Below are 144,179 nucleotides of genomic sequence, written 5' to 3' on the forward strand. Positions count from 1 at the left end.
TTGATATCAACATTAAACAGAGCAGAGCACCACACCGGTAGCGTCTGACAACACTGGTGACCCCGACCTCTGATCTGGTAAGTAAGCGAGCTGTCTGCTGTAGGAACCGCGATATAACATGGCAGAAAACCTCAAGCTAGGGAACCCCCTTATCCCCTCCCTTTATATCCCCACAGAGTTTGATAACTCATGGACCCGCTGAATTGCCAGTAAGGGGGGTCCATATAAATTTTAAAAACAAAGTGGGGAAACATGGACTGGCATATGTAGAGCGATGGTAGAAACCGAGGCTCTAAAAAATAAAAGTAAAAAAGCAATAATTCTGCAACTAATGTCTATGGCAGTAAAATGGTTGATACTGCACGCAACAAATTTGGCAGGGCAAGTAACAGTAACAAAGAAAGAGTTAAAAAAATCAAAAAAAGCTACGCAGCCCTGGAATCAGGGCCGGCTCCAGGCACCAGCCCACCAAGCTTGTGCTTGGGGCGGCACCTGGAGGGGGGCGGCGCGGTGCTCCGGCCGCCGGGGAGAGCGGGGCCACGGCCGGGCTCGCCGCCCTCCCCCCGGCGCTCTGGCTGCCCTCCGCCCCGGCGAGCCCCGGCTGGGGCTCGCCGCCCTCTCGCCGCCCTGCCCCCTGCGCTCTGGCCGCCGGGGGGAGAGCGGAGCCCCGGCCGGGGCTCGCAGCCCTCTCGCCGCACTGCCCCCTGCGCTCTGGCCGCCGGGGGGAGAGCGGAGCCCCGGCCGCCGGGGGGAGAGCGGAGCCCCGGCCGGGGCTCGCAGCCCTCTTGCCGCCCTGCCCCCTGCGCTCTGGCCGCCGGGGGGAGAGCGGAGCCCCAGCCGGGGCTCGCCGCCCTCCCCCCGGGGCTCCGGCTGCCCTCCCCCCCCCCCGCTGGGGGGGGGGGGGGGCGGCCGGAGGCTTTTTTGCCTGGGGCGGCAAAAAAGCCAGAGCCGGCCCTGCCTGGAATGCTCCCACCGCCCTTACAGGGTGGCAAGCAACCCAGAGACAAGCAGCACAGGAACAAAATAAAACATTGAAAACAGCTGCCAGGAACCTACAAAAAATACATGTGCCGTCCCCTGTTGTAAATATTGGGGGTAAACAGCAGGCTTCAGGTAGCTACCCTGTGCCTGAAGAATGGGGACAGAAATGAAAAAAGGTGGCCCTAAAAAAATTAAAAGATGAAACGGGGTCCACTGCATTGCAACCACCACCTTATAATAAAAGCCAGGTTCCAGTTAAACTTAAACTGAAACCTAAACTGGTGCCTGTCAAAACAGGACAAGTAAGTGCACAAATGAAAAAAGTAGCAAACAATACTTTCACTAAATTGGTAAATCAAATAAAGAAAAAAATAAAACAGTTTACAAAGCACATTAGGAAACAGAAGCTGCGACTCGATCACAGGGAAGTAAATAAAAAAAAATTTCAAAGTAAAAAACCAAAATTAAGTGGGTTAACACCTAAAATTAATGCATTAACACATGGAGTTGTCCAAAACCAGTTAACTGCAGCAAAAAAGGGCACTCCCACCATCCATTTGGCATGCACACAAAAGCAACATACACTGGGGGAACAAATTCAGGTTTTACATTGTCAGGGAGCACATAAGTACTGGCTAGCCGCACCTTAGCAGCACCTTGGACTTCGTTTGCCGGGGAGCTGGAGATTGTGTTTCTCTTCGACAATAAACCTGGCCGACGTGCCTTCGTACCTTACTAGAGTCTGTGGTCATTGGGGGTTCTCTCGGAATCTGCTGTGTCAGCTATCTGCGCAGAGCTGCGGCAGCACACAGAGGAAACACACGCACGCAGCCAATTGATATCAACATTAAACAGAGCAGAGCACCACACCGGTAGCGTCTGACAACAATTGCTACAAAGAGGCTGTCAGTACGAAGAGCCCCAGGCAACCATGTCCCTTTCAATCAGAGCCAACGGACAATATGGAGGACTGCTTTGAATACACCTACACTGACCTGCACCTTGCATCCAAAGCACCTTGTACTTTCTTTTTTAACAGCAGCCAAATGTGAATGCACTCTGCCAAAATAGCTGTGTTTGGCAGGAGTATTCTGGCAGAACTTTCGGCAGTAAAACTTTTGAATGTAAGCAGGGCCTGTTTGTAGGCATACTTCACTGCATTAGTGCCTGGTTCCCACCCAAACCCCCCTTTGATGTTGCTTATTCTAGCCCCAATTTCTTTCCCCCAGTAGAAGTGTGTTTGAATGTTATTGAACAATAAGGAACTGTTTATGGCTAATCGATGACTAGCTCTGAAGTTGCAGAAGATGTTTAAAGAATGAATCAGTGTTCTTGTTCTTTTCCAGCAGAGGCCCTCACCTCCTTCACCCACCAGCCTGACCAAGGGTGGATGTCAAGGGAAATCTCTCCCACCGCTCATTCTGTAAGTCGAGTCAGTTTCCCTCCTTTAGGGCCCCAATATAAATCAATTGCGTTAAGAGCTAAAGAATTTGCAGGCTACAGAAACTGGCCAGCAAACACTGTTCTGTGCTCAAGCCCACTTTCCTCACAAATGTAGCTAATGGGGGCGGAGAGTCTCTTAGATGAGAGAGTGCGTCAACCCTGCACTAATCACACCGTTCTGAGCAGCGTGGCTGGTGATGCACCTTGAGTTTAAGTCACACTGCCCCCCTGGAAAGTATGAACTGGCAATACTGCCATCGCTGCCAGTAACTCCTAAAATTGCTGCAGCTGAAAGAGAAATGTATAGGAAAAAATGTTTGTTTTTTACTATTTTTCCCTTTGTTTGCTTTGCGCGAGTGACAGCACTGTGACTATAGACCGTTTCCCTAACAGTTGTCTGGGTCTTTTACAGAGTAACAGTGAAGAATAAACTATTTTAAAAACAGGAGGCTGTAGGGGCAGGTGTGGCAATTGGATTTTTATTTTTTTAACAGCAAACAATGGATTAGATTTCAAGTTGATGGTGCCCCTTTAACACTGTTTTCCTTGTAAAACAATAAAAACAGCCCCTCTTTACTAGCCTCTCAGGAACAAACAGTAATGAGCTAAATTAACAAACATGGGCATCGCCACAGAAGAGCCAGACCTGGGTTCTATCTCCCTCTTTGCCTGCTGTCCCATAACATTTCCAGCCTCGCTTACCCACCAGGTTGCAATCCTGCCCATTGAAGTCAATGGGAGTTTTGCCGTTGACAACAAAATGCTATTTTCCCCATGCTTCATGATGCATCTCAATGGTCCTGCTGTTTGATAGCATGGTTGTTTTGCAGGTGGACGATGATGGTAGCAGTAAGCACAAACCCGGATGAGGAGAGACACAAACAATGGAGGCACCAACACCAGAGCCTGTGTATGTTGATGTGGACAAAGGACTAACATTAGCATGTTTCGTCTTCCTTTGCCTTTTCTTGATTGTGATGATTATTCGCTGTGCAAAAGTCATCATGGACCCTTACAGTGCCATCCCAACTTCCACATGGGAGGAGCAGCACCTGGATGACTGAAAGGGACACTGCGGGAAGCTTTCACAGCACAACCTGGAAGGCCTTTTCATTCAGAGAAGGTGAATGTATATTAAACCACGATACAGAGGGGTGCAAATACAGCATATTCGTTAAATTTTCTTGCATAGCAGGTTGTAGACATCATTGTGTCCCTATCTGATGGTACAGTCTATTTCTGTTATAACCTTCACATATTAACAAGAGAAATTATGATTGTAACTTGAATAGCACAAAAGCTTTCTAGGCAATAAGGCTCCCTTAAAGCTTCTAATATAAACCTCAACCTGGCATGCTTTTTCCTTAAGGAATATTGTCTATATTGTTTCCAATAAATAAGGGGATGGATAGCTATCAGTACTTGGAAAAGCAATAAGGGCATTTGATCTTTCCTTGACAACGGGTTGCTTACAATATGTTTGTCAGTTATTTTTGTGTGGTTCTTAAGGCTATGAAAATGCCACACCTTATAGGTGTGCAAAGTCTAAGGCTATGAAAAATGCCACACCTTATAGGTGTGCAAAGTCTCCTGGGAATTTCTGCCCCTGGGATGGCAGTGAATGTAAGTACTAAAAAGGCACATACGGTGGAGTAGAGAGGTGTGCACAAACTTATTCTTGGCTAACTGAGTTCTAGGCACACGCTTTCCCCTGCGGTATTTTGGAAATGTACTTCCAAGGGTCAGGATTATGAAATACACAAAACTTGTCATGATTTTCAAATGAGCAGATGTACAATTGCTCCCCTCTTTTATTTACAGTTAAGAGTCAGCCTTGCACCTACTCTCTGGGTTGCACAAGATTAAAGGAACAAAGGCAAGAGAAGAAGAGACGTAACTCAGAACTAGCTACTCTAGATAAGATGGGGTTATATTTTTCTACTGGTCAGTAAGAAAGAAGAGTATTTAGCAACAACTTATAACATGCATTCTGCTGTGGTGAAATTAAGTATCTTTAATAGAAGAACTTTTCACAACATTGTAATATAAATATCTTCCCAATTCCCCCCCCTTAACCGTTCACTAATTACTGCAGATAAGGAGGAGAAAGGGATTCAAAGAGCTTCCAGACTATATTGTGCAGCTTTGAGGTTTGGAGGGAAAGGAATTCCCTCTGAAAAATAAATCCCAGGTTCTTTATTCCCTGAAGACTTTCAATCCTGTCTCTGTTGCAAAAATTCACCCACAGCTGCCTTCCTGAAGTGACGACAGGTTTTGCTCAAGGAAGTCCAAGGAACTACTGGAGTAATAAGGAGTTTACCCTACAGGAGTCATGCTGCAGATGCTAGGTTTCAACTAGAGCTGTCATGGGTGCATCCGTGAGGAACCAGTTTCCACCAAACTTGGAGGTATCCAACTACCCACACACAGAGGGGGGTATTTAGCTATTTGCCCCCTGTATTTCCAACTCCATTACCATGCTGCTAGGTGCCTTTCTCTGATAAGGTTGCCTCCATGTGGTAGGGTGCATTGTATAGGAAGGGGGTATCCAATGGTTGGAGCAAGGAATTAGGAATCAAGGTTCCTTGGTTTCTAGTCTCAGCTCTGTCGCAGATGTGTTACATGACCAGACAAGGTGCTTCATTTCTCTATGCCTCACTTTACTCATCTGTAAACTGAGCCACAGTAATATTTGCCTGCCTCCCACTGTGCTCTGAAGCTTAATCAAGATCAGCAAAGCACTTGGAGAGCCATAAATAAGAAGCACTGCATAGAGATACAAAGTATTGTGAAGTTGGAATAAAGGCAGTGGTGGAGACTCATTATAGGGTAGGTTAAATTCCCCCCATTTCAGAGGAACCCCATAAGGTGCTCTGCACCATTTAGCCCCTGCCTTAAGGACCAGATTCTGTTGTTCTTACTCCTGGTTGTTAGCACCTTGCTCCATTAATCATCCCATTGGTTTCAGAGGGATTCTTTGTGGAGTAAGATGCTATTCCACATGATTAAGGGCATCCAAATCTGGCTCTAAGAGGTGTGGAGAGCATTGTGCAGAACTTCTGCACTGAGATGAATTTCACCCTCAGTTCATTTCTGGTGTTCGTTTGGGAGAAAGGAGTTTACTATAAATGCGAGGACCTACCTGGATAGTGAAGCTCTCTGCCCAGCTACCTGACCTGGTTGAATTACCCATTGCCAGTAATTTAGCTGACAAGTTTAGCTCTTGTTTCTGTTGGCCAGTTATCCTCAAACTGGTTGTGGATTTTTACAATGTGAACAAGTATCAGAGGGGTAGCCGTGTTAGTCTGAATCTGTAAAAAGCAACAGAGGGTCCTTGGCACCTTTGAGACTAACAGAAGTATTGGGAGCATACGCTTTCGTGGGTAAGAACCTCACTTCTTCAGATCATCTGAAGAAGTGAGGTTCTTACCCACGAAAGCGTATGCTCCCAATACTTCTGTTAGTCTCAAAGGTGCCACAGGACCCTCTGTTGCTTTTTACAATGTGAACGTTATTCAACATAATGTGTGCAAACAAATGGTCGTCTATTTTGTTCCTGGCTAGGGCACTATGAGTATCTCTTTACACTATATGAATTATTGCCTAGGTCACATGGTATTGTTTCTGCTCCCTGACTGGGTGGCTCAATTTTGTCAGCCGTAGTCACGTTGAATAGTATCTTACATTGAGTTTACTGGGACTACTTGCAGAGTCCAACAGGAGTAAGGGGAACAGAATCAGTCCCAGGATTGGCAAGAGTCACTTTTTTGTTCGGGAGTTATCTGCACGCATAACTGCTCAGCCAATCGACAGTGCAAATGAGGCTTGCGATAGCCATTTTCAGCGTGAACACACTGGTGAATGTTTATCTGCACCCATGACACTTCGGCTTACTGTAGGGTCACCAATAGGACCCCAATCCAGCAAAACACGTAACCACCTTAGAGTTGCTGTTTGGGAATTCAATACAAGGGAAGCTACCTATGGATATTTCTATTTTCTACTAATAATGCATTTCTGTTTCAGCTGTAACCTCCCTTGATTCATCCTTCTGTTGGTAAAAGGAGAATTCCTCATGCTCATTAGGATTTCCATAAGCATCTACCCAGTCATCTAAGACCTTTCCATTTGAAGTTCATATCTACACATGGCTATTTCATTTCTTCATTGACCATGCAAACAAGACCTGATTTCTGCATCCCAGTCTGCTGCCACCTCACTCGCATAACCCCCCCAGGTTTCTTTGGGGCTATCAGTAAAAGGCAATGCTAACTTCTGTGCCAAAAGCAAAAACACTCCTTATTAATGGCCTTCTGAGTGTCCACTTGGCAATTTCTCTCCTGTCCTTTAATCAGCACCCATTACTCTACTGCACACATAATCCTGATCCTGCAATCCCAACATCATGGAACTTCCCTTGAAGTCATGGAAGTTTTGTGTTAGAAACAGCTGCAGCGTTGAGCATAGATAACAATTTAAACTGCATGTAACAAGTGCCTCGGCTACTTCATTGTATTTTAAATAATTATTCTCTACTTACAATCAGAAAACCTACTCATCTTGTAGTGAATGTGTTTATCTAATACAATAAACGGCCTCAACACAGAACTTGTTTTTGTTGTCTTTTAAAAATAAGGCAGTTCTGGTTCTCGTCTGGTCTTCACAATCCATTCTGCTGGTCTCTACTGTCTGAATTGTTCATTGGGCTATAAAGGACTAGATTGTAACTTTATCCTCTACCCTGAGTAAGAGGTGGCAAGTAGACCAGAGACTGAGTCACAATTCCCTGCCTCTTTGGTCCAAGAGAAGAGTAGGTTACTTCACGCCTTTCATGGAGCAACTTCACTTCCCATAGCTACTATGTCTGGCAAATGGAAGCCCCTCCCACTGTCCCCGCAGTTGTCTACATCCTTCTCTTCCAGCTTGCTCACAGCCCAGTGTGTCAGACAAGTAGCCAGTGCTTCTCCTCACCATTCTGGAGTCACAATCTGAGCAGGGCCAAGCTAGGGGAGTCAGAGGGAACTAATTCCCCTGTAGCCCCTGTACTTGTGAGTAAGGGCTGTGACAATCTAGCCCAAAGAGAGGTGTCCCCATGGTAGAATTATGGGGGCAATTTCTAAGGGACATGGCATTTTGTGGGCCAGATTTTCAAAGCTGGGGTGAACTGGGGCACAGTTGTTCTCGCTGCCCCTGCAAAATCCACCTTTGTGCATGTAGCTCGCCCATGTAAGCACCTTGTCTGCACTAACAAGTGGCCAGTTGCATGCACGTGCTTGTCCTGGTGCAACTGCTGCACCCATCTTTGAAGATCTGGCCCTTTGTACCTTGCTCCTTTGCAATTTTAACCCTATTGCATAAGGGGGGAGGTATGTGGACAAGGATTCTAGGCAGGTGCAACTCAGTTAATGTATCATCTAAAATAATTTCATGGTACAAAGAGATTCTTTTTTGTTCCCCTAGTTTCATTTAGCAAAATCAATTTGGCACCAATGAAACCTGCAGCTATGACCACTTTGTTTTACACTAGCAGGATTATGGCGGCAGGACTTCTAGAATTCCCTGAGTAAATCTGTCACTGCTCTTTAATAACTGTAAAAGAAACAGGAGCTTCACAGCACATAACAGGCAGCTACAAATCCTTTCCTCTGAAATGGTCCCACCGAGAATGTGTGAAGTCCTGAAAGCTTTGGTAAAAAAAAATTAATGTTTGCACGATGGTCTGGCTTCACAGGCTTAACAAGGGGAGAAGATCAGGGAACCCATTCCAACGGTGGGCCTTTAACGTTTCAACGTGCAAGAGCAATTGAATAAAACAATATGTTTGTGAGCTGTGGAACCTCTGGCGTTTCTAAGCCTACCTGCCTTTCTCAAACAACAGCAGTGATGAGGTACGATCATCATTTTATACAACCACTTCCAGATGGCCTGTTCACCAGATATGTAGAGGAGATCTCACAGATAATGGGCTCTAAGTGTTCATAAGTATGGGCTGGAGTGTTCCTGCATAAAGGGACATGAAAGGCAGCAGCTGTAGGCAGAGCTGCTCCTCCTCCCTACACTGGGGTGGGAGTAATTAGTACCATCCCCCTTTCCCTAGACAGTACAGGGGTTCACACACAAGGAGCAGTGGGGGGGGGGATTGGAGTTAGAGCAGGGGAGTGGTCACTCGCTGTAGTGCTGTTCCCTGTAGACCCTCTCTGGAAATCATGAGGGAGCTAATTCTGTCCCAAGAGGTCCTATGACCTCTAAGTTTGGAGGCCAACCTTTGCCAGGCAGCCATTCTGATGTCCCTTCCCTGGTCAGCTGTGTAAGAGGGGTGCTGAGGTTAACCCTTGGCTCGCGGGGCACTATGTAATGTAGCCTGTTCTAATGATTATTCTGCAGCACTATGGTATAGATGCCTAAGCCCCTGTAATTGTTTACTTTGGACTGAATTTGTAGTGAGTAACATTTGAAAACAAGGAACATTTTGGGAGGAAAAATATTGATACACTTTTAAAATCCACTGAAACACATTGGCTTGAGCTGGTATGTGCTGCATGCGACCTGCCCAATAACAGTATTTCATGGTATTTTCACCCAGGAGAGGAAACCCTTGGAAAGTACTTTCTTGCAGCTTGGTGACAAACGGCTAAATTCTTTCCTGTTGTAAATGAACCCTATTCCGAAAGAGTCAATGGAATTATACTTGCTTATACCAGCAGTGAATCTGCAGGGAATTGGAGCGGGAAATATGTGGCTGAGTTTGCAACAAAGACTCTTAAAGAGAAAAAACAGTAAAATTTATAACCATATTCTAGCAACAAACAGGCTTGAATCCTCTGAGTTCTCCTAGCAGACTCAAGCTCTGATCTTTAGCTCAGCGCTATAGAGTGAACAACCTGAGTCACTCTAAATGCATTTATGAGAGAAGTAATTAACCCTGAATGTACAGAACCGAGACCACGTCCAATGCTAGCTGACAGATTGTCCTGAAAGAAACAGAGGGATGTGCATGATGCCAGCTAGAAAACTGCAACAGCAGCACAGCCAGAAATGTCATTCCTGCTGATTCACTGGGGGTCTGAGAGGGTAACTCGGTCCCCCACTGCTTGAGGCCAACGAGCAAGGCTAGCGCAGGAGTTGCAAGCCTTGGTGAGAAGCTATATGTGCTTACGCTCTGGCCACCCGGATGCCATAAGAGAATCTTGATTTGTGCACATTTGTGGCCTGCGTAGGTTGAAGTCTCTATCGTCCTGACAAAGGGAGATGAAGCAGGTGGCATCGAAGCATCTGGCTACCTGTATTACATATGACATAAATGCAAGGGGAGGAGAGGAGCTGTCCAGTTGCATCTCACATCGGTCTGACTTTTAACATGAACATGGTAAATGGACTTTGCAAGCGCTACAGAGCCAGGACAACGTATTTAATCTGTTTAGTGGCCTCTGATGCCCATTAAAAATGGTGGGGCTGCAAGAGGGGTAGAGGGCACCAGTGATCATGCAAGACAGCCCTAGCTTTAGTTTTAAGAGACAGATAAGTTTATGAGCAGGATTATCTGACGGGGTTGCCTGCAATAGCAGGGGACTGGAGTCAATGGCCCAGGAGGTCCCTTCCAGTCCTAGGTAACCCTCTACTTTGCCTTTGTGGAGCAGAACTGAAATAGCTCCACAGAAACCTGTATTCCTGGCTCTGAGCCGCCTCCCTCTGCCGCCTGCAGTCCATATGTCATCAATCAGTTGTAGCACAGCTTCCAGCAGCAGGAGCAGCTCCACCAGGCGCTCTCCAGTGGCAGCAGGCTGTACTGCACCCTGCAATACATCAGCCACGCTACATGGATGTGACGTGACTGGCGGGGCTTAGCCCCATCGTCCCGGAAGGATTGGCTGCCCCTACAGCTTTGCGCTTGAGCTGATCACACATAGATTAAACCTCACGCACCTTTTCACAGCTCTGTCCTGCTTCCTTGGAGGCGCTAGGCCCAATTCTGACATCACCTACCCCAGTTTTACACTGGCATAATTTCACGGACTTGAATTCAATTCACTCCTGATTTAACAATGCATTGAATCAAAATCAAGCCGGCTACCTATACAAAAAGCCCTATTTCAGCTGATTTCTGGAGAGTTCTCTCTGGTATGGAGATCCTGGTCACATACACTTTGGAATTTAAATCAATCATATTTTTCTGTCACTCAGTCTGGAGTAGTTCACAACTGTGAGTGCCGACCTCAGGGCAGACTGTCAAAACAGCAGGGCAGACACCCCAAACTGGTGGTACGTTCTATAATTAGATTTCACCAACCCTGTAACAAATGTGAACTCCTGGGTCACTGTAACAGTCTTACGATGGAGTCACACACAGTCCTCTTGGGCATTCCAGTCTATCTTGCCACCCAGGCAAGCTGGATTTAGTGATAGTTGGTTGCTGTATTACACCAAAGAACATAACAGGTTCAGGTTGCTTCCAGACCCAAGAGACCAGTCGCTTACCCCAGGTCAATTTGAACCTCACATTTCACCCCACAGACAATGCTGGTAGCCAATCCTATAGTAAACTAACTAAGGATTTATTAACTAGGATAAAGTAAAGAGAGTTACTTACAGGTTACAGCAGACAAACATATATCCACACGAGTTATAGTCTATGGTTCCGAAAGGTGACAGAGTTGTAGCAATCTGTCAGCACTCGATGTCTTTTGGGGCTAACCCAGGTTGACCCTGGGGATCTCTGCTTCTGTTACATAGCTCCAGCCCTGTGAGAGTCCAAACAGCCAGAAAGAGAGATCCAGTTTCTCCTTGTCTGGGATTATTATCCCTTCCACCCCCGAGTCCAAACTGATGGGATGAGTGTGACACTGCACCCCATATTCTTCATAGTGATATTATATATGATATGATTATAGCACACTTATGATGTATTTTATGCAAGACAGGTCATGTGAGGTGTCATTGGACAAGTTATGATTTTCTGAATATGATTATCCTATTTGTATTCAGGTATCATTTTTGTATCTAAAGTTAGGAATATTGACTATGTAGCTGTATTTCACTTGTGCTTACTCTGGGTGACACTCACAACTAGTACAACAATGAAGAAGCCAGACAGTGCTGACAGCCCATCAGCAAAGACAACGGATCCTGGAAGAACTTAATCTTCCTGTGAACATTCCAGACAGCCTGTAAATAATGGCTGCTACGACTCTACAAGGACATGTGACCAGGCCACCTGATTCTGGACTCCATCATGGGATGTCAGTATTTTTCCACAAACCGGTCTGGGAACCAAGTTTTGAAACAAAGGGTTCCTGCCATATACTAAAGCTATATAAGGCAGGGAGTGACATTATCTGTTGTTCACTCCTCACAGAAGAAGATGCCTGGAAACACCTGAGGAACAAAGACTGAACTGGGGGAAGTGCTGGACCCAGGCTAAAGGGATTTCTAGCCTGTGAATGAAAGACCTGGGGATTCCAAGCTGCAAAGCAAATGTAGCTTGTGCCTTAAGAATCTACAAGTCTGCCTGTACCATCAGTCTGGATATGAATAGCAGATTCTTACCCTATCTAGTATATTAAGCTTAGCTTGCATTTTTGTTTATTTGTTAGGTAATCTGCTTTGATCTGTTTGCTATCACTTAAAATCTGTCTTTTGTAGTTAATAAATTTATTTTATGTTTTAATCTAAACCAGTGAGTTTGGAGTGAAGTGCGTGGGAATCTTAGCTCTGAGAGGCTGTTGCATATTCCTCTCCATATTGAGGGGGAAGAGAACTGGATAATAAATTCATACTGGTTGGGGTTTGGACCAGAGCAGTATGGTACCGCTCTGGAGTCATAGGCTGGAAATCGGGGGGTTATTTTGGCTGTAGCCTCTCTATTGTTGGTTCACATGTAGTAGCTGGCAAAAGTACCTGCATGTACCTGCAGCTGGGTGTGTCCCTACCTGTGTGTATGCTGGTGGAAATGTAAGACCGGGAGCGTGTCTGCAGCTTTTCACAGCAGCACAAAGTGAGTGGGAGCCCAGGCTGGTGGGTCAGAGGGCTCAGTGGTACCCCAGTTCCAGGTGGCACTCCAGGGGGAACCCGTCACAATGAGTTCACACGTAGATCGCTCCTTCCTGGAGGGAGTTAGGAATGCAATCAGCAGGGCATCTGACCTTTGATGCTACACAGTTCCTCATCTGGCCATCTTGTATGCAGGATGAGCACTTTACCTTAATTAATGCTTCTTGCTCTGTTTGGTGAGTTACACAATTACAGAGGTTTACAGTGCAAACACTCAAACTATAACATTATATCATGGGCTATAGTGGTTAAAAGTGAGATCAACACAGGCAACATCTTACAAGCATTTCATAAAGTCTAAACCAGGGGTTGGCAACCTACGGCATGCGTGCCAAAGGCGGCACGCGAGCCGATTTTGCTTGGCCAGGGTCCCGGCCGCCGGCCCCGCTCAGCCCGCTGCCGGCTGAGTGAACGGAACCCCAGGCCAGCAGGAGGCTGAGCGGGGCCGGCAGCCAGGACCCCAGACCGGTGGCAGGCGCGCCCCCCGGCTCCCCCCTCACTGCGCTCAGGTTCTGCGGCTCCCGGAAGTCTGAGCCGCTGCCGCTGCTCCCCCTCCTGGAGCTCCCCCCTCCCGCTGCCCCAGCACTCTGTGGGGGAGGGGCTGTGCACGCAGCAGCGTGTTTTGCCTCCACGTGGAGCCAGTGTCTGACTGGCATGGGCATGGTAAGGGGAGTCCTGGGGGGCAGTCAGGGAGCAGGCGGAGGGTTGGATGGGTTGGGAATTCTGGGGATCCTGTCAGAGGGCGGGGAATGGTTGGATGTGGCGTGGGAGTCCTGGGGGTCTGTCTGGGGGTGGAGGTGTGAATAAGGGTTGGGGCAGTCAGGGGACAGGTAGGGGGTAGGGTCCTTGGGGGGCAGTTAGGGTGGGGGGTTCTCAGGAGGGGGTAGTCAGGGGACAAGGAGCAGGGGGGGTTGGGGGTTCTGAGGGGGGCAGTCAGGGGGTGGGAAGTGGGAGGGAGTGGATGGGGGTGGGGTTCTCCCCCCCCATCCTCTCTTTTGATTGTTGAAATATGATAACCCTAGGCGAGGGCGGAGCCGGGGGGCACATGGGGGCTGGCACCCGCATGCATCCGCTGCAGCCTGCAGGAACCCCTGGGGGGGGGATCGCCGGGCCGCAGCCTGGGCAGGAGGGGTGGGGGGGGGGCGTGGAGGCTCCCCGCTAGCGGCGTCGCCGCCTTTGCAGGGCTGCTGCCCCCCTGCACCGCGCTGGCTCCTCCATGGCTAGGGCTCACTGCCGCCGCAAGCGGAACGCTCTGGCTCTCCGGTGCCTCCGGAAGGTGGCTTCTCCCTGCCGAGCTGCTGCAGCGGCCCAAGCCCGGCAAAGCCAGTGAGTGGACTCGGGGCGGGGGCCACCGGGGTGGGGAGGGGAGGGCTCACGGGGGCGCTGTGCACCCTTCAGGGGAGTTCAGGGGGCAGGGAGGGGGCAACCTGGTCTGGGGAGCAGCCCCTGGGCACGGCTGGCCCTGGGCAGGCTGGCCCCTGGGGTCTATAAAGGCTCGTTGGGATTTGCCTCTCAATGAACCGATGTGCAAGGGCTGGGGAAGGAGGTGGAAGTTTCGCCTAGGGCCCAAAATATCCTTGCACCGGCCCTGCCCCAGGGGGTGCGTGCCCCCCAGGTTAAGAACCACTGTACTAAACTGATAAGATCTGCATTTTAATTTAATTTTAAATGAAGCTTCTTAAACATTTAAAAAAAAACTTGTTTACTTTACATACAACAATAGTTTATAGACTTATAGAGAGAGACCTAAAAACGTTAAAATGTATTACCGGCACGCGAAACCTTAAATTAGAGTGAATAAATGAAGACTCGGCACACCACTTCTGAAAGGTTGCCGACCCCTGGTCTAAACACTAAACACATTCTTATCAATTTAACATCTAATAGCTATTTTGATAATGCTAACATTCTAGGGTTGCCAATTTTGGTTGGATGTATTCCTGGAGGTTTCATCTCATGACATAATTAATTATTCCTGGAGATTCCAGGACAATCCTGGAGGGCAGGCAACCCTATAACACACAGCTAAGCAAGACTGGTTTCCAGCTACACATTTGTGAGTGTTTGGTGAGGGCCTTGGTATGAGCTGGCACCTGGTCTGCCAGCATCACATGAACGTCTCTGATCTCGCTAGCTCCATTTTGAAGCTAAGCTCCCAACTACTTCTCTCTGCTCCCTCTAGATTTTGCTCCTCTGCTCTGCTACAGCTCCTGACACCATCAGCTGAGCACCACCAGCAGCCGTGAATATGTTTCTCCTATAAACAGCATGGCCAGGTCCTCAAAGGGATTTAGGAGCCCAGCTCCCACTGAAATCAGGATCTGAGCTCACATAATATACTAGAGGACTAGCTCATATTGTTTGTTCTTGTCAAGGCATTTTACTTATACAGCAAATCAATTAATATGAAGTGCATAACAGAGGCAGAAATAGAAGGAAGAGGACTGCATTTCCATTCCCAAAATGTGCTGACAACTGAAAATCGAGAATCTGGTTGACTGGGGACAGTTGGAATGGAACAAGTTGGGACAGCGTACTTCATCATCTCCTTTCTAAGGAAGCCATGTGATCTTAGGCAACATCAGAATGGCAAAATGCAGCTCCATTTTAATCAATAAGCATCAGCTTGTGGCTGGGTATATCCAGAGAGCTTATTCATCAATTAATTGCATGGTGCTACTTGGATATGTACAGAGGCATTTGAGAAAGCATGTTCACACACATATTCCTAAACTAGCATCAGTTGTTATGTAAGATTTAAGCTAAAATAATGGGGGAGGAGAACCATCTCTTCTGTAGATTACCAGAGCAGTCCATTTCCCCAAGCTGTCAGTCTGGTTTTGGGCCTTCAAGGAAGGCTAGGGACCAGATAGGCAGGGAGTAGCACTAAGGTATTGTGGGTTATTGGGATTTGAAGAACTCCAGTTTTTGTTAAAGGGGGAAGTTAAATTTATTGGCTATGAGAGAGACAAAAAACGATCCAGGCAGCAAACTTAAAATGTGGAGAGGCTCATTCCTTTCACCTAAGTAACTCTTCCTAGAGTGGCACCTTCATAGTTCTTTGTTTCTGATGTAATTACATCTCAGCATTAAAAGTTGACAGGAAACCAAAACTGTGTTGAACTCAGACTAAAATGAGTGATGTCCCTCGAAAGGAGGAGCAGCTGAGTGGTATGCATGGATTATATCCAATCTGTCATTTAAAGTAATGGTAGGGCAGCCCAGAGCCCAGCATGAGCACTCTTAAGTTAACTTTAAACCATTATGTATTTCTTGGTGAAACTACAAAGTATATTCTCCCTGCCCACCAAGCAGCAATGCAGCTAACATCCTAAACAGAACAATTAGTTTAGCCTAACATATATACTTCTGGCTTGGAATTGAAAGCCAGGGTCAATGTAAATTTGATCTACCAATTTCTCCTGAAGTTCCATTTAATGAGGTCACTAATTCTGCTCTGAACAATTATTGAAAACCATTTTATGACCAGACATTGCGGGCTCGGCTAATTAAGGAGTTATGAGCTATGTGCATATGTTTTATGGAGGTGTTTGCAGGGTGAGCCCTGGAAAGAGAGACCATCGCCATATATAAGCAAACAAAGAAAGCAAATCTAACTTATTTCTCCAGAGTTCAGCAATGATTTACGTGCTTCTGTGCTCATGGATTCAGCAGAAATCCATATTTAACCTCTCAGACCTTTAATTGTATGAACTGACAATACGCACATCAGAGTTCTGTCATGATCTTGACAACCACGAGCATCCATGGCCTGGAAGCATAGACCTCATCAGGTTCTAAAAGCCTGACTGTGAAGCATAAAGCAGCTCAGGGTAGGAATTAAGACTGATGATTTACCTTCCTGATGCATGTTTCCTTTACATCTTTTCCTCACTGGTCCACAAAGCATTTTCTCTCTCTTGTCCCTCGCCTCTTACACCTAATAAATAAGAACACCCAGGTATTTTGCCAGAGAATAAGAACACATTTCTGGGCTTTTGGGGATCCAGGAAAAGATAAAGGATTCTCAGGGAGCATTTCCTCCCCTTGGAGTTATAATTCCTTTCTGTGCTCAATAGTTTGCAAGCCCACAAGAGTGGAGCTGCTGGAGAGAAGAGGATGTGGGAGCTCCATTTTGATTTTATTTTTATTATTGTGTCTGTTTTCTCCTGTAAGCTGGGGATCTGAGCAAAGCCTGGAGAAATAGACTTCTGTTGGGTTAGGCTAAGGAACCCATGAGAGTAGAAGACTGTGCTTTGGTGAGCCCCCTTTAATGTTTAAGGAACCTAATTCCAGGGAAAGCTTTTGCAGGTAAAGGGAAATCCTTTGGTAGGGAGGGTCAAACCATTGAGCCACTGGAGTGGGGAATAGAACTTTGGAAATAAAACCTTCTAATCATTGTTTGTATAAGTTTACACACTGGTGCATGAGCTGAAGCTCTCTTTTGCCCCGGGGATCTCCATTTTATTTGACAGATGCCCTGGGTACCGCTCTTTTGTAACTTTGTCTTGTGGCTTAAACAATCCCCTGCTGTTTTTACAGCCCAAACACTGTAGCTTTGGGCACCTTTTCTATTGTTGCTATATGCTTTATGACAGTGGCTCTCAACCTTTCCAGAGCACTGTGCCCCTTCCAGGAGGCTGATTTGTCTTGTGTACCCCCAAGTTTCACCTTACTTAAAATCTACTTGCTTACAAAACCAGACATAAAACTACAAAAGTGTCACAGACATACTATTACTGAAAAATGGCTTAATTTCTCATTTTTACCATATAATTATAAAATAAATAAATTAGAATATAAACACTGTACTTACATTTCAGTGTATAGTATATGGAGCAGTATAAACAAGTTATTGTCTGTATGCAATTTTAGTTTGTACTGATTTCGCTAGTGCTTTTTATGTAGCCTGTTGTAAAACTAGGCAACTATCTACACGACCTCTGCGTACCCCCAGTTCAGAACCACTGCTTTATGACAGTGTTTCCCAAACTTGGGACGCCGCTTGTGCAGGGAAAGCCCCTGGCGGGCCCGGCCGCTTTGTTTACCTGCCGCGTCCGCAGCTCCGGCCGATCGCGGCTCCCACTGGCCGCGGTTCGCTGCTCCAGGCCAATGGGAGCTGCTGGAAGCGGAGCAGGCTGAGGGACGTACTGGCCGCCGCTCCCAGCAGCTCCCATTGTCCTGGAGTAGCGAACCGCGGCCAGTGGGAGCCACAATCGGCCGGAGCTGCGGACGCGGCAGGTAAACAAAGCGGCCCGGCCCGCCAGGGGCTTTCCCTGCACAAGTGGCATCCCAAGTTTGGCAAACACTGCTTTATGAGAGGAGTAAAGCAAAACTGGACACAGGCAAGACCAGCATGTGCCATCGATGTATACCATGGCATTCTAACCCTTTTGTGTTATGCAGTATTCCTTTCATTTAAAAATGTCTCTAGTGATTTTTAAACTATTTGTATTTAGTTGTACTAGTAGCACCTGTAAACCCCAACCAAAATCAGGGCTCCACGGTGCTAGGACTTGCACGCATGCATAGTAAGAGATTTACCATCTATACTGACAAGACAGACAAAGGGTGGGAGGAGGAGCAGAGTGGTGAAGTAAATTGTCCAAGGTGACAGAGCAGGTCACTGGGCAGCCCAGGATTCCTTAGTCTCTTTCCCATTGGACCAGTCTCTCCTAGCAATAATACGAACCTGTGGGTGTGCAGTGAAACAGCTCTTAACAGAAACAAACTCTCTCTCTCTTAGTAATGCTCAACAGCATCTTGTTTTTTGCCCTCCGCTGTGTATTGAGAAGATGATGTCACTGAGCTGTCAGAGATGCCAAGTACTTTCTCCTGCCTGTGTTCGAAATCTGCACTCTATGGGCCAGATTCTGATCTTATTTACATGGATGTTACTCCATTTTTACACTTGTGTAGATGAGATCAGAATCTGGCCCCACGTGGCCAATGGAGCCTTGCTCAGATGGTACTGGATGCAAGCCTGAATAGTGGATGCATTTTTAAAAATGTTCTTCTATATAGTGGGTGAAATCCTATCCCCAGTGAAATCAGTGGGAGTTTTGTCTTTGACATCAATGGGACAAGGATTTCACCCTGTACATCTGAAGCCATCCTCCTCCCTCCAGTGGAGAAGTCATACATGACAGTACTGCTGGTTTTCCATAAGGGCTATGCTAGGAGCAGGACACTGGCATGTTGACCTGGATCCTACATATGTTCCATTCACAGAACCTCTCAAACTTCAGGGAGTGTTCAGGTCTTGAGGGCTTATACCAACAGAACGGAGCAGTTTAAAACATTAAAACACCAGACTCCATGCACTGACTGTCACTTAACCTTTCCCGCAGCTCTCTCTCTCTCTCTCTCTCTCACTATTTAAGCAGAAAGCGCACTTTCCATTTGTCATGCTGGGGACAACTGCACAGATGAGATTTCTCTTCTAAAAAGAAGTTCAGCTCCTGGGAATGGTGGCTGCCTTTAGTTCTGCAAGAAATAAGAACACAACACAAAAGATTTATAGGTTTCCAATAAACACATCTGTCTTCCGAGACCATTGCAGCTATGCTACTACCCGAATGAAAAAGGTAATTAGTATGTGTACATCAAGATCAGAGCCCATTAATAACAACGTGCCATGCTGGTTGGCCATCAGCAGCTGTTGTCAATACAGATTTTACCCTGCCTTTTCTTCAGCATACAAGAAACTCCTCCTTTTTGTCTCCAGTGAGACCATAGCATCATGGTGTCCATACAACAGTAATGCTCTTAGGCCAATGAAACATTCCCCACCTCTTAAGCAATGTTTAACATTATAGGGTGAAATGCTGGCTCCATTGACTTAGCGGGGACAGGATTTCAGCCACACTTGATAAAGAACTAATTGCAAGGGACTGCAGAAGAGATGGATGCTAGCACTAGAATAGAGAGGAAGTCGTGTGTTGAGGCACGGGACCAGAGCTCAGGAGATCTGTGTGCTATTCCCCACTCTGCACCAACTCCCTGCGTGACCTTGAGCCAGTCATTCGCTCTCTGTTCCTCAGTTCTGTATATGTAACAGCCCAGGGGAGTTGGGAGGATAATTCTGTAATGACTGCAAGGCACTCAGCTGTCCGATGGGGTACACATAAGTACTAGCGGGAGAGGTTAACCAAGAATATCTGAATTGGTAATACTCGACCCTGTGTTTGTTGATGGTGATTATCAAGGAGAGCAGGTTGCTAGATGTCCCTAAGGAAGCACTGTGAGCAATTTCCTCTGTTCAGGCACTGAGCTTCCAGGAGCGCACCATGGGCATAGGAGGTTGGGAGTGGAGTTGGGCTAGGTGTCACCTCTTCAGAGCAGCTCTTCAGCCCCCTGCTGCAAAGTTCCTTGGTGCCCCACTGAGTTATTCAGGCTGGGCACTGGGGAGAAGATTCGCCTCTCAGTGGGGTGTGGCGACAACCACAGCCCAAGCAAAAGAAAACAGGAGGTCGCGCCTGTGGTGCAGGTACGTCCTGTCAGTATTTCCAGCATCAAACTCAGATTTCAGTCTGAACCTGGGCATCTCACAGGAGCACTCCGCACCATACAGGATGGAGCCCTTCATCAGCTTCTCACCATTGCAGCTGCTGGGGTAAGATGAGCCATTGTTCGGAGAACCCTGGAGAGCAGGATAACAGGGACAACATTCCTAAGCACAATGTAGATGAGATGGTGGGTGTTTTCTGGATGTACTTTGCTGTCTTAAAGCACAAAGGACAATTGAGAAAGTGAACAGGGAAGTGTTATCAACCCCTTCACATAACACAAGAACCAGGGGTCAACTCAATGAAATTAATAGGCAGCAGGTTTAAAACAAACAAAAGGGAGTACTTCACCCAACACATGGTCAACCTGTGGAACTTGTTGCCAGGGGATGTTGTGAAGGCCCAAAAATATAACTTTTTAAAAAAAGAGTTAGATACGGTCATACGGAATAAGTCCACCAACAGCTATTAGCCAAGATGGCCAGGGATGCAACTACATGCTCTGGGTGTCCTTAAATCTCTGACTACCAGAAGCTGGGACTGGATGACAGGGGATGGATCACTCGAAATCGCCCAGTTCTGTTAATTCCCTCTGACGCATCTGGCACTGGCCACTGGTGGAAGATAGGATGTGGGCTAGATGGAGCATTGGTCTGACCCAGTATGGTTGTTCTTATGTTCACTGTTGGTATTACCCCTACACTCAAGAAAACTGGAGCACAGGCTGAACTGCAAGGAGACACTTGTGGTAAAAGGCAACCTTTCTCGAGTAACACAGCATGAGACTAAAACGGAGACCTTCCCCACTTGTGGGCATTAATGAGTCTGTGGGCTTTTCCACAGGAATTGAGGCATTAACTTTTGATGTCCTGACAATTGTCTAAGACCCTCCAACTTCCAGCAGAGAGTGATCTGCACCCGTGGATCCCTGTTGTGGATGGACTCTGCTGTAGCTGGAGATTGCTCTTTGCATGTCATTCTCTCCTTCTTCTTTACCCTATGGAAGCCCTCTACAAGGCTGGAGAGGAAATAGGAGCAGGAGGTCTCTGACAAACTCCACTTCCTCAAATCTGCACAGCAACACAGTGTACGTTACTACAGAGTCTACAGTCACTTAGTTAGCTCTGGCTTTACCTGATCTATCAGCTCACGTCCTGCAGAGAGGACAGGGACACAAGTGTCGCATGCAAATTTTGTCACCTCACTGTTGACCTTTCCCAGATCTAGAATATATCTATAGTGTACTTTCAGGGCACCCAGCTATAAACCTCCTCTACTGAAAACAGACCATTTATTACAGATCTGTTCTCCCCCTCAACCAGTTTCTTACCCAGGACAAACCGTTCTCTCTCAGCCCAATCACACCTTAGATTCCTGAAGGGCCTCATGCCAGGGACTTGAATGAAGTGGGTTTGAAAAGTTTGAGAAGTTACATCTACTGCTGACTTCCATAAAGAATTCCAGCAGCTTAGAGAGGCATATTTTTCCAGTACAGAAGCTGGGCTGGTTCATTGCCATATTATATCAGACTCAGTTAGGGATTTTAAATCTAGCTTTAATTGTTTTTCAGCTAATTTACCTGCTACTGAAGCAAAGCTTATTGGTCTGTAATTCCTAGGATCAACCTTAGCAATTAAAAAAATAATCAGTATGACACTGGCTGAGCTTTAGGTCTCTGCTAGAACGACTGATTTAAATGGTAAATCATGTGGGTCTGATTCTGTGCTGAGCTTCTGGGATGTGCAGCCCGAGGTAGTAGGGCAAAGATCACTTTTATGTCTGGATTTTGGGAGCAGCCCCCAACATAAAATAGAGCAGCCCTGCGGGCAGTTTTCATTTATGGCAGCCTCAGGAAGACTGCCTGTGAACTGCTCTGCAGCCCAGTGTCCATGGCAGTATACACTATGGACATGTACCCTACTGCTCCCAGCTCACCTCCTACACCAGGGCTAGTAAAGGGTACTCTGCACTCCTCCTGCACCAGAGGGATTCTCTCCTGGGGCACCTGTACGGCCCCTATTCAGTGCCAGAGCAGTGTATAAGGTGTGGAGGTGGGGAGAATCTCTCCCTGTATTTCTACCAGCAGTTCATCCACTTAATTCTTAAATTCTTTCAGAGTTCCTGGATTAACCATCCCATCCCGGTGACTCTTTGGCATTCAAGCTATCAATCTAGGCAACACCTCAGTCCCTAGTACTGTCTCCCCTGTATTGCCTGCAAAAGAGTAACTCTGGGGCAGGTATCTCCCAATTATTCTCTGTGGTGAAGACTGATGCAAAGATTCCCTTATTCTCCTTGCTTGCTGTAGTGCTTTTAAGTGTCTCAACAATAAGGAGTCCCCCACTTCCCACAGAAGGTTATTCTACAAGAACCCTCCCCCGCCCCATTCATGGTTCAAAATGTTCAGGCTACATTTTCTTTGCTAATGTAATCCATCTACTCCTGTCTTGTACCATGCAAAGCCCCTCCTCTGACTCATTGGTGTTTACATGCATCAAGGTACTTGGAGAAAATCAGGTTGCCCCAGCTCAGAATGCCCACTACTAATGGACTGTGTATAAGGACTCTACTTACATCTATGGGGGCTTAACCAGGACAGTATTATAGTCATAAGAAGACGAGGATGACACCGAAGGCAACTCCATCATTAAGATATTTATTGATAACAGTTAAAATACTCAGGAAACTCCAACCATTTCTATCAAAAATACTGATTTGAAAACTGAATGCGTGCACGCACACACACGGATTTTAATTTTGTTATGTCAGAGAACAGTTACATCAGGAACGTGGCTAGGCTTCTTCCCTTCCTGGAAAGTCACCTCGTGCAGGTAATCATGGAGCAGAGATGGCTGGAAGCACTTTTCCTGAACATTGGCCAAACCCCACGCGGTACCCATTTCCCTGGCAGTGACCTGGAATGGGGAGAGGAAGAGAGTCACCAGAGGGGCATCTAGCAGATTTTTACAAGTAGTAAAAAATAAAATGAAATAAAAATAGTACAAGCTGCAGTACCACCATGAAAGGGAATGAAATGAACGTAAATACACTGATGTAGGCCTAGCTCCTTAGCTGTGCTCAGTTGGGGTGATCCACACCCCATTGACCCAGAGTTTCCCATTGACATTGAGGGGCTTTTGATCAGGCCAATACACACTGGATACCACTGTGGGGAGGGGGCTGTAAGGCAATATTTGTGGGTCCTGGTTCTATGCCGGCCTGGTCCCTGGCATAGCTTAGAGCAGCCTTAGGAGAATCCTCAGCTTTCCAGACCATCAATGGGGCGGCTACAATTAAAAAACCAAAACTAATAGTCAGATCCATTAAACTGTATTGGCACAGCTCCATTGACACCAGCTGAGGATCTGGCCCAAGATGTTCGGCTATGCTCAATTATATAAACAGATAATGAAAGTCTATGACTACTGCCAATGTTACCGGTCATTGATTACATCTGTAACTACGGAACGATTTGACCCCTCAATATTCATGCAAGCTGTGAGAGTTGGCATTCTGACCTTGACATTCTTGCATCTGACAAAATGGGCATTCACCCACGAAAGCTTATGCTCCAATACATCCGTTCGTCTATAAGGTGCCACAGGACTCTTTGTTGCTTTTTACAGATCCAGACTAACACGGCTACCCCTCTGATTCTGAACTACTATCCTTTTTTTTTTTTTTAATTCCACAATCCTGAGGTATGTGGGTGCTGCAAGTTCCCCCTCAGTACTGGTTCATTCTGCCACGTACTGTATGTATTCAGAAAGAGCAATCCATTAGTTCAGCTTCCAGAGAGCAGGAAAGGAAACTCAGCTGAAGGCATTTCATCCCGTATGCTTCAGGCATATGTGAAAACGTTATTCTGCGATGAAGCAACAGACAGAATTACTGTAGACCTCAGCTAATAATGTTTAGTGAAGGGAAAGACAACAGTGATATAACATGTCCTGTGAACAGTTTATTTTAAGGAGCAATTTCATTGTCAAAAGATGGATTCTTCAAAAATGATGAAAGATACATTCTTCCCTGCATGTAATTAATGGTACAGTAGTTCCAGTGATTCATCTGTCCCTGAATTTCTATTAACAGAGAAAGAGTTAATGTTATACAGATAATTTGTATCTTCTTACTGAGGGCTGGTCTTTACTGCAGTGTTAGCTCAAGGTATAACTCAATGTTACCCCTAACCTGACTCCTGTCTACACACAAATTGGTGTGTCTAGCACAGGTAAAGTGATGCTTTAAATGAGAACTAGCTGGTCCATTGGGGGTGGTGGGGAGTAGATTGAAGCTTGAGTGCTGCTGACACTTAAGCTAGCAATGCAGTGGGAATGCAGCTACAGGCTACAACTCACCAGCTGCTACACCTATCAACCAGCCTGTGTAGTTCAAATGTTGTTTAGTCATGTGGCCACTCTCCCTTGAGCTAGGCTCACAGAACTCGCAGCCCAGAGGGACAATGGGAAAAGCCACCTTTGTGCTCTCCCAATCTTCATAGAATCATAGGACTGGAAGGGACCGAGAGGGGTCATCTAGTCCAGTCCCCTGTACTTGTGGCAGGACTAAATATTATCTAAACCATGCCTGACAGGTGTTTGTCCAACCTGCTCTTAAAAATCCCCAATGATGGAGATTCCACAACCTCCCTAGGCAATTTATTCAAGCGCTTAACCACCCTGACAGGAAGTTTTTCTTGTCCAACCTAAACCTCCCTTGCTGCAATTTAAGCCCACTGTTTCTTGTCCTAGCCTCAGAGGTTAAGAAGAAGAATTCTTCTCCCTCCTCCTTATAACAACCTTTTATGTACTTGAAAACTTATGTCCCCTCTCAGTCTTCTCTTTTCCAGACTAAACAAACCCAATTTTTTCAATCTTCCCTCATAGGTCATGTTTTCTAGACCTTTAATCATTTCCCCCCCTATTCTCTGGACTCTCTCCAATTTGTCCACATACTTCCTGAAATGTGGTGCCCAAACTGGACACAATACTCTGGTTGAGGCCTAATCAGCACAGAGTAGAGCGGAAGAATTATTTCTTGTATCTTGCTTACAACACTCTTCTTAAGATGTCCCAGAAGGATGTTTGCTTTTTTTGCAACAGTGTTACACTGTTGACTCATTTAGCTTGTGGTCCACTATGACCCCCAGATCCCTTTCTGCAGTACTCCTTCCTACGCAGTCATTTCCCATTTTGTATGTGCGCAACTGATTGTTCCTTCCTAAGTGGAGTACTTTACATTTGTCCTTATTGAATTTCATCTTATTTACTTCAGACCATTTCTCCAGTTTGTGCATCTTGGGCTGCTCTGGGGACTGGAGAGGCCCCTTTGCAGGTCTGTCTGTTTCTGTAGCTTCCCTGGGCTATCCTAGAGGCTGCAGCCCCTTCTGCTCCAGTCATTCCCCTACATCATCCGAGGGCAGCCTTCTGGCTGTCAGCCGTAGTGCCTGCATCAGGGAAATCCTCCCCCAGCTGAATATGGGGTATTTAGGGCCCCTTTATTGTGCTCTGGCCCTTTTAAGCAGCATAAACAGGCTGAACCAAGGAGTGAGGCTCACATTCATGATGTCTGAAAAGAAGGCTTTGCAGCATACCACTGCAGTGATTCATAGCAACATTGTCCCTACTTCCTAATTATATATGTAGTGGAGACTGTCCTCTTAGTTGATTGCTCCCAAAGTATAGTGGGTTTTTGCTGTTTTTTACAAGGCACTGAAATCATTCAGTTGGCGACATGGAAGGTGACTATTCACTTAAGCAGATTCAGCACCTGCACTCCCTTTCTGACATTAGAGGCTTCAATAGGACCTTAAAGGAGATTTTTTCAGCTCTTGACTTTACCAAGGAGTGCTTTTCAGAGAAACAAGCCCTAAAGAAATAGAATTTCTCATTCCCTCTTCAGTCCACTCACACTCAGGGGTTGTCTCTGAATCATATCACAGAATGACTGCATCTATGCTCTGTTCATTCCAGAGATTCTTTGTAATGCTGATAACAAAGCAGTGGAGTTTTCCTTGAGAGAGCAGATTTCACTTCTTACGAGAACTCAGGTCGTGCAGTAACAAAGAGGTCTAGGGAAACTCTGTCTCTTTCCAAGGATCAAATGTTGAAAAACTTAGTGCAGAGAAGTGATCAGGTTAGAAACTCAAGTAGCCAAGGGATAAAGAGAGGAATAGATACTAAAAGGGAGAAAGCCATCTTTGACTAGCTCAGATTGGAGTGACACTTGGATATAATATTTAATGAGAACAGTATCACACTGGCCATCTACATGCCAAAAAAACCTCCAAGAAACCCTGACTTTGGAAAAGAAAATGCACACTCTGAACTTTATAACTGGCCAAATTCCTGCTCAGGAATAACTGGCTTATTGTAACGACTGTCAGTGAGGTTAAATGAGTTGGCCTCTACAGAATATTGAACACATTTATTCAGAAGGGCCTGCTAAGCACTAACAATTAACACCTTTACTCTGGGGTTGGAAACCAATTCAGATTTCACGCAGCAGGCGAATATACACAAGGAAACCTTAACGAGGATAGAAAAACGCAATGTTCCATTTGCTGAACCTCATAAGAGCATAAGAAAGACCGTACCGGGTCAGACCAAAGGTCCATCTAGCCCAGTATCCTGTCTACTGACAGTGGCCAATGCCAGGTGCCCCAGAGGGAGTGAACCTAACAGGCAATGATCAAGTGATCTCTCTCCTGCCATCCATCTCCACCCTCTGACAGACAGAGGCTAGGGACACCATTCCTTACCCGTCCTGGCTAATAGCCATTAATGGACTTAACCACCATGAATTTATCCAGTTCTCTTTTAAACTCTGTTATAGTCCTACCCTTCACAACCTCCTCATTGCCTTCTTGTCCATCATACTGTCACCATTACCCCTCTGGAGATCTCAGCTCATTTATTGCAGCTGTTGTCAGTTTCAGTAACACATCTTCAATTCCCGTTCTCGGTTCAGGGGATCTATTACAGGGCTCGCTCTTGTGATGTCAGAGCTGTTAATCTTATTGATGCTTTCGAAGGGGGTAATGGGCTGTACTGATGTGCATGCACCACCATGTGCTGGATTTTGCCACCTCATTTATTTCAGTGCTGTCTTTGAAGTGCCCCTGCAGTGTTTGCTTAGCTTCATACTCAGACCTTGCATTGATGCTCCTTCACTTGGCTAGAATTATTTTCTTGTGCTCATTCCTTAATTGCAGAGATACCCAGTTGGGTAAGGCACCCTAGTTTTGCCTCTGTGTTGTAGGTATTTCCCCTCTATGATAGTCCTTGCAAGTTTCCCAATCCCAAACAAACAATGTTCCTCCACCAGACATATGTACCAGCTTCCATGACTTAGTCACAATTGTTTTCTCTTGTTCAAGTCACGTTTAATTAAATTCTTCCTATCACTTTGGCAGCTTCATTGTCTGTGCAAATCCTGTGGACTACTCTACTTAATATATGTGTAAGAACTGTTGTGGGCGAGGAATCGAAGAAGCTGTTCAGAGCATGGTTAGTTTCTGGCTAGTGAGATTTGTTGATGTGAAACATTTCACAAATAGTTCTCTAAAATGGCCAGCAGAGGAACTGAGGAGATGTCTGCAAACTTAGGCCAACAAATCTCACAAGAATGGCTTTACCCCATATCAGAACCAGGAGGAAAAAAGTAATTTCTGGTTCTGAATCTGACCTTGAACTAAAAAACACAGGCGTTGGGTTTGGATACAGGAATTTGAATTGGAACCCCCTCTCCCATATTCAAAACGGTTTAGATCTAGGATTCTGGGTTTGACTCCTGCAGCCAGGACAAATGGCTCAAGTGCATGAAGGCTTTGGCTGGGAGTTTCAGAGGAGCGTAAGGGAGGCAGGCACTCAAATCCTATTGAAATTCAGTTGGCACCTGTTGTGATAATTGGGCCGACAAATTTACCCTAAATCTGAGCTTAACCGTGAAAAGTGAGTGAAAGTTCACAACATGTTACAATAACCTACAACAAAATTCAAAGACTGTATTAAGATCGTATCTGGTAAACCAGAACAGTGGGAGACTGGCAATAAATGAACCAAAATTGGTGGGTCCAAAATTAGCCCATTGGCTGATAAAATAATGAAGGAGTGAACAACTCTGCCCATCGCTCCTCCTATGGGCTCCTTAAAATAAAAGTGTTTGAGGAAAATTGGTAGAGAGGAAGTGAAATGGAACAATTGCTGATTGAAAGAAGGGAAAGGAGTGAGCTTCACCATCATGGCTGCCACCCTCATTATCTCCTGGGATCCATTGTAACATCACTGGGTCTTCATTGTCCTGATCACAAGAAATGTCCCAACTAGATCAAACCAAGAGAGGGAGCCAGAGATGACATCACTACCTCCACTGGTTTCAGCTAAATCCCAAACACCACAAGGAATATAGAGACTGTCTCTCTCTCACATTCACACTGTATTTTTCCTTCCCCACCTTATTTCTTCTCTTTCCTATCCTTCTCCTTTTGCCTTCTGTCTATGAGAAGTCTGGCTTAGCAAGCCAGGATTGCATATTTTGCAACACCGCTGTGAGCCTGTGACCAGAGAAGCAGATAAAAGCAATGCTCTAAAACATCCTGATGCTGGTATGAGTTTGCCAGGACTCGGAGTGGCTGACATGACTGTGTGCTGTGCCTGGGTTTTCCAGCAGCAAGGTTGCAAGGGAGAATCAACACCAGAGACAGAAGCTGCATGTGTCTTGTTTTGCTTTCTAGGAATCGGGACCAGACTTCTTCAACAGCAGCACCAACTCATTTCAACGAATTTTTTCTTTTCCCCAAAAAGGACAATCATTACGATCTTCAATACCACCTAAGAGACTGTCAACCAAGTGGGGGTTTCTGTCTAAAGACTCTACAGCTCAAGGGGAAATGGAACAAGGGATGCTGTTAAAATGAAAGCCGTACTTAATAGTTTACATTCCAAATACTTAAACTATTTCCCCCTTCTTGTTCTGTATCTTTAATAAAAGGTTAAAAGGACTTTTAATGGTGTTTGCCATGGTACTAAGCAGGCTGAAGTCTCGGTATACCAACCCTTGTTTGAAATTGTTTAATGTTAGACCATGTCAGGGGCATGTTAACACCTTTGACTCTTTGGGTCCATACATTCCATCTAAATTACACCACCACACCTAACTCTTTAAGGCTCCTTTCAAAATCCCAGTCCTTAGTGTCATGATGAAAAAAAACTCCTTTGCTTTCTATAATAGCTTTTATGCTACCTAAAGGAACAACACTATCACACATCTCTATGGAGAGGGAAGTGTCAAAAGAGGAGTAACAACGTATCACGTGCTATCAAAATCAAAACAAACTACTAGCCCCCAAAGTATTTTTGTGCGTTGCAAACTATATGTGACTACAGTTAGGTGCGTGTGCGTGCATGTACGCAGTAACTAAAGGGAAAGGCAGGCTAGTAAAAAGCATCACCATTCCTGCTCTGGTACACTGGTACATTTTCAGTACATTCAAAAATAGCTGGCAACTTTGTTTGATATAAAGGCTATAATGGGGGGGGGGTAGCAGAACACCAGAACCCTGGCATCATGCTCAAAAGGAACCTGGGAAACGGGGAACCCATATGCTTCAATACTACGGTAACAGGCACTGTATAATACCCAAAAATAGACAGACACTTACAAACTGAGCTGCAAGAATCCACTACTTATTCTGGGAGCAATGAGGAGATAGTTAGCCTTTCAGTTACTGGGCTAAAGTAAAACACAACAAAACAGACCTATAAAGCAGATATAGGAGGGGACAGTTTATCCCCCTGCCTTTACCTCCCAGGAACCAGGAGGGGGTCATGTGCAGCTAGGAATTTACAGGAAGCCCGACTCCCACTAGAAATGCTATACAGTAACTCCTCACTTAATGTTGTAGTGATGTTCCTGAAAAATGCGACTTTAAGCGAAACGATGTTAAGCGAATCCAATTTCCCCATAAGAATTAATGTAAATGAGGGGGTTAGGTTCCAGGAAATGTTTTTCACCAGACAATATATCAATATTACACACACATATATACATATACACACACATATATACATATACACAGTATAAGTTTTAAACAAACAATTTAATACTGGTACACAGTGATGATGAGTGTGAAACTTGGTTGAGGTGGAGGAGTCAGAGGGTGGGATATTTCCCAGGGAATGCCTTACTGCTAAATGAACTGGCAATTGACTGAGCCCTCAACGGTTAACTCTCACAACACTCTGCAAGGCAGCAGGAAAGGAGGGAGGGCAGACAGAGACACACACCCTGTGTGTGAGAGAAAAAAATGCGCATTTCCCCTTTAAGTAGCTGACCCCAGGCTTAAGTACACTGCCTTGTTAATTAAATCAGCTTGCTGAGACCTGAGACAGCAGCTACTGCCTAGAAGCTCCCTCCCTCCATCGTGTGTCCCCCCTGCTCTATGGAAGATGGGGTAGGTGGGGTGCAGGAGCAGGGGGGAGGGGGAGACACCCTGACATTAGCCCCCCTTTTCCCCCCTTCCCCCGTACAGCAAGCAGGAGTCTCTGGGAGCAGCTCCAAGGCAGAGGGCAGGAGCAGCACATGGCAGTGGGGGAAGGGACAGCTGCTGCACAGGGAACTTAGGGGAGTGGGGAGCTGATAGGGGGAGCTGATGGGGGGGCTGCTGGTCCACCCTGGTTCCAACCATTCACCAGCTAGCTGCAACGGGCTGCTCTTCCTGCAAGCAGTGGACAAAACAGGCAGCTGCCAAAGGACGCTAGAAGGGAGCATTTTACAACTTTAAACGAGCATGTTCCCTAATTGATCAGCAACTTAACATCCAAACAACATTAACTGGGATGACTAAGTGAGGAGTTCCTGTATGTAAAACAACTACGGGCCACACACTGTGGTATTAAGCCAGCTCACAGTACCAAGAGAACACACCCATAATCATTTGGTTGTTACCTGTTATAATGACTTCATCCCCATCCTGCAGAAATTTACGAGAACATCCATTCCCAAGGTCAATTACTTTTGTTCCCTTCCATGACATCTCCAGCATGGAGCCAAAGTTCTCCGGATCCTTCAAAGCATAAGTTAGTAACAGAATTGTAAAGTCATTCCACATGTCAGTACAACCATTAACCCCCGACCCCCCTGCTGCTGGGAGTGAGAAAACAAATATATTGTTGGATTCTGTGCAATGGAACCTTGCCAGTAACAGTCATTGATCAGGTTCATTGATGTGCTAGCTTACTCACCTGTCTTTGGTTTTTAACTCCTTACTTGCTGGAGGCCACAACTGCCTAAAGCAATCTTCTCTTTGGTATCATTAGCTTTAGTAGTGGGCACTATACGGAAAAATTGGATCCTGTTCAAGGAAGTATGGAGACAAATCTAGGGCACTATTTCTGCCTCTCAAGTATCTGTCTGTTGCTACATTTCAGAGTCCTATTCACATTTCATTGTGCAGAGGAATGCTATATGTTGTTAAATGTTTAAACGATTTTAATGTAAATCTGCAGCATGATGTGCTAGAGAGAAGAAAAAGCACTTCACCTGTACCTGTGTACCCTAGCAGGTTGGTGTACGTGCTTTATTACGCTGACACGCTACTGGAGCCTTATAGAAGGACAGATGGCAATGCACTAGGTGACTAGGAGTAAGATCCAACCCCCACTGACGTTTCCCAGTGGAAAGTCTCCCAATGACTTTACAGGCTATTGGACACCAGGGTATAAAATCTTAACCTGTCCTTATTTTCTATTTCAGCAAGAGGAAAGAAAAACAACACATCACACCTCGGTCCACCACTGAACAATGTCCAGCTATGTGCTGGTCAGGAGACAGAGCTCCGTGAATCCCAAAAAATACATTGGAGAAAGTGGGGTTTGCATTTTCTAAGTACAGTGCAACACCAGTGCAGTATAAATTAAAATAATGGACTATGAAATTAGGGTCATACAGAATTGAGAGACTTGGAAGTGTTAACACTTTGAACAACAGTAACACATACATTATCTAGAGCAGTGGTTTTCAAACTTTTTTTTCTGGCGAGCCAGTTTAAGAAAATTGTTGATGCCCGTGACCCAATTGAGCTGTGGATGAGGGGTTTGGGGTGTGGGAGGGGCTCAGGGCTGGGGCAAAGGATTAGAGTGTGGGAGTAAGGGCTGTGGGGTGTGGCCAGGAGGGGGCTCTGGGCTGGGGTAGGGGGTTGGGGTGTGGGAGGGGGTCAGGGCTCTGGGCTGGGGGTGCAGGCTCTGGGATGGGGCCAGGGATGAGGTGTTTGGGGTGTGGGAGGGGGCTCTGGGTTTGGGGGGGCTCAGGGCTGGGGTACGGGCTTATTTCCAGTGGTTCCCGGTTAGCGGTGCAGCCGGGGTGCAGAGGGCAGGCTTCCCGCCTGTCCTGGCACCACGGACCGCACTGCGCCCCGGAAGCAGCCAGTAGCAGGTCTGGCTCCTAGACCAGTGCTTGGGGCAGGGGCAGCGCGGAGCCCCGTGGCCCTCCCACCTAGGAGCCGGACCTGCTGCTGGCTGCTTCCGGGGCACAGTGTGGTGTTGGAACAGGTAGGGACTAGCCTGCCTTAGCTGGGCAGTACCGCCAATGGGACTTTTAATGGCCTGGTGCCTTCCATTCCCGCAGTTTGAAAACCACCGCTCTAGAGGTTGTCCTCCATCGATCTCAACATACTGTTGCTGTGGGGTTTGTTTTTAACAATGAGATAGTAGCTGTAACTCACACAGCAGGATTGGGCTACTTTTGTGGATACTTTTGTGCATGAATATTGTTGTCTCTAAAATACCACAACTGGCTTTTATGGATACTGACAGTAGGAAGGCTTAAAAAAAATATGTACTCCAAAAAAAGACTGAGGAAGAACTACAAAGATGTCCATAGTAAAACAAAGTGGATTTAAGGCCAGGGTCACATCTGATCAGTTTCTAATTGCTGAGTACTTCGTTATTAGTGACAGCTGTTAGTTAAATGCTTACAGGTCCACTGATTGTTCCAGATGCCAGGAGATCTCCAGGTCTGAGGTTGCATCCATTGATGGAGTGATGAGCCAGCTGCTGTTTCATGGTCCAGTACATGTACTGGAAAAAGGGGGAAGTGAAGGACAAACATAACTCACAGATGTCACTAGTCTGTACAAAATGCATTTCATTCTTTCTGGATCATACTGTTAAACATTAGCCCACAAGAACGACATCCTTATCTAATCAGGAGCCTTCAGCAGCCTAAATGGAACATTTGTAATTACTTTAAATTGATCCTCTGGCTCATTGATTGGTCTCCAGATGTATGGCCTGAATACAAATAGTTTATGTTCGAAGAGATGAGAAGCAACTATTGTATGTTGTGAAAGCAGGGTTACAGCATATTAATACCCCAGCTCTGTAGGCAACTGATCTGGTCCAAAGCTCAGTGGAATCAATGGGAACCTTTCCAATGACATAACGGACTTTCAATCAGGCCCTCTCTATAGGAGTATTTGGCCCTTCAGCGGGAATAAGCAGATGTCAATGGAATCCTGTGTAGAAGGATTTTAGCACCTGAAGGCGTGGCATTAATGTCGGGGTTAATGGCAATTTGTGGCTACCAGAGTCAGATATTTCTGTGCAATGTAACCAGTCCTAATAATTGTTAAATGGGTAGCTGGACGTCAGAAGTGCAGGTACCTGGCAGTACAGCACAGACATCATCAGTCATGTTACTAATATGACTTTCAAGGGGAAGAGCCTCTTTGGACACTGACTCGCTAACCTAGTGAGGAGGGTTTTAAATGAAGTTCAAAGGAGACCGATGAGAAAAGCCCACAGGTAAGTATATAAAAAAAGTGACCTTAACAGAAGTCCAGGTGTTGACCTTAAGGGTATGTCTACGTGCAATAAAAGACCTGCGGTTGGTCCAGTCAGCTGACTTGGGCTATACAATTATATGCAGATGTTCAGTCTTGGGGTGGAGCCCAGGCTCTGTGACCAAGCCCCCTCACAGGGTCTCCGAGTCTAGGCTCCAGCCTGAGCCCAAATGTCTACATTGCAATTTTATAGCCCCGCAGTCCAAGTCAGCTGACCCGGGCCAGCCGCGGGTCTTTTACTGCAGTGTAGACAAAACTTAAGGCGGCTAGATGTTGGGGGCGGGGCATGGAAAATTACAATAGGGACACAGGGGGGAAAACATAAGGGGGAAAACAATGGGGAAATCTGCTCAACATCTTAGATGTCTATGCACAAATGCAAGGAGTTTGGGAAACACACAGGAAGAACTGGAAGGCTTAGTACCCAAGCTAAATTATGACTTAATTAGCATAACAGACTTGATGGGATAAATCTCATGACTGGAATATTGGTATAGAGGGGGAATAGTTTGTTCAGGAAGGACAGGCAGGGAAAAGAACAGGAGGAGGGGTTGCTTTATACACCAAGAATATACACACTTGTTTCGAAGTCCAGAAAGAGATGAGAGGCAGATCAAAGACTCTGGGTGAAGATGAAAGGGGAAAATCCAGGGGTAATGTCATGTCAGGGGTCTACTATAGATCACCCAATCAGGAGGAGGTGGATGAGGCATTTCTGGAACAAACAACAGAAATATCCAAAACACAAGACCTGATAGCAATGGGAGACTAACTATCCAGACATCTGTTGGAAACGTAATATGGCAAAATATAAAATCTCAAATTCTTGGAATGTACTGAGGACAGCTTCTGGTTTCAGAAGGTGGAGGAAGTAACCAGGGAGGCAGCCATTTTAGACTTAATTCTGACAGGGAGAAATTGGTTGTGAATCTGAAGGTGGGAGGCAATTTGGGTGAAAGTAATCATGAAAAGATAGATTTAATGATTCTAAGGAAAGAAGGAGTGAGAACCGCAGAATAAGGACAATGGGCTTTAAAAAAAAAAAAAAAGCAGACTTTAGCCGACTCAGATAACTTGTAGGTAAAGAACTGATGGGAAGAAAACCTAAGGGTAAAAAGGAGTTCAGGAGAGGTGGCAGTTTCTCAGAGGGACAATATTAAAGGCACAACAGCAAACTATGCAAAAGAAATATAGGAAGAATAGCAAGAAACCAATATGGCCACATGAGGAGCTTTTAATGACCTAAAATCAAAAAAGAATCCTACAGAAAGTGGAAAGATGGACAAATTGCTAAAACTGAGTACAGAAGGATACCACAAGAATGTAAAGGCTAAGGCACAAAATGAGTTACAGCTAGCAAGGGACATAAATGGCAATAAAAACAGGTTCTATAAATACATTAGGAGCAAGAAAAAGATGAAGGAAAGTGTAAATCCACTACTTAGCAGGAATGAAGAGCTAATAATAAATGAAATCAAAGTGTTTAATGTCTATTTTACTTCCGGCTTCACTAAAAACATTGTGACCAGATGCTGAACACTATTAATATTAACAAGAGGGAAGGAGCACAAGCCAAAAGAGAGAGAGAACAGGTTAAAAAATATTTAGATATATTAGATGTGTTCACGTTGGCAGGGCCTGAGGAAATTCATCCTAGGATACTTAAGGAACTAGGCTGTCCTAATTTATATTGAGCCAACTTTCCCCCCACCCTTCTGGGTTCGGTACCCAGTGGAGTTTAGTAAAACTCAAGGCTTAGGCCCAATGTTAAACACTGGCTATAAAAATAGCTGCCTAGAATTTATCTCGCAATTGTTTAAACTCTTTGGCTTAGAAGCCAGGAACTAAAATCCAGAGTGGACACAAAACACTATGAAATCCTGCAGCTGGCGTGTACACCTTTATTTTAATGGTGTCCTCCAACATACTTGGGGCAAATGCTGCAGTCACCTCTGTGTAACAGCAGTGATTCTGGAGGCAAACACCTATCAGGTGGAACTGGGATGTTTTCATCCATCCACCTTCCCCTAGCTTTCCCACTCTGCCCTCGCACCATCTCCAGCAAGACTCTTCTAGCACATGTAGAACTTTGTTGGTGCTAAGCCCTAGTTGCAGGAAAAGCCAGTCTCTGTTCAGAGCTGAAGCTCTCAGGTGTTTGTAAATCAGTTGAGACAACAGTCATCACCAGCTTTCCTCTCGTAACAGGCCTGATTCTCAGCTACAAACTGAGTATGGGACCCAGTGTGCCAGCATCATTTGAAACGAATGAAATCAAACCATACTCTTACCTTAAAGTTTGATTTGCATATCGTGGCTGGGTTGCTCATTCCTTCTCCTAAAGGAAGGGGGAGAACGCAATCAATGGGAAAATTGCACTAGGTGAAGACATCTATGGCATTTTCATTTTATGGCTGGACAGAGGCTTCCGTTACCATTGTCAGGCTCAGGAGAAAATAAGCAATGACATGCTCTGTCCTGGTATAAAGGGCTGCAAGGGGAGGAAGTACAATTCCAAATCCAAGTCAAAATCTGGTTTCTATCCCCTGCTCTGCCACAGACTTCCCCTATGACTAAGCTACTTGATCTCTTGTACCTCTGCTTCCCTCACCATAAAATGGAGATATTATTTCCCTATCTTATAGGGGAGTTGCGAGGCTTATTTCGTACTAATGGCAGGATCTACAGAAATACATAGTATTATTAAAAGGAAAATCTCCTTTGCTATTTTCATTTGCATGATACTTAAGCTAGAATCATGTTGAAGGTAAAGTCCTCATATGGACCCCATCAGTAGAATATCATTCCCATTTTACAATGACACAGGGTAGTGTCTTAACCATTGGCCCAACCCAGTTCTCTCTTTGATTCACTGTATCAATCTTTTGCTGCATCATCCCAAGAGGCCAAGAACTGCAGCTGTGAAGGGGATGTGTTGGGGATTGAAAGTCGAGAGATGGAAGATACACAATCTCCTGCACCCCCTTGCTGGCCTAACTGGGTGTTAGGGTGCTGAGCTCCTCTTCTACTGACACACATTCAACAGCAGGACCATGATAGTCCCACACATTAAGCACAGCATCAGAGGGCCATGTTCTGATCCCTATACTCATTTCGGGACATACCTTACTCTACAAGTCCCAATGAAGTCAGTCATCTTTCACCTCTAGTAAAACACACATTCTTAGTACTCTTTCCCTGGTCTTCCCTCTGTCTGTTCCTTCTGATTATTAGTTACCACCCACTTGCCACATCTTGTTTTAATTAGACTGCAAAGTCATTGGAGTTGGGACTGTGTCTTTTACTCTGTTTCCACAGAACACCAGCACAGTGGAGCGCTGAGCCCGCTTGGGAGTCTAAGAGCTATCAGAACATTAAAAAAAAAAATCTACAATAATTCTTTAGATTGTAAAATGATCATATGCAGCCACCGCAAGGGGACTGTTTTCCATAGCACAGCCCTGAACTAGCGAGTAGGCACATTATGAGTTTTTTTACCTTCCTCTGAGTCAGCAAGTATTGCCCTACGCAGAAATCAGGATCGCAGAATTGATGGAACAAATGTCTGAAACATATGGCAGATTCTACATCACTTTAACTCCACAAATCATTTACTGTACCTTTGATAGCGACAAAGAGATTTATGTCAAAAGCATAGGGCTCTTCATCACAGAGGTATGGCAGTGGCTTGGGAACCTAAAAGCATATAACAGGCATTACAGCCTGAAGGCCAAAAGGAAAGAGAAAAGACTAGCACATACCTTGGGACATTTTGTAACAGCTCTCTTCACAAGGCTCTGCTGAGTACCAGGTGTCCCTTTCTCAGGGCATGCATTTTTCCAGTCCCCTTGCCTTCATGAATAATTGCCTAAGCTACTGTTTCCACATACATAATTATGTCACAAATGTTTATGCCACTACCAAGGTATTCATTTAATCAAATGCACTTTTTCCTCTTGGCCTCCAAAAGTCCTCTTGATTTTTCACATGGTTGTTAAACCCAACCAAATAGAATTTTAGTGCACCTTTGTCCTGATTTGGCACACCATGTGTACTCAAGGCTTGCAGTTTCAGACCTGAGCTGTTTAGTTCACACAGAGAAGAGCGACTTGTAAACTCTCTTCACTGTATTAAGTCTAATTAAATGGCTACATACCATAGAATCAAATACCCTCAAACTATGGGCAGGTTTGACTCTTGATCAGAACATTTTAGCTAGAGTCCATCATCCCTACCATTTATTGTAAGCACTTGGGTTTTCAAAGCTATGCAGCCGTACGCACCATGACTGAAAACCTGGCCTGGCTGAAGTCAATGGGCATTTTCCCATTGGTTTCAATGGGGCCAGGATGTCACCCCACATCTTGGAGGCAGGATCAAGCCTTGAAGTCAATAGAAAGGTGCTGGTACAACCAAGCGTTTCTGTTCTCAGAACCTAGAGACCCCCATTCTATTTTCACTCAAATCATTTCTAGCGACCCAGCCGTTCTCTTGCTAACCTGGACGGGGTTTGGCAACACAAATGGCATGAGAGCTTCCATAGTAACAACCCACGGAGAGATGGTTGTGCCAAAGCTCTTGCCCAGAAACGGACCCAGTGGAACATATTCCCACTTCTGAATGTCTCGAGCTGAAAAAAAAAAAGGAAAATCAACGCAATATAATGAAATTTTCAGAGAGTCACATGGACTCCAGGCCAGTGATAGAGAGCCAGATGAAGAGCTCTGCACACCAACAGCCACCACCATCCACTGAACAAGCAATGAAATACCACCCGCTTGCCCAGGATAGCTCAACCATGACCTAAAGCAGTCATCTGAAGGGCTCAAAAGCACAGTTCAAAATCCTCTGGGTAGGTCTAGCTTAGAAAGAGAGGCCAATCTTAGTTCAGGTTTAGTTAACACGTTAGCTAACTCCAACCCAGCCAATATTTTTCCCTAGCCTAGACACAGGTTAACAGGTATCTAAAAGGGTGTCATAAGGAGGAGGGAGAAAACTTGTTCACCTTAGCCTCTAAGGATAGAACAAGAAGCAATGGGCTTAAACTGCAGCAAGGGAGGTTTATGTTGGACATTAGGAAAAAGTTCCTACCTGTCAGGGTGGTTAAACACTGGAATAAATTGCCTAGGGAGGTTGTGGAATCTCCATCTCTGGAGATATTTAAGAGTAGGTTAGATAAATGTCTATCAGGGATGGTCTAGACAGTATTTGGTCCTGCCATGAGGGCAGGGGACTGGACTGAATGACCTCTCGAGGTCCCTTCCAGTCCTAGAATCTATGAATCTTTTACTTCCATTTAACTAGTTGAAATCAATCTTAAGGTCCACCTTGATTAGCTAAATCGTGCTAAAAAGTGTTCACCTGTGTCTACACTAGGGAATATGTTGTAATTGCTAACTCTTTTCCCTCTAATATACAGCTACCCTCTGCTGAGAGCGCCAGCTGTGGCGATGTTTTATGTCATGTCCCTGATAAGCAGGAATTAGACCTAAATCAGCTCATTTCACGTAGATAGCTAGATGACCTCCATTAGCAGTAGCTCTTAGTCACTACTGACCTGAGCTGGATTTGAACCAATGCCTGAAAGTTGTAGACTGTATTCCACTCCTACTACCCTCAGCCCGTCAGTGTCCTGAGTAGTTTATATTTCTATCATTTAAAACAAATACAATATCTGTCAATATTTTGAATATCACGTAACAGCAAAAAGCATTCCCCCCGGGAATCAGAGTAACACTTATTACCACTCCAGTCATTCATAAGGACCATTCCAAAAATGTGCTCATGAGCTTTGTTGATTGGGATAGGCTCCCCAAACTTGTTTCCGGGGCCTACAAAGAACGCCTGAAATGGAGAAGAAAATGCTTTAACCAAGTCAAAGTTTTGAAAATAAAACCTTTGTTTACACCAAGACAAATCCCCCACAGGTAGTGCTAAGACAAGACAGATAGGGTAGAATGTGATTTTACTTGCTTTCCGCCTTAACTTTAACTGGAATCTCCTTGTGCAGATGAAACAAGAGTTGTAGCTTTTTCCTTTCCCCATGTGAGAGAGCAGGGTTAAACCACCTGAATAGCAGTGAGCTGATAAGAGTCAGTCATTAAACTCAGGGCCTGAATTTGCCAAAAGGGACTCATTTAAACTGCAGCTGCCACATGCGCAGAGCTATAGCTAGTGCATTAAGAAATATGATCAAGTCTCCCTGTGCAGAGGTTCTAAGTTCCTGTAACAGAATCTTATGCAGCGAACTCTATGCTTCCCGTTTGCCTAACCAAGGAATCTTCCCTTCTCTACATCCCTCTGCCACCTCCGCTTAGACCTTTGCAGCTACAGCTTATTAGGTTATCAGCTTAGAGACTGGCTAAGGGGCATGAATCATAGAATGTCAGGGCTGGAAGGGACCTCAGGAGGTCATCTAGTCCAACCCCCGGCTCAACGCAGGACCAATCCCCAGACAGATTTTTGCCCCAGATCCCAAAATGGCCCCCTTAAGGATTGAACTCACAACCCTGGGTTTAGCAGGCCAATGCCATGGGCCAATAGAAAATGAATATATTTCCTACAAGAGTCTCACTAAAATGCACCCTCCCTACCAGTCCCTATTATGCAGCCACTGTCTTTCATACCCCTTGAACTGGAATGATACTGGAGAGAAGTTAGCCTAGAATTGGCTCTTTCCCCAGCAACTCTTAGGCATTGAATTCTCCCCTTTGAAGCAAGTTCTACAGCAGGCAATATACCACCCAGAGGGAGGTGCTAGAAGAATGTATATAACCGATGTCATGTTATGTTTTCATAACAGGCTCAGCTTTTTACTCTTTTATTAAAGAGAAAGTTGTAATACAATAAATACATCCTACCATTTCTAACTCAATGTCCAAAAGTTTGCAAGCACCAAACACTGGAGGTTTAGCTGTGAATTAAACAGACAGAAAGGTGCATTGTGAAGCTAAAATAAACAAGCAATGAAGCTAGAAAAGACAAGAGGCAGCCAAACATATTCCAATGCCATGCTGCTCGCTAAGGAGAACAGCGCATTTCAATGGCATGACCAGCAACTCACCATCGTCAGGTCGCATCTGCCCCACTGGTCTTTGAATTGGTGTCCCAGACACCACAACTGAAGATGCACGGCCATGGTAACCAACAGGTAAGTGCAACCTTGTTAAAACAAAGCATTGATTGTGTGTTAAATGCTGTATTACAATCATCAGAACCATGCACCGTGGAAGCGCCAAGCACTTTACAGTAAGTTACTAAGTTTCCCCTGTTATCTAACCACTTTTGAATACATTTTTCCTCTGAATGGTGCCACCTTTTTAGGCATCCAGATTTATTTACTGACACGCAATCATTGGTTTCTTGCTATACGAGAAGAACCAGCTCTCAGATGAAACGGTCTCTGAATCAGGGAGCTGCAACGGACTCCTCAGTCACTCCTTTCTGCTACAACTAAACACAGCTCAGACATAGTGGAGAATGGAGACGTGGCGTTTCAGACCCTGGGGGACAGATCCTCAGCTGGTATACATCGTCATAGCTCCATAGCAGAGCTATATGTGCACTAAACTAGAAATCTGTCCCTAGGGACTTATTTTCCTGTAAGGTTATAGAGGCCTTTGCAAAATGTGTAAAACACGACATGTGAGAAAACAGATAACTGAACTACGAACCAGTTAGGCATCAAAGCATTCTCTTTCCCTCTGAACATGATCCCAACATTTGTAGCATGTTCCCTTGAAGAATAGAAGTCAGTGTAGTCTCCTGGGAAAAAGAAAAGCACAAAATATAGATCAACTATATGAAAGACCATTATCTGGTAGAACAAAGGAGCATAAACTTTCCACATTCTGTTGCCCTGAAAAGGATGGAGAAAGGGAGAGAGAGGAGGAGAGAGAAGTAGAGGAGTTTGGAAACATGCAGTCACAAGACTGTAGTAATCATGCAGATAGTCTATAAAAGGGGATGGCTGCCAATGACACGTGGAGGGTAAAAGTTACACACTACAAAACTGTTTATTTTTTTTAAACTTGCAGTGAAGAGCAGCAAGAAAAAACACCATTTCAACCCATTAGCTACAAATATATGAACAAACCACGTGCTTTGTACAGTTTAACCATTTTCTATTGTCATTTTCATTTTGCTGATGCTATTGAGAATGCAGTACTGCTAACAAAGGAAAGGATTTTGTAAACAGGGCATCTACTGCCCCCTGGTGCCCTTTTTGAGAAATGGTTTGACTCACACTTCAATTACCTTGGTGGCCTGATGGAACTCAAAATGTATGAAGTGGGAATGAAAAATACCAAAGATTATAAGAAACTTTCCTCCCCTTCCTGGCTCCACCCTTACCTGCTGAGCCCACACATGGCTTCAGGCCCCCAGTCTAGCACCAGTTCCAAAGTTACTGACAGAAACAGTGTTGCCAATTCGTGTGATTTTAATCACACGTCTCGTACTATTTTGTTATAGCCCCAGCTCCTGGAATCAGGTGATTATGTGAGACTCACAGCTTTCATTTAAAGAAAAAAGGCTTCCCCTTATAGTTGCAGAGAAAGGCTTAAAATTTGACCCACATGTACCATAAAGGCTCAAAACCTAGAAGGCGAATAAAAAGAACTCCACAATATTTTATTTATTTTTAACTCATGATTGCTGGTGCCTGACCTGTTTGAACGTTTGGGCTTGGTAGTACTGCAGAAGAACTTTCAGGCCACGGTGGCAGAGACAGTTTTTGAAATTCAACTGGTCACAGGTTAGAAACAAGGCTGATTTCACTCTCCCCCCTTTCCTTGGTTTGTATTTATCAGCCCTGTTAAAAGCAGTCCCTCATCCACACACACACACACACACACACACACACACACACGTCTTGACTCTTCCTTCACCTGAAGGTCATAATATATGTGCTCACATACCATAGTGACAGACAACCTTATAGAAATAGGTGGAAATGGTTGCTCTGGTGCTTTCCAGAACTGTCAGACTTAATAAATTTAACCTAATGAGAGCTACAAGTCCCCCAGGCACCCAGCCTCCATAAACCCAGGACCTCCAGGAGTCATCTTGCAAACTCAATGCAAAATTCAGCCCAGTGCTCACTCTTAGGGCAAGCGTGACACTGCTCTGGTAGGGAGGATCTAAATGGCACAACTGAGCCTTAAGTTATTTGTAGTTACATGACACAGTGTTCTGCAGTCAAGATAATCATCTGCCTAAAGAAAAGGGCTTTGAGCCAGTGGGGTCATATGGGCCTTTGGAGACATAGTTCTGACTTCAGGGATTATGTGGCACCAGGGAACCTTGATTTGATTAAGTTAGTAAAAGTTGCTTCCGGAGGCCTTACATCTATGTTAAAATATGGCGCACACATGTTTTATCTGTGACATCAGAGATGGCGCCTGCAATTAATCATCTGTAATATCTACTTTACACCCATTCCTTGTCACAGCCACAATCTGACCATCTAGAACATTTGGGGCATGTGGGAGTCTCAGTGGATACAAGCAAATCGTGTAGATATCAGTTCAGGAGACTTACCGATTTTAGCTGGAAGGTGCATTATAGTAGAGGCCTGAGGTACAAATGCTCTAAAAATACAAAACAAAGATTACAACTCTCAATAAAGCTGGTGTCACCCTGGGCTGGCTTAGAGGAAGTTCAGTCTCTTTTTGCACTAACTACGTTCTGGCATCTGCTCTGAAAAATCTTGCCTTGCTGCACTTCTGTGCTAGCTCGTGGTGTATAAAGTAAGTGCACAGAGGGTACAGGCTGCTATTGCACTGAAGTGGTTAACTGATTCTACAAGCTCCTGTGAGGAAATGTACAATAGAGCACAGGAAGGGCTGCATGCCTGGGAGATCTCACTCTTTTTCTACATGGGAGGAAATGCATCCATTGGGATGCACTGGCAGGTGAGTATGTATGTGTCCTCACTGCCCTCTACTGGATGGAAGGTGTGATCGCAATTGTTTTAGATTCAGTTGCCCTCCTGCAGGAGGCCTACAAACAGCCTTTATACTACTGACAGCTGTAAAGCTCAAAAGGTCTCTCCTTAGTACAGGTGTTAAGACCCCCTTGTTTTCTGACCTCAAGTGCTAAACCTTTCAGGACTCTGGGGGTACGTCTACACTGCAATAAAACACCCACAGCTGACTCAGGTTCGCGGGGCTCAGGCTGTGGGGCTATCGAATTATAGCGTCGATGTTTGGGCTCAGGCTGGTGCCCAAGCTCTGGGACCCGGAGGATCTACACTGCAATTTTATAGCGCCCCCCCCCCCCCACATCTCGAGTCAGCTGACATGGGCCAGTGGCAGGTGTTTTATTGCAATATAGACATACCCTGACTTTCACGCTGCATGCATGGGATTTATGGGACCGGGGCTGGCCTCACACATGGGCGACCACCCTCTTCCCGCCGCACCCCCCCCCCCCCCCACAGCCAGCCCAAGGCCCCTTTAACTCCCAAGCGCTGGGCCCAGAGCTGGGGAGGGGAAGGGTTGGGGGCACCCTGTCTGGGAGCTCTATGGTGCACCAGGCTCCACTTGCTAGTCCTGGCGGGGTGGAGAGGGACAGGACTTCCTCCTCCCCTGCACTGGCCATTCCCAGGGCTGAGTCAGACCCACCTCTGGGAACCTCCCCCAGCTGCATGAAGCTCTGCATGCCCTCCTCCCCCACTTCCTGCTCCCATCACTCCCCAGCTGTGGGGGGAGGGGTCCCTGTACAGGGACCGGCGTTTGCCCAGGGCACCATTTTCCCTAACGCCGGCCCAGCATGGGACTATACTGATATCTAGATATGCAGCCAGCTCCGATTTCATTACAGCAAGGAACCCGCGTGAAAGTTTACCTCAGGTTGATACTGTATTGTGCCTTCTAAGTTTACAAAAGGACTTGAGAGCTACACAACAACAGATCCATCTCTCCAGAGCTATGTTAAATATTTACACAAGGCCACTGTTAAATGAAGCATCAAGGGAGGGAGAGAAGACTGGAACTGCAGTGACATTCAACTACCCTTCTCCAGGGAACTGGACGCTCTGCCAGCGAGGCTAGAACACCTCTTTAGGTGATGCACTGATTGCTTCTGTTTACGCTCCAACAGCTTCTAACAGTAGTGTGCAATAGCTCCCAAGCCTCAACAATAATAGCAACCACTCTGCTCCTCTCCTCCAACTCTCCGGGAATATCTCCTCCAGGACCCTGAGAAGGCTGAAGAGCCAAAAGTGCTTTGTACATGTGATGAGGAATCACGAGTGTTAATCTTGAGTCACTTCCAGCTCCCGAATGCCTCACCTTTTCCGTAGCTCAGAGTTGTCTCTCAGTGTTGGCTCACTGGCTGACAGTAGCTTTTGGAGAAACATTCTAGCTTCCTTCCAAGCTTCATGGCCCAACCCCATGAAGTCATTAAGGGCTGGCTAAAACACAGTATAAAGGTAGAGTTGTGTGAGAGAACATTTGTTTTCTCAGCTCCATTTGCTGTACATGTGGGGTATCTTCTATGTTACCAGTACTGAGATTAAATTACACCGCTACCCCTATATAACGCCACCCGATATAACACGAATTCGGATATAATGCGGTAAAGCAGTGCTCCCAGGTGGCGGGGCTGCGCACTCCGGTGGATCAAAGCAAGTTCAATATAACACGGTTTCACCTATAACACGGTAAGATTTTTTGGCTCCCGAGGACAGCGTTATATCGAGGTAGAAGTGTACTAATCCTGAAGTAACAGGCAGCTGCGTGCGCAGAGACCCTGCCTATCATGATCATTACTATGGTCTCATTGTTTCTTTGGGCTCCCCCACTTGTCAGCCAGTATACATCTGTTGTCTCATACTTAGATTGCAATCTCTTTGGGGAAGGGACTATGATTTTCTACAGCACTTATCACTATAGGGTCCTGGTCTGTGAGAGAGGCACCTAGGTGCTCTTGCAAACCAAATACATAAATAAATCTAATAATAATAATTAAAATCATCATCCACCTACATCTTCAAATACCATGGAAGCTTGCAATGACAAGACTAGTTGTGATCCGAGATATAAATTATATTTACGCCCATGCAGAGAGCCCGCAAGGCCTATGTACCACTTAAATCCCACTTAATCCAAGTTGTTTCCTTTTGGATATTCCTCCTCATGAAGATGCCAGAAATGTAGGGGTTTAAGTGGAACTGGAGTGGTGTATAAACCTTGGTACTGGCCCTCTGAACTAGGTGGATTTCACTCCATAGTGCACTTCTTAATCAGATGAAAGAAACCTTTAGGAGAGCTCATTTATTTTACTACTTTCTAAATTTTAATTGCGGGTGCTCTTTGTGAGTGGCTCCATTCCTAAGCAATGTAGGTTCCAATTCAGCAAAGTGCGCGCTCCCCCTACACCTGCCACTTCTGCACAGGAAGGAGAGGCCTGCCTGTGCTTTGCTGAACTGGGGCCATAGTTAGACCATCTAACACTCTGCTTCTGTGGATTGCTGCAGAATCATCTGGGCAGCAATGTGCACACAGTGCCAACCCAGCACTGTTACACTCCAGTTTTAAGCCAGTAATTCCATTCAGCAGTTACACTGACAAACCACCATCACCACAATGGTGAATCAGTCCCAATCCCTCTTCCCCCCCCTCCCCTTTTTTTTTTTTTTTTTTTTTAAAGAGAGGCAAACCAGCAACTCAGGCACTCCATGTAAGCTACCACAATGCTCTTGATCTGAGCCTGGGTCACTAAAATTTCATATGACATTCCATTTAAAACATGGTGGAGATGGACATTGTCAAACTGTATGATAAATACCTGGTCAAAGACATCCTGATGCTTGGAAAGGGCTGGTCCACTGAACAGATGTTTAATAGCACTCAGATCCAATACCTGGTCTCCAACTGCCACCCCAATTCTGTGCCTAGGCTACAATGGGGAAAAAAATGTTTATACCTGTGGCCAATAATGCTCTTATGAGGGTTCTGGGGACAAAACAATGAAGTACAAAGAGTTTAAGTGGGGCAGGAGTTGAGGAGCTACATCGGTGCTTACCTTACCATAGTTATAATTAATGGACAAAAGCTGCTGATTTTAAAATCTAGGAGGAAGGCAGGGGAAGCTGCACTATTTTTTTGGCAAATTCCTCACAGATTTTGAGGGTGGAAGGACATCCTTCCACCCCAACCTTCCAGGGGTGGGGTAAGGGGAGGATATTGCCCTTCCCCCCTGCCTATCTATCCATGGTACTCATATGCCCCCTTGCCCCCCAATCCCCATAGTATCAGAGGGCCTCACAATCTTTGTGGGTTTATCCCCTCACCCCCATGAGGTAGAAAGTGCTATTATCCCCATTTTACAGATGAGGCAGAGAGAAGCTAAGTGATTGCCCAAGGTCACAAAGGAAGCTTGTGGCAAAGCAGGGGACTGAATCTGAGTTAACCAAGTCCCAGGCTAGTACTCTTATCACTGATCTATCCTTCCACATGGGAAAGAGGAAAGGCTGGTGTGGAAGGTTCCCTCCATGTGTAAAGAAATGAAAATAAAAACAAACAAAAGCAAAAAACCTGCTCATCTGTGACAGTTTTTATAGGACCTACACAAACTCTGTTCAGGACTTGCACTGCTACCTTTGCAGTGGCACAGACCACATCCTCCCTACCACAGCTGTGCTGAAATCATAAAGACACTTTGGCATTACAAACACAAGTTCCAACTGGCAGTGAATTTAAATGAAATATAGCCATAGTGACCAGTTTCATCCCAAACAAAAGTACAGATATTCAATGTTGTCTCAATGAAAATAGAATAAAACCTGTACGGATTAAAAAACAACGGCTTTTAGCCTGTCTTCTTTGAGCAAGACCCCAAATCTGATTTGCACGAAAATAATCCTAGATGTTTATTCAGCAAGCATTCCTGCCAGAAAAATCTCAGGGCTGGACAAGTTAATTTGTAACCTGTAGCCCTAAATAAAATCAGTTATTTTAACGGAGCGATTATTATAATATTGTGATAGGACATTCATTTCCAAAAGGTATAAAATCATCTTAATCATCTTTTTAAAAAAAATCTGAGACATTTGCACAATAAAGATTAGTTACTAGGGAAGGAAAAAGTGCACTAGGCAGTAACACACAAACACGCATCTGGAAACAGATTAAGGGCACGTCAGCACTGCAGTAAAACACCCATGGCTAGCCCATGTTAGCTGGCTCGGGCTGTGGGGCTATAAATTTGCAACGTAGGGTTAAGCTGGCTCATGTTAGCTGGGTCGGGCTGAAGCCTGGGCTCTGGGACCTTTCCCACTCATGAGGTCCCAGAGCCCAAACTCAGCTTGACCCCAATTCAGCTAACAAGGGCTAGCTACAAGTGTTTTATTGCAGTGTAGATATGCCCTTGGTTTCATCATCCAGCGTTTATCTTTGCAAAACACCAGATAATTAGAGCCAAGGCTCTTCTATGCTGGAATTCATTTTTAAACTACTACTGATAGTCTCTAGCATTGTTTTTGCCTAACTGAGAACCATTATGATGACTCTGCAATGTCCATTAACCATTGATAATCCTCCAGCTTCTCTGTTTCCAGAGGTATCTGCTTGCCAGCTCTCTCTTTTACGATGTGTGTTTGTGTGGGGCTGGTGTTTCATTGCTAAATGTGCACGTGAATGTAATCTGTTGCAAACAGCAGCATTGAACAGTAAATTGGACGTACGTGGTGTGATTTTCAAAAGGAGTCTAAGGGTACGTCTACACTACCCGCCGGATCGGCGGGTAGCGATGGATCTATCGGGGATCGATTTATCGCGTGTAGTGTAGACGCGATAAATCGATCCCCGATTGCTCTCCCGTCGACTGCTGAACTCCAGCTCGGCGAGAGGCGGAAGCAAAGTCGACGGGGGAGCGGCGGCCGTCGATCCCGCGCCGCAAGGACGTGAAGTAAGTGATTCTAAGTCGATCTAAGATGTGCAGCTTCAGCTACGAGAATAGTGTAGCTGAAGTCGACGTATCTTAGATCGATCCCCCTCCCCCCCTAGTGTAGACCAGCCGTTAGGGAGTTAGGGACCCAGTTCCCATAGATTAACCCAATTAGGCTTCTTTCAAAACCTTAGTCATGTTTCTCTTGTATGGCCAGAAGATATAAGTGTTGTTGTAGCTGTGTTGGACCCAGGATATGAGAGAGACAAGGTGGGTGAGGTCATAGCTTCTTCAGGTCAACTTCTTCAGACCTGAAGAAAAGCTCAGTGTAAGCGTGAAAACTTCTCTTTCATCAACAGAAGGTGGTTCAATAAAAGATAGGACCTCACCAACCGTGTCTCAGAAAATATAAGTCCCACAGTGTGGTCCCTGCACATATGCATTGAATGGAACATTAAATATATAGAATAATAGTTTTCAGCCTTGAGTCATTTGCAGACCACTACAAAATTTCAAATGGATGTGTGGACCCCTTTGGAAATTTTAGACATAGTCTGAACTCCCAGGAGTTCATGGACCACGGGTTGAAAACCACTAATATAGAAGATACAGAAGAGACTTGACTTGCCCAAAGTCACTCAGCTAGTCAATTGCAGGGTTAGGAACAGAACCCAAATCTCCTGACTCCCAATCCTAATTAGGGTAAAAATGAAGGGTAGGCCCTTAATTTATAGGATTATAATTGTGGCCCTGTAGACCATCATCATGTTTAAAACAAACCTCACTTGAAAAGATATTTAGCTTGGAAGGATTAGCTTTTTAATCAGTAAATGTCGGTAAACACCAATTCCACTGTATATACTGGAAGTGACAAAAATATTTCATCAATAATAGTCGAAATTTACTGACATGCAAAGTAAGAAAAATGCTGCTTGAGAGCTTATTAAAATTTTATTTAAGGATATTGACTGTGTATATTGACATCTGATATTGACAATTTGTGTTTTAATGGTTATAAAACTTTAACTGTATCTCAATATCTACTGTCAAAGCCTAATTATATTTTACACAGATTATTTCTTTTATCAAATTTAGCTTTCAGATACATCAATTCATATTGCTTACAATGAACATTCCACAATACAACTAAGATTAGTAGTATATAGAATAAAAGTTAAAATGGGGCTTTGAGAGGGAAGAGGAAGGAGGGGTTAAATTCAGCCATAAAGGAGATAATAAAAATGGTGCTGGTAAAGAAAAGTGAAAACGTTATAGCATACAGAGAGGCATGAGGAAATATAGACTTTTATACTCAAAAGCAGAAAATATATTAAGTCCATATTACATACTTATAAAGTACTTATAGAAAATATTAACGTTCTTTAAAGAAATAGCCCTCAGGTCATCATCAAATTAAGAAAAGACAGTATATACACGGAAGCTTCCTAGTGCAATCCGCTAACCCCTAAGATTCCCAGCCTGGCACACCTTTCCTGTCCCTGGCATCTGGGGATCATCACACAGCATTTGGGAAAACAAAACCACCAAAAAACCTCCTCCTCATTCATAGCCTCTGAACTTCAGAGCAAAGATTCACCCACAGCAGCAGCAATCTTTGCAACACAAAGACAAAGCAGCAGATAACTCACCTTCTCCTCGGTAGAGAAAACCCCATAGGGAAGGTTCTGAAGAGGGAAATTTGAGTTCTCTTCTATCTGGATGAAAGACATTTTGAGCTCAGGGCAAGCTGTGGTGCAAACACACTCCCAGCTCGGCTACAACCACGCCAAGAGAGCCTCCACATGTTGCATTAGACAACGTGGATCTGTTGGGCCCACCCTCTTCTTCAGCCTCAAACCAACCAGAAGCTGCTCTCCAGCCCACTCCCTTCAGCCCTGCTCCTGCTTGTAAGCTAGATGGTTAATTAATACCAGAGTTCTGCATGACTCAGCAGCAGAGGCCTCTGCACCATTAACTGTTTCTGGCTAGAGCCTCTGTGAGAGGAGTATATTGTACGGTTACTGAGGGGAAGACTGTTCCCCCTTCCTGAACCCTTGATTACTGGGAGAATCTATTGATATGTGCCTGCTGGGCCAGGAGACATACATTTATTTCCCAAGTTGGGGGCACTTGGCTATAAAAGTGATAGTATCAAATGACCCTACAAGAACCTAGACACAAAAGGGGCAGCTCAGCTGTCAGCTCAGATACCATGGGGAGAGCAGACAGTTTTCATTTAGAATTTGTGCAGTTTAGAAGTTCCAAAAGAACCCCATTTGGCTGATTCCTTCTATAAAGCTCCAGCTGCTGAGGTGTGAATATCTGCAAACAGTGGCAAAGGACAGAAAACACAACCTCACTCTGTCCCATATCCTTCCCAACCCTCCTAGGTCCTTTTGGGAAAAACCTAGACCAAAAATTAAAAACCCAATACCACTGTTCTACATGTGGACACAAGGCTGAATGTAAAAGCAGGACTTTTTGAAAGAAGTAAAAAGAACGGATGGGGGAGAAGATTCCTTTTGAATGAAGATTTTTATAGACTCCTGGTTATCAAACCACAAAGCTGATTATCCTAAATTGATTTTGGTGGGGGATGAGACTAGTTAAAGGAACAAAGATTTGCTTGGATTTATTCTGATTTGCTCTGCTCTTTAATGTAGCAATCGTAAAACCAGACTCTCAACTACTTTAAATTGGCATAGCTTCATGGGTGCTATGCTAGTTTACATCAGCTGAGGCCTTGGCCCATGTAATTTTAGGAATGTTCGTTGCATGGAAAAATTAGCTTTCAAGCAGTTATATACTATGTTTAACTGCAGTAGTATCACAGTATACTGTGACATTTGAATACCTACATTATTATGGTAGCCAGCATATATTGCTAAACATTTCCACAGCTGATTTGATTTTATCTACGCCAAAACAAAAGTTATAGTTAAAGCATTAAGTTTTGAGAATGTGTTTCATTGAAACACACTTAATACCTCTCCACAATTAGGATTTCTTATAGCATCACATTTAATGATGCAACAGATGCACTGGTATAAAGGGAAGTAAATGCTCATCTGCTAGCATCAGGCAGACCATCTACTAGGATGGGAAGCATCAATGTCATAGTGCTGTCATTAAGCGCAGCAAGAGTCAAATCAAGCTCCAGTGTCGTGTGCTATTTCTATTTTAGTGCATTAATAATAAATTGTGAAGGATGTTGTCCAAAGTCTATTCATTGTATACAATACACTTAACTCCTAGAGGAATTTTATACAAGCTTGGAAGACAATGACAGCATGCCCTCAACAGCCAGGTTGCATACTTATTTCATTGGTTCAAAATAGATTTGCACAGAGGAGGAATTGGATAAGGTTGACTCTAAATCTTGGTCAATACCCCCATCTGATTTTGGATAGCATTTTAAGTTCTAGTTTCCTCCTGTTTGAGGGTGGTGGTTCCCAATATGTGAGGTAGGGGGCACAATCGTTCCTGCTGCATGTCATAAGTGCAGAACCAGGTAGCAAAGGGAGCATGGGAACTCCAAAGGCAGCTGCTTTCCCTGCACTTGTTTCCCTCCTCGTCACTCAGGGATGTCAGCCTTACTCCTGCTCCTCCCTCCTCCATGGAGCAGAGAAGCAGCAGTTCCTTTTAAGCCAACCAGCTTCTCTTTATGCATGTTGTGCCTGTTCTCTGGTCAGTCCTGCAGCAGTACAAACACACCAATAGGTCGCTGTGTTAAATATACAGTAGAGATGAAGGAAGAGAAAGGAAGCTGTGGGGAAAGAAATAAAAAGAGAAATGAAGGGAGGGACTGACAGTGGGGGGAGGAAGAAGATAAGGGAGAGGGGTCAAAAACTTGAGAAGGAAGATCCAGAAAAGAAGAAGGGAACTGGGTGAAAGGGTAGTGGGGGAGGGTAAAAATGGTAAGCAAAACCTGTGGAAAACATAAAAGACAAGGAAAGATACAAGACTCAAGGGAGATGTGACTACCATGCTATGCCATTGCATGACACTTGGATGCACTGTTTACAAACATCATAAATGAGGATCTTCTTTAACCCAAAAAGACTGGGGGACCACTGAACTATCTTGATTTGCAAGACCTTGATTCATGCCCTCTCCCTATGTTCCACAGCCAAGGAGTGCATGGTTCAAAGTCCACATCTGATTTTCAAAGTTAAAACCTCCATGATATGTTCCTGCAGGGACAAAATGGTTTTCTCCATCATCTGACGTTGTAGATTACCTCAAATGTATGGTACTTATCTGGTAATTGTCAGTAACCACTTTTCCTGCAGGGTTCAGAATTTTAAAGGATGCATTCAGCATTGATTAAAGAAAATTAACATTTTAAAATAAAGTCAAAATCCTGAATGGCTGAGCAACTGCACACAAAATCTCACTTGTTCCACAATATTTGAAAGCTGTTTAATCGGAAGTAAGAGTAAAATGTAAACTGAGGATCAGATCCAGAGCGGAATTTGAGTCCTACTTCTGCGTATTTGTAAGTTTTGTAAAGAATCCAATGCAGGGTGAGCTTACATGTGCAGTTACAAAAACGTCACACACTTTCTTATAGTTATAGCACATAGCCTTTAAATGGACATTGGTGATTAGGTGGGTGTGAACATCTGTCGGCAGAGTGACTATCCAGGACTGGACAAGAAAGGCAGCTATGAGTCACAGAACAACTGCAAGATGGCCTTGTCTACACTGCCACTTTACAGCGCTGCAACTTTCTCGCTTGCGTATGAAAAAACACCCCCCTGAGCGCAGCAAATTTCAGCACTGTAAAGTGGCAGTGTAGACAGTACACCAGCACTGGGAGCTACTCCCCTCATGGGGGTGGTGCCGTGACTACACAGACACATTAAAGTGCTGCCGTGGCAACGCTTTAACATTGCTAGTGGAGACATACCCTGAGTGAGAGAAGTTGATTCACAAGCCACCAGGTCTGTAAAATGGACACTAAATTTGAAACACTGCCTAAGGGTTTTCTAACCTTTGTATAGTGTAGATCACATCTTAATGGAGAAGTTGTCTCAAGGGCCAGCTCTCCCAATCAGAACTCCACAGACCAAATCCCCTAACTTAGGTTAAATCATCACAAATTAACAACAGCTAGAGCAATTGTTTACATGGAAAAATGACAATATAGGTTTCACTACTTTGAATGCAATTTAGCAGACTGAAATCAGGAGGAGCCATTATCCTGCTACTGCCTGGTTCTCCAAGCCAGAAATGGCTCCCACCAACTGCAATGTTGGAACCTCTTATCCAGTCAATTTCAAGAGGGTAGACGAAAAACAATTTCATGTGCCTCACTTGCCCCAGAGTTCCCTGTCACTTTTATGATCACATTTGCCCATTTTAAAGTGCATTTTTATGTCTTGCTGCTGTACAAAAGACAAGTGGGGAGGGGAAAAAAAAAAAAGCACTGACTATATACAAAGTGTTTTCAAACGCACAAGTTAAGAATGACGACAATGACTTTATTCCCTCCAGTCTTTCAATAGGTAGGTGTTACTTGTAACAGTAGGTAAAATAAATTCAGATAAAAGTTGACTTAATTGCTATTCAGATCTACAAGGATATCCGAATGCACTGTACCTGGAGAAACCAGAGACAAGAGGTCCAAGTCAAAATAAAGGGCTGAAAAGCAATCGGTGTGACAGATACCAGTGATCAACACAAAATACCCCCATTTTTAAAAAATTTTATTTAATCAAAGTTAAGACGTGGATAAACATAAATACAGCACAGTTACTTCAGATCATTCTTCATATTTGTGTACATACAGACTGATGAATGTAATCCCAGTGAAACCTTCAGTCAGCAATGAAGTGCATACTAGCCTACCCCGCCCCCACACACACACGAAAACAAAATCTATTTTTTTTAAAAAAAACCACACAAACTTATAATCTCAGCACACACTCTCTCATTACAAATGATTCATACATAAATAGGTAGTGGGTGCAAACAAGCTAATATGCTAACATGTTTAACCTTTCTTGTTAATGAAAACCAGAAGCAGCCATAATGATTAAAATACATTCAGTTACTGATAACTAGTTGTGCCATGAGGCATTACCAAAAAAGAAATCGTGCTGCAGAGAAAAGCTATATACAACAAGAAAATAAACTGCAAAGTTAATGCATGCATGTTTTGTACTGGAAAAGCACAGCCCTCCCATGTTTTCTCCATGTTTGTTATAAAAGCCCTCTGCATTCAACTAAAATTAAAATGATCTTAAAGGATAATACTTGTAAAGTTTACTTAAGTCTTCAGCCACAGAAAACTGCAATGAAAATAAATGTTCAGAGTCATTTTCAAAACAAAACAAAACAAAAAAAATCTATTCTTCTGATGACATGCATGATTAAAAGGTCTAGGCAAGATAACACTGCTCTACATTCCTGATGACTAAGGAAAAAGCTCAAGTCAATTTAATCTGCAGATGGTCAGGGGATTTTATATTCCAGCAGAAGTAGCAGTTCAGATCTTCTGAATCTTTTCCCCAACAACTACAGGATTTTCTTTCCTGATTTTCTCAGCAGCATCAGCTTTGTAATTGTAAGAACAACTGTGTACATCTGAATAACGGTGCACACCACAGTAAACGTTTCCACACCGGCATTCAAACCCTGTAAACAGAAATATTGACCTATTAAGACAGACACTAAAGACAATTTAATTCTACAGGTTTGGCTTTTTTAATATCCTAAATACTACATTCACATTTGGTACCAACTAATCTCAATCACCAGCGTCAGTCAGTCAAAGCCAGTTTCTGCTGCCAAAATTGCTGTCATATAAAGCACCAAAGTTATAAATCTTTGTTGTAGTGATTATTATAAAGAGCCCTCACTTCAACTATGCATCACTATACAGCACTACAAAAATACATTCCCTCAAGACTTGCTGCAGACATTTTTTCAGTCACCACGCAGTGGAACGACTCAAGTGATTTTCAAATACTTAAAACTGAATCATACCACTTCATTATGAGGGCTGATTAATGAGCAGACTATTACATTTACCTTAACTCCCCAGGCCATTATATAAGAGCTCCCAAACAGAAGCATTTGTAATGAAGATCATTTTGCTTAATAAATGAAACAGTTAAACACAAGGACATATGAAAAGTCCTCTTTAATAAGAGCTACTGGTTGAAAACACCATAGGGCCAAGTTTTACTTCAAATACATCGAAGTCAACAGACTAACCCACACATGAATCTGAAGGCAGAATTTGGTCCTTTGATATTAATTGCATAACTTAGTCTTGGATTAAGAAAGAAAATGAAATATTTCTTACCAGTAAGTCCCACCTTCTTCCGGCACATGAAACAGCGATTCTTTTTCTGTTTTGGTTTGTCAAGTGACTTGTCTTGTTCTTCAGATGTAGACTCTGCACTCTCTGACACTAAAGCTAATATAAAAGAGATAAAACACTGAAAAAAGAGTGGAAAAAATTGCAAGAGATTTGTTTGCGCCACAAGAGAAATTTGAAGCCTATTTTGTAAATTCAAGCTCTGGGACTTGTAACCTTGTTGTAATCAATTTTTCCTTCCATAATCTACAATCTAATCGTGGGTGGAACTCTGCTTTAGCAATATTTCTGCATCACACAACAAGTGCACTTGAGCTCCCTCTTTCTAAATTTAATTATCCAATCTGACTCATCCAAGAGAGAAGTCAGTTGACAGTGCTGAATGTTTTATATACAATTTATAACATACAAACATAAGGACTAGTAAGATAAAGAAAGACCAAGGTTTAAATATATACACACTGTTCCTTTTAAATCTCAAAAACCAAGATTTAAAAATGGGCCTGAAGTTACCAAGTTTGGCAAGATGCAAGTGTAAGGTTTAACAGTTCCATAAAATTGTTACAATTAGCAGTATTCAAAGCTGATTCAAGTCAAGTGAGAAGCACAGATAATTTACTAGAGTTCAACAAAGCACTTCTCCCTTCCGCAATGCTAGGGTTACCATATTAAAGGTTTTTAAAAAGAGGACACTCCACGGGGCCCTGGCCCTGCCCCGCCCCAACTCCACCCCTTCCCCAAAGTCCCCGCCCCAACTCTGCCCCCTCCCCTGAGCACCCCACATTCCCCCTCCTACTCCCTCCCAGCCACGCGAAAAGGGCTGCCCGAGCGCTACCGGCTTCACGGTTTGCCGGCCAGCCACCAGACCTCCAGACCCTGCGCCCCAGGCCGGGCGCTTCCCCAGTGCAACCAGAGCCCGGGAGGGGAAGCGCCCGGCCGGGGGCGCAGGGTCTGGAGGTCTGGGGGCTGCCCAGCCAACTGTGATGCCGGTAGCGCTGGGGCAGCTCCGCTCTTCAGCTGCACAGAGCTGAAGTGTCTGGGGGGACCTGCAGGCGGATTCCCCCGCGGCAGCGGCTGCTGCTGCTCCCCCCAGACACCTCAGCTCTGTGTAGCTGAAGAGCACAGCTGCCCCAGCGCTACCGGCTTCACGGTTTGCCGGGCAGCCCCCAGACCTCCAGACCCTGCGCCCCCAGCCGGGCGCTTCCCCTCCCTGGCTCCGGCTGCGCTAGGGAAGCGCCCGGCCCGGGGCACAGGGTCTGGAGGTCTGGGGGCTGCCCGGCAAACCGTGAAGCCGGTAGCGCTGGGGCAGCTGTGCTCTTCAGCTGCACAGAGCTGAGGTGTCTGGGGGGGAACAGCAGCAGCCGCCGCCGCAGCGGGGAATCCGCCTGCAGTTCACAGCCTGCTGGAGCCGCTCAGGTAAGCAGGGGACTGGGGCAGGGATGCCGGCATTTTCCCAGACATGTTCGGCTTTTTGGCAATTCCCCTCGGACTGGGATTTGAGCACCAAAAAGCCGGACATGTCCGGGAAAATCCAGACGTATGGTAACCCTACGCAATGCTGCCTCACAATGCTATCTTGCTGAGGATAACAATACTGGATCAGACAACTTTCGGTAGGTCAGATTTATGCTACTGAGATGCAGCTTCTCTTTCCAGCCACTGGAGGCTAAAGTGAAGACATCCGTTGCCAATGGAGAAAAGAATTTAATTATGAAATCTGAGGGAGAAGAAATTACCCAAACTGAAAACTACATCCTTTTGGGAAGGTGGAGCTGTAATGTTTCCAGGCAATTCTAATCTTCTCTCGCATCTGAAAGTGAGACATGGGCTGCGTATGGGAGAATCCGAGTAGAGAACATACAGCTGAACAAGTTGCCTGACCCAAGAAAAACATGAGTGGTATTTTGTTCAGTTGCTGCCCTCTTCTTTACACCTTGGTGTATCCAAAACTTAAACAAACTGACAGCAAGGGAAATTAAACTTGTTTTAAATGGGTCCGTAAGCCAAACACTACCTACCAGCTATCTGCTAGGTCAGAATAGGACAAGCTTGCACTGCCTAGGGTGTAGGAAAGTGAGCAGAAGAAATAGGGTGTGCAAGGGAAGGGACAGAGAAAGAATGAAAGGAGGCTGCAACTGGGTGAATGCCAGCGGAAACCAGGCTAATCACATAAATTCCTAAGGAAGGGATACAGCAGTAGTCTTAAAAGTTTGTCTGAACCTTGGCTACTTTTTCTGACAATATACATACAACTGCATGCTTACCAGGCAGAATCTGTCAGAGATACGGTGAAGTATCACTTAACAGCTCTCTACCAACCTCATTACTACTCCTAAAGACTCACCTTTACTTGACGGTTCATGCTTTTTTTACTGTCGATATTATCTGAATGTTTGGGGTGTGCTTAGTGTGTATATACAACTTTGAAATTATCAATGGTCCAACTATAACTGTCTTCAAGTGTTTGTTAACTAGAAGTCCACTTTGTAGACTGGCAATCTGACATTTTGAAAACTAGTAAAATAAAAGGTTACAAGAGGCAGGAAAGTAAGTTTGGATGCAAAACAGGAGAATCTAAGTCTTTCGGAACTAACAGGATGAAATTCTAAAGTAACCAACTCCACTGATTTACTCAAAGAGACTTAGGACAAAGCATGACGTGCAACAGCATGTACAATGGCGGCAAGGTGTGTGCAAGAGAGGAAAAACCTCATTTTAGTGAGTTAATATCTTACAGTTACTGTTTAAGGAAAATTAGCGAGCCACAAAATACTAAATAGCAAAATAAAGGTTTGTTACAGCAAAGACCTAATGCAAATAAATACATCAATTTGGTTGAAAGGTTAACCTAGTGAGCATAAATATATAAATTAAACATATCCATGAAGACATTCATTCCATTATAAAGCAATACTACCATCATGACACATTTGTACCAAAGAATTTTATATGACCTAATATGTGTGTCACCAAATGGATAGTATTTAAGTAAAACTTTCACTTACCTATAGTACATAGTTTAAAATCTGTATCATACATCTTTCCTCTCTCTGGAGCCTTCATCTAGGAAGTCAGGATCATCTACATTATTTTCTATGCTTGCATCATAAAGTAAGTGTACTCTGTTTCTGAGCCCCTTGTAGTGTCAAGTAAATCTAAAATATCCATCAGCAAGTCCTCTCCCATATGGTCTACTGAAATTCTCTAGGTGAGGTCCACAGATGTTGGTTGGGATGGCACATTTTAGATCCATTTCGTTTAAATGTCTTAATAATCTGTGCTCATTTTAAGTGACTTGTTTGCACTTTCTATTTAGTTTTAATTCCTTGCATTTCAGGAGTTATGACAGGTAGTCTATGATCGCTGCAAACACTACATTTTATATTGCTTGATCAGCAGTGGATGGGCTAAAGAGACATCTTAAAATATTCTTTGGCTGCAGCAATAGTAGTACAAGAAAGGTCAGATGAGCGTGAAGCAGGGGAAGGTGAGAAATAAGCAAGAGGCGATTTTGTTTACCACTTACCAGTTATTTAAAATGGCATTGCCAAAGTTTTCCTTCATGCAAGATACTGACCCTGATCCTCTGTCCCTCCTCATTCCACTTTGTACTTCTTAAGCACTAAAGCTGATCTAGCTTCTACTTGTGTTACAGCAGCACTAAGGCTACTGAGGCCCTAGTACAGAGGTGGGCAAACTCCGGCCAACGGGCCACATCCGGCCCATGGGACCCCCCTGCCCGGCCCCGGAGCTCCTAGCCCGGGAGGCTAGCCTCCGGTCCCTCCCCTACTGTTCCCCCTTCCCCGCAGCCTCAGCTCGCCCCGCTGCAGGCGCAATGCTCTGGGTGGCGGAGCTGTGAGTTCCTGGGGCAGCACAGCTGCAGAGCCTGGCCTGACCCGGTGCTCTGTGGTGGCGGTGGCGTGGCCCAGCTCCAGTCGGGTGACGTGGCTGTAGCGCCGCCAGCCACCGGTGCTCCAGGCAGCGCAGTAAGGGGGCAGGGAGCGAGGGGGTGGGATAGAGGGCAGGGGAGTTCGGGGTAGTGGTCAGGGGGCAGGGGTGTGGATAGGGGTTGGGGCGATCGGGGGGGAACAGGGGGATTGAATGGGGGCAGCGGTCCTGGGCAGGCAGTCAGGAAGGAGTGGGGGTTGGATGGGCTGGCGGGGGGCAGTCAGGGGTTCTGGGGGCAGTCAGGGGACAGGGAGTGAGTGTGTATGGATGGGGCAAGGGTCCCGGGGGGGGCCCCCCCCATCAGGGAACGGGGAGGTTGGATGGGGCAGGAGTCCCGGGGTGGGGGCGGGAGATAGGAGGTGGGGGCTGGGCCACAACCCCCTCCCCTAACCAGCCCTCCATACGATTTCCAAAGCCTGATGTGGCCCTCAGGCCAAAAAAAGTTTGCCCACCCCTGCCCTAGTGGCTCCCAGTATCGGGGGGGGGGAGGGGTATCGAAAAGGTAGTGTTAAAGCCACTTATACTTCCCTCCCCAGTGTAATCCAGTCTTCTTAGAGGGAGGGTGGATTCCTAAGTAGCAAAATGCTTGGGAAAACAATGGAAGCAAAGACAACTCTTATTTAAAAAAAAACAAAAAAAAACACTACTAATGGAAAAGCAGCATAGCAACTGTCTGCTAGCACGTCTTCCCTGTTGCAGCCTCCCTATTCTTGGGTTTCAAAGCTCCATGTAGGTAGATTATACATGGAAGTCAGCAGCTCCCTTATAATGTGTGTTTCAGACACCTTTAAACCTAGTGGTTTGAACTTTAGCCCCACTGGCCTGTAACTCCTCCTGGCACTATAGTTGCAGTAGCACAGTAACACTTCTAGACTACCCTCCTGAATCCAACTCTTGCAAGAATATGCTGAACTGTGGTGCTGAGTTTGTGTAAAACAGCCCCACTGTAAAGTAAAGGATCTTTGACTTGCATAGGAGTCATGACTATTAATCTTAATTACATAAACCAGAGCTTTGGAGGCATAGCAGTGCTTGCTGCCTGTATTAGAGCAAGTTGCAAAGGAGAGTTTTTGTATGCCTAATTGGGCCTGTCCAACAAGAGAATCCCATATTAATGCAACAAGGCGGGGGACCAACCTGAGCAAGGAGTGAAAATGGCTGGTGCAGTACTAAGTATTTAGACTGCAAAGCCCAGAAGGGTCATGTAGTAACCAGATAACGTCTTTACCTGATTAATACACAGAGAAATCAAGAGCCTCCAACGCTCCCCCCCAGAAACTCAAACAGTTTTGATAGTTAACATTCAAAAACATGAGGCTAGAAGTGCAATATATTGAAGAGAACACTTCCAATGACCCAAAAGGTCTTTTCCACTTTTAATTTCTATAGGACCCGTTGTACATCCTAAATCTGCAAGGTAAAGGGTCCCCACAATGTGCAGATCTATCTGAGGCTATGCTTAAGACACAGAGGTGGTACACCAGTACAAAAGCAACTTCACCATCTGATTCTCCTACAGTTTGCTAAGGAGAAACCCTAATCCAATGAACCCACTGGCTAGCTCAACAGATTGAGAGTCTCACTGGCTAACTGTAGCAGGTCCAAAGGAGACTTGGGGTGGAGGGCACAATGCACTATGATGTATGTTTAGGAAGCTACAGGGAGAAGCTCGCTGGAGGGTATAGTTATGGAGATACACTGGGCAGCTCTGCTGGGAATCTGAGCTTTGCTGGAGGGACTGTCTGGGGAAGGGTGCGGAAGACATGGAGCCAAACTGAAAGTAAAATGGAAGTAGACTGCAAAGATTGTTCTATCAGTTTCCACTGCAGAAAGGAAAACAAAAAGCACAGGGTGGAGTAGTGTTATCTTTGGATACTTTAAGTCTTCCCAGGTGATGTAATGCTGTGTCTGCAACATAAAATGTTGTGTGAAATTTGAAGTCCGTAACGGTTATTGTTAAACTACAGGAGTTCAAGAAAGCCTGAAAGGACAGTTGTCATCTTATATTGGGTGAAGCAAGCCTCCTAGGAGTCTGACAGTGGCCTAGAAATTTCAAGTTTGTGCTCCTTATTGAAATGATCTGTTTTTAGAATGATCAGGGTCAGGTTTTCGGTTTAAGGGATTTTAGCACAACTCCAAATGGAAAACACAAAATATTCATAACTGTGGAGCCACTAGGGTGCTTCCTTAATTTTGCTCCATGTTGCCTTTTGCAATATAAGTGCTCTTTTAAGCACTACGGGCAATATATGCAAACTAAATATGAGCAGTTCTGTCACAGCTCTGATCCAAAGCCTTTTGAAGTCTATGGAAATGTTCCCATTGACTTACATGTGCTTTCAGTCACACCAGCAGATACTGTGAGCACCATAGCATTTATCTAAGATATTCAATACTGCATGCAATGTGTTCCCTGTAGTTAGTCCATTTTTATTTTAAATAATAGTCCAGCTCAAAAGATTATTTACCTATGGACTGGACAGACCAAGACATGCGTCAACAGTGGGCACCTTCCAGTAGTCAGATGAGACAGACAGACCTTTCATACATTTTGCCAAGTTCATTTTCATTGAGCTCAGACAAGTTTCATGATGGTACACAATGCCCAGTGACTTAAATCAAGCTATTTCTACTTCCCGGCCATCTACAGAGGAGGCCTGAGAGCCTGGTTTTTTGGTCTCAATCTTTTGCTGTTCTGGGCCAATGTAACTACCATAACGCTGAGTGCACGTTTCATTAAAAAGCTCTCAACCCTACCACTTGTTGAAACCCACTCCCATCCTAAAAGTTATGCAGATATTGCCATTAAGCAAGAAAAAAAGGCAGACCAGCCTGTAGCCCTACTATGCTGCGTATGCCCTTAAGTGACCTTTACATTATAGTCAGAAGAAGTCAAAGAATATTGGAGAGTTTAGCTGCACATGAACAAAAGTATTACTGTGTTACCCTGCATTTAGCAGGGAGCATACATGAAGATAATGAATGGTTTGTAGCACTATAACTTGCAAAGTGGTTTACCTGAACATTTCTAGGGCAAAAACCTCATGAGGGGAAAAAAAGTTAGGTTTTATCTTAATGCATTTTATCTTGTCATATTAGGGATAATGTTCTTAAGATTTGAGAATGTTCACAATTAATAGCTTTTAGAGTTATCCAAGGTCTTTAGCTTTGCCTCAGTATTTAATACCCACAACCAGTTTGAGTAAACAAATTGTAGAACATACTGACTATTTGAAAGCCAGGTTTGCTGAAGTTTCCTACCTCTTCCTTGATCTGTTTTGCAAGGCATAACACAAACTTGGGTGTATAAAGGCAAAGCCACACAGACTAGATCAAGTCAGAGCCATCTGAGGGATTTGTAACCTGGCAATTTTACCTAGGCTGCCTGAACATGTTACATGATATCTGCACAAATGCAAATAATACTTCATGTGTCTGTTTGCTAGTTTGTTTTTTTAACTTCTAGGAGAGTCTAAGTAAGTGTGATTTGTCCAAGCTCTCATTTACACTTGCAGCTGCATGTAGCATATGTGTAGCCACGTGCCACAGGGAAAGGCAGGCTGCAGCCACAATGCTGTGTGTAGCTATATGTGGCAGTGAAAGGCTCTGGCAGTTGGGCAGTACACTGTTAAAAACAAAGTGTACATGTAGGAGGCACAGCTTGGGCACGTAGAGGGACATCCAGGGTATATATTCTAGGGTTCTGGCATCTCTTTACTCGCCTAAGCAGTGCCTCAGTGTCTACACTGCTATTTATACCTGTGCTAGCTGGGTATGCAATGTCTACACACTGCCTTAAGTGCAAACCTACTCATTATTGCAGCCTTTTGTGTTCTGTTATACAAATCTAATAGTAACCAATTTAGATTCCTACAAAAAACATTAGTGCATACTTTAACCTTTATTAAATTACCAGTATGGAACATACTCATAAACGTCAAATGATTTATTTGAATGAGGTATGTTTATATTTGGTTTATGCTGATTATATTGTGCAGAATATTTTCATTTTGAATTCTCAGCTGATGCAGTGTTTTATGCAATAAAGAACTAATGCTTCAATCTGGCACTAATGCCCCACACTGCTTTGACCAGAAATTACAAGCTATTTTTATGGTAGCTACTGAAGCAGCTACCAAAACATGAAACTTTCTTAATTTAAGGTGAACAGGTACAACTTTCTGATGCACAAAGCAAGAATTGCTTCTTAGAAGCAGGAATTTTAGAAAGCTGGGGTAAGTAAAATGGGTAAATTGAACTGTGATACTATAGATCGAACAGTTTTTTAAATTTAATATTATCTTGGATTCCCCAAGAGATACTAATAGATCCTCACACTACTAGCATGAATGTGAATTTCATTCAAATTTTTTTTTACATTATCTTATCTCACACAAAATTGTTACAGTAGCTTAAAAACATGTTTGTGTAGAGTCTAGCTAGCTCCAAGCAAAAATTATTTTATTTGCTAAGCGTCTAAACAAAAAAATTAAGTGTTACCTGCAAAACCTGGAAGTGAACAGACTGAACTTTGTGTTTGCAAAGTACAGTGTTAAGGTTATGCACAGAAACTCCCTTCAAAAGAGAGAGAGGGCTGACTGCCACCACTGGAGAGCAGCTATGAATTTTCTTGTGACAGGGAATTCCATGTCTGGGTCCTCATGGTTTAGATCTGTAGTTACTAGATGCTGGTGATCCTTACAGTGAAACAGGCAGTAAAATGAAGCATGAGACCACAAGGTCCAGAGTTCCTCAAGCACCAGGCACAGGAAAATTCCCATTACAGTAACTCCTCACTTAACGTCTTCCCGGTTAACGTTGTTTCATTGTTACGTCACTGATCCATTACAGAACATATTCATTTAAAGTTGCGCAATGTTTGCTTATAATGTTGTTTGACCGTGGGGGCTCGGAACCAGGGTGGGCTGGCAGCCCCCCCCCCCCCCCCCATCAGCTCCCGTCCACCCCCGTACCCCAGCACCTCCCGCCTGCCGGCGGCCCTGCAGATCAGCAACTCCCCCCTCCCTCTCCATACCGCTCGCCTGCAGCAATCAGCTGTTTTGCGGCATTCAGGAGGCTCGGGGGGAGGAACGAGGACGCGGCATGCAACCTGCCCCTCCCTCCCCGCGCCTCCCACCCACGGCAATCAGCTGTTTCGTGGCATTCAGGAGGCTGAGGGGAGGTGGGAGGAGTGAGGACATGGCGCACTCGGGGGGAAAGGGGGTGGAGCAGGGGCGGGAAGTCGCTTGGTGGGGGTGGGGCCTTGGGGAAAGGGGGTGGCCTGGGGGCAGGCCTAGGGCAGAACCGGGAGTTGAGCACCCCCCAGCACTTTGGAAAGAACAGCAAGAGGAGCAGCAGGACGATCCACCCTCTTTCACCCTCTGACAACAGCACCTCAACCAAGCTTCGCAGTCGTTATTGCTGAGTACAGTATTAAATTGTTTGTTTAAAATTGTTTAAAATGTATACTGTATATGTATATAATGTCTTTTGTCTGGCAAAAAAAAAATGTCCCTGGAACCTAACCCCCCTATTTACATTAATTCTTATGGGGAAATTGGATTCGCTTAACATTGTTTCGCTTAGACTCGCATTTTTCAAGAACATAACTACAATGTTAAGCGAGGAGTTACTGTATCAGGGCTTCTCATTTATGTGAGCCTTCCCTCTGGTGAAAAAACCAACCAACAATACACTTTTCACTCTTCTGGGGGAGGAGGCAGGGTCATCTGTCAGTGCATCCAGATGGGCACCTTGGAGACAGGAGGAGAAACACCTTATCGGCTGATTACCAGCTCCATATTCCAGAACTAACAGAATGCCAAACTAGCCTCCAAGAAACTTCCTTTAGGGCACTGGGTCATTCATAAACAATGGAATGATACAGAATCCTTGTTATATGAAGGCTACCACAAACTCTGAAAATCCTGAGATGACATGAGGCCAAAGTGAAATCTGGGATGTTCCCAACAAAGAGAGCCCCCTGAAAAGGGAGAGCAATCTGATCCATATCATTAATCTTTTACTGCTGGGGAAATGTAGGGAAGCAGGAACTGTAGCTCACAAGACCAGACAATGTCAGAATGGGAGATATGAATCTGCTGCAGAAGTAAAATAAGCAGCCTCAAGGTCAGGAGTCTTTCTAGACTACCCTTGTGTTTTCCCATCTGCAATATTGTGAAGGATACTAGAGTTTAAGAGCTAGTCTGTCTTAGAAAACAGTGCATCTGCCCAACTGCCCAGTCCATTCAGGGGACACCCACTTGAAGAATCTGTTGTAAAGTTTGTAGAGCTCAAATTGCTTTGTGAGGGCAGATTTGGCATGTAGATTGGCACAAGCCACCCATGTTCTTTTGCATATATGAATTAAGTAGCATGGCCTCCCGCTTTTCCTATCCCATTCCCCTCACCAATTTTTCCTCAGAATCTTCAATTCATAGCCACAGAGACATTTGACAGTTAGTCCCAGTTCTATTGATGAGGCGCTGCAGGAAAGCTCAGCAGGTAGGTCCTTCCTAGTCTGGACACATTCTCTCTCTTCAGACGAGCTAGTAGGAGAGTGTCATGAGAGAGATCTGAGGACTTGGCCTTATTAAAAATGAAGGAACAAAGGATGAAAGACACATAGATTCATCCCCAAGGAAGAAATGAATTGTAGGTCTCAAATCTTCAGGAGAAATAAATGGGCAAACCCAACCCTACACTGTCAGATGAGATTGCTCAATTCACGCCAGGACTACTGCAAAGAAAACTGAGTGGAAAGCCAGTCTGGAACCACCTGAGCTCCCTTACCAAAAGGTAAGTGGTCTCTGTACTCATCTCAGAATCAGTCAGTTATTAGCTAGGCGTGGAGATTCTGCTAGTTCTGGCAAGTTATCCCTGTGGCTTGGGTCTCTTGCAGCAAACCCTCATGGAGCAGGGGCAGCTCACTGAAGAGGTAAGCACTGAAGAGAACAGGTGAGGAAGAACCCCTCACTTTTTCATTCACCTGTGGAAAGTAAAAACAAGATGGTAGATGCTGCAGAGATGGAATGGCTTGACTGTGCTACAAGCTGAAACGAAGCAAAGTGAGTAGGGAGCAGAGCATGCACTGGATGCAAGGAGAAGAGCCATGGGACTGGAGAATCTTGGAAAGTTATTTGCCGGCCTGAGAACCAGTAAGGAGAAGGGAAAACCCAGCTGTGTGCCAGGGAGACCAAACCATGGAAATATATTTTTTCCTAATATACAGTCCACGGCATCTTAGATCTCATATTAAGGTTTTATCTTCATAGGTGAAATTGAGGAGTCTTCACTTGGGGGATAATTCCATATGAATAGGAGTAAGATATTTTACCAATTATAAGCCATGGCAGTTTGTCTATAAAATGGGAATATGGAGATATGCATTTACACATGTTCATTTATGTACTGATGGATTTTAATGTGCAAATTTACCTTAGAAATAGCTCTATTTTAAACTGTGACTACATAAACTAAAAAAGCATGAAACCACATATAAGAACATTTTCCACGTTCTTCTATTTAGCACAGGTAGCAGTCAGTTAGAAAGACCAAGTGACCCATCCTATCTCAAAGAGGGAGAACAGTATTCAAAATTATAAAGTTTAAACTTTAGAGTATATCTGAAGAGTGGGGTTCAGACATCAGAGGTGGGTGTGGTAAAAGAATTTAGCTTCAGGAATGTTTAGTAAATAATTAAATTAAGTTAGAGCAGTGTTTCCCAAACTTGGGACGCCATTTGTGTAGGGAAAGCCCCTGGCGGGCCGGGACGGTTTGTTTACCTGCCGCGTCCGCAGGTCCGGCCGATCGCGGCTCCCACTGGCCGCGGTTCGCTGCTCCAGGCCAATGGGAGCTGCGGGAAGCGGCGGCCAGTACGCCCCTCGGCCCATGCCCGTGGTGGCAAATGTCAAATTAGTCCAGAACATTTGAACATTGTCTGAAACAGCTAAAGCCATCCTCCTCCTCCTCAAGCAGTAAAAACCCTGAAGATTGATATCTGCACCATATCTGAAGTGTGCTGGCCAGGAAGCAGTGAAAAGAAAGTTGAGGACCACATGATGATGATAATGCCTAAGTATTGCAAGGTTCTGAGAAAAATTAGGGACATAGAATTGGTAATTCCATTCTCTCCCCGCTCCCCCTACCCATCTCATAAAACTTAACACTATTGTATATCTTTACTTATGATCATGTTAAATGTGCAAGCTTGCTGTAAGTAACAGAAAACCGCGTGGAAAAAAATACACTTTGTGCCAACCATAAAGATTTTAGGGCAGTATTAGTAAAGTCACCTACCCAGAAAAAGCCAGTTATTTTCTAATGTATTTTCCATTTTCCTTCTAGCACCTGAATTTTAACCCTTGCTGCAAAATTACAGCAGGTTTGGTGTACATAATTTAATCTTTGATAAGATGAATATTGATGGTTCCATCTAATGTATATGTACTATTAGTCAGCCTTTTACCTACAAGATAATATTACATATTACAGTGTATTACCAGTTTCAAAATGGATTGAAGACCACTAGAATTATTCACACTGTATCAGCGCCACAACAATGTATGCTACTGCTAGAGCATTTACAGCTAATATCCAAACTACGTCAAAAATTTCACAATCTAGTTTGGGCAGATAAAAACAGACCATTGTATATATTTTTAACAGCACCAAGTTCTTTCATCACTCAATAGTTAAAATCTGATTTTAATAATGTTTTAGTAAAAAATAATCAATCCATTCATAATGTTAGCTAAATGCATATTTCCCCAACCCCAGTTAAAAACCCAGCACTAAGGCGCACACCGATTTTAACCACATTTTATATAGTTAGAATTCAAAGTCAACTGAAATGTGAACATTTTTGTCAACCTTCTTTGAAGTTTCGATACGGGTAGTATTTCCACATTAAAAGCACATGCATACCATGTTTTAGTGTCTTTCAGCTTTATGCAACATTGTCATTACATTGCTCAGAATGCAGTATATTAGAATTTATTATAAAACTAGTCAAGGTTTAAAAACAGCATATATGTTTCATACATGCTTTAATTATGCAAATTCAGACACTAACCTTGCAAATCTTCTGTTTCGGGTACTGTTTTGTCCACAGCTGTAATTTCTGCTTGGGATGATGCTACAGATTCTGTTAAAAGTGACTGGTTTGACACAGGACTAGGAAAAAAAACAGTTGAGAATTTGTAAGAGCCAGGTACAGGCTTTATTTTCACAAAGATTGCTCAGATATTATGATAGGACAACAACGCAGTGTGCTAAATCTTTTAATTTGGAAGTTAAGGACTTCAATGGCAAATTACAGCACTAGTTAGTGTATAAACAAAACAAAAAACAAACAAACAAACTGATGAGAAGCCAATATTTTCAGCTTCCATTGTAGCACACACTTCAGTAAGGAGTAGGCTTGGCAAATCAATTTTTATTTTCTTATCATTGTAACTGATAATACTGATGTTTATTTTTACCCATTTTAATTTTCATAGTTGCAAGAAATTATGGGGGAGATTAGACAATTATTATTTAATGACATTAGGAATTGAGATTCAAATAGTTAAAGCTTTATAACCTTTAAAGCATAAATTGTCAACATCAAGTCAAAATAAACATGCTTAAACCAAACCCTAAAAAATTCTCAAGCAGATTTTTCTTACTTTGCCTATCTGTAAATTTTGATTATTACTGATAGAAATATTTTGTCAGATTGTGTGTGTATAGTGAAACCAATGTTTATCAAAATGTACAGATAACAATCTAATAAGCCTAGTTAAGAGTAATGATAACTAGATGAAGTAACTGTAGTGGCTACTAAACTTCAGATTCACATACTGGTGCGTTTAACGTGAGTAAGAAAATTGCAGCTGGTCACTGAGAGTGGTCATTAGGCTGTAGCCTGAATGCAGGAAGATAAGGGAATCTACTCAAATACACCTCTACCCCGATATAACGCGACCCGATAGAACACAAACTTGGATACATCGCCGTAAAGCAGTGCTCTGGGGGGGCGGGGCTGCGCACTCCGGTGGATCAAAGCAAGTTCGATATAACATGGTTTCACCTATAACGCAGTAAGATTTTTTGGCTCCCAAGGACAGAGTTATATCGAGGTAGAGGTGTACTTAGGACTTACTTCCACAGAACATCTTGCATTCTGCTCTTCCATTCCATCATCCCGTTACATAAAGAAGCCCGTACAACTTTGTGACTTGAGCCTTCAGCCACACTGATGATGCACTACTTAGAATAGATCAAAACTCCCAGGTGCTGATAGGGTGCAGGGCACTTCCCTTTTAGGAATCCACTTACCCAGAGGTGGATTACAATTTTGTGGGGCCCTGGGCCAGAGCAAGCAGGGGGCCCCTCCCCACCCGTTTCGCCTGCAGTCCCTCCCTCCACGGCACTCCTGCCAGGGAATGGGGTCAGGGCACAGGGGCTTGCCCCTCCCACCAGGGAGCAAGGTTGGGCGTGGGTGCCTCCCCTGCTCCCCGGCAGGAGCGCCGGGTGAGCAGGTGAAGAGCCCTCACGCCACAATCCCGCTCCCTGGCAGGAGCACCAGGCAAGCGGGCAGAGCGGGGCAAGCCACCGCATTCCAACCCTGGCAGGAGTGCTGGGCGAGCAGGTGGAGTGCTGGGCGAGCAGGTGGAGCGGGTTGGGGCACCAGGGTGCCCATTTTTCCAGGACCCCTCATTTGGTTGGGGACCCTGGGCATGGGCCCCATTGGCAGATTAGGTAATGGGCCAACCAAGCCAGATATTATCAGAGAATTGACGGAAGGAAAGAGAGGCTGGCTCTGGATACTAGCCAGGATCTGGGGGAGGAAGGGTAAAGGTGCCTTGCATCATTTCAGAAGGTTTTCCTCTACCCCTGGGCCTATAATACTTTGACACTTTTCCAGACCTGGCATGAACTTTGTGCAGTTTGACTGGGTAAAAAGGCAGTATTAGTGTGAAGTACAAACCTTCCACCCAAGCTGGAAATAGAAGGGTGAAAGGATCATAAGATCAGCTAGCTCTGCAGGTCGTATTCAGCTCATAACTCATACTTGTAAACTTGGGTATCAAGTTAACAGCTTTCATAAATATTGACTGAGAAGCTGTAAACTAGGACTAGTTTTGTTCAGATAACTATAAACGAAGGAGTCTAATCTTACCTAACTGTAGTCTATGTTATGACATTTTTAAAAAGGAGAAGCTTGGTTGATGAAGTTAGAAATTGCAAGTCAGTTTACTTTAAATATTAATATAATCTGTTTGTCTAGCTTCTTTCATGCCAAAAGATCCCAATGTACTTGAAAAAATTAAACTGCTGTTGGGTTCATGTCATTCAACACTGAAATGCAGCGACCAAAATAAATACTTAGCTCTTACATACTGCTTTTCATTTGTAGAAATCGGAATGATTTACAAAAGACATATATCCTTTACTAATTCAGACAGAGGTGAAGGAGATAGCAGTTGAGTAGCAGAGCTAGGAATAGAACTCAAGTCTCCTATATCCTATTCTGAATACCTATCCTCTAGATCAGTGTTTCCCAAACTTGGGACGCCGCTTGTGTAGGGAAAGCCCCTGGTGGGCCGGGCCGGTTTGTTTACCTGCCGCGTCCGCAGGTCCGGCCGATCGCAGCTCCCACTGGCCGCGGTTCGCTGCTCCAGGCCAATGGGAGCTACTGGAAGAGGCGCGGACCGAGAGACATACTGGCCGCTGCTTCCCGCAGCTCCCATTGGCCTGGAGCGGCGAACCGTGGCCAGTGGGAGCCACGATCGGCCGAACCTGCGGACACGGCAGGTAAACAAACCAGCCTGGCCCGCCAGGGGCTTTCCCTACACAAGCGCATCCCAAGTTTGGGGAACACTGCTCTAGATGAGATGAAATGAAGCAAGCAGTTCAATATGCAACATTGTGTGTCAGTAAAGAGAATTGCAATTAGAAGAGCTTTCTTGTCCAGTTTAAGTATTTATAATTAATAGTTCCTATTTCTAAGAAAATCAACAGCCAAATCAACATGTTGTGGAGTGATGAGGCTTCATAGACTGTTCTAGTGCAGATAGGATTTCTCTATGACCAGAGAGGTGTCACTGCAGAGATTTTGGCATTGAGACTTTGAATTAAAAAAAATTAAAAAATCAGAATTTTGTTTTCAAATATATTTATAAGATTATCTTGTTTGTAGAATAGTAATTGGTACAGAAATCTCACTTTTAAGTATGCAAGATCAAATTGCTCATTTCTCATTCCCAATTTTTAATATCTAATTATTCAACCTCAGGACGTAGTTGAAACAATCATGTTTATATCAGTTTGTAGGTAAAATGTTGACTAATAAGCATAGACAAGATAATTTACCTTGGCTGCGTAGACTGGGTAGATGTAGAGTCTAATGTTGACTGAGTTTCCGGGACACTGCCTTCTGTGTGCTGTACTGGTAAAGACTCAGTTATACTACTGACAGAAGTTGCTGGAAGAAAGACACTAATGTAAATGGGTTACACTGCCTTCTGGAGTTACAGAATTTATCCATAACAAAGATTCTTCTGCATCTGGTCGCAATTTAACATGCTATTTTAACATATGGTGAAATTCCTTGCTGAATCAGAGCCTACATTTTAATGGATTTATATTGTACTGTAATTACTTACATTAATTATGTCTGGTCACATTTGCCCACTTCCCACCCTTGTCCACCGAAAGCCCACACTGCACATATTTTAAAAAAAGCAGCATTAAACAAAGGAAAGCATGACTGTTTTAAATTTCAAAAGCTTCTATGAATAACTGGTATTTCAACTTCACATTTTTGTAAGAGACCAATACCACAGAAGATATTTTAGAATATATGGGACCAGTATCCAACTGCCCCTGTATGCCTAGACACATCTCATCCAGCTATCATTTTACTTAACCCATTTCACTATGGATCCACCACTACACTTTTGGCAATGCATCAGGCAATAACATGCCATTGAACTGAATGGAATGTTAGGGCCTACATGAAATGACACATTTAGTAGCACAAGTTATACTTTCTACATGGTCTACTTCCAGTCAACAAGTAGTTAAAAGTACATAAGACGACATAGCTTAAAACCAAAGAACTGTACAAGTATCTCTGAAGATATTGTACTGTGTCTATATCCAAAGAAGTCTGTAACAGACTGCCTGTACTAGAACGCAAATTTCTTCATTTGTTTATTCAATTGTAAAGAGAGACTTAGGCCATGGGAACACTATGGACGGAATCTCTGTGTTGACCCAACTTATTATTGAGCCAACTGGCAAGTAGCTCATTGAGTCATACTACCAGAAGCACTGCGTACAGGATCGCTTAGTGTAGTGAATCATGACACCTCCACTGAAAGAGGTACAATTCTTGCCACACAAGGTAGGATGTATTTTCACTGTCTGGCCAATAGAAATAATTTTGAAATGGAAGAACCACCTTCTCTAAGGCCAAGTACTATAGGATCTCCTGGGTTTTGTAAAACAAACAAAAAACCCACAAAAAGCCACACACAGAAAAAAGCAACACACACTCCTACAAGAGGGAACATACAGTAACATAAAATTGCAGTAACATACAAATATTCCATTGAAAAACTCTTAGAACAGGCCCACACCTAGGGGCCCAGATCCTAGAGTCATGGGCTATCAGAACCAGAGCTTTCCATTTAAACGAGTCTCTAGCCCTGGTGGTTGTGAAAAAGCTTAAAAATGTGACCTGAATGTAATCCATACCGTGAGGTTTACCAGAGTCTGCACGCAGTTTCCAGCAGAAGGAGAAGCTGCCATTAGTCACCAAAAAAGCAGTCTGGCCCCACATTCACCACAAGAACAGGCCAGGGTTTAGCTACACCATGAAAGACCACCATATCATGGGGCTAGTGGGACCCTGCTGCTGCTTTCACCACTGCTTGGAATGAGAGGGACACTGCCAATGGTTCAGAGGGGAAGGAGTCTCCTAGCTCCTCTAGGAAATTGAGGGTGAGGAAGGAGAGGCCCCTTGTCGTAACTGCTGCCCATTCCAAGTGGTCAGGGGACGAAGGACCTCTGCCGCTGACCTGGAGCAGGGCCAAAGTGCAGGAAGCCCACATGAAGTGTGCCTAAAGCTTTGAGTTGTCCTAATCCAGGTGCGGATAAAGACTGCTGTGGCAACCTTTCTAAAAACAATGCTTCCTGAGTTGTGTTTGAAGTGTCAATCTTAATATTGCACCAATTATTTCCAGAATTTAATATTTAGATTTTGTTCTAAATATTTTTCATCTGCCCCAGACAGGTTGTTCTCTGTAGAGTCAGTAATTCCTGATAAATCTTCTCTGAAGAGAATTTCTAGCATTTTTATAGTGATATTGGACACCTAGTGCTTATTAGATCTTGCCAGAAATAAATGCAAGGCACAAAAATATAAAACTACAATTACACTTATAAAAAGATTATCCACAGTATATTTATTTCATTTTAAAGCGGATTCAAAAATTCTGTAAAACAGTAGAGACTTTTTGGCAGCAGTACAGTGGATTGCCCTCTCTCTCCTTCTTTGTGTTATCATCGGCTGCTGAAAAAAATAAATCAAACCCCCACTTCAAAAAGAATGAGGCAGGGTCAGGAATAGAATCTCACTCTAATGTAGCACACAAGGTTTGCTCAAATGGTAATCAACATGTTAGATATTAATCTAATACTTATTAGTGTTACTTACCAGGAGGGCTAATTCTACCATTACTACTATTCTGCCTTTGAAGGTGTTCTTTATAGCAAATTGAACACATTCCATTTGTACGAGGGTTTCCATAAAATCCGCATCCAGTGGAACAAAGCATAGGCACTTGGCTATGGTTAGTTTCTTGAGCCATTTTCCTCTTCTGTAAACCTGAAATTCACATACACAGCCAATGATCTAGTGAGCTCAGACGATTTTCACCTGTTGCATTTTAAAATACTAAGGTTCCTACTGCTTTGGCATCATCTATTCCAGGCACAAAAGTCTGCTTTAGAAAAAAGGATCTTTGGGTTAAATTCTCTACAATTGTTTCATGGAAATCAGTGTCTTTAAAAAACAAAACCACCACCAAATTTCAAGACCCTGGTTAAAAACTAAAACTCCATTGATTTTGGTAGTAAAGACTGTACGGGACTGGGCCATTTTAAATGCATGTGCAGCAGGGTATACATTTTCATAAGCATACAAATTTTTTACTTTCATATGGAGCATTCAGTAATTTATCACTTTCAGAGAGACTATATTAATTCCTAGCCTACACCCTGAAAGCACACTTTTTGAAGCTTGTACTCATGACACTACTCAAACTCTTAAAGTATAAACTGAAGACTATAGAAGGGAAATATTCCTGCTTACTTCACAACATTTAATCATGAACAGCAACTATAAAAATGGTCAGTCAATTTCTCTGAATTTAGGAATCTGTTACATTATAAATTCATATTAAGATTTTCATATTCAGAAGTTACCATTTTGGTCAAGACTAGCATTTGAACAGACACATTCCTCCATACCTCAACTCCAACAAGATTTTTGCATTTTTGGAATATTCTTTCATACAATTTAGATCGTATGTGGTAGTCAACTTGGTAAGTGTTGCTTTGCAAGTTACCCTGTCTTTTATTTGTATTTCTCTCCTTATTAAAAAGGAACATTTGTCTTGCAAGCTAAAAAGCTCAGATGGCCTTCTCTATCATGAACTTGTGATGAGTTTCCTTAGCAGTTCTCAAGTGACCCAACTCTTAGATCAGGCTATTGGAATCTATACCATAATACATGAATTCAATACTATCACTTTGTCTTCTTCACCCTCAATCAAACCTCCAAAACTGACCATAGTATATAGTTCAATGTTAGCCTATACTATAGTGTCAGTTTCAAATAGATCATATCAATGTGCCATTACCTTAAAGAATGCCAAGCTGACTGTAAAGTACAAAATACCACAGAATTGTTAAGCAATCTGACATCTGCCTAAGCTTGGTCCATAAAATGCTCTCACTGTACAATTTATTCAGCTAGAGAATAAAGGAAAAATACTCTTGTAGCGGAGTCAGTCAAATTTATCTTTTAACTTCAGCTTCTTACACATCTGGCAAATGCTCAAATGTTTTCCCCTCATGGTCAAAGGTCTTAAAATACTGCCTTACAAATTTTTAATGGTAGAAATTTCTGAACAACATCTTTCTTCTACAGCTTAGTTTTCACAAGTATATCAGTGCAGGGAGACTGCCCTTTCATTATGAGTCTAAAGTAATGTGAATCTGACCATCCGAATCTAAAGAGATATTTTGAATTAATATTTAAGAAGTTTACAGACCATTATTGTTTGTTCTAATATAGCACCCAGAGACCCCACTCAACAAAATGCCCCTTGTGCAAGGCACTATACAAGCAAGCAACAAAGTTACTCTTTGCCCTCAGGAGCATAAAAATCTGGGTTTGTGACAGGGCACAAATATGAAACAAACAGACATAGGTGGGGATGGAAGGTTGTGGTAACAAAAAACAACAAAATTAGCATAAGCAGAAGTCTCAGATCATCACTTGCCTAGTCAATTCAATGGTCCATTCAAAATTTATACAGTATACACCACCCCAAAAAGTGATATTGTTGCACACTGGAAGCTTGACAAGACTTGACAGTTGAATTCAAGTAAGAATGATACAGTAGGTTTAGACCTATGAACATTTAGTGTACAGCAAATATTGGCTGTATGGAAGACAAATCCACGTTCCTAAGTTTTCCTCATCAGGGGCACAGCCAAACTATAAATAAAATGAACAGTGGATATGTCAGAGTGGATTTGAAGTGAGCAAGGCAATATAGTAAACATGAGACCAAAGGCCTGTTTCAGCAATCCTAGTCATTTTCCAAGCCAGGGAGTGTCAGTGTATACTAATGATCTTACCACTAATAGCAGGTGCTTTGAAACTAGAGAATAAAGTCAATAAATAAAGTTTATTCTCTGAGGTTCTACTGTATCCATTTTAAATAAAATGTTTCTTCACCGCAAAGAACTAAACATCTAAAAATGGTACTAATTGTCTTACTCAGAACCAGCTCAACAGTCTAAAGCAGAGGTGGCCAAACTTACTGACCCTCTGAGCCACATACGACAATCTTCAGAAGTTCGAGAGCAGGGCGCACCTGCCGGGAATTGGCGCGTCAGGACTGCGGGAGGCACCTGCCGGGCCTTGGGACTTCAGCCCCTCCTGCTGAAGCCCCAGCAGGTGCACCCCATGGGTCTGAAGCCCCGAGACCCCCTGGGCAGAAGCCCCTACCCCACCACCCTGCTGCAAGGCAGAGGTCCCGAGCTCTCCCCACCCCAAGTCTGGTAGGTGGAGAATGAGGGGAGGGGAGTGGGGGACTCCGCGAGCCACAATGTCTGTAAAAGAGCCACATGCAGCTCTGTAGTGGGGCGGATTGGCCGCCCATAGACCTGGAGGGGAGCCCCTCATTGAACCCTGGTGGGTGGAGCCACATCAGGTTCAACCATCCCACTGGAAGTCAATAGGCGGGACCAGAAGTACAAAAGGCGTGCCAGAGAACTCAGTTGAGAGGCAGCCGCTGGAGGAGCCAAACGCCTCCTGTGAGCCCCCAAGCTGGGGGGCTGCAGCAGACCCTGAGGGAGCTGAGGGCTGGCCAGGACGGTCAGAGCCATTTACAGACCTAAGCACGGAGGAGCTGCAAGTGCTGACAGAGGCCCTCTTCCCCGACGACAAGGACGACCTCTACAGAGCCAAATACACCCTGTGCGGGAGTTGGGGAGTGCCCCAGGGGTAGCCGACCCGTCTGGCTGCAACACTGACAGCAAGTGAGTCAGCGTGTTGTGATCAGGATCCCCGCTGACCCAGTGGCAGATTGCTCTGCCACGGCCCTGGGCCGGGACGCAGTAGAGTGGGTTGCAGTCCCCCCCCCCGCCCCCCCCCAGGCAAGAAGCCTGCACTTGTCGGCCCTCCGCCAGAGCTAGGAGGCCCCACTGTTTGCTGCTCAGCCTGAGTGCAGGCCTGAGCCCTCAGACTCTCTACTGCCCTGCCCCGACCAGGGGCTGGGGCTCCGTAACTGTTTGTTGTTCAGCCCTGATCACAGGCCCGAGCTCACGTCTCCCGTCGCCCCGCTTCTTCCCCATGTCAGGCAATCCCCGGAGACGTAGTGGGGCGGATTGGCCGCCCACAGACCCGAAGGAGGAGGAAAAGTCACTCCCACAACGGACTACAGGCTCATGAGCCACAATGTCAGTAAAAGAGCCACATGCAGCTCATGAACCACAGTTTGGCCACCCCTAGTCTAAAGTTTCATGCTTCATGTAACTAAAAATTGGGCTTAGTTAAGGGTGACCACTTTTCTTTAAAATGGATCAGAGACAGAAGAACAAGACTACTGAAAACTCGACCTGGCTCGCTTCCATGAGCTGTCTAGACATACCCTCAGTAACTAACATGAGCGCGCCACACAGTTACTGTGATTATTATTGCTATAGATATTTTTGTTCATACATTGCTCATTTAACAAATTCTGTCTCTGCAGCTAGATAAACCCCTTAACATTATGGTTCTCAAACTATAGTCTGTGGACCACTGGTGGTCTGCAGAGCTGTCTGGTGACATGGTGCTATATCATCCTGTTCCCACCTGCTAAAATGCACTGAAAGACAGAAAAGAATCCATCTAAAATTGATACTCTCCCACAGCACAAAGATAACGGAAGGGAACAATATAGCTCATAGGCTTCCTAGTTACAGTAGAATGTCACACATGTAGTTTACATATCTGTACAGTCCCTATAGTTCTTCTCCTGCACAGTTTTCATGGGCAAGTCCTTCCGTGCATCTCATTACATAGCAGACAGCACTCAGTGTCAGATGAATCTTTATACACTTCTACCTTGAGTTACAAAAACTTGAAATAGCAGAGAAAGTAAAACAGGGTAAGTTTCTAGATGGTAAGTTCTTTGGGGGCAAGGACTACATCTTCTGTCTAGACTCTGCACGGCACTGAGCATACTGGTTATGTTCAGTAAGATAATTCTCAGTACCACTGTATGGTGTATATCCTGTTATAGAGAGTAAAATGGATCATGATGCCAGATAACGTTAAAAGTATTAAGTATGTGCATTTGGGCTTTTAGTTACTACCAGTCTCAAACACTCCATACCTGTCAGTGTTCATAGGCTTCAACCGTCAATCAATGGGATCAGTGACAGAGGCATTTAGTAGGATTAGTCTACAAGGAGATTAAAAACCTGAGGTTTAAAGCAAACTAAAAACCTCCGCTTTTTACTGTCCCAGCATTCCTCCCCGGAACAGAGGTATGTCTCCTCGCCCCTATTCCTTATTTGTATACTTGTAAGTGTATACCATATGTGCAGCTGTTACTGTATCACTATTATTATAAGATTTAGTGTAGTGAGGCTGCAGGTGCAGATCAGCTAACTCTGCTTAAGCACATACAAATCATGAACAGTTTTCCAGTTCCAAGGTGTGCTTCAGGTGCCAAAGCAAGATTTGAGTTGTACAGGTGCTCCCTGTATATTTTATGGAGATTCTGGCCCCCACAACCACTAGGGTGGAGCAAACCACAAGAATGATATACTGGTGCCTCAACTACAATAACAAAACTAAATACAATTTGTACCATGTTGATATCGGTATACTACAGTATCACTACTGGATTGGAGAATGAAGGAGAGAAAGCTTACATTAAACTACATACCTGTTGTGCTAACAAAGACTATTTTCAGTACTTTAGTTAGAGCCTTCCATTTCAAATTTCACTTGGGGATGAAATCTAACTAGAATATCATTAAATGCAGATTTTAAATAAATTAAGTAGCTAAACTATCCCCCCCCCCCCCACCATAAGCACACTTAGACTGGTCCACTGTGGAACTGCTAATGGTAACCTTCTACCATTGCTAATGAAACAGGAAAAGAAACTGCAGACTCATCCTTCCCCATTCAGCCACCCCAGTGGCTGAGGGTAGTACTTGTGCTGCTCACTCATACTGTACTTTCTCATCAGAAGCAAGGTTTGACAATTTGCATGATTAAATCATTTTCACTTTATAGCACCTACTGGTATTACTTACTATCTGGTAAATCCTGAGGGTCTGAAAAGCATTAAAGGGGCAATGTATACTGTGGTATTATGCCCCCATATTCTTCATAGAGATATTGTTATATGATCTGATTATGGCATAACTGTGATGTATAAGGCATGAGAGATATTGGAAAGGTTATAATTTACTGAATATGATTACCTATTTGTACGTAAGGGATAGCTCAGTGGTTTGAGCATTGGCCTGCAGGGTTGAAAGTTCAATCCTTGAGGGGGCCATTTAGGGAACTGGGGTAAAAATCTGTCTGGGGATTGGTCCTGCTTTGAGCAGGGGGCTGGACTAGATGACCTCTTGAGGTCCCTTCCAACCCTAATCTTCTATGATTCTATGATCTATTACAAATGTGTTTACATCTGGGAAACGCCCACTAGACAGAATGGATGGCCGGTTGGGAAGGACATTAGAGAAAACAATAGGTCTTTGAAGAGGTTAGTCACCCACTGAGAAGTCCTCCTGGCGACGCTACAAACAGCCTCTGAGTTATGGCTGCAGGGTCATGTGACCAAGTCACCTGGAACTGCACTCCATAACACCACACGTATTTTTCCACTAACGAGGGGGAGGCGAGGGGGCAGGAAAACCACACTAGGAGACAAAGGATTCCCACTATATGCCAAAACTATTTATGGCTCATTCTTCATTGGCTCATTCTTCATTAACTCCCCGCCAAGAAAGAAGGCTGCTGGAAACACCTGAGAAACAGAGACTGAGCTTGGGGGGAGGGCTGAGCCCAGGCTCAGGGGGGAGGGATAGCTCAGTGGTTTGAGCATTGGCCTGCTAAACCCAAGGTTGTGAGTTCAATCCTTGAGGGGGCCATGTAGGGATTTGGGGCAAAAATCTGATCTGTTTGGGGATTGGTCCAGCTTTGAGCAGGGGGTTGGACTAGATGACCTCCCGAGGTCCCTTCCAACCCTGATATTCTATGATTCTAACCAAGCCAGAATGGCTAAGTGTGCTGTGATTCTTTTTTTTTTTTTTTTTTTTTTTTTTTTAAAGGGGGGAGGGATAGCTCAGTGGTTTGAGCATTGGCCTGCTAAACCCAGGGTTGTGAGTTCAATCCTTGAGGGGGCCACCTAGGGATCTGGGGCAAAATCAGTACTTGGTCCTGCTAGTGAAGGCAGGGGCTGGACTTGATGACCTTTCAAGGTCCCTTCCAGTTCTAGGAGATAAATAAATTAATGGAGATATCCTATTTTTTTTATTTAGGCTGGAGGGGGTCTGGCCTGTGAAAGGAATATCTGGAGTTTTAAGCTGCAGGCAAGTGCAGCTTGTCTTCAAGAATCTCTGCAATCTGCCTAAAACAACAGATAGGGTGAGAATTTGTTACTTATAACCAGTTTCTTTAGTATATTACACTTAGATTGCATATTTGTTTTATTTGCTAGGAAATCTGCTTTGATCTGTTTGCTATCCCTTATAATCACTTAAAATTTATCTTTTGTAGTTAATAAATTTGCTTTTGTTTGATCTATAACCAGTTTGTGTAGAAATCCTACCTTGGGGCAGAAAGCTGTGTATATCCCTCTCCACATTAAGGGAGGGAGTGAATGTCATGAGCTTATGCTGTATAGTTCTCTGTGCAGCGTAAGACGGTATAATTTTGGGTTTCCACTCCAGAGGGGGGTGTGCACTTGAGTACTGGGCAGTTCCTTAGCTGAGCCTTCCCATGCAGAGCTGATCTCAGCATCTGTGTGTATAGCTGCAGCTAGGTGTCTCCCTACCAGTATATGTGCTGGTTAAGTGCAGTCTGAAGGGCTTGGCTGGCTTTCCTCAGCAATACAGTGTAAAGGGAGCCCAGGCTGGTGGGTCAGGTGGGCTCAGTGGTACCACAGTCCCAGGCAGCACCCTGAAAAGGGGGCGAGGGAGAGAACCCGTCACATATACTTGTGCAGAATTTTTGAAAAGTGAAGGAGTGTTTTAAAAAAAAAAAAAAAAAGTGAGGAGAGAAGGAAGCAAAAAGGATCTCATATATAAACAGGATTTCTGTCTTACATATGTATTTTTTATATACATATATATATATATATATATATATATATATATATATATATATATATATATATATATATATATATATATATATATATGTGTGTGTGTGTGTGTGTGTGTGTGTGTGTGTGTGTGTGTGTGTATGTATATATGTATATATATATATACACACACACACACACACTATATAAGTGTATATATTACATTACACGACATGTAATATGCATATTACACTATTTTCACTACAAGTACACATTATCCTGAGCAATATCACTGCCTTCAAGATATCTGAGCAATTGTACGCGGGACTTCTTTGACGACTTTAGAACAAATTAATCTCTCTTGACCTAAACATTCTATTGGATTTTCTCATCTAGGAAACCTGGGAGTTATAAGCGTAGTAGCTCTTTCCATTCTTTGTTGCAAGACATCATGGGAAGAAGTTACCTGTATGTAACGTTGCTACATAAAACCCAGTCTTCTAGAGAAGGAGAAACTAACTGGTCTAAGAGGCAACTGCCAAGTCTACCGAAGGCCAAGAACCTAATAATTGACTTAACCACATCATCTATTGAAAGAAAAAAATTAAAGTAACAAGGATCTATGAAGGGAACCAGACTAAAATGTTATTACTTTGACATTCAAGAGATGCAAACTCCTTTGCTTGCAAAGGGAAAGAGAGCTCAAAGCTGGAAACAGTGACTACATACACAGAAGTCACAAATGCTGCAAGTTTAGACAAAAGAGCTACAGGTCTGTCTCATCTTACGCTGGGGTTACGTTCCGCAGTCAGCGCCAAAAGCGAAAATCGCGTATAGTCAAAATTACATTGAGTGTAATGGCAGGCGGAATCGCCCGACTACAGAAATAGTATTTAAATTGTTATTCTTCTCTCTTTTTTTGTTTTTGCCAACCTCATAAAGCTGAAATCGCACATGTTAAATGCGCCCAAGATGCGACAGACCTATAAATTCATATACATCAGTCTCCGCGAACAGGTTACCTCAGAAGTACTATATAGACCCATGACTAACAGCAGAAGAGAACTTGTAAATTTTAAAAAACAAGAACACTTAAATTTGGGAGCTATCCCACAAAAGACAGCAGTCAGGTTTTTTCCTTAGACCAATTCTAAACCCTGGTAAAATCAGAATTTCACGTACACTCAAAGAAACTTGAGCAAAGCCATGCTATTTAAGTGAAATACTAGATCAAGGTCTAGGATCTAAATATCTATCTTGCTAATTTCAATAAAGGAAATATGGCAAATATGGGTGTGTGTAATTTAGTTCTTACAAATCAGCTAACTACACCTCTACCCCGATATAACGCTGTCCTCGGGAGCCAAAAAATCTTACCGCGTTATAGGTGAAACCGCGTTATATTGAACTTGCTTTGATCCGCCGGAGTGCACAGCCCCACTCCCCCGGAGTGCTGCTTTACCGCGTTATATCCGAATTTGTGTTATATCAGGTCGCGTTATATAGGGGTAGAGGTGTATATGGGTGGAGAGAGCCTGCTTTATGTAAGGAAGTTAAGACAAAATCATCAAAATAAATTTTGTAATTTAACGTTTAACCATGCTGGTTTAGTAAGTTTTAAACCTAGTTTCAGAGAAGTCTGTTTTCAATATCCAGGTTAGTAGGACAACATTTTAAAATATATACTCACACAGTTGGGGAGGAACAAACAGCTTAACACATGCATACTAGCTTCCTGACTTCCCTATCTCCAAAAACATCTACTTAAAGTACATTATTTTAAAATCTTGTTTACTCCAGTACTCTTCAAGTTTTCTGCCTGTAACATTTAATGTAATTGATCTATATATTTTTAAGGTTATGTTGAACCACTGAAGCAGAATCATATTGCCTTAGTTTGAATAATCACAATACCATTTCATGTTCCAAATTAATGCCCACAAACTATATAAAAATGTATTTTATTAAATCACTTTTTAATAAGTCAGCTACCTGATATTCACTTATGATTTCCTATCGCACAGCCAATTTCTGGTGAAAGATGTGTTTCTTCAGTGTTTCATACATGTGGCTTTCAGCTAAGATCAAATTTTATATCAGACCGATCCTAGTTGGAGCTCTGCAGAGGATGGAAAAGACAATCCTAATTGGTTTCCCCCCAATCTCCAATTCCTGTAATTTTACTGGAATCTGAAAGTCAGCAACCAGCCAATATGCAATAAAGTACTGTTTTTTGATACAGTCCACATTTGGAGCCTCCCAAAAATCCAGCAACATAGTAAATCTCACCACACTGATCTGTTCATGGGAGGGGAGGAGATGAATGGCTTACTTACCTGGTTCACAGTCACACTGCAAAAAGGAGGGAAGAACGGCAACAAGCGGTGAGGTAAGGATGAAAGTGGAAGGTCAGCAGGTAAAGAATGGGGTAGGGACAGTAGGTAAGAGGAGGGAAAAGGATGCAAGTGGTGGTTTACCTCTGATCTCACAATCCCAGCAATGAGTGGCCACAGGACAGCAGGAAAGAGAAGAAAGATCAGCAATGATTATGTCTGACCTGGGCTAGGACACAAGTTACTATAATTAGTAGTATTACCATATAATACCTAGGATACCTAGTCATAGTAGACTACTGAGCTAGGCGCTGTACCAACAGCTAACAAGATCACGCTCCCTGCCCCTACGTTACTTACTACCATAATCTGATGTGCTCTTCAAAATTTGATTGCATCAGGACTTGCTGAACATATATTTCATTACTACTCCTACACAAAATAATAATCTAAAGAAAGTTACAAGAAACACAAATTCTCTATATAAATACCAAGAGAATCACTGATTATGAAGATTTAGCTTTCAGCAAGTGTCTTTGCATATACTGCACCATGAATAGCTGTTACTTTGAAACAGTAATTACTACTTACAGCCACACTCAACGTTCACATAAAACAGATCAGCAAAAAATAGTTTTAAGGATCAAAGATCCTAGCTGCTGAAAATAAGGCACTTCAGGAACTCTGGTTCATCTCATACCGGTAGAGCAAATTACATACAATGACCACTCAGAGGATACAAGTGGTAAGCAAAATCACTCTCTGTACAAAATGTATTCACATCAAGCTGCATTGTACAAAATGAAGTGGTGGTTCCATAAAGTTTCACTGCTCTCGTCAAGCTGCTCTAGCATGACAGAGAAATCCATTGAAAGATGTGTAAGTATTAGGAATATCAGCATTATAACACATACACTCAGTTTTCTTGAATACTAAGAGAAATCACATTTTGTTTACACCAGAGATTTAACAGAAGCAGAGCATGAACAAAAAAAAGAGTTTTATCAAAATGTTAGAATTCCAGAAGCTACAGGCTGTTACACAGAGCTATTGGTTTTGCATAGTTTTTAAGAGTACCACTTCTTTATACTGAAGCATCTGACATACCTGTTGCATTGCATAGGAGACCAAATGCCCCAGTCCAAAGATACAATCTCAGAGTTCTTTCCCAGTTTATACATATTCAGTTCAGAGTAGTGAAATACAAATAAAAATCACAAGATGTGTTTCAGATGTCTATCATAACATCGTTAATGTATTTAAATTGTGCATATTTCTGGTTTCCAAGTTCTTCAGAAATAACTTTGCAAAGTTAGGACCCTAAAAATCTCAAATCACATTTTTCCAAGTCAGCTTGCCTTGTCCCACTGGTGGGAGATTTTATGAGAAAAAGCTAATAAAGACAAGGCCAAAGAGCCTACAGTGAACTTGTCAAAGCAGTGTTGGAGAATTAATCTTAAAGCAAAACCAGGAAATTTTTAGTTTCCAGAAATGGCAAGAAAAATTGCTGTTTATCATCTGACTGAAGTCACAGTACCAATAGCAGCACACCTCTATTTTCCAATACTGAAGTACAGCATCAGTACTATACACAAGTCCTGACGAAGCCATAACATTGTGGCCCAAAGGTGAGTGCGCGAACAAGAATGTCATCAGGACACGTTCAGAATTTAAGACTAAAGGGCACTGCTGTAACATCTTAAATTACTTTTACCCCCTTCTATGACAGAGGAATGTTAAACTGCCGAGCCATACTTATAAAGCTACAAATCATAGGAAAATAAGAGCTTTGTCGCTAAGGCTCGATTCAGGCTGACCTCCCAAAACAGGAAATAAAAATGCAAAATCATGCCTATAGGTTAGACAAATAGCAAACAATCCTTAGAGTAGGCATGCTTATTTTGCAATAAAAGTTGAAGGTAGAGGTAGCTGGAACACTGGTATAAACTAAATAGTAATACAGGAAAAACAGGAACCAAAGTTGTTTGTACAAGCAAAGACTAATTCTGAATAAATTTCAGACCCATAAATATGGACATTACATATGAGATTGCCTTATCCATCTCTGAAGGGACTTGTGTGAATATCTTTCTGGGGGAGGTCATGAGGAACAATGGAATGATAAAGGAAACTTGAGAGGTATAACGGAGGGAAACAAGGGATGCAAAGGGGATGATAGGGAGGAAAAAGATACCCGATATCAGAGACTGTCTGGGACACACTGTCTTACTGAAGCGTTGGGGGAAGCTGAAACAGAGAGGATGTGTTCTCAGTGTAAAATATTGCTATTCAGTTTAGCTAACCCAAGGGGTACCTATCTAGATTAGTTTAGGATTTTGAAGGATAAGACCAGGTATGTTTTGAATATCATTTATAAAATGTAAAGCAGAGTAGCACAACTCCAAAAGCTGCCTTAGATCCTGTGTTTGAAAACAGTTCTAGCTTTGCAAAGATGACACTCTGCAAAGGAAATTCAAACATTTACAAAATTAGTAGTTTATTTTGAGCTTCAGTGAATCGAGTATTCTAAGGGTATGTCTACACTGCAATGTAAACCAGGGTTTGAACTCTGGTTCAAGCTTAACCCCTCTTCTGTCTACACACAAATCATGCTAACCCAGGGTCCCAGAAACCCTGGGGGTAGGAGTATATCTACACTGCAGTAAAACACCTGCAGCTGGCCTGTGTTAGCTTACCTGGGCTGAAGCTGCGGGGCTATAAAATTGCAGTGTAGATATTTGGGCTCAGAACCCCGGTTTTTGGCCCTTGCAAGGGGAGAGAGTCTCAGAGTCTGGGCTGCAGTCCAAATGTCTACACTGCTATTTTTAGCCCAGCAGCCAGTGTCAGCTAATCTGAGCTCTCAGACTCAATGCTGCAGGTTTTTTAAAAATCCCAGTGTACACAGCCCATAAAGGTATGCCTACACTGCAGTTAGACACCCGCAGCTGGCACATATCAACTGAGTCAGTCTTGTGGGTCTTGGGCTGCAGGATTATAAAACTGCACTGCAGACATTCAAGCTCAGGCTGGAGCCCAAGCTCTGAGATCCTATGAGGAGGGGGTGTGTCAGAGCCTGGGCTCCAGTCCCAGCCTCAACATCTACACTGCAATTTTACAATCCACTTCCCAAACCCCACGGGCCTGAAGCAGCTGACATGGGCCAGATATGGCTGTTTAATTGCAGCGTACACAAACCCTTCTCTCTCGAAGCAACAAGGGCCTCACTTACTTTAAACAGATATTTAAACCTAGAGGAAAGAGGCAGTGATAAAAAGCTGTTTTAACACAAGTTCTCAAAAGATACCTGTTGCAAAGAATTTTGACAGCAAGAACAGAAACTAAGAACAGTTGCTGCATAAACAGTACAGTGTAGAATTTGAAAGTCAGTTTATAGCATTGCAGTTGTACAACAACTAGCACAATGGAGTCCTGGTCCATGACTGAGGCTCCTCGGTGTTACTCCAATACAAATTGTATCATTTAAGTTAACAATTCAAGACCTGGGCATATGGTTAACTTTGGGGTTAGTGCTATGTCGCTTCCATCTGGAATTGTGCACCATGTCTAATTTAAGCATGCAGAATATACAATATTCTCACTGTGATCACATGCTACACGGGCCACTCAGCTGAAAGTTACTGCCTTGCCAACTGTAGAGAGGATATGTAGGGACACATTTTCAGCATAGTGAGAAATATAAGCATTCAATTCCCTGTGGCAAGAATTACTTTTCCAATTTTCTACAATGCACTTAAATTTATCCATTGACTCCGAGGGTGCTCCTCTATTTTTGTATTTGGACATCCAGTAACTTATGAGCTACATTTTAAAAGCCTGTTCTCCGATGATTGTAAAAAGTGAGTGTAACCATAGGATAGAAGTACTGATTCTGCATGCCGGCTAAGAAAGTCTTGTGCTCTATGTAGCTTGAAAGGTTGTCTTTCACCAACAGAAGTTGATCCAATAAAATACATTACCTCACCCACCTTGAATCGGTCAGTTTAGTTCACCAAAATCCCATCTGCACAAGTGAAGTTTAATTATTCATTGCCCATTACACAAGCTGTCAACTTGCACTTAAGCATGGGGGCACTGGCTGATTGGCACATCCCAAGTCACACTGGAAAAGCTGAATATGTATATAGTCTCCCTGAAGGGTAGCTTGGGGATCATTTACAAAAAATAGGGAGGCAGGTCAGATTTCATTATCCGCCTCAGATCTCAGCCTTGTCCATACAGGATTTATGTTATGTCAAATCAGCACCTTGTCTCAGAGGAAGGGGTGTTTATTTCACTATACTGAATCTACAACAGTTTGCATTAATGTAGTGACGTGCCTTTTGAAGGTTCCCAAAACACACCACCCTGCTAAAATATGGGCACTGCTGGGGCAGCTAACTGAAATCATGCAACAGTGGGGTAGGAAAGCACATTTAGCCAAGGACACTAAGGCTATGGGCTTGTCTTTACTACCCAGGAGATCCACGCTGCTGCAATTGATGCAGCAGCTGTCGATTTAGCGGGTCTAGTGAAGACCCACTAAATCAACAGCAGAGCGCTCTCTATTCGACCCCGATACTCCAGCTCTCCGAGATGAGTAAGGGAAGTCGACCAGAGAGCGTCTCCCATCAACGCAGCGCAGACACTGGGGTAAGTCGACCTAAGCTATGTCGACTCCGGCTACATTATTCACGTAGCTGGCGTAGCATAATTTAGGTCGACAAGCCCTATGTCTACACTACAAGCGCTACAGTGACATAGCGGCCACTGTAACACTGTAGTGCAGACACTTATAACAACACCAGAAGGAGGTTTTCTGTTGCAGTTGTAAATCCATCGCCTTGAGAGGCAGCTTCTTCCATCAATCTAACAATGCCTATACTAGGGTTTAGGTTGGCGTAACTAAGTCTCTCAGAGGTGAGAGTTTTTCATGCTTCTGAATGCCGTAGATGGTCAACGTAATTTTTAGGTGTACATCAGACCTCACACAAATCCTCCAGTCTTCAGAAGAGGCCCAGGGTACTGTGTGTTTTTAAAGAACAGCATGGAACAGACACACATTTTTAACATCTCTTCCTAAAGCCCATATAGAATAAACTGCATGGATTTTAATTTCTCAAACTCAGAAGGATGAAAGGCAGAGCTGACTGTCAGGACTTGAGTAAAAGTCTACATACCAAACCTAATGATTTAGCCACTAAATCAACCTTTCTATCCAGAACACAATACAAGTACTCACTTTGGGTACAAAAAGTTGTCAACCACCTTTTTTGGACAACCAAATTTGACACACGCTGGTTTTGGACAAGATTTAGGGCTTGTTGACAATACCGCTTAAGTCCATGTAACTTATGTCACTCAGGGGTGTGAAAAAGCCACCGTCAACTGATGCACGTTACACTGACTTAAAGTGGTGTCTACACCGTGCAATGTTGGCGGGAGATGCTCTCCTGCCGACATAGCTTCCGCCTCTTGTTGAGGTGGAGTAAGTACGTCCAGCTATGTCGATTAAGTGTGATAGTGAAGACAAACCCTTAGATCAGGAGCGGGCAAACTTTTTGGCCTGAGGGCTGCATCGGGCTTCAGAAATTGTATGGAGGGCCAGTTAGGGGAGGCTGTGCATCCCCAAACAGCCAGGCATGGCCTGGCCCCCACCCCCCTATCCGACCCCCCCTGCTTCTTTCCCCGATGGCTCCCCCCCGCCCCCGGGACCCCTGCCCCATCCACCCCTCCTGCTCTGTCCCCTGATCACCCCCGGATCCCCCGCCCCGGACTGCCCCCCACTGCCCCATCCAACCCCTCCTCTCCTTCTTGACTGCCCCACCTCAGGACCCCTACCCCATCCCATCCAACCATCCCTTCTCCCTGACCCTCCCCCCAAACCCCTGCCCCCATTCAACCCCCCTGTTCCCTGCCCTCTGACCGCCCCCACCCCTATCCACATCCCCGGCCCCTGACCACCCTCCGAACTCCTCTGCCCTCTATCCATCCCCCCTCCCCCACTCCCTGCCCCCTTCCCGCGCTGCCTGGAGTGCCGGTGGCTGGCGGCGCTACAGCCGCGCCGCCCGGCTGGAGCCAGCCATGCACCAGACAGCACAGAGCACCAGGTCAGGCCAGGCTCTGCAGCTGCGCTACCCCAGGAGCTCGCAGCCCCGCTGCCCAGAGCATTGCGCCCACGGCGCAGTGAACTTAGGCTGCGGGGAGGGAGGATAGCGGGGGAGGGGCCCGGGGGCTAGCCTCCCAGGCCAGGAGCTCAGAGGCCGGGCAGAACAGGCCCACAGGCCATAGTTTGCACACCTCTGCCTTAGATATTCAAGTCCAGGTCAATTCCCCTTCCTCCTCCCATCATCCCCCTACTCATTTACCATCCAGAATATTTAGATCAGCAAGTTAAGATCACAATGGTCTAAAAACAGTATTGCTGGATGCCGCTGTTTCCCCACTTAATATGATGGCACCTATGTACAGAGTTCTTTCCATAACACTACATAGAAAAAATATATGGTCACATGGCAAGAGGGAGCAGATAAAGGGGATGGAGGAAAAAGAAAATCTGTAGAACTAACAATATGCATGCCAGATTTCAACTCAGTCATTTTGCTTGCATGTTATATAATTCCTTTCCTTCTCTTTTGTGCTTTTAAACTGTAACCTCTGAAACAGGGCCCTGTCAATCCATGTGTCTGAAGTGGCAGGCACCCTTTGGGGTATTTATTAACAGTACTAAGTACTCGCTTTCCTCACTGTCCCACACCTGATCCCCAAAAAATACTAGAGAGCAGGATTTATATTGGTAAGTGATCAGGACAAAAAACATATGGGATACTGTGTTTACAGTGACAGTAACATTTCATCAGGCAGGATATCCAAGATCAACAATGCTTCACAATTTGGCCAACTGCAGCCTTCACCATTAAAAAGTTCTTCTGCCTCAACCACTGGGATCTCCTTAGAAATATGTACAGTAACAAAAGATTGAAAAAGGTAGACACAAGCTTGTTGAAGAAACAGAGAAATCACATGATTGGGTCAAGTGAAGTTTCTTTATTTAAAAGACCTACCATTGCAGAAAAATATTATTTTTTTAAAAAGCTAATTTAGATGTAAAAGTCAATTGTAAACATTAAAATCTTTTGTGAGGCATATTTCACTCCAAGTGGAAGGAGCCTTCTGGTCAATTAAGGCTTACCGAAGAGTTTCAACCCATTCTTATGGCAGGATAAACAGCGTTCTAGGGCCTTGACAGTGAGAAATTAAACTGTCATCAAGGCTGAGGCAGGGACATGAGAATTCTCCAATATAGGGGACAGACTGATATCACTTCCAGTATCTGTGATTGTGCAATGAAGAATTGATGTAAAAATTAGAAAGAGCTGGGGATAAATGGGCAACAAGCAGAACCATGCAAGGACTGGTTTATGTACTGTGCATACGAAACTTAGGTCATAGGTCACTGTGACTTTGCAGAATGGCAAGCTAATTGCTGTAGTAAAATCAAACTAAACATTAGCCATGTCCGTCTGAAATCTCTAAAATGCAGTTTTGTAGACAACATGTACAAGTCGCTTTTTCTGGCAAGTATATTGAGCAATTCTACTTAAATATATAGGAAAAAGATAAACATAGAGTGGAGATCTAACAATGGAGAGAGAGAAAGAACAGATGAAATTGAAGGAAGATACATTATGATTAGTTAAGAGAACGGTGTGACATTAAGAAGGATAAAAAGGACAGAACAGAAGCAAGTTATCTTTTAAAATGCAAAAGACAGAAATTTAGTTGACTTAACAATATGGTACATAACTCCTAGTTTTAAATCAAACTTGCAGTTTGTACTACACCTATGAAAAGGCATCAATATTTGAAAGTTGTGCCAGACCACAAGAATTACTTAAATATAGTGAGATGAAAGCTTTCATCCTTTCTGTACTGATCTCTACAGCTTATTGGGAACCTGATTTGTTGTAAATTAGTTGACAGCTCATTTTTAAAAAGAAAAGAGAATCTTTGCAACATTAACAGCAAAGTGTCTTTTTAATAGAAGTCTACTGTTGTTTAAAATCAGTTGCTTATGTGTGTGTTAAATAATTCATAATCCCCCTCTTTAGAATCACTGCTGCTCTACCGAGGTGGACACAAGCCTCGTTTTGGACTGTCATGTTTCATTTCATGTTTCACCACCTCTTAATAGGGTTGCCAACTTTCTAACCACAGAAAACTGAACACCCTTGCCCCACCCCCTGCCCTGAGGCCCTGCCCCTTCTCTTCTCTGAGGCCCCTCCCTCCATCGCTTGTTCTCCCCCACCCTCACTCGCTCATTTTCACTGGGCTGGGCCAGGGGCTTAGGGAGCGGGAGGGGGCGAGGTCTCCGGCTTGCGGTGAGGGCTCTGGGGTGGGACGGGGTCAGAAATGAGGGGTTCAGAGTGTGGGAGGGGGCTCTGGACTGAGGCAGAGGGTTGGGTTGCTGAAATGGGTAAGGGCTCTGGCTGGGGGTGCAGGCTCTGCACCGGGGCCAGGACTGAGGGATTTGGGGTGCAAGGGGGGGCTCCGGGCCAGGGTTGAGGGTTTCAGAGTGTGGGAGGGGACTCTGGATTGTGACAGGGGGTTGGGGTGAGGGAGGGGATAGGGGCTCCAGCTGCAGGTGCAGGCTCTGGGGTGGGGCCAGGGATGAGGAGTTTGGGGTGCAGAAGGGGGATTAGGGCTGGGGCAGGGGGTTGGGGTGCAGGCTGTGGGCGGTGCTTACCTCAGGCAGCATGTCTCTCTGGTTCCTAGGCAGAGGCACGGCCAGGAGGCTTTACGCGCTGCCCCCGCCTGCAGGCGCAGCCCTCAATGGCTGCAGTTCCTGGCCAATGGGAGCTGTGGAGCCAGCGCTTGGGGCAGGAGCAGTGCATGGAGCCCCCATGGCCATCCCTATGCATAGGAGCCAGAAGGATATGTCGCTACTTACCGGGAGCCGCATGGAGATGGGTAGGGAGCCTGCCAGCCCCGCAACAACCGGACTTTTAACGGCCCAGTCAGTGGTGCTGACCGGAGCCGCCAGGGTCCCTTTTTGACCAGGTGTTCTGGTTGAAAACTGGACACCTGGAAACCTTACCTCTTAATAAAGTGGGATTTTTATACTGTGTAGTGACTACATGACCACTTATCTTTGAATTTTACTCAGCCAAACTTTGTTGAACTGTTAACGGATTACCGTAAGTACACCTGCAAAGCAACTTCATTCCAAGATTTAACACCAATATCCAGCAGTATCATGCAATTATTGTTAGAACTATCCCAACATAAAAAGCCTAATGCAGTTCTTAGAAATTTTTAATTATATAAACTCCCCTGCACTGACAACAAAAGCTACCTTGGTAAGCTGCTTACCTGAATTCAGAGAAGCTAGACAGGAAAAAACACCTTCAACTTCTCATTTTGCATTCTCACCCTTTAACAGACACACCAATTTATCCAAAAGCTGCAGATCTCTTGTTAAGAAAGGTTCACTGTATTGCCACACCTGTGGCATCCCCCTACTAAGCTGCTTTAAACAATGTTCTACTGGACAATAAAAGTACTACAACATGAAGGACATAATTCCATGAGACTATACTTCTGAAAGCAACTTCAGTCACCCCACCTCCTACAAGAGTTTAATACAAACTTGGTTACTTTTTTGCAATCTGATGCTTAGCCTTATTTCTTTTGCCACCAGATACACAATATGACCAACAACTGGTTAAATCAATCTACATATTTCTAGACACATTTAGTTCTAAGATATATAAATTACTCCTTAGTTTGAAAACTACTACTGTCAGCTTGATTTAATCCCAAATGCCTGTAAAAATAGGATTTTTATGGGAGAAACTTTAAACATTTTTATTTCAAGTACAATAGTCCAAAGTTGTGTTAGTACTCAACAGCCAGAAAGTGAAAGTGTCTAGTCTATTTTCTTTGCCCAAGTTAAGTGTAGCGCAGACACACATTCGTGGTAGAAAATAGTTATGAGTAAAAGAATTTCAGAAGTCCAATACAGGGCATTCCAGTATGCTGGCAATAGCTAATTTTTGGCCTAAAAAATACTAATTTTAAGCTCCTACTGTAAGGTGGCTTTGAATTTGTATTTATACATCTCCCCAACACCTCATGTGGCTACACAAATTAGAACTATAAATCATAGGAGGCACACCATAGCATTACTGTCTTAAAACACAGGCTACTTAAACTGTTTGGGTGGTTGTCAGAGCTTGCCAGGTCAGCCATGCTGTTAAAAGTTTGGTCCAGCAAACAAGGTATTACTACATATTAGGCTATCCTTCAGGATGTGGTATTTGTCAGTGTCATGATACAAATGTGTCATAGCACAACATAAAATGGCTAACCAGGAATCACCCTGTGCACAGGAAGCCTAAATTCTGAATGCAGAGACAAGTTCAGGTTCTGCAAATCTTGACAGGTTAACAGCAGAAGAGGTAAACTTCTACGGATTTCCCATTTAAAAACTACTGTATGGGAAGTAAATATTCACCCTCTTACACCCCTCATCACCACCTTCTGGCAAATATGAAGCTTTCAATCCCTATAGCTTGTTTAGCAAGTAAGGGCTTGTCTACACTGGCACTTTACAGTGCTGCAACTTCCTTGCTCAGGGGTGTGAAAAAAACACCCCTAAGCACTGCAAGTTTCAGCACTGTAAAGTGCCAGTGCCGGTAGCTGTGCTCTCAGCACCAGTAGCTATTCCCCTCGTGGATGTGGTTTGTTTAGAGCGCTGGGAGAGCGCAGCGCTTTAACGTTGCTAGCGAAGACTCGCCCTTAAGTTCAAGGCTTCAGTTATTTGACAAAGAGCCTCGAGAAGCTGCCTGAAGCTGACTTAAAGGGGTGGGGGAAAGAAATTAGGTTTTAACTCATTTTGTTTCTTCATGATGAATAAAACCTTTTAAAAAAAGTTCTCTGTATGGAACATTAAAAGTTCATGTCTTGTTTACCCCATTTTACCTGCAAGATTATGAACAACTAGAGAACTAGGAGCATAACAAGCAGGGAGGGCAATGCTTTTCATTTAGACTGTTAAAAGCGTTGTTTTTGCTAATCCCTATTTAACTCAAAAGCCCTATAAACACAGTTGAAATAAGAGATCTGTAAAAATGTACCACCTGTCCCCCCCACCCTTCAATTAAAGGTTGAGAGGTTACCACACATATCTGAGGGTATGTCTACACTTTAAGTTGGAGGTATAAATTCCAGCTCAAGGAGACACACTCATAAGAACAGAATATAGATGCAGCAGCACAAGGGGTTAGCTGCCCAAGTACGTACCTGGGTCTTGGATGGGTACATAGTCAGGGTGGCTAGTCCCTCATGCTGCTATACACTATTTTTAGCACACTAGTTCAATCAGAACTACCAGGGGTATGTCTCCTGGAGCTGGAGTTTACCTCTTCATCTCAAAGTGTAGACACACCCTCACACATCCAACAAAATCAGGGAAGAAGGACTTAACAGTTCTGATATTTCTACAGTAAAAAAACAAGCAGGAAAAAAAAAAAACACGTTATGTTGAAGAAACTTTTCATGCCTCTGTTATATACATCTTAATGCAGCTAAAATGGGCCAAAGCTATTTTTTATTGCTTTACAGGTCATTTTATTGATTGACTGTTTTCACACAACTTTGTTACAGTATAATCAACCTCTTCCACAGCAAAATTCCACACCATGGGAAGCCAAAGATATCCACTTGAAGTCCCTGATCTTATGTATGAGCTCGGTACCTCCAGTACCCTATCCGTAATCCACTTGCTGGCAGCACAGCACCAACAGCCAAAGCTGCCCCTTGGATCCCCACTTAGGCCCTGTCTTCACTAGGAAAATAGGTGTTAGCTACCACATGTAGCTAACATGGCAAACATGGTAAATATTCTAGTATGGACAAGGCAGTTTTTACAAACATATTAATACTACACCACTTTTCCTAATTTGGACAACCTTAAAGCAGTATCTTCACCATGAAGGGAGTTCCATGAGAAATGCAATACAGCCCCAAGTTGTACTATCTTTCCCAAGTAGTTTACACAGAGCTGAAGGGGGGGCAGTTTGCTTCAGCTACATCCATGCTCAATGCAGAACCACCCAATCACTACTCCATGGAGTGACTTCAGAAGGTAGGTGGGAGGAAGAATGGGTCCTTTGCCCTCTCTTTTCCATGAATGGATGAAGAAAGCATGAGCTAGCCCTAAGTGTCAGTTAGGAGTTTAATTTTAAAGAGAATGTAAACTTCACTTACATCAGATGTGTAAATTTCCATCTTGACATGAGTAGTATGTACATGAATCTCCAAACACAGAATATACACCCCTCTGTGTGTAGAAGACTTGTCTGTGTAAGATGATGTTTTACTAGTAAAAATTGCTGGAATAACTAGCAAATCTATGCAGATTGTTTAGCTACAATTCTGAATACAGGCAAGAATGCCTGCTGTATCTTGATACAGAAGTTCTCCAGCCATGCCAGCAAAGTGGTACGTTTATCCTTTAGGGCCAATCAGAATTATATACATGAGGTGAAGACTCAGAAGTGACCTGTTCAAAAGTTTAATGCATCAGGAAAATTACTGGTCCCATCTTTACTAGCTAGGTAGATCATGTACAAGAAAAATTAAAGAATGGTTGCTTCAACCACTGACTGGTTTGAAATAAGTTAAACTAGAAAAGTCTGCTGAAAATGTCAGCTAAGTAAAAGCAGCATTCTGCATAATTAATATTTAATATTACACAAATATGTAGGATTTTGCTTGTGTACATTAAATATACATACATATAATACATGCTTAGTTTGCACAAGTATAACCCTGTAGTTTATTTTTGCTTTTTGCTTTCATTTGAAACATGAACTCTGGTCACTCAATTAAGGCCTAACTTCAGTTGAAAGATGTTTGTGATACTTTGCACTTAAAGTCAATTTTTGTCGAAGTACTCCCTTTCTCCTGTAATTAAAGAGTAGCAATTTAAATAAGAGGCCTCTGGCCCAAGGGCAGTTAGAATGGCCAGTAGAGCTACTGATGAGTATTAAATATTTCCATAGTTTGATGGTCACACATTTTGTAATAATACTTTCTAATAGTAGTAAAACACATTCCCAAAAAATTTTAGAAAGTGAATGAAATTATTCCATAATAAAATCAGAATATGTAATAAGTGTGCGTAAGCCTATAAAATACTGAACCAAGTCTGAGATGCCACTGTATTAGGATGTTCTTAGACAAAAATGAAAACGATTTATAATCCAAATTTTTTTGAAAAGAAAATTAACTAATGGAAAATTGAAAATGTGTGAAGTGTACTATGTTGACCATGTCTAATTATCTTGTGAAATGCTTTGCACGGTCACCTGGAAGATCCTGGTTTGATTTTCAGGTCTGTTCTTCTATTCCCCAAACTTCCAGGTACTGCCACATCTTAGCTACTTGTAATGCATCCATCAACTTGGTATTTAAGCATTACAGTTAATCAATGTCAGAGAACATAACATAGTATTTCTTTGATCCCCAGGAGCAGGTGTGTATGAATACAACTGTGTGTGCATGCACATACGGACACTGTTTTGTGAAGGAAGGGGGGGAAATTAGGGAAGGCTTTCAAAAAAAGTATGCCTTGCATTTGAACCAAATACCCAGACTTGGGCACTATCTGATCTCTCTGTGTAGGAATACAAAGGGATCACAGTAAAAACACTTTGCAATACTCAATAGAAACTCCTCTCCAGAATACTAATTTATAGCATGTTCCAAGCCTGAAGACCCTTGGGACACTGAGAAAAGGTATTGCAAAAACTCATCCCTAAATATGAAAGCCAAAAGGGGGCGGGGGGGAATGGTGTAGAAACTGAAGATAACCCTCTCCCCGCACCCAAACAACACGTAACCACCACACTATGCTCAAGTAATACATAAGATTCGGGGTGGTACTGTATTGATTAGTTTTGAAGAAAGCCCCCATCTTCAGCTGAAAGGACCGTGGCTGCAACAAAGCGCAAGAGGAATTAATTTCCTCCCCTGCCCCCCCCCCTTTTTTTTTTATATTTTAAACAGAGCTCTGATGGTCCTTGATATTCTGGGAAGTTGTATTAAGAGAAAAGGGAGGTGGGGGGGGGGGGGACTTAGAACACATTAAATCTAGCTTTTAAGCCTCTTTGCATACACTGTTCCAAATACACCAAAATCTATACAAAGTGTTCTTCTCCTTTTTAAGTATAACACAAAAAATAAATAGTATCAATCAAGTGACAAACATGGACATGACTTAAAACAAAGGCAGATGACTTTAAACAAATGTTATCATTGTATAATCTAGTAGCAACTGTCACATTCAGTTAATTCAAGTCTCATCAGAACCAGAGAAGTCAGAGTTAAAAATAAAGCTCTTTTGGAGTTACACAACATTATAGAAAACAGCAGCATGATCCTCAATTTTTTACAATTAACACAACTAGGTAAGATACTGTTGTACAACTTGACTTTTTCAAATAAAAGTACCAAACTTTAAACTAGCAATAAATGATAAAAGAAACTCAATCAAGTTTGCATCTCTCAACAGCTTATTTCCTGCCCAAAGAGCCCTTTTGTTCTGCTTCCCCGCATACATTTTAATATTCTGCCAGCACTGGAAATCAAAACAATCACAAAATTTGGCACACACATAAGCATAAGTGCCTTAGAGGGTAAAATGAAGAAATACAACAAGATTAGAACAAACAAAAAAATCCTACCAAGAAAATCTGCACAATTTTCTGTTTGCTTCACCCCAGATTAACTTCACTGGAAGCTGTATTCCTGAGCAACCTAACCTGAACAGAAAGCCCCACCTTCTTTAGTTCTAGTGGCTGAAATGGAAAAAACTCCACCCTTTCACTAAAACTAGTATCTCTGATTGGTAAAACTTAATATCCATTATTTAAAGAACTTTTCCTTGCTAGCATGTTAGGTTAATCTGGTTAAAACACCCAGGACAAGCTGGTTTCTTAAAGAAACAGCACACAAGCCTTTAGTTGTGCCAACCTAAGGCATTTTATTACATTATTTTTGACTAGCTGGATACCAATTAACATTACATAAAACTGAACAATACGAGCCTAGACTTTGCTACTCCAGATCTTGAACATAACACTCAAAACCATATGGATTCATAGGGTTTTATCTAGAAACATAAAAGTGATGTTAAAGAATACATACTTGTGACAAATCTAGATGTACTGTAAAACTTCATGAAGTGAAATGGAAAGAATTCTATCTATATAAAGCTTAACTGCTGCTTGCTTTTTAATATAGGATAAAATTTAATTCAAGCTTCAGGAATAAATGCACTATTTAAAAATCACATAATAAACTAACTGAAAAATTAAGTACACTATACGTAACTTTCAAGGTATGATTTAGTAGTCTAAACTTGAAAATATGAATAGTCAGTCACTTGTTTCAACCTGCTTTCTTCTGCTAATTTAAGACATGACTCAGCAAAAGTGGCTTTCACACTATGGAAAACATCTGGATCTTACCAGGGTCTAGGTATGTTTCTGTGTCAGCGACAGTCAGTGTTTTTTATTTTTTGCTGATTCAATCTTTGTTTATCTAACGCTATTTTAAAGCTATTTTTAAAAAAGAATTTATTTTAATAATTAGATCTGATAATTAGCTTATGACTAAATATTCCATTCAGCTGATCTTTACACTTCATAACTGAATAATACAAAATGCTGTCAGTTTGCATTAACAAGATCTTAGGCATCATTGGGGAAAAAAAAAAAAAAAAAAAATCTGAACAGCTCCCGCCCCACCTGCCAGAAAAGTCTACCTAACTGACAAGCCTGACATTCAGGGGGAAAAAGGTTACACAGAATAAAGAGGCATCTCGCATCATGTCTCTCAAATGCACAGATCACTTCAGGAAGACCCCTCCCTGACTCAACCCAGAAAATGCTGTATTCTGGAGACTGACAGATGAACAGGACACCTCCCCACTTTTAGTGCCACCACACTTTACCCAGTTAGTGTTGTATTACATGCAAGATTTTCATGGGTTTAATATTTCATCCATTTCAAACTCTACCCAGGATGGTAAAAGCTGTGAATTATCTGCACATTTGTACTTTTTGTCAGGTTTTGTTGGGGGGGGGGCAAGGTTGTTGGGGTTTTTTTTTCCCAATACAAGGGAAAAGTTAGAGGGAGAGAGAGGAGGAGAAGGAAATAAGGATCTCCAGGGAGAACAGCCAATTCCCAGCCCTCTGGTTCTCACCCCTCTTTCCTCAAGACTCCATTGCAGCAGCTTTCCTTCTGAAATAATTAAGGTCTAGGCTATACTGCAAAATGGATGCCAGTTTCAACAGTGTTGAGGGATAACTGTTTTATATAGGGTCTCCAAGATTGTATTTGTAGAGCAATGGGCCCTTCTAAACTATTTTGCTATTATAGATGAAAAGTCCAAGAAATTTTAGTCACAGCAAAATACTATGTTATTACCCACATTTGAGGGGAATATTTACAGCAAAATACTAGGCTGAATTTTAATGCCTGCACCACTTTCTAAAAAAAGCTTCTTTTAAAAATAAAAAAAAAGGGGGGGAGGGAGGCTAACTTTAAGAAGTCTCTACAGCTGCACAATGTATTATAGTGCCTAATATACTAACTGAAAAAGTCAATTCAGAGGCCTAATCCCAATATGCTTTGTGAGGATTCTGTACTTCGAATGCACAGAACATTAAGAATAAAGTTACTCAGATCCTCTTCATATAGTTTCACAGCTGTATTGCAAAAGACAGCATTAAATCATAAAAGTGCCATGCAATCTAAGCAATCGATGGCAAGAACATAGTTTAGGCAAATAAAGCAACATGAGTAAGACTTGTAAAGGGTCACAATGATACCTAGGACAAACTTCTAACTTTCAATTTGGAGTTCATGAAGTTGCAGGTCTGTGAGAACAACAGATACAGTCACAAAATCTTACCATCAAAACCACCCTACTCTGGAAAGGCAACATCTTCTGCCCTAAAAACAAGTTTTGTTGCTTACATATACAACCTTATATTGTATTTACATAGTACCTTTCTTCCTGAAGAATCCCAGAAACCCCATACCTATCCATCACCACAGAAATGCAGCCACCATCAGGTGATCTACAACATCAAAACAAATAGCACACTGCATAGTATTGAAAGGGGAGAAAATTTTGTCCAAGGATACCCTATTTTTACTAACTGGGCCAGGGAATAGTTTGCTGCCCTTGTGAAGTAAACAGACACCACCACCACCCTCCAAATCAGAGAACTGGGGTAAGGATACAACTGGCCTGGATTCTTATTTATTACATATCAAAGTTCATGTGAGGATACAGCTGAATTTAGGGGTTAGAAATCCAGGTTTGAATTTTGTTGCTCAAATCCCTGTCCAGCCTCAAAGAAAACCACAGTCAGGACTGTTGAAAATGAGCATGAAGGACACTAATTTTATAGGTTTAATTTCTGCACACATCCTATTTTTTTCTGGATCAGAGTCTGGAGAAATTCACTTTATTTCAAACTCAGAAGGGAAGTTAAGCCTCTGCTGCTCTTGTAACATCTGCAGAGTGAAACTGATGTGATCATCGTAGTTGCAATCTGCTACTTAATTAGGGAAGCTCTGAGCATGAGCAGCCTTGAAGACAAATTCAAATTTTAGCTGCTACTGTAACTTGCACTGGAGACAAGAGTAAGAAAAGAAGGTACCTTAGTCTCACTTGATTATTTTAATTGTAGAAAACCCAGAAGTCTATTTCTGCTGCAATATTAAGATACATAAAAGATACATAGTGAGACTAGATAGCTCAGGAAAAGAAGAACTGAGCCTGTTACATTTAAGTCTCCAGTTCAAACAGAACAGAATGGTAATGATCAAATGCTTTCATCTGATGGCTGTTCAGTGATCTATGTAAAAACATGTCAATCTCAGTCCAGGTCCCTAAAGGCATGTGTGAATCACAAAAGCCTGCCAAAAATTGGTGCCATTTGTGAAGCAGTCTTAGGAAACACAACACTTACCTCTAGGTTTCTACAGGTTAATAAATGGCAAAGCAACACAGGGAACTACAGCTTTTATGTGCTGTACCTGCACTGTGGAAAAAGGTCTTCAGCCTCCAGGGCTGTCAATATGCCAGTACTATTATGGGGTTCATTCTTGGGTATGTTTTTTTTAAAGAAATGCAGCTCTAACTTTTAACCTGCTTTCCACCGTTATCTGCCTTTTAATTTTAAGTTAGGGTACTAGTTATTTAGCTTGCAAATTCTTTCCCACCCCGGGCAAATTTCAAAATTTATGAATATTTACACAAACAGTAATTCTGCTTTTGAAGTTGCTATATACAAAAACTTTACTATTCTTAATAATTTTGAAGATAGTATACCTATTGATTACCAGATTATCTCTGAATACTTTAAATTAGTCTATAAAAATAGCCATTCTCTCAACAGATGACTTACATGTACACTAGTGCCATGACTACATGAACATACAAATCATTGTTTCAAAAGTATATTCCAAACACTATTCTGTTCACTTTCTTATACCATGGTGATGGGCATGGTATCTGGGCATCATCCTCAAAAGAGAGAGTGATTTACATCACTGATGTATTCTATGTATATCAGCTCCTCCCTGAGTTAGTTGCATGAGATTGCATTTTGCAGATATGCTAGTAGGTTATGAGTAGCTGTGTGGAAAGATCAAAGAATGGAGATTTGCATTTTCAGCTGAAAGTTTTGAAGTTAGTGTTCATCCTTTGATCCTGTGGGTGTGAATTCCACCACCAAGAACAAACTCTCCCCTGTGCAGATGAGCTTCTCCTTAGTGACATACAATTCCATTATTCAAAAGGAGCAAAACGGTCAAAGGCAGTCAAGCGCCTTGATGGTTAAGCAGTATTTCACATATTCTAGGGTAAAACCAGAGGATTAGGACCAAGACCTTGAATCTGACTATTTGTTCAACAGGAAGCCAGCAGAATGAGTGGTATACAGATGTGCTCTTGGTAACCTCACAGTCTTTCTAGTAAAAAGCGACAAAGAGTCCTGTGGCACCTTATAGACTAGCAGACGTATTGGAGCATAAGCTTTCGTGGGTGAATACCCACTTCGTCAGACGCATGAGGACTCTGTCGCTTTTTACAGATCCAGACTAACATGGCTACCCCTCTGAGTCTTTCTAGTGCTTTTCTTGATGCTTTCAATCCAAGGGTAAGTCCAGACTACCCGCCGTATCGGCAGGTAGCGATCGATCCCCGAATGCGCTCCCCGTCGACTCCGGAACTCCACCGGAGCGAGCGGCGGTAGCGGAGTCGACGGGGGAGCCGCGGCTGTCGATCCTGCGCCGTGAGGACGGGAGGTAAGTCGGAATAAGATAAGTCGACTTCAGCTATGGTATTCCCGTAGCTAAAGTTGCGTATCTTACATCGACACCCGCCCCTAGTGTAGACCAGGCCCAAGATATATTGCACTGCTACAATCAAGTCTGGAAATAACAAAAGTGCATATGACCAAGGCCAGGCCTTAGATGCCTGGCTAGCCATAGAAGGTCAAATGTGTTTTTGTGACTGATGCTATAGGAAAGTCTAACAAAATATCCTGAAGGACCCTATACATTAGATACCCTAAAGTCTCCAATAGTCCAAAATTGTCAGCGTGGCAGAAAGCACCTCACAGCGCTTCCTTCTGCCTAGAAGCAGGGCCGGCTCCAGGGTTTTGGCTGCCCCAAGCAGCCAAACAAACAAACAAACAAAAAAGCCGCGATTGCGATCTGCGGCGGCAATTCGGCAGGAGGTCCTTTGCTCCGAGCAGGAGTGAGGGACCATCCGCCGAATTGCCGCCGAACAGGTGGACGTGCCGCCCCTCTCCAAAGTGGCCGCCCCAAGCACCTGCTTGGTAAGCTGGTGCCTGGAGCCGGCCCTGCCTAGAAGCATAAAACAGGACAGAGTAGCTTCAGCCAGTTTTTCACCCAGATGCTGGGATACCTGGGTGACAGAGATTTCGTGAAGGATAAACAGTTGAGTATTGGCTACATCTTTCTGACAATTGTAGCTTCAAGAAGTCTCAATCACTCCCAAGGGTTATGATATTCAATAAGACCAGGAAAGAGTAGTGTCTATTATAGAACTATACAGGTGAAAGCTCTGGTGGTAGACATCATACCTTTTGGCTACAGCCCCTGTGGAAGGATCCAGACCATTCCCTTGACATCAGCCATCTTGCTCAGATGGGACAGCAGCATCCTACAGTATGGTTGAGCATGCTGAATTCAATGGCCTAAGAATATGTATATATCAATGTTTGCCCTTTTCGCTAAACTGAAATAAGCATGTCCAGTAAGGCTATATAGAACAAGCCAAAATTTGTTCAACACCTAATTCAGAAAGGCTACTCAAGATCCAGGTGCATATAACTTTATCCCAATTAGCTGCCAAGTGTACTTACGATTCTTTAAAGAGAAGTGATTAATATAGTTGCTACAAAGAAGCACACATTTTCACAGGAACAGGAGGTACCCTAATCAGTAACCATAGTAACTTCTCAGCAGCTTGTGTTAATATTTCTGTCATCTACTGATAACTTTAAAAAAAGAGAGTGGTAAGTTATTTGTATGGGATTTTGTGTAGACAGTTTGAGTTTAAGGTAGTCAGATGTTGAATTTATAACTACTGTAAGTTCTTATATTTTCAAACACACACCACTTGAGTTATAAGAGCAAAACAATATGACAAACCAGAAGCCACTTTCCATATGTATAATATACCAAACAAATTGCTTATGAAGACAAAAAAAATAATACAAAGGGACCTGAAGACATAACAAATACATGTAGGAAATAGTTTGGGTTTTCTCTTAAAAAAAAAAAGTAAGGAAAGCTGGAGGAAAAAAAAAAAAAATCACAACTATTCAATAGTGAAGGAGACACCTGAAAAGAAGTCACACCAAAAGTGATAGAGGGGCAGTAGTAAATATCAAATCAGATATAAGCTTGCAGTGATATACACCTCTACCTCAATATAATGCTGTCCTTGGGAGCCAAAAAATCTTACCCTGTTATAGGTGAAACCGCGTTATATTGAACTTGCTTTGATCCACCGGAGTGCGCAGCCCCCCACCCCGGAGCACTGCTTTACCGCGTTATATCCAAATTTGTGTTATATCGGGTCGCGTTATATCGAGGTAGCGGTGTATAGCAAAAAAACCCAAAACACTATACACACACCACACAATGACACTTTGGGCAGAACAAAAAGGCAGATCAGGGGTTCTCAAACTGTGGGTCGGGCCCCAAAAGTGGGCCGCCACCCCATTTTAATGGGGTTGCCAGGGCTGGTTTAAGACTTACTGGGGTCCAGAGCTGAAGCTGAATCCTGAGCCCCACTGCCAGGGGCCGAAGCCTGAGGGCTTCAGCCCTGGCTGGCAGGGCTCAGGTTACAGGGCCCCCTGCCTGGGACAGAAGCCCTGGGATTTCAGCTTTGGCCCCCTGCCAGGGGCAGCAGGCTCTGGCCCCACATGCCCCTCCACCCGGGGTGGCAGGCCTCAGGCGGGCTCAGGCTTCATTCCCCCCAGGATCATGTAGTAATTTTTGTGGTCAGAAGGGAGTCGCAGTGCAATGAAGTTTGAGAACCCCTGGACTAGATAGAAGGGGACCATCCCCTTCTATATGACACATTGGAGACTATTCCTAGTGCAAAGTACATTTCTATATACCTCAATACCAGAAAGATATCAATAGATTAGAGAGAATTCAAAGAGCCGTGATAAAAGTAATCAAGGAGCCTGGAGGAAACAGTTAAGAAATTAAAGAAAGTTTAGGACTAGATACATATAACTCTGCTGATCATCTAAGGGAACAAGAGTATGATTAACCATCTACAATTCAAAGAGTGTAAACACACCAAGAAAGGAATTATTTAAGGTGGAACCAAAAGGATATAACAAGGAATAATTGGATGAAATGGAGAGGACTAAATTTCAGTTTTAAAGGTCATGGCTACAAAGTTAGGGATATATACTACCTTCAATACACTAATGTTAATAAATGTTTGACACAATAATTGAGAGTAGATTTTTTCCCATTCTGCTGAAGGGTATATAAACCCACCAGCTAATTTCTCTACCCATTCCCCCCAGGCCTTTTGGGCACAGATTTCAGTCACAGAACAAGTGCAGACAAAGAGTCTGCTGCATGCTTCTGTAAAAACAGTTCAGTGAGATAATTAATGCTGACCTGTAGGAAGTCATTCTTTCAGAGTTAACAACCCACTGAGACAAAAGGGGATGTTCACACCACTCACACCTAGCATTTCAGGCTTTTCAGAGACTAGAAAGAGAGCACTTCATCAAGGTTACATTGGGAAGGTTATTTTCACAAGTGTAAGGATTAGAAAAAATGTAATATTTTAAAATGAAATCCTAAGTCAATCATACACACTGGTTCAACTAGGAGCTTAGTACCACAATTTAGGTTGTTCAGGAAGCAAAAATTCATCCACATGCTCCCAAACAGCCAGGTGTTCTGGACTGAAGCCATCCTAGTAGTAAATATTTATATTATAGTACTGTCCCTAAGGCCCTAACCCCCCAATGGAGTGCTGGTTGCTGTATAAAAATACACAGGCATACAAACTCAATCCTTACACTTACAACAGAAGCAGCAGTCAGTCCCTGTGTTTACATAGCAGTAGAGCTGGTTGAAAAAACAATTTAGGAAAATTCTCTCAAAAATGCATCTTGGATTGGTTAAATAAATCATGACAAACTATTCTGACCACCTCTATATAGCACCTTTTGTTCAGAAAGATCACATAACACTTTACAAAACAGAGGAATCACATCACCTCTGAAAAAACAACGAAGAGTACTTGTGGCACCTTGGAGACTAACAAATTTATTTGGGCATAAGCTTTCATGGGCTAGAACCCACTTCATCAGATGCATGGAGTGGAAAATACAATAGGAAGATAGATAGAGTACATGAAAAGATGGGGGTTGCCTTACCAATTCTAATGAGACAATTCAATTATAGTGGACTATTATGATGAAGTGGGTTCTAGCCCATGAAAGCTTATGCCCAAATAAATTGGTTGGGCTCTAAGGTGCCACAAGGATTCCTCCTTGTTTTTGCTGATACAGACACCACTGTGAAACCTATCACCTCTGAAATTCAGCCTCCCTAGTGTAGAAGCCAACATACCTGCAAACAAGTTGAACAACAACAAGGGAGGGGGAATTGTCACTGAAAGACACTAGTAGAAATTCTACTCTCATAAGGTTGCTCTTGGGCTTTCACGCTATTAGTGTTGGGGGGGAGAAGAAACAACCCAAAAAAAAGGGAGAAACCACAATTAAATACAACACACTGTGTGGAACTCAATTTTGACTCCTTCAACCCTCTGTACCTGACGGGCTGAGTCCGAGTCCCATGGATCCCCCTCTCCCCGTGCCCCACAAATTACAGGAAGTCCTAGAGGCTGAGCCACACAGCCAGATGCTCCTTCCTGGACGCTCACCTGACTCATCCACACAAACATCCAGGACTGGGGTGGGGGCAACAGCAGCTTCCTTGAGTGAGACTCACTTCCTATGTTTGTATGTGGGAGGGGTGCGCACCACCTGTCCCGTATCCCCCATACTCCCCTATGGGGGCCCCTCCTTAGCCACCCCGTCGCCTCCCTTTACTCTTCCCGGGGTCCTCCTGCTGCGGGGCCCCCTTCACTCCCCCTCTCCTCACTCCGGGCCCCTCTGCGGTCAGGGCGCCCCCCTCACTCCGGGCCCCCCGTCCCTCTGCGGTCAGGGCGCCCCCCTCACTCCGGGCCCCCCGCCCCTCTGCGGTCAGGGCGCCCCCCTCACTCCGGGCCCCCCGCCCCTCTGCGGTCAGGGCGCCCTCCTCACTCCGGCCCCCCCGCCCCTCTGCGGTCAGGGCGCCCCCCCTCACTCCGAGCCCCCCCCTCACTCCGAGCCCCCCGCCCCTCTGCGGACAGGGCGCCCCCGGCCGGGGCCGCTGGTCCCCTTACGCTCCAGGCCACGGTGCCTGAGGGGGGGGGACGCCCCTCCGAGACAGCCGCCCAGCGGGCCCCCGTAACTTGGCACCCGCTCTTACCTGGCTCCAGGGCCCGCTGAAGCCCTCACTCCGCCCGGCCGCCGCCGCTGGCCCCGCTCGCTAGCTCTTTACTAAACTTTTTTTTTCCTGTTTCGTTGCCCTGAGAGTGACGCGGGCGGGCGCTGATTGGCGGAGCCGGGAGGGAGGGAGGGTGGCACCGGCTCCCGCAACTAATTATTACAGGGGACGGCGGCGACGTGAACCACAGAGCTGGACAGAGAGGGATTTAAAGGGGCAGAGCCCCAGTGCGCAGCAGCCGCCTGACCCAGCCGGGGGATGTGGGGCAGAGCAGAGGGGGGTAGGGCAGTAGGTGAGGTAAGGGGGGAGCGTGGCAGAGGTTTAGGGGAGGCGAGCGGCAAGTGTGGGTGAGAAGAGAGTGGGATCGGAGATTGGGAAGGAGAGCGGGGATGTGGAAAGGGTGGCGGGGGGTAGGGCTGATGGGTAGGAAGGAAGGAGAAAGGGGAGATGGGGGGAGGAGGGATAAGGAGGAAGAAGAAGGCAAGGGGCAAAGTGCCAAATAGGAAGCAGTTTTGTGGCAACTGTAACATGAATCATAATAACACAAGACAAAAATGTATTGATAGGTCAGGGAAATGTCCCCCTTCTCCTCACCCCTCCCCCCCATCCCCATGCATTAAATGTTCAGTAACTCCCCAGCCAGGGCACCAATGCTCCCCCCTCTATATATATATACCTGCAGTGCTCTGCCTCCAACAGTGATGATCTAAATGGGGAAAGTTAAAAACAAGCGATTCTATTTTAAAATGTGTCAGGGACCTTACATATTGCAGAATCACACATTTTAAAAGCTACCTTCAAAGCTGCCTTAGTCCAGAATAAGGGATGGAACCACCTTCCAAATAAATTAGAGTTGGCTGGTCCCTGTCTGTGGTTTGTGTCATTGTTTGTTACAAGTTTCCTGACGTATTATTTACCTCGGACCAGAGCTTCAAGACCTTTGTGTGGCTTCTTCCCATTCCAGGAATATTTCACAACTAAATCACTGACGCATGCAACCTTATATTCAAACAACTTTGCAGCTGAGCGCTCTATGCAGAGAGAGGAGAATTCCTGTGGTATCCCCTTTGAAGTCAGCCTGATTAAAAGATTTTGCTCACTGAAACCAGCATGATCTGTTAGTATTTTTCCCTTTAATTGTTTATTTATTTGACTGATGCTCCAAAGATTTTACACAGTTTCATCTTTTCAGCTCTCCACTCTACCCCCTTCTGTATAGGAAGATGTTTGGAGTTTACAGAGAAAACAAGAATGATTCTGGCTTACTAAACTGAGATAAATTTTACTATGTAGTCTTTTTTATTGTTCTATGGACATTAAAAGTATATAGTCATGTCAGTCAGTTAATCAAATACATTCGTGGTCACTTGCTTTTAGTTTAGTTTAGCTACTTTATTTCCCCTATAAAAAGTCAGCTCCAGATTTTGAATATCTTGTAGTTCTGTGCAATATGTCACACCAGTTTTATTTTCCCATGGAGAGCTGAGACAATATACCACATCTTATTTTTATATAGTGATTTTTATATAGTGTCTTCAGTTCACAGTATCACATAACCACACAGAGAGTCAGCTGTAAATTAAAGCATAAAGGAAGGTTTTAAAATGAGATTTAAAGAGCATGAATGAGTCAATGGCTTGAAGGCAGATAGGAGAGGTGAGAATTCCAGATAGATGAAACAGCACAAGCAAAAAAGCAACCTTAGCTGTGGAAAACTGAAAGGAAGAGGTCAAGATTGGAGGTACACACAAGAGAATAGCTGGATGATGAGTCAGAGAAGTTAGGTAAAGTGAGCCCATGGGGAGTTTTTTTGGGGAAAAAGAACAATTTTGAAGTAGATTCAGAAATGGATGGTAAGCCAGGGAAGGTGATTATGGATAGGACATGTTTCCAGTTCTTGGACGGAAAGTTTAGCCAGGTTGCTGCATTTTAGAATCTCTGAGTTTCGATAATAGGAATTTGGGAACACCATGAAGAGAGGATTGCAACAGGACATAAATCAAGATTTCACAAGAGATAAAATCAAGGTACGGATGATCCAGTAATAGACTTATAGACAGAGGAGATTCAACAAGTGAAAGAGGTTCAGCATGAAGATGATTTGTGAATGATGATTTCTAGGTTTCTGGCCATGGTATCTGAAACCATGTCTACACTAGAAAGCTTTCTTGGTAAAATGTCTGCTGGCAAGTATCTGCCAAAATAGCTGTAGAGTGCATTCACATTTGTCGGCCTTTGCTAGTGCAGTGCTACCTCACAGTGCCAGGCTGTATTGGCAGAAGATATGTGGTATTGTGGGTTGGCATCACAGTGTCCCCTGAACCACTGTCTGGCACACTACTTTGTGGGAAATTTTTGTGGTGTACTGTGGGATACCAGCACAACTTAGGGAACTGGGGGAGTTTGGGTCAAGTTCCCACCATTTCTTCTGTTCCATCCCATAATCTTCTCTCTTTCATACCGTTTTTAAAATTCCCATGTATCTCTCTGGTCCATCCCATAATCTACTCTCCTCCGTGCAGGTTTTCAATCTCTTCACCATCTCGCCATCAGAAATATGGATGCTGAACAGATTAGTGGAGCTCTTGTGTCTATTTCAGAGGCAGGATGACTGATTCTTTGTATTTGCAGAACCACCACAGTGCCTGGTCATGCAGCAGGGAAAATGAGAATAGTGAGGAGGAGTAGATGATGCAGGCAGCAGTGAATGAAACTGGACAGCTGCTGTAGGTATTCACTGAAACCTGGAATGATGCAGAACTTTCAGGTGTGGAAGGCCACATTCCTGGAGTTGTGTACCAAGTTTGCCCCCAACCATTCAGTGCATACACACCAAAATGAGAACTGCTTTGACAGTAGAGAAATGTGTGAGTTAAGGACAGTAATACTGATAGCGGAGCCAGAAACACGAGACAAAGACTCATGGACTTTCCTCCTTGAAGCATTCAGACTCAGGAAGTTATCATGTAGCTAGGAACTGACAGAGCCAAGACAGGCAGCTAAATGGAAAATAGAGAAAGAATAGAAGATGCATAGTTGTGTGTCATCTTCATAGATAGTGCCTGCATTTGAAGCTAGTAGTGAATTGTCCCCAAGGGAGAAGTTATATGGAGAAGAGGCCCAAGGAGAGCGTCTTACAGTAACGGAGGAGATAAAGGCTAGGTGTAAATCTTGGTCCACTACAAATGGGAAAGATGTGATTAAAGAAGGAAGATTGAAAGCAAGAGAGGAAACCCCAGTTTTCTCACTGGAGGAACTAAAGAAGGATAAGCGCCATCAGTAGTATAAAAAACTGCCCTGAAGTCAAATAGGATGAGAAAAGAGAGGGATCTGTGATCAGAGGAAAGAATAAACTGTTAAACACTGAGAGAAGGGCCCTCTACTCTCAATACTGAGAAAGGGTCAGAAATCAGCTAGTGAAGATGCAAAAGGTCAAAGGCTCAACTGAAACAGCTGGTGGAAAGAGAAATCTATTTTCTCTAAAACATTGCTGAGGAGGAGCAAGAGACAGAAGATGAGATGGTAAATATCAAGTGAGTAGTTTGGTTTTTTTGTTTTATTATTTTTCCTAAGAGTGAGGTAAAGTAGCAAGTTTGATTTTCAAAAGGAAGAGCGTAGCATGCTCCTCCATGAGCTCGGTGGAGAAAGCAAAAGCGGGAGAAGTGTTGAGGACATGGTAAGGATTTAGTCACAGTCTGGATTTTAGAACAAGCAGTGAGGGAACCAATACCATTAGTGAATTAGGACTAGGAGTCATGATCTTGTGTGGCACTAAGCACCTGCTGCCGGGTGATGAGTGCCCTTGTCTCCCATTAACTTCAATGGAAATAAAAAGCCCCAACACCTGGCAGGAGTTTAGAACCTAGCAGGATCTGGCCCTAACGGGCCAACTGTTCCTTATTTTCCAGAGTTGAGCTGGTTACAAAAACAATAGCCCATTGGCATGGTTAAAGCATGATTTGCTCTTGCAGTATTAACATGTATTGACTGAAATCCCAAACTTTTGAAGAGCTGTAGCACTATTTGGGAACACAGTTAAAATACAGTGCTGTCGCATCTATCCTGCACGACACAACTGTATTTCAGCGTTGTCAGAAGACTACTGTATTGTAACTTTTCTGAACATGGGAGGAGTTAACATGTAGATGAGACTTTACACTGCACACTTGAACTGATTTTGCAACTAGGTTGTGATACAATTGATTCCCCTCATGGTTTGTGTCTACGTACTCACAAAATATTAATCCATGATTCCTAACTGTGTGGATGTACTGTATTTTGAACCTGTTCATTTTCTGGGCTGTAACACAATTAGGCTGCAACTGGGTTGCAACATGTTTCTTCTGATCAGCATACGGAACCATACAACTATGATTGTGTACAGTAGTTGGGTTAACCAGTTCTTTTACTTTCCAACTCTGCATGGGAAGCTATCCCAAAATGGATTGCATTATATCATGAATATCTAAAATCCTGTGCCCTCTGACACTAGTAGCTGAGGCATTATGGGATACTTGCACAAATTTTCCCAGGATGCACGAACACACTGTGCAGCATGGTAGCCGTGGACTGGCCAACAAAATTGGCACAAAAATATACCAGGATAAATGATGCTATGTGGACACATAGAAACATGTGAGATGAGCATGTTGGAGTCTTGTTGCTTAAACATGGCTTTTTCAATAGGGTAGATGGAGCGTTTTCTAGATTTCTTTCCCTCTTCCCCTGATGTAATTCTTTTCCTGGCATCATCAGCTGGTAGCTTTCTGTCTAGATTCCCTGAATCACTGCTGTATGACTTTCTTGTCACGCTCTTCTGTTCTTGTCATTCACTCGTTCCAACTGAGAGATCTTTCTGTTTTGCTTTTCTGTTACACTCATTTGCAGTCCCAGCCTGTTGCATGCTATCATCTTCCTAGTTTGCCTCTTTCATTTCTGCTCTTTTCTTTTCTCCAAACAGTTTTCATTTTAAAACTATTATTAGCCAGAAAGGGAGACTTTTATGTCATATGAATATAAAGCATTGATGGTTTCCCTCAAAATGCTAGCATGTTTGTTTGTTTAGCTTATGCCACATATAGACAATCAGCTCCTTACTAAATCTGGTAAGCATAAAGAGGTTTCTGGACCTGCCTCATGTAGCCATATAATGCTACCATGAAATGGAGTAATCGTCTACCATACATAACACTGTGTATTCCAGGGTTTCTCAACCTTTTTGATACCAGGGACCAATTTGCTGCCTTCCTAAATTGTGTCAGAGAGATCTCAGGGACCAGTGCCAGTCCACAGACTTGTCGTTGAGAAACACTGGTCTATTCAATACTGCTATCAGAATGTGCAGTCATGTCATTGTCTATTCAGTGCTTGCCATCTCTACTTGCTGTATATAACAGGTTGGACAGGCTCTGAGATTGCAGCTCAGCAGGACACAAGAGCTTGTGGTTGGATGGTTGGAGCTTGGTTCACATTGGGGTAGTTATTGTTACACATAATTTCACTTTAGTAGTCATGGCATTTTGCCTCAAGTTTGTTAACAAAAAGGCTCAACCCACTAAGGGTTGGCCTTGATGAAAATTCCTGCTCACTTATCTAGGTACTTATCTGGCCCCCATCATGGTAATATCTGAGCATCTCACAATCTCTAATGTATTTATCCTCCCTCAACCCTGTGAGCCAGGGTACTGTTATTATGCCCATTTTACAGATGGGGAAATGAAGCACAAAGGCACTACATGACTTGCCCAAGGGCACACATGAAATCTGTGTCCCTCATTTGTTCTGTGACTGTCCCTCTAACCTTGCTGTTTCAAAAATGCTATTTGTCAATGGCAGAAGAGTCTGCTGCAGCTACCGAGGGAATATCTTGTGTCAGAATCTCCAGCTTCATGATGAAACTGGGTTATTAGGCAGGCGAAAACATCCCTCTGATTGCTCACAAAGTAAACTATTTGTTCTTCAAAAATCTCCAGGCAGTTATCTACTTTTTGTGAATTACACTGCCTGAATTCCTCCCCATAAGAAAATATTGAGGGTTGAAATGACTTGAAATAAAATAATAAAAAGTTTTACAGCAAAATAGATCTGATCAGTGTCTCCATTAGCAATCCAATTAATCTGCACTATGAACAATTTATCAGGTTTTGCGGAGGGGAAGGCTGGGGGGGTAAAGTGAATTACTAGAGAAAAATCATAAAACAGAACATATCTATGGGTCCGTGGATATTTATAATGCCTTTGAGACCTTCTGAGTGCTCATTAGCAAGTCTGGAGGTGTCATAACTATAAAGGGAAGGGTGACAGCTCTCCTGTGTACAGTGCTATGGAATCCCTCCTAGCCAGAGACTCCAAATCCTTTTACCTGTAAAGGGTTAAGAAGCTCGGGTAACCTGGCTGACACCTGACCCAAGGACCAATAAGGGGACAAGATACTTTCAAATCTTGGGGGGGGAAAGGCTTTTGTGTGTGTCCTTTGTTTTAAGGGGGGTTCGCTCTTGGGACTGAGAGGGACCAGACATCAATCCAGGTTCTCCCCATCTTTCTAAACAAGTCTCTCTTATTTCAAAATTGTAAGTAAAAGCCAGGCAAGGCGTGTTAGATTTACTTTGTTTTTCTCAACTTGTAAATGTACCTTTTACTAGAGTGCTTATCTTTGTTTGCTATATTTTGAACCTAAGACAGAGGGGGTTCCTCTAAGCTCTTTAAGTTTGATTACCCTGTAAAGTTATTTTCCAGACTGATTTTACAGAAATGATTTTTACCTTTTTCTTTAATTAAAAGCCTTCTTTTTAAGAACCTGATTGATTTCTCCTTGTTTTAAGATCCAAAGGGGGTTTGGATCTGTATTCACCAGGAGTTGGTGAAAGGAAGGAGGGGGGAAGGGTCAATTTCTCCTTGTTTAAGATCCAAGGAGTTTGGATCTGTATTCACCAGGGAATTGGTGAAAGGTTTCTCAAGGCTTCCCAGGGAGGGAATTCTTGAGATGGTGGCAGCGGACCAGAGCTAAGCTGGTAGATAAGCTTAGAAGTTTTCATGCAGGCCCCTACATTTGTACCCTAAAGTTCAAAGTGGGGATACAGCCTTGACAGGAGGTAAGCCTTTTAATATACCCAGATGATGGTGTATTTTTTCCCATCAATTGCCATCTATTTTTCCACATCCCTTCTGTTTTGGGTTTTCTTATACATACCTTAAGTGTATAGTTGATCTGACAGAGAGGAATGCTGCCCTGACTGTCTGGCTCAGAAAAGAAATTCATGGATTTTGAAAATTAATACCAATATGTGGATGTGAATAGCACTTTTCATCCAACGATCTCAAAGGCTTGCAACCATTCATTAACTCTACCACCAACACGGACCTGTGTGCTATAGCCACAATGCAAGAGGCACAGAATCTGGCCCTATCGCCCCTGTCGGCCATTCCCTAAGGGAACTGCTGGTGGATAATAGCTCTTACAGCACCCTCCCTGCAGTCTCCAGTGCAGAAGGCAGAGGGTGGGGAAAGCAGAGGGAGGATGGGGATGAGGATGGCTTATTCTCTGCTGGTGGCCAGTCACCTGGGGACCATTGCCAGCTGGTGAGAACAGCTCCCAGGCTACTCTAACCTGTGCTAGGGCCATGGCTGGGCAGAGAATCAGGGAACTATAAGTGGCTCCCTGAGCACCTTCGTACCAATCCTGTCTCTGCTACACCTTGTATACAACAGAGAAAAAGGCCCTGCATGGGTGTTAGCTACATCCTAATGCAGCACAGATTTAACTGCCTAACTCTCCTAGGTGCCTTTGAAAATCTCACCCAATATGCAAAAATATAATAATATATATCAGCAACACTTACCAGTCTTACACCACAATACATGCCAAGCTGGACTTCATAAGTAACTGTTGAGGAAGACTTTGGAAGAGGATTACTGAAGACTGTATAGTAGAAGATAGGCTTCTCCGTAACATCACACTCAATGAAACGTTTTAACTCCACCACTAAATAGCACAGCTAGTGATTCATAAGGTGTGTCAGTCATCTTAGAACGCCAGACCTTTTTGGCCCCTCCTTCCTTCCCCTCTTTCCCTCCCCCTCTTCATCATTCCTCCCTCTCCTCTTTTCACATTCCTCTCCTTTCTTCTGCTGCCTTATGAACTACTTACTGTTGAGCAGCGGATTGTGACATAACTGATAAGCAATCAGACTATGACATCAGAGAGACAAGTCAATCCTCTCTCCCAACTTGCCTCCCTCTACCTCTTTTCATCTTCTCCTATACTCAAGAGGATGAGAAGGATTGTGACATTAGCAATAAGCCACATCTCCCTTACTTCTCTCCTATTGTTTCTTCTGCTTCATTCTCCTTCAGTTATTTGCATTCGGCAGATCTATTTGTTGAAATGTGTGCTGTATAAACAGGGATATGAACACAAACAAAATGGTAACACAACCCACATGTGTTAAACAGCATATGTTGTTTCCTGATTTGCTCAATCAGAAGTTGTTTTGCAAGTGCATATTTGTGCCTCCACAGTTTGCACTGACCATTTTTTCCCTCTTTCTTTCCTTTTTTCTTTATTTATTAGGTTTATCTTTACTAATATAGGGTCACATCTTTATCCCTTCATTTAAAAATCTTTGGAGACTGTGGATGAATAATTATGTCCTCCCAATCCTTCATTTTGGCTGGCAATCTTCAAAATGAATGTACTGTTCTAGGGCTTTGTGATTTGCGTAGTAGGAGCCATTTGATCTAAGCCTGGGCACATTTTATGGGCTTACTAAAGTTTCCCTGCTTTGGGAAACTGCCAATTAGTAGAGTGACAATTGTAAGTGGCAAATTTTATAGCATGAGAGTAGTTATCAGGCACATAGCTCATGCACACACCTTCACACGGTGGTTCTCATTTTCTTGACCAATGATCACTTCAATTTTTCTGAAAGCTACATCTTTTTACTACTAGGAGTCAGTGTACCTTAAATGACGAGCTCATAGATTCCAGTGTATCTATCCCATTCAGTCAGAAGGAACTTTGGGATATCTAAGTACATCACGTTTTTTGGAAATACTACAACCCTAGTATTATTTCATAAAATATGCTTTGCGGTATACATTACTCTCCTCTATAATACTTTCTTCTCAGAACTGCATAGTAGTGCTCATCTTCCCTATTTTTCACTCACTAGCTGTGCAGAGTAGTGAGTGTGTATGTATGTATATATATATATATATTTATAGATAGATAGATAAATACTTACACACATTGTGAGATTGTAAAAAAACCCAGAAATTATATATATATATATATATATATATATATATATATATATATATATATATATATATATATATATAGTGATTGGTATCATTGCTGTTAATTTGCTGAAGTACCTAATTATACAGTTGCACATATTGGGTCTTGGAAGAAAGGAGTGGGGAGTAATATAAACCCATAAAATAGCAAGCTGTGCATTAAGAGTACAGCTTTGTGTAGTAAAAAAAAAATCAATATTTAGTCATGTTATATCAGAGAGAACCATAAAAACCGACAGTCCTTGTACTAGCCCATGTCTAAGTTTAATTAGATCTAAGAAAAATTATGTCTTCTCTATATAGAATATGTACTAATGTTCCCCCAGGACACTTGAAATACACATACAATACAACCTATATAAACTCTTTTCCACTGGTATAGAAAAAGGATGGTCTTGCAATTTAGGCAATAGACTGGAACCTAAGAAATCTGGATTTTTCCCTCCAGCTCTGGCGCAGACTTTCTGAGTGAACTTGGGCAAATCACTTAATTTTCTCTTTCTCTTCCTAACCTCACAGGTGTGTTGTGAGATGCTGAGTGGCACACACAATCCAATAAATTAAAGTAAATAAGTTATGTTAGTGTTCCCTCCCAGACCAAGGACAGTTTTAAAACTGGAGTGTTATTAAATTATCATAAGACTCAAACAACTACATCTTGCACAAGCCCCATTGCTGCGTAGTCCTTTTAGAATACACACAACTCTGTTGCTGAAACCAGAGCTATCTCCTTTGAGCCTTTCAGCAGACTTTCAATTCTTAAAGAGACAAGGCACAGGTCAATCTAACTCCAACATTCCGTTATGAGTTGTACGCTCCCCCCTCATAAATGTAATGTTCACCTGACATTTCTATTAACAAAATATAACACACAGCTCATCTATTTGACTTATTAGCAGTCATCCATGAGTTCCACAGCTCATAACAGTAGTCCTTGAGTCTTTGGGTCTCTCCGCTGTCAGAATTTACTGATGGTGGAAGCTTCTACATCTCTCTTCAGTTTATTTCATATGAAGCTGAAAGTTTCTGTGGCAATTTTAGTTCCACTATCCAGCTAAAGAGTCAGTTCTAAACACCTTAAATCCCCAAAGATAATCATTCTTATCTTATGAAATAAAATTTCCTATATGATCAATGTTATAACTATGAAACTCCATGTCACTGGGCGTACGGAAAGCTATTTAGAAAATGTATTAAATTAACATAATTACAAACTATCCAGAACTATAAAACCCTTCATTTACCAATATTACTTCAGACTTGGACAGAATGCAGCGTAAAGTACAGGAATAGGCACTTGACAGAGCAAGGGACAAACATGAAGACAACCCACCAGTCCAAAAGTTAGATTTAGATACTGATTAATAAGTGTCCCTAACTGTTCAGATGTCAGTATCTGTGGGGCTCTTCTCTCTCTAGTGGGACGACGTCAGCAGTCAGTGGGTTGTTCTGGTGATCTGTCCTGTTATGCACTACTGGTTCCACGCTGGCATTCATGTCTTTCTACGGCTGGTCTGAATGTCACATCAGTCTGATCAGCAGTTTCCAAGTTTACTAGATCAACAACATCCTCATTTCCCAAAAGAGGATGAAATGTGATGAACACACAGATTTTATCACTTTTAAAATGTATTCCAGAAAGTTGGCAGGGTAATAGCTGTGGACACATCAGGGTGGACAACACAAGGAACATTTATGTACAGAGAAGAGAGTCTCCAGGCTCTAACAGTCCTTAGTTACTGCTGAATTACTCTAGGTGACTGTGTATTTTTTTATTGCAAAAATGTATAGTACTGAATTGATGCTTTACCATGTAGCTGTCTCAGTGTCAGGGTACTTAGAAGAATGCTGCTATACCAAACAGAACTATAAAAAAGTCCCTATAAAAGACTCAGAAGTATTTAATATTTTATTCATTGTCATGTTATTATGTTTTGCCTGCAATACAACAGCCTTGTAGAAGTGAGACATTATGTACAGTAGAGGAATGACAAACATTTTCCCCACAACTCACTCAGTGAGTTCCTCTCCCCTGTTTTGAATCCTTGTCTTCCAACAATTTTTCTGCTTTCAAGGAAGAAAAACGAAAGAAATATACCTCTACCCCGATATAACGCTGTCCTCGGGAGCCAAAAAATCGTACCGCATTATAGGTGAAACTGCGTTATATCGAACTTGCTTTGATCCGCTGGAGTGCGCAACCCCTCCCCTCCCCCCCCCACCCCCGGAGCACTGCTTCACCGCGTTATATCCAAATTCGTGTTATATCAGGTCGCGTTATATCGGGGTAGAGGTGTACTTTATTTTATGAGTAGCAAGGACTCAGAACAGGAAGTGTTTAAGCTTTCATCCCTTTTTCATTTGTGCAGTAGATAGTATGTAAATATTTTTTTCTCCGGGAAATATATTCCATGTTTTAATCTTGCTCTGTCTGAGAAATTGCCTTGCAGAGCATTATCTCTCCAGTTAGTGACTCGAGAACTAGAAGAAAAATAAACAAAGTTTAATATATATCTGAATAATGATGGTAGTTTTATTGCAGGAGTTGTAAGCCAAGGTACACAAGCATAAATACAGATGTTAAAGGGAAACTGCGTGATTGCTGACACCAAGGATTCAAAAATAATGAGTCAGGCCCCAAAACCCATGTGATTGGCTTACAAATTATTTTAAAAATAGTACAGTTTGAGGGTCTTTTTATTTTGCTTCTGGTTTTTGAGTCACATTTTCTAACCTTTTTCTACAAGCATGAAAGCTAGAAACTTTTTTTTTTAAAGCTGAGATTCTTGAGTAATAATATGATTCCAGAATTAGGAGCTTTAAGAAAAACAAACAAACAAACAAAACCATAGCAAGAGTTGGCAATAAAATGGTGAGAGTTGGCAACATTGTTTTCTGCATAGGTTTTTATATGTTGCTCATCACTGTAGTATCTGGGTGTCTTCCAGAAGTGCATGACTAATATCTGTCACGTGTAGTTTGTTCTCTCATCCTCTTCCCTGGGGAAGAATTGTGTGTGCAGTGGAGTGTTTTGTTGGTTTTTTTTTAAAATGTATATGCTGTTCTGTGTTTATATTGTGGAAGGCAGGTCAAAGAAGTGCACCTTGCACTTGGCATGGAATGTGGTGAGGTTTGTGATGGTCCTCAGTTCCTGGGAGAGTTCCTTCCACAGTCAGGGACACCCAACAAAGCTCTGCCTCCTACACAGGCAAGCATTATCCTTATTGTAGAGAGATCCATTGTGCCAGAGGAACAGAGTTGTCCACCAGAGCCTTCGTCCTGGATTTAAATATCTTAAGCCCAGGCCATTGAGTGCCTTGCTCAATAAATAGTGTTGGGTTCAAAAATGAGGTTCAAAAAAGAAAAGGGGAAGGGGAATAATTCCAAAATTGAATGGGTGAAATTGACTAATGGCAAAAGGCCCAATTAACGAGGCTGTATGCAGGTGGAGTGCAGGGCAGTTGGAAAGTTGAAATCAATACCTCCCAAGCCAAGGCCAGGATGCAGACCAGTTGTGTTGTCCTCTTGAGGCAGTTCTTCCAGCCTATGGCTGGCCTCTGCACGGTTCTGAATTTCACCCAACATGAACGGAAATATTTACACAATTGAAAAAAACGTCAGCGAAAACGGTCTATATTTTTGGATTAAAACTTCCTTTGATGGTTTTAGAAACCCAAACACAGAGGCACAGATGTATAAATCTGGAAAGTGAAACTCGCTTTAAATGGGAAGGGGAAGTTACCCGTCTAAATTCAGTGACAGCATCAGTGTTGTCAAGTCTTGTGATTCTATTATGAATCTCCCAATATTTGGTGTTTTTCCTCAAACCCCAACTGCTGGAACCAAGGGATTTTTACATGAGAATTTCAGCTTTCATTTATATATATTATTAAGCTTCTCCACATCCCTCGCCCACGCCGCTTCCCGCCGTCCCTGTTGGCCTGGGACGGCGAACCGCGGCTGGTAGGGGACGCGATCGGCCGAACCTACCATGTCAGCAGGTAAATAAACTGGCCCGGCCCGCCAGGGTGCTTACCCTGGCGAGCCGCGTGCCAGAGGTTGCTGACCCCTGTGTTATATTATTATTAATTATTGCAGCTGATAGAATGTCATGCAACAAAGGCATTATTGTGTGAATGTCTCCATTTTAAATCAAATCATTTATCAAAATATATTTTTTTAAATTCAGTCAGCTCTGTAGGCAGCTGAGGGGAATTATTTGACAAATACATGTGAATATCAATGCTTTTTTATTCGGCCAGCTCTAATTAGTATTACATATAAACACACTTTTTGGTCCAGGCACCTTACTGCTCCCTGTCTCAGTTTCCCACTCTGTAAACGGGGGACAATGATGCTGACCTTATTTGTAAAACACTTTGAGATCTACTAATGAAATGTGCTATATAAGAGCTGGGTATCATTATTATTCCAGTATATATATGTTCTTGTCTTGGCAGGGTCCCCTTAAATATAGTGAGCCAAATTAATATCCAGGCCAACTCCTTTGACTTCAAAGAAACTAGAATGGGGAACAATTTGGGCTAGTGTTTTATTTGCACCCCCATCATTCTTTGCAGCCCTTAGATTTTTGCTTTCAACTAAGGACGTTTTGCATTACTTTCCTCCGGCTGGCGACCTTGACAAAAACATTGGCTTGCTATACTTTCTTAGCACCACTGAAATCTTGTTCACATTTATTTTCATTACACCAGTACACAAAAAGCATGCCAGGTGGTTAAAGATCATTCTATATTAAATACACATTTCCGAACTTACAGCCACAATAAAATTCTCACCTTTATACTTACTGGCTCAGGAATTTCGTCCCCCCCCCTTTATTATACAGCTATAAATTACAGTGACATAAAACATATTACTGTTTTCCTTCATAATTTTGCCATTGTGCTATTTTATGACCCAATAATCCAGCTCCCAAGTGGTTAGTCTATGAGGACAAAAGCCAAGTGATGTATCATGGACAAAGGAATGGGATTATTGCCAGATAAAACAATCAGACTATTATTATGGCTAATATGCTCAAAGTGTTTACAATAGGTTTTTAAAGAATCCCTTACATTTATAGGGTACCATCTGTCCTGAATGATCCCAAGGTTCTGTGTAGATTGATAATGGGGTCATGCTACCCACATTGAAAAGTAACTGATGATGGCCAGGAAAGCTGGTGACTGCTCTGCACTAGCAATGTTACAAAAATAGAGTTAGGAAGGGAAGCAAAGAACAATGTGGCTATTTGAAACTACAGGGAATTTTAGATTGTCAGACTCTAGTATAATTATCCTCACTAGGATTTGGCCAGGACATGAGTGTTATCAGGCTTATCCTTGGAAAAAAAAAGTCACAAAGTATTCATGGACCAAGTTCCATAGCTCATGTGAAAGATGGGACTTCCACAAGCTTAATTCTCCTCACCATCACAGTGATCAGGGCATTGATTTCACACCATTCTGACTCAAAGGAGGGAGTGCCACTCACAGAGTAAAATGCACCACTTCCTGTATTTTCCTTTGGGAATCTCCCATCCAAGCCCCAGTGAAGTCCAATTAGTTTATGAGATCTAAAGAGTTCACAGCTTAATCAGCTATGGCTGCAGAAAATTTTACAAAGTAAGGTACCTGTAATGAGCGTGACAGGCAGCAACAGAGCAGTACTTGGCCAGTGTAATGTGAGCACCTTGCTGATGTTCGAGTTGTAGTGAAAATATTGTACATCTAAGACAGAGCTAATGTTTCCTAAATACAGTAGAATATGTGATGCTGTCCTGACTGAGATACATCATTAGTCTATTGCTACTCTTTTACTGAGTAGTTTAGGGCTGCTCTAAATTCTGCCTTAGGACCAGCCCTGCACAGATCCAGGAATGGGAAAGAGCAAAGGTGAGTTTTATACTACCTGTGCAACTCACACACCTGGACCTGAGCTGTGCACCCTTCGGCTGTACCAAGGAGCTGGCCCCAGATGATTAACCCAGAGTAGTTTTAAAATTGAATCAGGGAATGTCAAGTTTAAATTGTGTTTGTTTTTCTGTGTTTAACAAAGATCATTAGGCAAACGTGTTTAGCATGGTGCACATGAATTGAGTAGTGAGAGCCCCATTAACACTGCCAAGAGATGTGTGGCTAACCCCTGCACTGAAATGTTATCCCTTAATAGATTTTCCCTCTTCCAATAGTTTCTTTAATCTTTTCAGAATTGTTATAACAAAACAGATTGTAAAGCTGCTTGGTCGTCTTACCACCTGGGAGCTAGTGGTCCTGATCTCCCATTGTTGACACTAAAGAAAAATGTGCTAGTTCATTAAATTAGAAAAAAATCATGACTTCATGTCAAAGGGATAATGGAACCAAATTACCAGCATAATAATAGCCAGAATTGATTGTTATTGATCAACACTTCCTAGGTTGATAACTCAGCTGTTTGTTTCAAGATAAGTCTGAACAAATTCCTTAGGAAATGCTTCCTGATACCATCAGATCATCCATGACCAAGAGCTGTGGCCTACACAGAGTCAGCATTCTTCCTTTTTCCTCTAACTATAATGTATATGTATCCTACAAGTAATTGAAACCATAAAACTATATTAAAATTAGTTTATGAGTCTGACTAAATGCCCCAATGCTAAGTTATTCAGAGTGAGAGGTTATAGAATATCTTGATACCACATTGCAACTCAAACAAGTGTGCAAATGGTGAGGGGCAAGAGTAAAGGACAGCATCAACCTGGGGTTTTAGCTTTTACAGCGAATTTCTTTGCTATAACCCTTGTTCTGACACTATTGAAGTCAGCCAAGCACAAAATGTTCATTGACTTCAGTGATGCAGATCAAACCCTCAATGAGTCTCAGATACTTAGGGACAGATGCTGCTGCCCTTATTCACATTGGATCAGGAGGGAGAATGCAAAGGTGGCGTACAGTCATCCTCTTCTCTGCCTTGAGACTTGTGTCCAGCACAGGTCAGCCAGATCCAAAGAGCCAAAGATCTGATTACTAAATTCTAATTTGTTACACTTGTCCAAAGAAGAATGAGATTGCACAGTTGTCAGTGAGGGTCTGTTGTAATCATTTGGCCTAAAAATTTACCCCAGTTGTAAGCTTCAAAGTAAAAACGATGTGTAAATTCATAAGATGTCGCAATAATGTATAATAACAAATGTTGTTGGGGAAAAGGAGTGTGATGGGGTGTCCACCCTACACAAGATTAGAAGGGGTTAAGGTAGCCAGGTTGGCCAATTAACTAGGGTGACCAGATGTCCCGATTTTATAGGGACAGTCCCAATTTTTGGGTCTTTTTCTTATACAGGCTCCTATTACCCCCCACCCCCCGTCCCAATTTTTCACATTTGCTGTCTGGTCACCCTACAATTAACTGCCCAGGCTACACTTGGAGGAGGAGCCAGGGAGCAGGGAGTTGATTAAATGAGGCTCAGCTGGGCAGGAATAGATGGGGCCTATAAAGCCCAGAAGCTGAGAGCAGAAGGGAGCTGCTGGGAAAGGCTGCAGGAAGGCAAGCAATAGTTACTCCCTGAGAATTGGGAGAAAGGTTTGGAGCTGGTACATCCAGAGAGAGACAGGGATGGAGCAGTGAGGGTAGAGCAAGGAAGCCCAGAACTGCTGAGCTGAGGGTCCCTGGACTGGACCCTGGAGAAGAGGGTGGGCTGGGTTCCCCTACCAGCCATTGAAGGTGTGGCATAGAAATGAGATAGTGAATGGGAAGATTGCCTAGGACTGCTGATGGACTGTACCCAGGAAGAGGGAATGCTGAGTGACTTAGCTGGAAGGCAAAGGAGACGGTGAAGGTCCTGGAGTGAGAGGAGCTGCAGACCGGAGTTGGAGTGATGGCATGCAAACCGTGGAAGGGGGTGTCCACCTCAAGAGCTAATCCTCAGAGCGACCAGGAGGAGGTGCCATCCCAGAGGTGATTGGAGCACCCTGTCACAAGTGGTAAAGAAACGGACACATGGTTGCCCCTGATACAAGGGGAGGCTGAACCTTGATACAGGGGGCCATAATAAAGAAGGAACCCCTAAGGGAAGATGAAAATGGAAATGCCTCCAGCACAGAGTTTCTTGGCTGAGGGAAGTTGTTTCCTACTAAGGTCGATGCCAGAGTTGTTGCTCCCACAGAGGGGAGTGGAGAACCAACAGGGGCGGGTCTGTGCTATGTGGGGACAGATATCAGAGAACCAGCAGAGACTGTGGGAATCCCAAGTGTATTTGCAAGACTGTATGGTGTGGGTAGCTGGTCAACGGCAGCAGCTGTACAGAATCCTGCAGGAAAGAAGCAGGAGGAGATGTAAGGGCCAGGAATGGGAAAGTTGCTCTGGGACTAGGAGGGCAGAGGACCAACCCCAAAGGGGCTACAGCTGCGGGAACAGGGAGCACCTGAAGAGGGAGGGCCCCTATTTAGAGGGAAGGAAAGAGCCTTCCCAGGAGGCAAGGACTGAGACAAGAGCCCAGAGAGTCCCACTCAATAAGCAATTGGGTCAGAGAAGGACCTGCTTTTGGTATGTGGAAAAGGGTCATATAAATAGACATTGTGCCCACAGGGAAAAGAGAGATCCAGGAAAGGCACAACGTCCAAGCCAAGAGAGAAAAGAAGAGCCAGAGGCCTGTAAGGAGCCCAAAAGAATGGTGGAGAAACCCAAGAGGCAGGTAAGAAGTGTGAGGTGAAACTGGGGGGCTGGGGCAGAGGGAGAAGGAGAGACTCCAGGAAGGAAAGTAATTAATGCAGAGACTAACACCGAGATGAACCACAAAACAGTGGGGACTCAGACCCTGGGGGCAAAGGTGCTGGAGGACTCGGTGGAGCAAGTGGACCCTGTGACAAGGAGACAGAAAAACTAAATTAGTCTAAACAAAAAGACCTACTGATATGGTTGAAGGACTATGTTAAAATCATGGTTAGTAAAAACAGAAGATGTGCAACTAGAAATGAATAAATCAAAACTGGTGTGTTGGATAGTAGGCCTAATTGGTGGACAAAATAATGAAGGGATGGGCTAGTCCACCCATCATTCCCTTTCTGGGTCCTTAAAGAAAGACTTTGGAGGGAGAATATGGAAGAGCAGAGAGGCTACTGGAGTGGGCTACACCATCATGGCTGCCACACCCACCATCTCCTGGGGCCCATGACCTTCTTCATTCTAATCCTGAGGAATATCCTCACTGGTATGGGCCAGAGACAGAGACCCAGATAACACTGCCACCCCTACCAGCTCCAGCTGAATCTCACACCACTCAGGATGAAAGGGGATCAGACTTGAGCAGCAACAACCACAGCTCCAGCCCATCTCAACTAACTCCTTCTTGTCCCCAAAAGGACAGTTATTACCATCTAAGAGACTGTCAAGCAAGGGAGATTTTCCTTCTCAAATTCTCTCCAGCTAACGGGCACAGAAACCAGAAATCTTGTTAAAATTAAAGCCTTACTTACTACTTTACATTTCAAATGCTTTAACTGTTTTTCTGTATCTTTAATACAAGGCTAAAAGGATTGTTAGTGGCGTGTTTGCCAGGGTACTAAGCAGGCTGAGGTCTCTGTATAACAAACCTTGTTTAACACTGTTTAATGTTGGACAGTGACTGGGTTATGCTAAACCTTTGGCCCATTTATTCCATTTAAATTAATACAACAAGTCTCATTTGGCTTGTGGAACCTGACTCAGCCAGAAATTATGGGCTAGAAGCGGGAGTTAGTGAGTGAAATTTTATGGCCTGTGTTATGCAGGAGATCAGATGAGATGATCTGGCCTTCAAAATCTATTACTGGTAATGATGAATGAAAAGTAAAGAACCCAGCTTGACTCTCAGAGCTTGATTCCTGCCTTGCAAGTGTCTAATGTGTAGACATTTACACCTGGGCAATGTGAGTGCAAAGTGGATGTAAAATACTACAAAATCAGGATTATAACATTTTACTCCTACTTTGCACAAAGTGTAAGGCAATGGAGAATCAGGCACTGAGAGCACAATCCATTTGCATGGCTGGCAGTTAGAAAAAAAAATTCTCCTTGTAAACTGAGCACATTTTATCTGATAATAAACCTACAGCCAGACAATGACAGTTTTACAGAGAAACTCTTCATGGCAGCGCCACACTAAGTGTTACTGGGTTGTAAAATGTTTGTCCACCCAGACTGCAAGCCTACCCTGTTAAAATGATGGAAGAGCTTTGTCACAGCTAAAAAACTTCTCCAGTGTGGGCCTCTGGATTCTTAACCAGATCGATTTTTCTTAGAATATGGTAGCGATACTTATATATTTGTTTTAAATGCAGAGAATGACATAAGGACCTGATGCTGCAATCCCTTACTCACCCTGCAAGGAGAAGACTCCTTGTCTATGTCTACACTGCAATAAAAAACCCACAGCACCAAGTTTCAGAGCCTGGGTCAACAGACTGGGGCTCGGGCTGAGACCCTCCCCTCCAATAGGGTTTTAGAGCCTGGGCTCCAGCCTCAGCCCAAATATCTATGGGCAATTGTTAGCCCTGTAGCCCAAGCCCCATGAGCATCAGTCACCTGAACTGGCCCAGCCATGGGTCCTTTACTGTAGTGTAGAAGTACCCTTTGAGGTCAGTCGGAATTGTCACATGAGTCAGGTCTAATTGGGTATGTATGGGATTGCAGGACTAGGTCTTAAATTTGCAGGGAGTAAGGAACAGGGAACTCATAGAGATATTTCTTTGGACTCAGATGAAGGCTGAGCTGGGTCTGACGATCAGACAGATTGTTGATGTACAGCTCTGTATCTGCAGAGAATGAATGCATCACAATCAAAAGAGCAAGATTTCCTTTGCAGAGTAACCAGTTGCATATTAGTAATAGCCACCTTGTATACATCATGCACAAACTCTGTGCAACTTACCTGCCAAGGAAGAATAGTTTATAGTTACATTACATCAGTAAGGCAAATCCCAAAGGGACACAGCCTCCTTGCAAATCAAGAGCCACCCAGATCGATCTCTAGCTATGCCCTTAAGATGGACTGGCTGGATGTTCAGGCTGTGTCCATCCCTGTCAATCTTGTTGCACTACTGAAGCTTTCAGTGACCTCATGATTGTCAACCATGTAGTACCATAGTTATATTTTTAATCAACTCTAAACTTTATTTAATTTAAACTTGTGAAAAATATATTTACAATGAATTCAGTACATTTTTAACAGTGTTTGCAGGGCTGGAAGGGATCTCAAGAGATCAAGTCCAGCCCCCTGCACTGAGGCAGGACCAAGCACACCTGGACCATCCTTGATGGGTATTTGTCTTACCTGTTCTTAAAAGCCTCCAATAACAGGGATTCCACAACCTCCCTTGGTAACCTATTCTAGTATTTAACTCCCCTTATTCTCATAGACCTGGATGTAGGTAGGCATAACTAGTGGTCAAAGCAGAGGCCATTAGGCCTCATAGTCAGAGAAGGAGTCAGAAACCAGAGGTCAGAGACAGGGCAAGGTTCAGAGTCAGTCAGTAGGCCAGGGTGGGGGCATGAAAGCAGGAATCTGGAACTGAACAGGACAGGAATGAAGCAGGGCTCAGGAGTCAGGCAAAAAGGGAATCTAATGTGGCAGCCAGCCAAGGATTCATATAGTTGCTCAATTTCCCTTGCCTCCTTCTGGCTTAAAGAGTGAATCTGAGCCAATTGGCGAGGCCAGATGTCTAATCCAACTAGGAGCTTTGTGGGCAGAGCCTATGGTGAGATAGCATCCACAAGCCCATACCCCCTGCTAGTACCAGTGAATTGCTAGATGAAGCTATGGTCTGGGAACCCATAGATCTGGGTTTGAGTCCTCACACTTATATTTACAGTTTTCCTTAATATCTAATCTAAATCTCCCTTGCTGTAGATTAAGCCCATTACTTGTTATCCTACCTTCAGTGGACATGGAGAACATTGATCATCATCCTCTTTATAACAGGCCTTAACAGATTTGAAGACTGTCCTCAGGTCCCCACACCACCCTGCAGTCTTTTTCTCAAGACTAAATATGCTCTGTTTAACCTTTCTTCATAGATCAGACTTTCTAAACCTTTTATCATTTTTGTTGCTCTCCTCTGGACTCTTCACAATTTGTCAACATCTTTCTTAAAGTGTGGTGCCCAAAACTGGACACAATACTCCAGCTGAAGCCTCACCAGTGCTGAATAGAGTGGAACAATTATCTCCCGTTTCTTACATACAAATACACCCCCAAATGATAGTAGCCTTTTTCACAACTGCATCACATTATTGGCACATATTCAATTTTTGATCCACTATAACCCCAAAATCTTGTTCTGAAGTACTACTGCCTAGCCAGTTATTGCCTATTTTATATTTGTGCTAGGCCTGTTGATTAATTGCAGCTAACTCATGCAATTAACTCAAAAAAATGAATCACGATTAATTGTACTGTTAAACAACAGAATACCAATTGAAATGTATTAAATATTTTTGGATGTTTTTCTACATTTTCAAATATATTGATTTCTATTACAACACAGAATACAAAGTGTACAGTGCTCACTTTATATTATTTTTATTACAAATATTTGCACTGTAAAAATGATAAAAGAAATATTATTTTTCAATTCACCTCATACAAGTACTGTAGTCGTGCAATCTCTTTATCATGAAAGTGTAATTTACAAATGTAGGCTTTTTTGTTACATAACTGAACTCAAAAACAAACCAATGTAAAACTTCAGAGCCTACAAGTCCACTCAGTCCTACTTCTTGTTCAGCGAATCGCTAAGAGAAACAAGTTTATTTTCACGGTTGTAGCCGCCATTGCAAGGTATCTATGTGCCGGATATGCTAAACATTCATATGCCTCTTCATGTTTTGGCCACCATTCCAGAGGACATGCTTCCATGCTGATGATGCTTGTTAAAAAAATGTTACAAAATAGCAGCCGTGTTAGTCTGTATCCGCAAAAAGAACAGGAGTACTTGTGGCACCTTAGAGACTAACAAATTTATTTCAGCACGAAATAAATAAATAAACCACGAAAGCTTATGCTGAAATAAATTTGTTAGTCTCTAAGGTGCCACAAGTACTCCTGTTCTTTTTAAAAAAATGTGTTAATTAAATTTGTGACTGAGCTCCTTGGGGGAGAATTGTATGTCTCCTGTTCTGTTTTACCTGCATTCTGCCATATACTTAATGTTATAGCAATCTCCAGTGATGACCCTGCACATGTTCATTTTAAGAACACTTTCATAGCAGATTTCACAAAACACAAAGAAGGTACCATGTGAGCTTTCTAAAAATAGCTACAGCACTCCACCCAAGGTTTAAGAATCTGAAGCGCCGTCCAAAATGTGAGAGGGATGAGGTATGGAGCGTGCTTTCAGAAGTCTTAAAAGAGCAACACGCCGATGCGGAAACTACAGACCCCGAACCACCAAAAAAGAAAATCAACCTTCTGCTGGTGGCATCTGACTCAGATGATGAAAATGAACATGCGTCGGTCCACTCTGCTTTGAATCGTTATCGAGCAGAACCCATCATCAGCACAGACGTATGTCCCCTGGAATGGTGATTGAAGCATGAAAGTACATATGAATCTTTAGCACATCTGACATGTAAAAATCTTGCGACACTGGCTACAACAGTGCCATGCGAATGCCTGTACTTACTTTCAGGTGACATTGTAAACAAGAAGCCGGCAGCATTATCTCCTGCAAATTGTAACCAAACTTGTTTGTCTGAGCGATTGAGTGAAGTAGGACTGAGTAGACTTGTAGGCTCTAAAGTTTTACATTGTTTTATTTTTGAGTGCACTTATTTTTTTGTACATAATTCTACATTTGTAAGTTCAACTTTCATGATAAAGAGATTGCACTACAGTACTCGTGTTAGGTGAATTGAAAAATAGTATTTCTTTTGCTATTTACAGTGCAAATATTTATAATAAAAATAAATATAAAGTGAGCACTGTATACTTCATATCCTGTGTTGTAATTGAAATCAATATATTTGAAAATGTAGAAAAAATCAAAAAATATTTAAATATATCCTATTCTATTACTGTTTAACAGCGTGATTAATTGAGATTAATTTTTTAATCATGGGATTAATCGAGATTATTTTTTTTAATTGTTTGACAGCCCTAATTTGTGAATTTGATTTTTCCTTCCCAAGTATAGTACTTTTGCACTTGTCTTTATTGAATTTTGTCCTGTTGATTTCTGACCAGTTCTCAATTTATCAAGGTCATTCTGATTCTGCCCTCCAAAATGCTTGCAACACCTCTCATCTTGGTGTCATCCACAAACTTTATAAGCATACTCTCCACTCCATTATTCAAGTGATTAATGAAAATATTGAATAGTACCAGACCCAGAAGGACTCCCAGTTTGAAAGCAAATCATTGATAGCTATTCTTTCAGTATAGTTTTCAACCAGTTGTGCACTCACCTTATAGTAATTTAATCTAGAGCACATTTTCCTAGTTTGCTTATGAGAGAGTCAAGTTGGACTGTCAAAAGCCTTACTAAAATCAAGATATATCATATCTCCTGCTTCCTCCTCCCCCTTCCCGCTAGGCCAGTCTCCTTGTCAAAGAAGACGACTTAGGTAGGTTTGGCATGCTTTGTTCTTGACATATCCATATTGGCTATTACTTATCACTGTATTACAAGATGCTTACAAATTGGTTGTTTAATAATTTGCTCCATTATCTTTCCAGATTTCAAAGTTAAGCTGACTGATCTACAATTCCCTGGATTATCTTTGTTCCCCTTTTGAAATATATGTACTATGCTTGTCCTTCTCCACTCCTCTAGGACCTCACCCATCCTCCGTGAGTTCTTGAAGATAATCACTAATGTTTCTGAGATTGCTTCAGCTAGATCCTTAAATACCTTAGGATGAATTTCATCAGGCCATGCCAACTTGAATACATCTAAGTTACCTAAATATTCTTTAACCTGTTCTTTCCCTATTCTGACTTGTGTTCCTTTCTGCTTCTTGTTAATATTAATTGTTTTAAGCATCCATTCACAATTAATGTTTTAAGAGAACACTGAAGCAAAATAGTCATTAAACGCCTCAGCTTTCTTGGGGTATGTCTACACTACAGGATTAATCCGAATTTATATAATTCGAATTTAGGAAACCGATTTTATAAATTCGAATGTATTCGGCCACACTAGGCACCATTAATTCGGTGGTGTGCGTCCAAGCTACCGTAGTAGCATCGATTTCCAGAGCGTTGCATTGTGGGTAGCCAATAACATCTAATTGCCAATAACATCGAATTGCGGCCACACTAACCTTAATTCGGATTAACAATACCGATTTTGACGCTACTCCTCTCGTCGAGGAGGAGTACAGAAATCGAATTAAAGGGCTCTTTAATTCGAATTAAATGGCTTCGTTGTGTGGATGGGTCAAGCGTTAATTCGAATTAAAGCAGCTAAATCCGAATTAAAGTCGTAGTGTAGACCAGGCCTTGGTGTCATCTTTTATTAGCTCTCCTTCCCTGCTAAATAGTGGACCTACACTTTCATTCATCTTTCTCTTGTTCCTAATGTATTTATAGAACCTCTTCTTATTGCCTTTTATGTCCTTAGCTAGGTATAATTCATTTTGTGCCTTAACCTTTCTGATTTTGTCCCTACATGTTTGTGCTATTTTTTTTGTACTCATCCTTAGCAAGTTGTCCATCTTTCCACTTTTTAAAAGATTCCTTTTTGATTTTCAGGGCATTCAAGAGCTCCTGATGTAGTCATATTGGTTTCTTGCTATTCTTCCCATCTTTCCTTTGCAACCAGATAGTTTGCTGTTATGCCTCTAATATTGTCTCTTTGAGAAACTGCCAGTTCTCCTGAACTCCTTTTTCCCTTAGATTTTCTTCCCAGGGGCTTTACCTACCCAATCTACTCCAAGTTTGTAAAAGTAGTCCTTTTTGAATTCCCTTGTCCTTACTCTTCTGCTTTCACTCCTTCCTTGCCTTAGATGATCATGAAGCCTATTGTTTCATGATCACTTTCACCCAAGTTTCCTTCCACCTTCAGATTCACAACTAATCCCTTCCCTGTTAGTCAAAATCCAGTCTAAAATGGCTGCACCCTCCCCTGGTTACTTTCTCCACCATCTGAAACAAGTTGTCCCCACCACATTCCAAGAACTTATTGGACATACTGTGTTTTGTGTTATTTTCCCAACAGATATTTCGGTGCATTTGTGCAGAGACATCTAAGATATGGAGCAGATTCCCCCACTGTTTTCCCTCTTGTTACTCCTATGTCTCTATTGTAATTTTCCATTCCTCCTCTTCTCCTCCCTCAAACATCCAGCCCTCTGTCAAAGTCACTTTTTTTTTAATACTGAACTTTGGGCTTTCATCACCTGTCCTCTTTGTACCTAGTTCAGTGCACTTTTTTGGTCAAGATTGCTGTCATTTATTAAACCTCACTTTCTCACTGAACTTGGGAGGCTATCCAAGACATTAATTTGGTAACAACAGCAATTGAGCTGTCCATTAAATAAATTGACCTTGAATGAATATGAACCATTATTGTGCAAAAGGCATGATTACCAAGTAGCACCAAAAACAGATGTTGCTACACTGGACAAATTGGTCTACAAAGATTTCCAGATTGTACAAAACTGTCTTAACCATAAGTGGTTAAACAGAAGAAGAATATTTGTAGCTGTTATATAGGAACAAGCATCTTGGAGCAAAGTTCAATATGTAAGAGAATGAATCACCTCAAAGTGCTGTAACACAGTTTAACAGAATAATTTTACAGCTGGTAAACCTTAGTAGGGAAGAAATGTGATTTAAAAAGATGGGCTTGTTAAGGTTGTCTTACAGAGTGCCTCTAAATGTTCAGTCTTCTTTGGTGTCTTAACCAAAACATATGTTCTAAGACAGTGGCTCTCAACCTTTCCAGACTACTGTACCCCTTTCAGGAGTCTGATTTGTCTTGCATACACCAAGTTTCACTTAACTTAAAAGCTAGTTGCTTACAAAATCAGACATAAAAATACAAAAGTATCACAGTACATTATTATTGAAAAATGGCTTTCTTTCTAATTTTTACCATATAATTATAAAATAAATCAATTGGAATATAAATATTTGTACTTATATTTCAGTGTATAGTATATAAAGCAGTATAAACAAGTCACTGTATGAAATTTTAGTTTGTACTGACTTTGCTAGTGCTATTTATGTAGCCTGTTGTAAAACTCGGCAAATATCTAGATGAGCTGAGGTACCCTGGAAGACCTCTGCATACCCCCAGGAGTACGCTAACCCCTGGTTGAGAACCACTGCTCTAAGAAACCTTGAGGAATTCTGCATCATCACTGTGGCAAAGCAACCTGCAATCTATGCAGTATCAGAAGTGAAAATTGAGATTTAATGTATACATATGAAAAAATGCCAAGAATATCACTTTCATCTTCAGTGAAATGTCTCTTCTATATATTTATAGTAGCACCTAGAGGCCCCAGCGAGGTTGGGGCCCCATAGTGTCAGGTTCTGGATGGACAAACATAGTAAGGGACAGTCTCTGCCTGGAAGATCTGAAGTTTCAAGGCCCCAACTCTGTAACTAATGGCATGTGGGCACACCCCAGCTCCGCATGGAGCCTCACTAACTTCAGCCAAAGATGGAAGAAAAGAAATATTAGTATTCTCATTTTGCAGAGAGAGATCAAATGATTTGCTCAAAGTCATGCAGGAAATCTGACAGTTGAATGAATCCAGATGTCCTGAGTCAATTGTGTGATATGAGATCTCAAGATTTCCTGGCTGCCCAGCTTTTGTTCAGACCACAAGCCTCTTCCAGTACCTTCAGCCTACCCACTGAATTGTGTAGAATTGAGATCAGACTTTCCATCCTCTTTAGACAACTAGAGAAAGGAACTTCCCTCCGAACTCCACTGCTTATTTATTTGCTCAAGCATATGTAGAGGATAAATGTAAAGCCAACTAATTAAGGGGTTTTTTTTATCAGAGATCTCCATTTCAAAGCAGATTCATCATTTATTGTAAAATCTCCAAAGGAAAATTAAATATAAAGAAGAAACAAGGATGATGCTATTATATAAGTTATTTGAGTAGTTGCACATCAGACCTGTATTTTCTCACTGGATGATTAACAGCTGTCCAACACAGATAGCAAAAAAGCCTGTTTGGTTCAATAATTCATGTTCTTTCAGATTGTGCTGTAATAAACCAGATAACACTGAACATGTTATTCATCAGGGCTGCTGAGTATAATATTGTGCCATGATGTGATGTTAGGGTGACCAGACAGCAATGTGAAAAATCAGGACGGGGGTGGGGGGTAATAGGAGCCTATATAAGAAAAAGACCCCAAAATCAGGACTGTCTCTATAAAATCAGGACATCTGGTCACCCTATGTGATGTCTTAGGCCTGGTCTACACTAACCCCCAAATTCGAACTAAGGAACGCAACTTCAGCTACGTGAATAATGTAGCTGAAGTCGACATACCTTAGTTCGAACTTACCGCGGTTCAGACGCGGTCCACACGCGGCAGGCAGGCTCCCCGTCGACTCCGCGGTACTCCTCTCGCCGAGCTGGAGTACCGCAGTCGACGGCGAGCGCTTCCGGGATCGATTTATTGCGTCCAGACCAGACGCGATAAATCGAACCCGGAAGTTCGATTGCCAGCTGTCGAACTACCGCGGTAGTGTAGACCTGGCCTTAGTGCAAAATCAGGAGTATATGGGAAAACACAAAAGAGCTTGAACTAAGGTTCCTTTCTCTAACATATCTATCACCTTAGGCTCCACTTAGCTCCATGCAAGTGGACTCATGTCCCCAGGCAACTGGAGCTACTAAAGTCAATGTGGCACCACTCAGGCACACGGGGTCAGTCAGTGCAGAGCTTCTTTGATGTCAAGGGTTCTGCACAGGTGCAAAAGTCCACTCCAGCCTTAATCTGGATTTGAGCTTGTGAAGCTTGCATGGCTCTAAATCTACTGTAAAACTCCTGATGAAATTAATAAAAGGCACACAGTCTGGGGAATCGTGGGAAAAACAGCCAATTTCTTGCTCTAATTTGCAGCAATTTATACATAATCTCCATCTGTTGAAAATAATATCTGGGGTTACCCCTCCATAATCTGCAAAGATTCCAGCCCCAAATCAGTGCAAAGGCAGGTTTGCAAAAGATTTACAGGTATTTTGTGGATTAACGTGGGACTACAAAATTATAACCCATTCCTTTGTTGCTACTGAATGTACTTGGTACTGATATTTTATCAAAACAATTTAAAATTTGACTCATAATTAAATATGAATCACAATTGCTGCGTAATGAGTGAACACTAAGGTCCTGCTCCTGCAATTCATTGAAGGCAATGGGGCTCTTTGCGGGCTTAGCAGCCTCTCCACATGCAATGAATTACAGCAGGGTTTCTCAAACAGGGGTCGCTGCTTGTGTAGGGAAAGCCCTTGGCGGGCCAGTTTGTTTACTTGCCCCGTCCGCAGCTCCGGCCGATCGCGGCTCCCACTGGCTGCAGATCGCTGCTCCAGGCCAATGGGAGCTGCTGGAAGTGGCGCGGGCCGAGGGACTTTCTGGCCGCCACTTCCAGCAGCTCCCATGGGCCCGGAGCAGCGATCCGCGGCCAGTGGGAGCCGCGATCGGCCGGACCTGTGGACGCGGCAGGTAAACAAACCGGCCCGGCCCACCAGGGGCTTTCCCTACACAAGCAGCGACCCCTGTTTGAGAAACCCTGAATTACAGGCTCATGTCCTTGGCCTGTAAGTGGTTCAGGGCAGGCGCCACCTTTTAGATATAAATTTGTGAAGTGCCCATTGCCTAGTACAGTGGGGCCCTGATTGAGGCCTCTAGGTGCTGCCGCTGTACAATAATACATAATAGTAACAGTCAACAACAGGAAGCAACAGGGTTATGTTGAAAAGACTAGAAAACGCCTAAAGAACTAGCCTTTCTAAGGCCTTGTCTACACTACGAGAGTACTTCGATTTTAGTTAATTCGACTATGTGGAATCGATATTACTAAGTCGAACGTGTGTGTCCACACTAAGGACAGTAATTCGACTTTGTGAGACTTTGTGAGTCCACACTAACGGGGCAAGCGTCGACATTGGAAGCGGTGCACTGTGGGCAGCTATCCCACAGTTCCCGCAGTCCCCCCCTGCCCATTAGAATTCTGGGTCGAGCCCCAAATGCCTTCTGGGTAAAAAAATGTGTCGAGGGTGCTTTTGGGCGCCTGTCGTCATCCGTCCGTCACTCAAGCCCTCCCTCCCTCCCTCCCTGAAAGCGCCGGCGGGAAATCAGTTCGCGCGCTTTTCTGATTACTGACAGCGCGGACGCCACAGCAGTGCGAGCATGGATCCCGCTGCGACCATCGCTGCAGTTGTTGCAGTTCTCAACGCCTCGCAGCTTCTCCTCCACCTGTACCAGAGGCAGCTGCAGATCAATCATGAGAGGAGGCTACGGCACTACCGTGACGGCATGAAGTCGGACACTAGCTCCGACCTCTCTGAGAACATGAGACCCAGCGCCCAGGACATCTCGCTGTCACTGGGTCTTGTTGATACTGTTGAACGGCGATTCTGGGCCCGTGAAACCAGCACGGAATGGTGGGACCGCATAGTGCTGCAGGTCTGGGATGAATCCCAGTGGCTGCGCAACTTTCGCATGCGGAAGGGGACTTTCCTCGAACTGTGTGAGTTGCTGTCCCCTGCCCTGAAGCGAAAGGACACCCGGATGCGGGCAGCCCTGACTGTCCAGAAGCGAGTGGCCATAGCCCTCTGGAAGCTCGCAACGCCAGACAGCTACCGGTCCGTCGCTAACCAGTTTGGCGTGGGCAAGTCTACCGTGGGGGTTGCTGTTATGCAAGTAGCCAGGGCAATCGTCAAGCTACTGCTATCTAAGGTAGTGACCCTGGGAAACGTGGAGCTCATCAGAGATGGCTTTGCCGAGATGGGATTCCCAAACTGCGGTGGGGCTATAGATGGGACTCACATCCCTATCCTGGCACCGGACCACCAGGCTAGCCAGTACATCAACCGGAAGGGCTACTTTTCCATGGTGCTGCAAGCACTGGTGGACCATCGGGGACGTTTTACCAATATCTACGTTGGATGGCCTGGCAAGGTTCATGACGCTAGGGTGTTCAGGAACTCTGGTCTGTGTAGACGGCTGCAGGAAGGTATTTACTTCCCGGACCACAAAGTAACTGTTGGGGATGTGGAGATGCCTACAGTCATCCTCGGGGACCCTGCATACCCGCTAATGCCCTGGCTCATGAAGCCCTACACTGGCGCACTGGACTCAGGGAAAGAACTATTCAACTACCGGCTCAGCAAGTGCAGAATGGTGGTGGAGTGTGCTTTTGGCCGTCTCAAGGGCAGATGGAGAAGCCTACTCACTCGCTGTGATCTCAGCGAGACCAATATCCCCATTGTGATAGCTGCTTGCTGTGTGCTCCACAATTTGTGTGAGAGCAAGGGGGAGACCTATATGTCGGGGTGGGAGGTTGAGGCAAATAGCCTGGCTTCTGATTACGTCCAGCCAGACAGCAGGGCGATTAGAAGATCACAGCGGGACGCACTGTGCATCAGGGAGGCTTTGAAAGCCAGGTTCCTGACTGAACAGGGTCTCCAGTGACTTTTTACTTTGTGGACAGAGATGCTGAACCTGCCCCCGTTTCTTTACCCAGTTACTGTTGACTATCCTTCCAAGTTACATACCCCCTTCCCCACCTTCCCAACAAATAAAATCTGTTCTGTTCTGTTAATGAAGAAGGTTCTCTTTTTTACTGTTTTCGCGGGAATGTTTTAAACCGGGGACGCAGACTGTGGCGGGGGGCGGGCTTACTGTTTTGATGCAAATGATGCTTCTAAAGTCCGGGAATGACAGGCTCCGCAGTGCTGCATTGGTTGTTTCAACGCAGCCTGCCAGCAGTCCTGGGCGGGACTGGATGTATGTGTCGGCCAAGTGACTTTCTGGCAGGGGGCGGAGGGTAACAGATCCCCTGCTGCGTGGCTCTGTGATCCAGGATAAGGACCGCGGCATAGGATCTCTAACTGCCCTCCCCCGACACAAAGTCACAGATCAATCCCCCTCGCACCCCAGAACAAGAAAACCGCCTCCCAGACTGACCAGGGTAACTGGTGACTGTGCTGTGTATGTGTCCTGATGCTGGACCTGCCCCCGCCTCTGTAGCCTGCTACAGGTGACTGTCCTGTCCAAGTAACAAACCCCTTCCCCCCCTTCAGACAGAATCCCCTCCAAAAGACACTCTCGGAAACAGTACTTAACAGAAACCGATGTTTTATTACGAACCGCACATGAAAAGGGGGGGGGGGAAGGAAACTTGGACATGGGCTAGTGTGAGATGGGTAGGAAAGGACTTTTCAAACTTTGTGGAACGAGAGCCTTCCAGTGCTGCAGCAGTGTGCAGGGGCCGACTGAAAGTTTTAACGGCCCTTGCCGCCCCTCCTTCTTTGTACTTTTGGTGAGGGGGGTGTGGGACTTGGTGGCGGGGGAGGGCGGTTAGAGATAGACAGCAGCAGTGCTCTGTCCTCCTGCCTCCGGTCTTGCAGAACATCCACTAGGCGCCGGAGCGTCTCCGTTTGCTCCCTCATTAGTCCAAGCAGGGTTTGAGTAGCCTGCTGGTCCTCCTGGCGCCACCTCTCCTCCCGTTCCATGACTGCTCTGTGCATTTGTGACAAGTTCTCCCTCCACTGTGTCGTCTGGGCTGCCTGCTCTCGTGAGCACTCCATAAGTTCATAAAACATGTCTTCACGAGTTTTTCTCTTCCTTCTTCTAATCTGCGCTAGCCTCTGGGAGTGTGATGCCAGGCTGGGTTGGGAGACAGTCGCAGATGTGTCTGTTGGAATGGGAAAAAGGGAGTAAATTCCTGAGACAGATAAATGAAGTTGCTAACAAAGAGCATAGTCTTTCTCTGTGAACAACACCATGCACTGCACCTTTCACATGCGCACTCAGGACAAGGTCGAATTTTCGGCCCTCGCCTTATGTGTCTGGGGTCCTGCAGTTGCGATCAGAGAAGCGTTGCAGGACACCTCTACTTCTGCTGCGGGAAAACATGGTAAGCCGTAGACTTGTGGCAGCTTAAACATGTAATAGTAGCACTGGGCTCCTTTCGCACTGAATGAAAGGCCACTCTCTGCTGGCAGCAATCAGGGAAGCATGAGCTCTGCCCCTGTCCCACCACCTCGCGGCTGTCCCCGGGAAAGATCCCTGTATGCTGCCCCTCTGCCGCCTCCACCGCGTGGCTGTAAAGCAGTCCAAATACTAACATTCCCCTCCCTAATTTAAAGCAGGGCGTCATGTGTGACATAACCCTCATGAGGATCTCGGAGACCGAGAGGGGAAGGATGCTGCGTGAATGCATGCAGAGGCCTGGGCCATATGCCGCCATGCTGTGCCGCGCACTGATCCCCGACTACCTCATGGACTCATGGCGTGGGAACGTGTGCTACCACGGGGGACCAAACAAGATTGCCCTGCCGTTGAACCTCGTGCGCATGCTGGAGCGGTACCTCCAGGAGAGCTATGCGGAGCTATCACAGGAGGACTGTCTGTCCATTCCCGGGCACATTGACCGCCTTTTCCTTTAAGTTGAGCATAACGGACTACAGAGTGGAGGGGCCGTGTTGTGTACTAATCATGAATATCCGGACAGTACTTGATTTTCTATACATAGTTAGTAGAAAAAAGTTTACTAAGCCAACCAAATCATGAACAACAAATTACTGATATAGTTATTATTCCTGTTTTGTTATTAATAAAAGTTTCTATGTTTAACTGAGTGACTGAAAAGCCCATTCTTAACAATATAAATATTCCACTTATGTTAAAATGAAATGTTTAGATGTTTAAAGCACTCACTGCTTGATCCTTCCCCTGATTCGGTGTCCGGGGTAAGGGCTGTGGACGGTTGGTAGGGGATCTCGGTAAGGGTGATGAAGAGCTCCTGGCTGTCGTTGAAATCAGCGGTGCAAGCGCTGTCGACTGCCTCGTCCTCCTCATCTCCTTCCTCATCTTCCCCGTCACCTAACATTTCCGAGGAGGAACCGGCCGTGGACAATATCCCATCCTCGGAGTCCACGGTCAGTGGTGGGGTAGTGGTGGCGGCCGCACCTAGGATGGAATGCAGTGCCTCGTAGAAACGTGATGTGTGGGGCTGGGATCCGGAGCGTCGGTTTGCCTCTTTGGTTTTTTGGTAGCCTTGTCTCAGCTCCTTGATTTTCACGCGGCACTGCGTTGCATCCCGGCTGTATCCTCTCTCTGCCATGGCTTTAGAGATCTTCTCATAGATCTTTGCATTCCTTCTTTTGGAGCGCAGCTCTGAAAGCACGGACTCATCGCCCCACACAGCGATGAGATCCAAGACCTCCCGATCAGTCCATGCTGGGGCCCTCTTTCTATTAGATTGCACGGCCAACTCTGCTGGAGAGCTCTGCATCGTTGCTAGTGCTGCTGAGCTCTCCACGCTGTCCAAACAGAAAATGAGATTCAAAGTGGCCAGACAGGAAAAGGAATTCAAATTTTCCCGGGGCTTTTCCTGTGTGGCTGGTCAGAGCATCCGAGCTCAGACTGCTGTCCAGAGCGTCAACAGAGTGGTGCACTGTGGGATAGCTCCCGGAGCTATTACCGTCGATTTCCATCCACACCTAGCCTAATTCGATATTGCCATTTCGAATTTAGCGCTACTCCTCTCGTTTTCGAGGATTACAGAAGTCGAATTTAAAAGAGCTCTATTTCGAACTAAGTAGCTTCCTGGTGTGGACGGGTGCAGGGTTAATTCGATGTAACGGCGCTAAATTCGATATAAGCTCCTAGTGTAGACCAGGCCTTAGTTCGAAATAGAGCTCTTTTAAATTCGACTTCTGTAATCCTCGAAAACGAGAGGAGTAGCGCTAAATTCGAAATGGCAATATCGAATTAGGCTAGGTGTGGATGGAAATCGACGGTAATAGCTCCGGGAGCTATCCCACAGTGCACCACTCTGTTGACGCTCTGGACAGCAGTCTGAGCTCGGATGCTCTGACCAGCCACACAGGAAAAGCCCCGGGAAAATTTGAATTCCTTTTCCTGTCTGGCCACTTTGAATCTCATTTTCTGTTTGGACAGCGTGGAGAGCTCAGCAGCACTAGCAACGATGCAGAGCTCTCCAGCAGAGTTGGCCGTGCAATCTAATAGAAAGAGGGCCCCAGCATGGACTGATCGGGAGGTCTTGGATCTCATCGCTGTGTGGGGCGATGAGTCCGTGCTTTCAGAGCTGCGCTCCAAAAGAAGGAATGCAAAGATCTATGAGAAGATCTCTAAAGCCATGGCAGAGAGAGGATACAGCCGGGATGCAACGCAGTGCCGCGTGAAAATCAAGGAGCTGAGACAAGGCTACCAAAAAACCAAAGAGGCAAACCGACGCTCCGGATCCCAGCCCCACACATCACGTTTCTACGAGGCACTGCATTCCATCCTAGGTGCGGCCGCCACCACTACCCCACCACTGACCGTGGACTCCGAGGATGGGATATTGTCCACGGCCGGTTCCTCCTCGGAAATGTTAGGTGACGGGGAAGATGAGGAAGGAGATGAGGAGGACGAGGCAGTCGACAGCGCTTGCACCGCTGATTTCAACGACAGCCAGGAGCTCTTCATCACCCTTACCGAGATCCCCTACCAACCGTCCACAGCCCTTACCCCGGACACCGAATCAGGGGAAGGATCAAGCAGTGAGTGCTTTAAACATCTAAACATTTCATTTTAACATAAGTGGAATATTTATATTGTTAAGAATGGGCTTTTCAGTCACTCAGTTAAACATAGAAACTTTTATTAATAACAAAACAGGAATAATAACTATATCAGTAATTTGTTGTTCATGATTTGGTTGGCTTAGTAAACTTTTTTCTACTAACTATGTATAGAAAATCAAGTACTGTCCGGATATTCATGATTAGTACACAACACGGCCCCTCCACTCTGTAGTCCGTTATGCTCAACTTAAAGGAAAAGGCGGTCAATGTGCCCGGGAATGGACAGACAGTCCTCCTGTGATAGCTCCGCATAGCTCTCCTGGAGGTACCGCTCCAGCATGCGCACGAGGTTCAACGGCAGGGCAATCTTGTTTGGTCCCCCGTGGTAGCACACGTTCCCACGCCATGAGTCCATGAGGTAGTCGGGGATCAGTGCGCGGCACAGCATGGCGGCATATGGCCCAGGCCTCTGCATGCATTCACGCAGCATCCTTCCCCTCTCGGTCTCCGAGATCCTCATGAGGGTTATGTCACACATGACGCCCTGCTTTAAATTAGGGA

General features: G+C 43.7%; 3 protein-coding genes across 4 annotated transcripts; 1 reads left to right on the top strand and 2 right to left on the bottom strand.

Moving 5' to 3' along the window:
* Positions 1 to 3,308: 3,308 nt before the first annotated feature.
* CTXND1 (cortexin domain containing 1) lies at positions 3,309 to 3,488 on the top strand. Its single transcript, XM_065411537.1, has one exon. The coding sequence runs from the start codon at positions 3,309 to 3,311 to the stop codon at positions 3,486 to 3,488; it is 180 nt and encodes a 59-aa protein (XP_065267609.1).
* Positions 3,489 to 22,640: 19,152 nt separating this feature from the next.
* FAH (fumarylacetoacetate hydrolase) lies at positions 22,641 to 50,475 on the bottom strand. Its single transcript, XM_065412416.1, has 14 exons — positions 50,358 to 50,475; positions 46,609 to 46,719; positions 45,111 to 45,232; positions 43,357 to 43,406; positions 41,490 to 41,580; positions 40,880 to 40,977; positions 40,677 to 40,729; positions 39,561 to 39,660; positions 38,316 to 38,446; positions 37,437 to 37,512; positions 36,108 to 36,154; positions 32,954 to 33,055; positions 30,927 to 31,044; positions 22,641 to 22,894 (listed from the first exon to the last, which is right to left on the bottom strand). The coding sequence occupies exons 1-14, from the start codon at positions 50,436 to 50,438 to the stop codon at positions 22,815 to 22,817; spliced, it is 1,260 nt and encodes a 419-aa protein (XP_065268488.1). The 5' UTR covers positions 50,439 to 50,475; the 3' UTR covers positions 22,641 to 22,814.
* Positions 50,476 to 54,402: 3,927 nt separating this feature from the next.
* Positions 54,403 to 108,625, bottom strand: ZFAND6 (zinc finger AN1-type containing 6). 2 transcript variants are annotated; one of them, XM_065411679.1, is made up of 7 exons: positions 108,552 to 108,625; positions 84,079 to 84,205; positions 74,694 to 74,864; positions 72,344 to 72,455; positions 69,060 to 69,160; positions 56,024 to 56,137; positions 54,403 to 55,350 (listed from the first exon to the last, which is right to left on the bottom strand). In XM_065411679.1, the coding sequence occupies exons 3-7, from the start codon at positions 74,845 to 74,847 to the stop codon at positions 55,202 to 55,204; spliced, it is 630 nt and encodes a 209-aa protein (XP_065267751.1). In that variant the 5' UTR covers positions 74,848 to 74,864; positions 84,079 to 84,205; positions 108,552 to 108,625; the 3' UTR covers positions 54,403 to 55,201. The 2 variants fall into 2 exon arrangements, with proteins under 2 accessions (XP_065267751.1, XP_065267752.1); XM_065411680.1 differs by lacking the exon at positions 84,079 to 84,205 and having other exon boundaries at positions 108,552 to 108,618.
* Between the last annotated feature and the right edge of the window lie 35,554 nt (positions 108,626 to 144,179).

The sequence above is a fragment of the Emys orbicularis genome, chromosome 10 (genome assembly GCF_028017835.1).
Source record: "Emys orbicularis isolate rEmyOrb1 chromosome 10, rEmyOrb1.hap1, whole genome shotgun sequence".
In the NCBI taxonomy this organism is placed as follows: Eukaryota; Metazoa; Chordata; order Testudines; family Emydidae; genus Emys; species Emys orbicularis.

Bases quoted from the DNA above. Each gene is read 5' to 3' on its own strand.
- CTXND1 (XM_065411537.1), top strand. From the start codon at position 3,309: ATGGAGGCACCAACACCAGAGCCTGTGTATGTTGATGTGGACAAAGGA.
- FAH (XM_065412416.1), bottom strand. From the start codon at position 50,438: ATGTCTTTCATCCAGATAGAAGAGAACTCAAATTTCCCTCTTCAGAAC. The intron at 40,978-41,489 runs GTTCGTAGTTCA...TGTTTTAACAAG, and splicing joins AATGCTTTGATGCCTAACTG to GTTGCACTTACCTGTTGGTT. The intron at 40,730-40,879 runs GTGAGTTGCTGG...TTTAATTCACAG, and splicing joins GCAGATGCGACCTGACGATG to CTAAACCTCCAGTGTTTGGT.
- ZFAND6 (XM_065411679.1), bottom strand. From the start codon at position 74,847: ATGGCTCAAGAAACTAACCATAGCCAAGTGCCTATGCTTTGTTCCACT. The intron at 69,161-72,343 runs GTAAATTATCTT...TTTTTTTCCTAG, and splicing joins ACCCAGTCTACGCAGCCAAG to TCCTGTGTCAAACCAGTCAC. The intron at 55,351-56,023 runs GTAAGAAATATT...TTCTGTTTACAG, and splicing joins GAAGAAGGTGGGACTTACTG to GGTTTGAATGCCGGTGTGGA.